The sequence below is a fragment of the Limanda limanda genome, chromosome 1, assembly GCF_963576545.1.
Source record: "Limanda limanda chromosome 1, fLimLim1.1, whole genome shotgun sequence".
In the NCBI taxonomy this organism is placed as follows: Eukaryota; Metazoa; Chordata; class Actinopteri; order Pleuronectiformes; family Pleuronectidae; genus Limanda; species Limanda limanda.
The window spans coordinates 25,700,678-25,820,120 of NC_083636.1; the positions used below are offsets into that span (position 1 = coordinate 25,700,678).

At 40.6% G+C, this 119,443-nt stretch overlaps 5 protein-coding genes across 7 annotated transcripts; 2 read left to right on the forward strand and 3 right to left on the reverse strand.

The window, feature by feature from the left end:
• Positions 1–13,551: 13,551 nt before the first annotated feature.
• lhx5 (LIM homeobox 5) lies at positions 13,552–25,591 on the forward strand. Its single transcript, XM_061080073.1, has 5 exons — positions 13,552–13,724; positions 15,709–15,932; positions 16,693–16,970; positions 19,950–20,115; positions 25,242–25,591. Exons 1-5 carry the CDS (start codon positions 13,552–13,554, stop codon positions 25,589–25,591), a joined length of 1,191 nt encoding a protein of 396 aa, XP_060936056.1.
• A 21,438-nt stretch (positions 25,592–47,029) lies between these two features.
• Positions 47,030–48,342, reverse strand: LOC133001459 (beta-1,3-galactosyl-O-glycosyl-glycoprotein beta-1,6-N-acetylglucosaminyltransferase 4-like). Its single transcript, XM_061071072.1, has one exon. The coding sequence runs from the start codon at positions 48,340–48,342 to the stop codon at positions 47,035–47,037; it is 1,308 nt and encodes a 435-aa protein (XP_060927055.1). The 3' UTR covers positions 47,030–47,034.
• A 3,696-nt stretch (positions 48,343–52,038) lies between these two features.
• On the reverse strand, positions 52,039–55,106 carry LOC133008069 (beta-1,3-galactosyl-O-glycosyl-glycoprotein beta-1,6-N-acetylglucosaminyltransferase 4-like). The gene is made up of 3 exons (XM_061075775.1): positions 54,955–55,106; positions 54,804–54,866; positions 52,039–54,722 (listed from the first exon to the last, which is right to left on the reverse strand). The coding sequence occupies exon 3, from the start codon at positions 54,719–54,721 to the stop codon at positions 53,414–53,416; it is 1,308 nt and encodes a 435-aa protein (XP_060931758.1). The 5' UTR covers position 54,722; positions 54,804–54,866; positions 54,955–55,106; the 3' UTR covers positions 52,039–53,413.
• Positions 55,107–56,689: 1,583 nt separating this feature from the next.
• Positions 56,690–67,910, forward strand: LOC133011040 (3-hydroxy-3-methylglutaryl-coenzyme A reductase-like). Its single transcript, XM_061078724.1, has 20 exons — positions 56,690–56,804; positions 57,131–57,328; positions 57,431–57,542; positions 57,639–57,726; positions 58,422–58,506; positions 58,625–58,730; positions 58,857–58,963; positions 59,079–59,198; positions 59,347–59,480; positions 59,579–59,865; positions 62,621–62,778; positions 62,877–63,071; positions 63,195–63,353; positions 63,444–63,601; positions 63,717–63,822; positions 63,957–64,127; positions 64,269–64,409; positions 65,096–65,254; positions 66,339–66,493; positions 66,577–67,910. The coding sequence occupies exons 2-20, from the start codon at positions 57,167–57,169 to the stop codon at positions 66,632–66,634; spliced, it is 2,661 nt and encodes an 886-aa protein (XP_060934707.1). The 5' UTR covers positions 56,690–56,804; positions 57,131–57,166; the 3' UTR covers positions 66,635–67,910.
• Positions 67,911–67,949: 39 nt separating this feature from the next.
• LOC133011051 (ceramide transfer protein-like) lies at positions 67,950–88,611 on the reverse strand. Of its 3 annotated transcripts, none has more exons than XM_061078750.1 (18): positions 88,005–88,611; positions 86,486–86,620; positions 78,545–78,661; positions 76,451–76,558; positions 76,107–76,245; positions 74,849–74,932; positions 74,570–74,727; positions 74,191–74,283; positions 74,010–74,096; positions 73,793–73,885; positions 73,532–73,603; positions 72,520–72,615; positions 72,171–72,303; positions 72,011–72,081; positions 71,776–71,904; positions 70,980–71,109; positions 69,776–69,912; positions 67,950–69,663 (listed from the first exon to the last, which is right to left on the reverse strand). In XM_061078750.1, the coding sequence occupies exons 1-17, from the start codon at positions 88,113–88,115 to the stop codon at positions 69,785–69,787; spliced, it is 1,884 nt and encodes a 627-aa protein (XP_060934733.1). In that variant the 5' UTR covers positions 88,116–88,611; the 3' UTR covers positions 67,950–69,663; positions 69,776–69,784. The 3 variants fall into 3 exon arrangements, with proteins under 3 accessions (XP_060934733.1, XP_060934716.1, XP_060934724.1); XM_061078733.1 differs by lacking the exon at positions 73,532–73,603 and adding an exon at positions 78,377–78,442; XM_061078741.1 differs by lacking the exon at positions 73,532–73,603.
• Between the last annotated feature and the right edge of the window lie 30,832 nt (positions 88,612–119,443).

Sequence of the window (119,443 nt, forward strand, 5' to 3'; positions counted from 1 at the left end):
AGGTCTCTGTCCTTCTAGCGGCACATCCTGCTGCACCTGATGTGAGCTGATGAGAGCTAGCAGTCTGTAGGACTGAGGGGGGGGGGGGCTGAATAGAAGGCCATGAACATGCAAGAGATAGTAGGCATTAACAGGGGCCAGAGTAAGGTAATTTAAGAAGGCCCTGTATATTTTTGCAGCAGCCCTGGCTGCAGGTTCACATTAGTAATTTTTTTTAGGAGCAATGAAAAGCAAGAAAAACAGCAATGAAAGAGACTTGTGCATATATATATATTTTTAAAGTTACATGCCTGGATTATATAGTGCCATTCTGTCCGAACATTGTGAAATACCAAAATCCTATCACTGTTATCTCGGTTCAGCGTATTTCATTTCAAGACCCGGTGCAGTCCCCTCTGTGTTGCTTCAATTCATTCACTGTGTGACAGTCTATTTCAATAATCTACATGCGTATAGCCATAAGGCAGAGATAGGCTCAGCCCAAGCATATCTAAAGGTGCAGTGTAATCCTGTAATATGCAGAGTAGTGAGGAAAATTCATTCTTCCCTCACGCCCATCGGGGTCTTAAGCCCCCTGATGCAGCTGATAGGGAGCCAGTGTTATCTCCACAACACAGAGCAATTTAGCACACTCACCCCACCGCTCTCATGCGCACCCACACACACACACACGCACACACACCTCCACGCATGTAAAACCACAATTCAACCCCATGACCACCTTCAGCGCATGCACACACACACACACATTTGCACACAGCTGCCTCACTTCAAAACGAATATTCAAATGCACGTACATTGGGTCTCACTCCATGTTTCTGTCTCTGTATCTCACTCAAGCTGCAGCGCACACACATGCACGCACAAATCTCTTATCTCCGATTCAAATAAATAGAACGCCACAATGACAAACAGAGACATGGTCATCCTGAAGACATCTTGCCTTTTGTTCCATGTTCTTGAATTACGCTGGAAAATAAACAATTCAAAGTTTGGCTCAAAAACAAAGAGTCTCTTGGGATTTTATTTTTGAGTTTATAAAAATAGGAGAGGAAAAAAGTAAGGTAGAGTGAGGAGAGGAGAGGATGGCAGAGGAGGCCCTGGAGAGCATGAGGGCTTATCCAGAGGAGAAGATCAGGGGACCTGGATGTTGGTTTAGTCTGGCTCTCTCTGTTTGTATTGTCTGATTTGGTTGCTGTTGTTTACTCGACTTTATATCTCTGTTTTATCTGGTGAAAAGTTGTCTGCTGCTCTGAATCTGTTTCAATTGTTCTGCTTCGCCTGCCTTAAGCATTTCAAGGATGCCACACTGTGCAGCCCTCCAACTTGCGATCTACCACACAGGCTTATGTTTATTCCAACAGCTTTACATTTCAGTGATAATTCTCCCTGCTCGTGCCTAAATCAATATGTGGTTTGTTTTCTAGAAGCTGACATAACTTGGCACATGAGTGAGGATGAGTGCTGATCCTTGGTACGGGCGCATGTGGGCCGTGGTGTTAATTCTTAACACTGTAGATCCTGTGGTGTTGATTGTGTCCCGTGTTGACTCTGGAGAAGCGCCGCTTGTTGATTCGGTTGTGTACATCTGCTGTCAGGGCCCCCAGTGGTGGCCCGCTAAACGGGAAGAGCCTGTCTGGCAGGGCAGGGTTGTTTGTCTGCTTCCAAACATATTGATCTCCTGCAGAAGGGAAAACATTAGAGATAGCGCTGCACAGGCTGGGCTGGAGGTGGGTAAATAGCTTTGTCAGGTCTGGTGAGCCGTCTCTGCCTTGTAGGAAATGAATAGCAGGTGTATTTGCTGAGCATTTGCAGGAGGGAATCTCCTGCCAGGCTGACAGTGCGTCCAGGAGATGGGATGTCGCAGAAGAACCCCCGCCCCTCCCTCCCTCACCTTTTCTGATTTTGAATATCTGTGTAAGAGTGTTTTTATGAAGATGTGTCTCTGAATGTCCCTGCAAATAGATCTCGTGCTTTTGGTATTTTTCTTCTGCTTGCTTAAAAAAATATGAATTCCTAAGTTTAAATAACCAGGTGCAAAGGTTATTTCTGACCATCAATTCAACAGATTCAATTCTTTTTTCTTATTTAGCCAATTCGGAATTTTATAAATCATTTCACATTTTTAGGCTTGATCGCTCACGCTGAATGAAAAAAAATCCCAGAAGTTAATTAATCGTCTTTGCACATTACTTCCATTTAAACACACACACACACACACACGCAACAGACAGACGGACGGAGAAAAAGAAGGAGTCCAGGGTATGAATATTTAACAGTAGCCTCTTGCAGCACAGAGCCTGCAAGTCATTGTCAAATAGGACTTAATCTTTTCAATTTCTGGGTGCAAATATTCACACTGGCCACTGTTTGTTGCTCAGATTAATGAGGCTCTCTGCCCATAATCCTCTGCTGCTAATTCAAGTGGCCGCCGGTGCGGTTAGCCAGGGGAGGACGGGATGCTGAGAGCACATACACAGCCGAGATTATTCCACCAGCGCCACCACCCCCACACACCTCTCCATGCCTTCTGCCTCCACCCTTCTTCCCCTGCCCAGCCTTCCTACTTTGCTGTGCTTTGCTGAGTCCAGCTCAATTCACAGACCCAGACAGATCCCTCCTGCATACAGCTGACCAATGGAAAAGCTTCCATATATATATAAGTAGATTAATGTATTATTTACGCTAATGGATATCTGAAAGGAAAATTAAGGAGGAAAACAAGGAGAGTGACTGGGAAAATACAAATGCATCTGACGATTTGATCAGGATCATGAAATCCTTTCTCGCATGTTTGTTCAGGCGACATCTTATAGAGAGAATTATGTAATCGTCATTTTACTCGTGTAAACAGTGGTAATCCAGCAGGATTTTTGCCCAGTCAGCTTTATTAAATGAATACATAGAAAGCCCATTTCAAAATTATTTTTACAAATATGGATGGAAATGAGAGTCTTTTCATTGCAAAGTCACAACACTTAGTGCTCAGTTGAAGGGAACAACCCCTGAGTGGATGAGTAAAGAGGTCTTTTGAGTGTTTGCTGATAGATGCGATATATAGATTTGATTATCATATTAAATCTCATAATTTATATGAATTAACTGTGTCTTTCTTTTTGCTGTCTGTCCTTGTGCTATTAACATTTAGCCTATATTAAAATAGATATAATCATTCAGTCTACAGTTTGCTATGTTGAAATACTTAATTTAAAAGCTCGATCAAAACAAATTATGTGATTTCCACTGGAGTGAAAAGCAGAGATTTTTGCTTCTGTTGATTGGAGTTTTCAATCACGCTAGTGGGACTTCCACAATTGTTCAGACTAAACTGCCATACAATTTTGTGAATATATTCATGAAATCCTTTCTCGCATGTTTGTTCAGGCGACATCTTATAGAGAGAATTATGTAATCGTCATTTTACTCGTGTAAACAGTGGTAATCCAGCAGGATTTTTGCCCAGTCAGCTTTATTAAATGAATACATAGAAAGCCCATTTCAAAATTATTTTTACAAATATGGATGGAAATGAGAGTCTTTTCATTGCAAAGTCACAACACTTAGTGCTCAGTTGAAGGGAACAAACCCTGAGTGGATGAGTAAAGAGGTCTTTTGAGTGTTTGCTGATAGATGCGATATATAGATTTGATTATCATATTAAATCTCATAATTTATATGAATTAACTGTGTCTTTCTTTTTGCTGTCTGTCCTTGTGCTATTAACATTTAGCCTATATTAAAATAGATATAATCATTCAGCCTACAGTTTGCTATGTTGAAATACTTAATTTAAAAGCTCGATCAAAACAAATTATGTGATTTCCACTGGAGTGAAAAGCAGAGATTTTTGCTTCTGTTGATTGGAGTTTTCAATCACGCTAGTGGGACTTCCACAATTGTTCAGACTAAACTGCCATACAATTTTGTGAATATATTCATGTTTTAGTGACTTTGTTTCCTGGGATTTTAAATATAGCGCCACCACTTGGTCAAAATAAGTTTTGTCCACTTTGTACAATGATGTCGAAATACCTCCAGAAAAAGATGACATCAACCTCAGCTGCACTTTGTAGAGCTAATGTTAGCATGCCTAAACATAAAACAAGATGATGAAAGATGCTACGTAGCCTACCTGCTAAACATTTGCATACTGGTATAAAATGACTAGCTGTGTCTCAAATCTGCATTATTCCGAGGCTGTATTTGAGGACCGACTGTGTCACAGCGGCCCGACTGTCCCAATTCAATGGATCCTTTAAATGCAGCCGACAAATACATCCTTCAGCCCCTGAGCAACGGAGGCTCCACCAGGTGGATCCCTCCCGGCCCAAACTATCCCATGATTAGGGTGACCAGATTTGAGTTTGTAAAAAAGAAGACAAAAAACCATGACCATGTGAATGCATACAAATGTCACAAATGAAATGACAAAAATGACACAAATGACTATATGAACATCTATATATTGAACTTTAACAAAATTGCAAAGTGCAAATGTAAAACAAATCTTTTTTGTGGCATTTAAATGTGTCAATAATGATAACAAATAAAACATTCTAAATAATAAATTCTTTATATGGCCACATATTAAAATAAGAAAATTAAGAAACTTTTCAGTCCTCCTCATATATTTAAAGCAATAATGATAACAAATACAATATTCCAAATAATAAATTACTTCTAAGTAATTACTAATTACTAATAAGTTCGTCCGTGAACTTACATTTACGTTTAGGCATGGCTGCAGATGTAATGTGCTGTTGTAAACAGCGCACAGAGTGGAAGCGGCAAGGTGCTCAATGTTGCCAGATTGGAAATGGCAAAGTAACGTTCCAAAGGCTCAAAATAGTCGTATTTGGAGGATAATTATCGTGGCTCTGGCAACCCTGATATCGGTCGCCCAATGACAGACTCTACAGTCAGCTCCAAGAAGGTGGAACGTAAGGGTGGTACCATTTCCAGAACTTGGAAGGCCGAATAACTAGTAGGCTATGTGAAAGACCCAGAAACACAAATATGCGACGAGGCAAAAAAAAAAAAAAAAAAATTATTAATATTTTTTTTTGCGACGAGGCAAAATACCGGACGTTTTTGGAATCCCTGCCGGACGCATTTTTTAGGTCTCGAAAAGAGGACATGTCCGGGAAAAAGAGGAGGTCTGGTCACCCTACCCATGATTCGTTGCGCTTTTGTGACAAACTGTTTTCCAAAGACGTAATGGCGTCAGTAAGCCAGGCAGAACGTCAAAAGAATGAATTGAGCCACAGCTAATGAGGATGTGATCGTGCTAATGGGTTCAAATCTACGGTTGTGCCTTTAGCTCTAAGCCTAGTAGCAGACCTTTGTTCTTTTACAGTTTAGGTGAAAGATTCTGGTTCTAACAAGTACATCGTTCCTATTTTTATTCTTTCTATAGAAGCAGAGTACATTGATGTCAGCTGCTGATTCTGGGCTGTCCAGACACCCTGCTGAGCTTTCCTCACGGTGGCTGGGATGAGGTCAAAGGTCGTCGTTGCACCCACACCTCCCTCCCTCCTACTACCTCAGAGGTGTAACACAACAAGTTCTCTGCTTCCACCCCTGAATGCCATCCTCCTCTCCTCTCCTGGTTACTAACCAGGGCTCTTTAACTAAAAGCACCTTCAATCCATTGCTTGGTCCATTAGTACTGCCAGATGGGGGAGGTTGGGTCCTGGCGCTGCGTGTGACCCTACTCTGATTAATAGAGTAGGTGAGGGCATTCATTACCTCATTAGGATGGCCCACACTGAAAGGTGATCTCTCTCATTATATCTCAATGACAAGAGCTGAACTCCACACAGTGTGAGCCATCCAGCCAGGCTTTTACTCCACACAACTATAGCCGGATCCCATCCACCTGTCTTTTTACACCGTTCCACATAAAGTAACACCACTTTACCCAGCAGTTGACTGCAGGGAAGAAATCCGACCTGATCAACAGATATGCACAGCGACTTGTGACTCGTGCTCACCTAGAGCTGAATAATGCTCCAATTATTTGTTCGCAAGTGCAGCATCGAGTGTGTGTGTGTGTGTGTGTGTGTGTGTGTGTGTGTGTGTGTGTGTGTGTGTGTGTGTGTGTGTGTCTGATTGAAGTTTGTGCGGGTGGTTTAGAGCTCACAGGGTGAAAGGTGACTCGACTTGTTTGAGTTAGTCCTCTATTCTGGGTAATTGAGAAGGATATGTTTGTGAGTTGAGATTCCTGCCATGTTTGTTTTCCCTGATGATCACTTCCCATACTGCCCGCCGCCCCCATCAGAACACTACCAGTGCAGATCCCTTATTGAGCCAAAGTGCTTCACACAAAAGTATCTCCGTCTTTCTATATTAACTTTTAATTCAAAAATAAATATGAACGCAAAAAACGCAAACTGTGGGATGAATAGAACATAATAATGTTTGTGGCAATGTGAAATTTTGAGACTGAAAAAATAAATTATTGAAGCAAATAGCGTTAAATAGGCATTTTAAACAACAAACTGATTCTGCAAATTGTCCCTGTGTGTTTGTCCTATTTGCTTCTCCTAAAGGACACAGGTGGCAGCATTTCATATTTTTCTTATCGATAACAAACCCCGTGGAAAACAAAACAAAACCAACAATGAAATGATCCAACCTTGTGCCCTAGAAATTACATTTCAATACAACTAAATTGCAACAGCAAATATGTTTTGTGGGAAATGTAATCGCTGGCTGGGGGCGACATATTTTTTGAATGAGTGAAGCGTTACATTCATTAACAGCAGCAGAGCCTCCAAGAGGCAGTTGGCAGGGATGGAGGGCGTACAGAGCACATGACTGTAACACCAGGGTAGACACGCCCAGAGTCCCCTGCTTCTTATTAAATAAACACAAACACACTATCTGAATTCACTTTTTCTGTTTTAAACCAGGCCGTTGTCTTTTTACAACTTTAACCAAGAGCAGTGGATGTGGATATTGCAACACGGATGATGGGCCATGGATGATTGGTCTTACTAACTCGTTCAGTGTGTATGTTTCCAAGGCTTTTACATAACCTATTCCTCTGTGCTATAGAGCTCTTGTTTTCTTCACAAACTGTTAAAAACAATGCATTTTGAGTTTCACATACAATCCTCCCACTGCTTTATACTCATTAGAGCACAAAAACTGTGTGTTAATCTGCAGATAAAAATATTCCATGACATAAACTCTATTTACTTTTGTCTGATTAAAGTACAGTGCCCAGTGTTTGTTAGATTTCACCTCGCCTTTTTTAAAAGAATCATTTTACATATTTTTAAAGATGTATATGTATTGTGACGTTAACAGGCATGACAACGAGTCTTATATCATTAACAAGTAATTTTGAAGCACACTTTTTAATTGTTGCACAAACAAGAAAACAAAATGTGAGTTAGACGTGTTTCTTTTTAATAAACTCAATACATTCTGGCGGAGGTGGCAGTACCTCCCACATGCCTGTAATAAACAAAAGAATAAGAAGTAGAGGTTACAAATTCAAGAAACATAAACAAGCTGATTGCCAACCACCAATAAACCTTGAAGAAGAAGAAACTAAATTAAGAGAGAAAGCTTCACCATTATCTTCATCTGATAAGTCCTATGAGTTCATGTTTTTCCGACAGAACAGAAAAGGTGTTTCCATCCCCCGTCCTATGAACTCTTTTTGAATAAGGCACCTAACCGCATGAGTAAAAATAACATTGATTGATCAACAGCTATTCCCACAGACAGTGTTAAGAAGTTGAGAGGTGCGAGACGCCAGTCTGCTGGGGTCGATGGTCTCCAAACGTATTGTCAGACTGAAAATTCTTCCTACATCTTTCAAGTGTTGTTGAGGTGTTACATCATTACTTTTTGTAACTACTCTCACAAACAATTGCACACAGATTGTCCAGGAAGAACAGGATTTGGATATTTCTCAAGCTCTCTCTCTCTCTTTCACAGCACCATGAATGTTTCCCAGGACAGAATGACTGCATGAGTGTGACCATTCAGAATGAATATGAATACCTGGAAGTGGTTGGATGACACAGTACTCAGCTCCCGGTGCATCGCTGCTTTTTGGTCTTTCAATGGACCTCGCTATCAATGAGAAAAAAAGTGAATAACACCTGAGTTATCTTTTTATGTGTGCCATTGTAACCTTAACTGAACAGCTGCCTCTGTGACATAATGGTAAATGTGATGGTGTTTCAGTGGCACATGTGGAGAACTGACATATTATCATCGCAGTGACTCAGTGATGTATGATTGAAGATTGATGTAAGATTTCCTTTCCTTATTATAACTTTATATAATTATACATTTTAATATATTTTTGGCATCAGATTTTTTCTTTAATATATCTATCGTGCCTGTGTGTCCCTGCTTGTATTTGGGGGCATACATGCATGAATGTAACCGAGGCCTTGAATATTTATATATTTGTGAGCTAAGGCTTGGCTGCCTCCAGTGGGATAGAGGTGTTGGTGGTGCTCAGCAGGAGGAGACGGGAGCAGGGGGAAGATAGAGGGGAAAGAGAGAGTCCCTCAGGCGTGTCCGGGCTCTGATGGCTCCCCTGACAACCTCCTCTGTAATGGTCTCCCTCTCTCTCTGAGTGCTGTGAAATTGCAGGCCGGCGCTCTACAGCTGAGGACTCAGAGGAGACAAACGGCCTTTTAATTCAGAGCGCAGAGAGGTGACGGAGAGGGAGGCCCTAAGGGAGGGCTACCAATCAGACATCCATCATACTAACCTCTCCCTTGGGACTGGCCCTGCCAAAGAGGGGCCCTGGAGGTGGTCTTGAGCATACATGTGTGCGAGCGCGTATGCGTGTGTGCGCGTCTTTGGGGCTGGGGTGACACCGCATGCTTGGTGGCAGCAGGAGGAGGGAGGAGGAGAAGGGAGGAACCCTGGGCTGCTCAGGTGTCCAGCCTGTCACAGTGAAGAGTGGAGCACTGAGGATCGGGGTGAATTTGGTGTGTGGGGGTATATTCTCTTTTTCTCCCCTCATGTCGTCTATGTGCACCTTCTTTTTTTGGTTTATATTTATATCCATCCCTTTATTTTCCCATGTTGGCTTCATTCTATGTCACTGAGAAGAGCAACTGCAGCAAACAAAAAAAAATATTTTAAAATTGATCATTCCAAACATGAACCTTCCCTCATCCTCAGTGTGCATATTCTGTAGGAGCCTGAACTGAAAAGAACACCAGTGTTTGAGGGTTTGTGGACATTTCTTACTGTGGTTAAATTATTCCTCGTACCAGTGCATTTCAAACTAAAAAAAAGATGGAGAGATGAGCGGCTCCAGAGATATTTAATGAAGGCCTCTCAGTAAAAGAAGAGGACTGATGCTTAAACCCCTCAAAATGTTGGTCCTTGAAAAATACGTATTGTGAGGGTCTGTATGCTTGTGTAAACAGTAGTAGTGTCCAAACAAAGCTCTTATCCTCCAGAATAAATACTTGTACACTGCTTTAATTAATTTATGAAATGGTTAATTAGAATTTGTCCTACTTGATTTGGAAATCATCAGTGAGTCCTCTTATGTAACTTCAAATCAGCTCAACAGCTTTCTGATCTTCCTTCCTTGTGGTGAATGACAACAATCCACCAACCTGTGTAACGGCTTCTCTAATTTGTCTTGGATTTCACCAACGAATGGATCAAAACTTAAAATAAATCCCAGGGTAGATTTAATAAAGCTTGACTTTTGGATTGTAGAAAATTCTAATTAAATTATTTTCTTTTATTGGGACCTTTTATACAGGGATTGGATGGAATGACTCTTGTGTTCCTTATGTGATCCGAAAAAATTGACAGCAATCAATCGTGTCATAATTATATGTGCTAAACCTGATTTTAAAAGTATTTCCTTACATTCCCCCTAATTGTCTTTGAGCATTATCAATAAAATGATATGGTATTCTCTAATCCGCCTGGTCATACAATGCATGTTCAGCTACACTTATGTGTCAGGTTTTGCTTCAACCCTTCAGTAAAATCTGAAAAGACTGGAGACAAGTAATCAACCAATATTTTTTGTTTCGTTTTCATACCTCTGTGATATGACATAAAGTGAAAAGACATCATAGGAGGCAGCAGAGGGAGGTAAAGGTGAGAAGATATTATAGAAAAGTTTCTATAGGGATTAATGCCATTTTTATCAATGTTTTTTATCCAGTTTCAAATCAATTAAGCAGTGTCTAGAACTGAGTGTAAGCTGCATGTGACCATGTAATGTGCTGTTCCTATTGAAAACTGTGAAGCCTGTTGCTGTCCTTGGTGCTTCCTGCCTGTGGTACCACGGACAGCTCCCTCGTGTCTCTCTGCAGGTGAGTGTCTCGCTCTTTGGCTGGAGTACGGTGTGCACAGGAGAGCACTGCAAAGCAAAAGCAAACAGAGCCTTTTTTATTCATGTGCACAATGTGATGTGGCCACATTCAATGGAGAGGACTGGATGCATTTGCCTCACATGCTCTTTTTCCCACCGTGGGCTTTTTGTGTGCCCCTCCTGAATCCCACTCCTCTCTTTCTCTCCCTCTCCCTCTCCTCTCTCTCTCTCTCTCTCTCTCTCTCTCTCTCTCTCTCTCTCTCTCTCTCTCTCTCTCTCTCTCTCTCTCTCTCTCGCTCTCTCTCTCTCTCTCTCTTGTTTTACAGGCTACAGAGGGACGTGTGAGGAGCTTGTATAATTGTGTATGTGGTGGGGCTCATTTGGCCTTGTCTCTACAAAGACCTGATCTACCCATGTTCAACCCTATTTGTACCTGGAGTGTATAAATCCACATTTGGCATCGGGGGTGACATTTTGATAAAAAAAACACAAATAGCAGCTACAGAAGAGCCACAGCGTAGAAGTGTGTACGTGTGTGTGTGTGTGTGTGTGTGTGTGTGTGTGTGTGTGTGTGTGTGTGTGTGTGTGTGTGTGTGTGTGTGTGTGTGTGTGTGTGTGTGTGTGTGTGTGTGTGTGTGTGTGTGTGTGTGTGTGTGTGTGTAGGGAAAAGGGCCTTCTTCAAATGGTTTGATGCAACAACAACAAAACCGTCTACGTTGTCAAAAAATGGAAGCATTATGGGAAACAAATATCAAACAGGCAACCGTGGGCTGGAAGGGAGGTAAGAAAGAAACATAGAATGAAAGAAAGAAAGAAAGAAAGAAAGAAAGAAAGAAAGAAAGAAAGAAAGAAAGAAAGAAAGAAAGAAAGAAAGAAAGAAAGAAAGAAAGAAAGAAAGAAAGAAAGAAAGAAAGAAAAAAAGAAAAAAAGAAAAAAGAAAGTTAAATTATTAAAACTGGGCATGCACACTACACTACTGGTGGCAATTTTTCTGCATCATTTTTGGTTTTTGGTTGTTTTGGTATGATCAAAGAAATTGTTGTCAATGTGCAATATGTGTAAAGAAAAATTGAAAAGAAAATTTTCAAATTTTTGTTTGTATATTTGTAGTCTGGCACTGTGATTATTGACAGGAGCTAGTCAGAAACAAAAAAGGTTATTTTGCATGTATATTCTTATGATGTAATAATAGTAGCGCGATAATAGTAATAATAATGGAATAATGTGTTAACTCTAGATAGATAGATAGATAGATAGATAGATAGATAGATAGATAGATAGATAGATAGATAGATAGATAGATAGATAGATAGATAGATAGATAGATAGATAGATAGATAGATAGATAGATAGATAGATAGATAGATAGATAGATAGATAGATAGATAGATAGATAGATAGATAGATAGATAGATAGATAGATAGATAGATAGATAGATAGATAGATAGATAGATAGATAGATAGATAGATAGATAGATAGATAGATAGATAGATAGATAGATAGATAGATAGATAGATAGATAGATAGATAGATAGATAGATAGATAGATAGATAGATAGATAGATAGATAGATAGATAGATAGATAGATAGATAGATAGATAGATAGATAGATAGATAGATAGATAGATAGATAGATAGATAGATAGATAGATAGATAGATAGATAGATAGATAGATAGATAGATAGATAGATAGATAGATAGATAGATAGATAGATAGATAGATAGATAGATAGATAGATAGATAGATAGATAGATAGATAGATAGATAGATAGATAGATAGATAGATAGATAGATAGATAGATAGATAGATAGATAGATAGATAGATAGATAGATAGATAGATAGATAGATAGATAGATAGATAGATAGATAGATAGATAGATAGATAGATAGATAGATGGATAGATAGATAGATGTGTATCTGCTACTCTCTAAATGTTTTTCTTATAAACGTGTAAAACGAGTCAGAGCTCCAGCCACAGTCATTCAAATGAGTCTCCATTAAGGTGCAAAGAAAATGCTTAAACAAGTCTCGGCCGTCCACGAAGGTGAATTAGCGAGTTGCATGTTTGCTTAAGTGCAACTAACAAAACAAGGCTGTGGGTAAATACTGAGATTCCCTTCGATTGGTGGCCAGTCTGTTAAAGCACCGGGTGACCATGGCTCTCCCTATTGATGAGCTGCAGCTAATCCATCGCATTTCCCTGTAAATGGCGTTCTGCATGAGAAAAGGCCCGCGGCCCCTCCTCGTCCCCCTGCACGGCCGCACTATGTGTGATGCAGGAGCGTTTTGTCACAGGGCCATTATGAGGTGGTGTAGCTTTAGCCCTTGTTCGGCTACTCCCACTCCCATTGCAATGCAATCAGATTCATTTCACTGACATGCAAAGTCGCCCTCCCTGCCCCGCTGCCTCTTCCGCAACCTTCCTCAACCCCATGTTTTGGACTTTCCAGGTAAAAGCGCGCCCAGATGTTGCACAGAGGTTCTTGTGTTGCCCGACCCCCCCTGCAGCTGATATATTTCCCCCAGTGATGTCTCCACGACCCTCGGTGAAACCTTCCTCCACATGCACGCTGGCCTTTAGAAGGGCCACTAGAAACACTATACGCTGCCACGGCCGTGGTATTTCTGCACGCCGTGAGATTCAGGTCCGCTCCGAGGCTACAGCTATAAACGTGTAACCATGACAACTGCGCTGTGATTGGCTCCGCTGCACGGGAATTAACAAGGGCGTCATCCAATCTGGGCGCGGGCTGCGCGCAGCGGCTGGCAGAACCTCGTGATAACTCAGGCACAGGGAAGGTGGCGACGTGAGGTGAGCCCGAAGGAAAGGACTGGAGCCCAAACAAAGCTCGAGCCGGGGATGTAGTTTCACAAATAAACACGTTTTGATTAATGGGGTTTTAACTGTGTGCTGGTGAGAAAACATGCCCGCTCTGCCCATTACGCACTCCATCAGCTGGCGCGGCTGAAAGCTCCGCTCCTCTCCTCTGGATTGTGGATTGTGACAAGTGCCAGGACAGCAGCCCAACAGGACCAGGACTACAGCGGCTCCAGGGACTGTCACTTCGCTGCCTTTTCACCTGGAGCTTCCTACAGTTCTCGCCTGACAGCGCACCTCCCGGAGCCAAGACGTTGTTCCGCGGTGACCCGGCTTGCCTCAGTCCGAGCAGCGCAGTCCGTGTGGGAAGGTCGGCACTCGGCGTCCTGCAGGCCGGAGACATGATGGTCCACTGTGCCGGCTGCGAACGGCCCATCCTGGACCGGTTCCTCCTCAACGTGCTGGACAGAGCCTGGCACGCCAAGTGCGTCCAGTGCTGCGACTGCAACTGCAACCTGACGGAGAAGTGCTTCTCCAGGGACGGGAAGCTCTATTGCAAAACGGACTTTTTCAGGTAAACACGCAGGGTCTGGACACAGGAGCTGCTCAGAATCAAGATCTGGCTCCTGTTTTCACAACAATACGCGCCATAATGTCTGAGCGATGGAGGCTATATTGATGAATTCAATAGATGAAGAATATAAAATAACTTTAAAATGAAAACAATCATAATAGCATGTCATCAAGCTCAACATTCTGTGAGTACATGGGTCAAAAATATGAAGCCATGGGTCCAAACCGTTTAGGCCACTGTTATTAACTTGCGTTAGGACTAAATCAAACAAGTTGCACGTGGAATTAATATATAACAATACCACATAGATCTAACTTTAACATTTATTTTAAAATGTGGGATTTTAATTTATTTCTCAAACGAAATGTTGTTTTTATCATGGACCTCGTGGCCTTTTAATGGGGCCCTTTGCAATCAACACGACACCTCAAATTGAATTTCACTCCACATCCACGTCCCCTCAGTGTTGAGCATTTCTATCTATTTTCCAGCTCCATGACAACACTTTTTTCCCCAAACAGCCATTAGTCTATCAACCGCTTCCACAGTCCCTCAAAAAGAGTTTCAGGTAATTGAGTGATAAGTGAAGCTCTTGTTTGTCCTGTCGCTCTCTCGTTGCATCATTTTCATCCGTGCACGCGTCACTTATTTTCAACCCAAATTGTCTAATGACATGTGAGGCACGCGAGCCTTTGTCGGGACGGGCCCATTATTGGCCCCGCGCGGCCCCGGCCGTCATATTACCGCAGGTCCCATCAAGCCACTGGATTTTTTTTTTTTTTTTAAATGGCCCGACCATTAGCCAGGCGAAACAGTAATCACCCTAATGTGTCCATTTGTTGTGTAAGTAGAGTTGTGGCCTTTCGCCGGGGGAGGCTCGGCCGTGCATGTGAAAGGGAGGGGGGAGGCGAAACGATACCATTGCAAATGGGAAGACAAGGCTACATTAGTGTTAAAACAAAAGGAGTGCTTGCTTTCACCCAAAGGCTTAAGCATCCCCACCAACACCCCCCCCCCCCACACACACACACACATATTTACAACCTCAGGTACAGCAGCCCAGTGTGTGAGCCTCATGAACTGCTAATATTGAGAATGAAGCATCAGAGCAGGAGGTAAAGAACTGTAAACAGCAATCAAATCTCTCTCACTCTCTCTCTTTTACACTAACTCCCATTTATTTATTTTTTTTAGGGGGGGGTCTATTTGTGTATCGAATTGATGAGTCCTCCCACCCGGTATTTAAGCGGGTGAATATGGATTAAGAGAAGATTTCCACGCTAAAATGCTCCCACTCGCGCTTAATCCCATAATATATTCCTGGGCCACAATGTGTTGATTGTCACTAATACGTTTTGCGTGGGGTTATTGTCAGAGCACCTCCATCAGAATTATGAGTCTTTATTTCTTATAAAGGAAAATCTGACGTGTATTTTCAAATGATCCAGCAGCCACTATTTATACTGTCAGTCAGTTCCATAGAAATTATATCGTAGACATGCTTCTGCTTGCTGATGTGTTTAATGTAAATAATAGTTTTCTAAGTAGCCTACTTAATAAACCTTAAATATAATCATGTTACATTGCAATTATTATTAGTATTATTATATTTATTATTATTATTATTATAGGAATTTTAACATGATCAGAATGTGATATATATTGGCCCGATTACAGGCATTACTTAGCTGCAGTATATTCCAACCAAACAAGGATGTTGTTAATAATGCCTTACATCAGTTGATCACTGATTTCAACATATGATATATATATGGACATAACGTTTTATTTTTTTAAATTTGGATATTAACTATTACGCGCTGTTGTGTTGGTATAACACGAGCTTGAGAATTCTCTGAAATGTTCCTTGCGCGCTTCTGTTATGTGTGTGTGCCTACACCATTTCATGCAATTATTCTTTAAAAGATATAAAAATATATATATATATATATATTTGACATTATTTTGTATCCTTTTTATCCAGGAGGTTTGGCACAAAGTGCGCGGGCTGTCTGCAGGGAATCTCGCCGAACGACTTGGTGCGTAAAGCGCGCAACAAAGTGTTTCACCTGAACTGCTTCACCTGCATGGTGTGTAACAAGCAGCTGTCCACGGGGGAGGAACTCTACGTGATAGACGAAAACAAGTTCGTGTGCAAAGAAGACTATGCGAGCTCCGGGGCCATCAAAGAAGTCAACCTGAACTCAGGTAATCAACGCGATAAGGAAGCCACGAGATGTGTGTGTTTGTTCGATTATCTCCGCAAAAAAAAAAAAAAAATCCTCATTGTGTCCACGCTGTGTGTTTAACATGAGCGCACCGAGAGGATAAATATTACGCACACGCACACCCGACAAATAAAATGGCAATCGGCCTTGGAGGGAACAAAAGGGAGACAAGTGTGGAGGCTCCAAACGCACTGTAAAGATTTTGTTTTTGTGGAGCGTTTCCAGTGGGCCCGTGGAGACCATGTCACAACAACCTTGTCAGATGAATGGTTTCAATATTTACCTCAACAGGACAATGGCTCTCTGTTATTGTACGTCAGGGTCCGCTGGGGACGAGCATGCTGCTGTGGCCGTGTGTGTCTGTGTGCGTGCAGCCCCTTCGGTTTTCTGTCTTTTATTCAGAGAGTTCATGAGGACGTCAGCCCCACGTCTCGCTCACGTCTTGTGCACACATGTGTAAAATTATTTGCTTTTAGAGAGAAACAATATATTTCATGCTCGGTTTAATTTGTGCTGCTGCAAGACCTGCAAATAACAAGTGCATACAAACAGAGAAAGAAAGAGATATAAGCATGAAAAATGTGCTAAAATATGATTTAATCGTCTTTATTTGTTATTATTTTGGATGCATATTTTCAGTAAAGCATGCGTGCATGTCCAGGCCTGATAAAAGCAGAACCCCTCCCTCCCAGTTTCGGGATCGTGACCTTCCTCTTGTTTGTCCCCCCCCCCTCCTCCAGTGTCGTCGTGCACAGACAGGAGTTTATCGCCGGATCTGCAGGACCCAACTCAGGAGGACATAAAAGAGACGGACAATTCAACGTCCTCAGATAAGGAAACGAACAATATTGAGAACGAGGAGCAGAACTCGGGGACCAAGCGGCGGGGGCCCCGGACCACCATCAAGGCCAAGCAGCTGGAAACGTTAAAGGCCGCGTTCGTCGCCACGCCGAAGCCGACCCGACACATCCGGGAGCAGCTGGCCCAGGAGACGGGACTGAACATGCGGGTGATCCAGGTAAGACCCCGCCGTGCGTCCGTGTCTCCGTGCGTGTTTGGCAGTGAGGGAGGACAAAGACAAATTAGAGAGAATTGAAGGATTATAAATCAGTGGAATTACTCATTAATTCTACTCCATCGTTTAATTGAAGGCCCCATTATCTGCTGGAGAAACGTCAAAACATGATGTTGTCTGAGAGAAAGGATATAGATCCACGTTTAAGCTGCTGTGTGCGAGCTGCGGTTTGTTCCATTTGCTGGAATGAGCTCAATATAGAAATACATTACAGTACACAGTTACACAGATGACAATACATTTGACCTTTTTCACTTGAATATGTTTTGTCATTTCACAATAGCAAAATACACAAATGTGCAATCTTGATATTATATTTTCATATGTCCATATAACAAACCCATGCTTGTTATCACAGAAATGCAGATTGTGTGATTTTTTTTTAATAATACATTTATGTGTTTTTATAACTTTAATAGTAATTCTTACAGAGCTGCACATTTTAATTTAATATAGAGCTTTAAAAAAAATTAATTACTCACTCTCTGTTATTTCCATATTCCTAAAATTAAACCTCCCATTCGCCTTCAATTTCCACGCTGCTGTATCCATACCTACAGGCGTCAATTTATTCTCTGAAATTAAGATCCAGTAATCCAATTTACTGATGCATGGATATAATAAATACCATGTTTTTTTTTTTTTTAGGTCTGTCATTTATTTTGTGCAGACAGCAGTTTATTTCAGGTATCATTCGTGTTCCACAGCCATGAAATTAGTGAAAGGTTAGTTTTGTTGCTGCCAAAGGCAATTGGAAGCCCCCCCACCCCAACAAACAAACCTGCTTTGCAGCATAATACAATCGCATGCTGTTTTGGACCTCTATGCCTCTCTGTCTGTCGTTTCATCCTCGCACACTCACACACACTTGGTGTCTGGGTGCAGACTGTGTCAGGATGATTAGCACCATCTCTGCCAACTGTGATGTGGCTTTTTGTGCACTCACTGTAATTATCGCTGATTTCACAGATTTACATACCACCCTCCCCTTTCCCACCTCTCTGCTCTTACTCACTTACAGCCTGCTCCCACTGCTTATTAGAGCAGACCGGGGCCTCTCCAGCGCCTCATCTGTATCATCATACTGCAAGTTGTTGTGTGTGTCTGTTTGTGTTGGTGCATCAACAGAGCCGAGCCAATCAATCAATCAGTCAATCAATCAATCAATCAATCAATCAATCAATCAATCAATCAATCAATCAATCAGGCAGTCAGCAGTCAGTCGGTCAGTCGGTCAGTCGGTCAGGCAGGCAGGCAGGCAGGCAGGCAGTCCATCCCTCTGTCCATGGTCCCCACCCCTGAGTGTTGCTGTGTTGCTTGGAGCCAAAATGGAGGCTGTGTTTCGTCATCCTCCTCCTCGTTCACTGTGTGTTAAATACCATTGCTCTCAACGCGGGGAGCCCTGTGAGCCACGCTGCTTCTCCAGCATGTGGATGTAATCCCTAAGCAACGCTCTCTCGAGGGGAGCGAGAGCATTTCCATAAAAATGTACCCTACAGTTAGACGATTGTTCTCAATAAGCAGGTGTCGCCTTTGCCGCTGGAGCACATAGAGCACAGCCTAAGTGGTTTTAGGTGTTTTTTGTGTGTGTGTGTGTGTTTTTGTTAATCTGCAGCACAGTGGGATTCTGCCTCTGGTGTAGCCTCGCTGGTGTGAACATACATCATTATGCAGCAGTGATGCAAAAGGCGAAACAAGATGTGTTATGTGCTTATAATGCAGACATTCTTCCATATGGCGTGTAGTTCTGCACTTTTGAAATCCCCCTTTGTTCCTCTTCAAAGACAGCTTGTTTAACGCTGGTGATAAGCTTTTTAGACTCTGATTTATGGCTTTGACTGTTTATTTTAACTTGTGCTGAGGTGCATTGGGTTGTCTGTTGGGGTGCATTTGTATTATTCTGCTGTTCAGCTTATTTCTGCAAAAAGGAAAACACTTTCATGACAGAGTGTAGCAGAAAGTGTGTTTTTTGTCTCACAAGTGTCATGTTAAGTTGTCTCTTAGGAGGAAAAGTCAATATGTTGTTTTTTTTATGCTCTCCCATATATCTGACTTGGTCTTTGTTAATTTGTAATATTGTGTAAACATTTCTCCTTTCAACACACAAAAAGCTTCTTCCACCTTAGTGAATTGGAGGCACAATTGAACGCCTCTGGTGTTTCCATTTATTTTTTGTCAATACTGAACTGATCTTATCTGTTCGATTCTGACCTGGCGTTGAAAACTTTTACATTTTACATTTTGTCTCAATGGATATTCATGGAATGATTTTCAGCATTAAAAGTAAAAAAAAGGGATTTTGACATTGATGTCCCAGGAACTAACACCAAATATCAAGCAGAGACGGAGGCTGTGCTGGCTATCGTACAGTATATACAGTTGAAAACAACTACAGAGACTGTGGATCGTGTTTGTTAAGAAGCAAAAACCTCTTGTCTTAGTAGAAATTGTTTTTGTTTTTTTTAATTAGGGCTCTTTTGAGGAATTTTCCAGTCTAGAACCTATCGACAAAAGAAAACGAAACTTGGCTTCATAACCAGCGTTTCGCGTCTGATTTGAATTCTACACAAACTCTGTAGCTGTGAGCATGAAATTAAATATCAGTGAAATTACCTAAAAATTATCAGGATTCAAATTAAGTTGTGTCAGTCGTGCCTAGGGCATTTTTGTTTTTGTTACACGATGCAACAGAGTGCATCTTGTAGCGATTGTGTCAAAGCCTGATTCTCCCAGACGACGTGGTTTTCACAGTTGGCCTGACGTAGGAGAAGGTTTGACTGATTGCTGGAGCACTGAGGGACAGAGCAGAGACAAAAGGGGAAAGTGATCTGTGAAGGCTGCAGTTCAACCTCAAACCCTTTTCCAAAACGATGAGATCAGCTGATTAACTGTGTGTGCGTACGTGTGTGTGGTCTGATGCAGGTTTGGTTCCAGAACAGAAGATCCAAAGAGCGACGAATGAAGCAGCTGAGTGCTCTGGGCGCACGGCGGCATGCCTTTTTCAGGGGCCCGAGGAGGATGAGGCCCCTGGGAGGCAGGCTGGAGGATGCAGACATTTTGGGACCTGGGGCCTATGGTTACTATGGAGGTAAGAAATGAAGCTTGTTAAAACACATAAAGTGCCAGTTAATGCACATTTCCTGCATGGGCCTGTATGTCTTATATCTTTCAGTACACTACTATAGATTCTTGCAATATTCATGTGCGGTATGGGAAAATTATTTTATTCAGCAAATGTAATAATAAATAATCCACATCCTGGTTTTAGTCTCACTCCAAATATATGATACCGCAGGTGAATAGTAACCTTCAGCAGCACCACCGAGGCCATAGGTATTTTATCAGGCTGCAAGGAGATTGCTTAAAAGTTGTTCTGTACTCTGTGTACGCTGCACGACTGAACCTCAGTGAGGTTTATCTGGACACTGAGGGTCACATTATTTTCTGTAACCTTTTAATCTTATTCAATATGATCAGAACTCTTAATGGGACTCTAGCCCGGGGCACTGTTCAAAATGCTCCTAGAGAAAATAACAAGCGTACGTTAGCTGATCAAAATAAAACCAAATTCAAGAGTTTTTAAATTCTGAAGGCTCAAAATAATAATAACCATTAAACCCGCTTTAACTGTCACATCCGGGGTGATAAACGCCTGAAGGGGAGAAATGTCTTTCAGTCAGTGCTGCAGTATTGGTCGCATATACTTCAGTATTGTATAATATATATTTATCTTCACGCTTTCAGAAGGGAGAGCCTCGAAAACAGCTAATATAAAACTCTGGAAATAGAAAAGACGACTCAGTATTGTGAGATTTGATTCCCGTCCGTGCGGCATGGTCCTCTAAGTTTTGATATAGATGAAGCCTGCATCTTCAAACCCTTTGCCTTTTACACCGCTTGAATATAACTCGGTGCTTGAAAAAAATAGATAATTTCCTCCCCGAAAACAAAGCCGCCATGCCCTCAACAAATCATTCAGGTAGAAAAGAAGCTATCTTTCAAGGAAAGTAGCACATTAGATTCGACTCAGCAGAACTTTGATTTCTTACATTTTTTGGAGAAAAGATAATGGAAGGTGAATAGATATGTATTCTTAAGGATTCTTGTCAAAATATGCTTTTTATTCTACATAAAAACCTCAACACTTTTTACAACAATGTGTGAACTATAAATAGCTGTATCCGCTTTAGCAATGAAGCTAGTAATGAAATTGCATTCACTCTTGTCAGGCTCAGGTCTGATGAAAACACGTGGAGTTCACTGTCATTCACTGACTGGATTATTGCAAATTAGGGACAATGTGCAGCCTTGAACTGACAGACAGAGGCAGCTCTCCTTTGAAAACTGATCAAACGTTAGTTCCACAGAACATTTTCACATTGGATTTTTGGGAAATATTTGTAGTTGTTAAATAATAAAAGGGTCTCTACTATGAATACGGATTTCTGCATGTGAAAACGAGTTTTCTTTGCTCTCTAGTTCTTTTCTTACATGTGTAACATGCCAGAATACGGTCTGATCTCCAGTGGGTGGAATGACACCTTCAAATCAATGTTCTTTTAAAAGAAACGCTTGGAAAAAAACATTGGAAAAAAATGACATTCAAGCATCTGTTGGTCATCTGGACCAAAAAATATATAATAATTTTCAGACAATAGCAGGTGGGTGGCAGATAACAACACAGCACCAACACAGCAGCAGCCCCATGTTATACTGGTGGAAATGTATGTCAGCTTGTTGTTTGTTAGGAGCCGGTGGTTTTTATGCAGCTCCTGCACATCTACCTGAAGGGTCCCTGCATCGTGGATACAATAAACTGGAGCCGTCAAGGCTTCAACGCGGGGAGTGGGAGGGGAAAACAGAGGACAAAACCTTCATCCCCCATTCTCATCTATCTTGCTTTCTTCGCACGTTGCTTTTCACACCCTTTTGTGCCGCAGCAGCACAGGCCAGTCTGCGCCTTTATCTGAGCTCGCTGCTTCCTTATGTTCCTCTGCCGCTGCTGAGAGGGAGGGATGCCTCTGTGTGGTGTGGTGCATCTGCATGTGTGAGTGTAATTATAGTTTGCAGAGCCACACACACACACACACACAGGCAGGCAGTCCACAACACAGGCTTGTTGTGTATTCTCAAGGTCGGCAAAAACCAACAGGGGCCTGTTTGTGAGATCAAATAATTAGCTTCTTTGTGAAAGTCATGTCACGTCTTATTGTTTCTCTTGATAATCACCAAAAGCAATGTGCAAGAAAGCAAATAAAGGCATGTGCTATAATTGGGCAATATATTCTATTTCTCGATTTGTAACCTGTTAGTTCGCGATTTCGCCTGCTATGTCGGAAATAGGGGTGAGAAGAGCATATGGCGGGGGTGAAGAAATGCTAGTGCAACATCTGGGGCACAGGGAAAAAGTCTGCCATCGATCTCAGTTCAAAGTGGTTTTGAATCTGAATGCAGTATGTGAGGGAATTTGGAGCAGAGTGAGCTGTAAATTTGGAGAATATGGAAGTGGTGGGCCGCAGGAGGCAGATGGAGGTTTGGAATGGTTCAGGGTTTGCGACGGTGTGGAGTTGATGAATCCTGTGTAAAGGGTTTTGGCTGTATGTTTTCTGATCAACAACCCAGGAAAGCTTCAGCAGAACATCACAAGATTGATGAGTCCTATTCCGTTGCTGTGAGACTCTGGCTGCGTTTTCAGGATGATTGTGGTCGCCAGAGTTCACCTAAATATGTAAATATCATTCCCTGGTGTAGGATTAAAGGAAATATTCAAGGAAACACAATTATTCACTTTCTTGCCAAGAATTAGATGACAGGATCGATATCACACTCATATTTGTACCATATTTATAAGACTATTGCCAGGATTGAACTGAAACGGGGGAGGGGAAGACAACAGCTTCTTTAAAGTCCACAGATAAACAAGTCATATCTTGTTTGCTTCATCCTTGCAGAAACGTAAGTGTGCTACATTTCGTAGTTTTCACTGGAATTGTGCGTCGGACTATTTCTTGGCCGGGTGCAGCAACTCTCTGGAGCTTCCACCGGTTGCCTGGCAACCTCACGGCGATGGCAGGAGTTCGTACGGATTAAACAAATGAGATATAACATGTTAATTAATGAGCTTTAATGAGCTTTAGATGTGCTGCTAGGCATATTTTGCTATACCCTTGGTTAGAGACTTGTTAGCTGTGTTCCCATGTTTCCGGTCTAAGCTAAGCAAACTAGCTACTGGTTGTAGAGCTGAGAGAGTGGAATCAATCTGCTCATCTAAATCCAGGCAAAAAAAGCAAATAAATGTTTCCAAAATGTTAAATAATAAAAAAGCAGTTACTATTCAGTTACTTTTTACAGGTCTAAAGGTCTTTGCCTGAAACAAAGATGGGTAACATCTGAGGATGCATGGATCCTCATAGTGGCTTGACACTCAGGATCAGATTCATTTGTTGGGAAACCAAAATGAAGACAGTTCAACCAATTTCAGACCTGGAAATGCTCAAGAAATTGTCAAATAGTTCTGTAATATAATCTACAGCTTTTGGATGAATTTCTCTAGGTGTGGACAATTTAATGTGGAAACTTACATTTAATCCTACAGCAACATGATGGCTTTTGAGAAACAGTTTCACTGATGCACAACATCAAGTGAGCAGTTTATATCGGAACGGCTGATAAAATAGTCCCAGTGAAGACTTTTCACAGTGAGGTCCTCATTTAATCAGACAACAGGGACAATGTTTGTGGAAATGCAGTACGCAAGAATACATAACAATCTGCATGGCTACATACCATATGTATTTGGGTGAAGGGACCCTTTAACCTTGTCCATATCAAGGCTCCTGGATGTATTGTGTCTCTCAGTTCATAAATAATGTATGAGACTCGCTGGTAGAATGAACGTGAAGATTCCTGTTGGGGACCAAACTTGTGCAGACGTCTCTCAGAGGCATAAACATGTCAGTCAGTGTCACACGTTTGCCAGAAACGTCTGTAAATCCAAGTGTGTGCTAGAGATTTTCTGCGAATGTATTCAGTCATTAATGTGTCTTGGATTAAAGGTGTTTCTTTTTGTGCTACGTCTCTTTGAAGTGAATGCCTACTGACATTTTGCCTGTATTTGTGCTCTTGAATGATTTCACAAAGTGTCACACAGGTTTTGGAATCATTTACAGAAGGCATATTGCTTTGTGTTTTATGTCTGTGTATTTCTGGGCGTTAATGAATTATCTTACCGTCTAAGGAATTTGCTGATTTTGCATCGCGATGCAGAGCAACTGACATCCAAATAAAAAAAATAGAATGGGGCGAGTCTGTCACGATGATGATTGATTGAACTTGTGTGGAAAGCTATAGATGGTCCAACCGTGTGAATAAAACACAGCAGTGGCACAATCTCAAGCTGGGAGCCCGAACTAAAGAGGTGCCGTCGCTGCAATGCTGGAGGCAGCGAGAAGTGGAGAGAGGTGTAATTAAAAGGGAGAAAATTATTGGATGGAAAAACAGTTAATTGATTAGAGAGACTGGCAGAAAATAAATCAACTGTTGAACACAAATACTAAATAATCTCTGGTTGCAGAGTATTTGCTGGTTTTCTGTGGTTTGTATGACAGAAAATTGATTATCTTCAAAAAATATATATGCTATATAAATAAATAAACTTAAGATGGCATCAATACACTTGAAAGTTTATTGAATCAGTCAATGATATTAGTTGCATCCATAGCTGGATTGTCGTTGTAAGAAAGGGGTAATGATCTTTGCAGCTCAGGAAATAGCCAAAGCCCAGCGAGGTAGAGGGAAGGGATGTTGCTGGAAGCTGCATCAGACATGACAAAGAGATGTACCTGACAAGACCTGGCAGGGCTGCAGGGAGGCTGGAATCTCATTTTGGAGTTCCTCATCCAAATCCAGAAGTTTCAGCCGGGGAATCTATCGAGGTGCACGCATGGCTGCGAGCTGAATGAGTGAGAGAGATGAATGCAGTGTGTAAAAGGCGAGAGAACTGAGGTGGAGAGGTGTGGAGTTGTTTATACACTCAAATGAGGCTGTTGGAGACCGGTTGGTTGGAAATTGGACATGATCAATTTCACCACTTAGGTAGGTGTGGAGCTGTGTGTAAAACTAAACACTGCTCCGGGGAACTGTAAATGTTGTCTATGTAAAGTGTATTTAAAATCATTGATGGAAAGTCTAATTCTTGGTATTCTTCCTCCGCAGAATATCAAGGTGACTACTACGGACCAGGGAGTAATTACGACTTCTTCCCCCACGGTCCTCCGTCTTCACAAGCTCAGTCTCCAGCCGAGTCCCCCTACATCCTGGGCTCTGGGCCCGGAGCCATGGAGGGATCCGGCCACCACCCTTCAGACGACCAAAGGTTCACGGACATGATCTCCCATGCGGAAACCCCAAGTCCGGAGCCGGGTTTACCGAGCTCCATGCAGCCTGTCCCGGGGGAAGCATATGGTGGCGGTCCTAGTCCTCCTTTCTCATTGGCCAGTAACTCCAGCTACAGCGCACCAATGTCCCACCAAGGCCAGGAGATGGGAGAAACCACAGCCTGGTAGAGGACGAACCACAGGGACTATTCCTGGGCTGATTGTCAGCCTAGTTAATTCAGGAGATGAGCGATGGGGGATAAATCCCCACATTGCAGAATGAAAAGTACATCTGAAATTTCTATGGACTTGTTCAAATCACGGACAGATTTTGACAGTTGACGAAGTGATGGACATGGAAAAGAATCCGAGAATGGGATAGCTTATCGGAAAAAAATAATATTTGCTGCCCAGTAGACACTCCAAAGCATATTCCTTCCTAGATTACTGGACTTGAGCTATTAAAAAAAACGTTGTGATTCTACCCAGCAAAATGCTTCTCGCCTTCCCCTTTATGTTAACAAAGGTATCTTCTAATGCTCTAGGAACACATTAGAGAGAAATACCAAAGGGGACATCTTCAGTTGTCTTCATTTCTCACCACATTTTTAAACAACCTTGCAGTGTAGGTTTTTCCATTCTGTTGCTCTACACCTGTCTTTATTTCTAAACTGCCGCTCTACCCTCAATATTAAAAAGACAAAGGACCAGGTTCAATACAGGCTTTAATCCTCATATACAAATACATATGTGGCAATCAAGACACGATATGTTTACTCAAAACGTTGCTCATTTTAAATTTCCCTTACTGTAAGACAATATGTTTAATCAAAAACTGCTGCTTGAGAGATACTGTACACACACACATGCACACACACACAGACACACAAACCTCTGGCATTGACATTTTCCACACAACTCAGCTATGCGTCTTTAAATGCACAAAAAGTGTTCTTGATCATAGCTTAAAAGAAGGAAGTCTTTAACATTATTCAAAACACGGACACAATTATACAGACATACACACACACACACACGCACAGACACACAAATCTCACACCCATCCAGGCGGCCCTGATAGTTCTGCTCCAAGCACTGCTTCACCTGACCTTCCTTTTGTTACTCTCCCTTTTAAAAAACATGTTTTAATGGAAATGATTTTCAAAAGAACATTGAACCCATAATGGAGAATCTCCTTCAACAGCTGAGGTCTCCTTCCTCTAAAGGGAGAAAACAAAAGAGGGGGCAGACTACATCTGTGACATTACCAGTCTGCTCCGGGGCTCTCATCGCCATCTAGTGGCCACGTTTGTAAGACACACGAAATTAAACATCCACTTCAAAACAGCAGAGTCTGGATGTGTGCATATTGTGCTCCAAGTACTCTCTCTCTCTCTTTTTTAAATAATGCCAGAAAATAATTCTGTACTTCAAGGCCAAGGGTCATTAGGGCTCCGATTGAAAAGCAAATACAATATTTTCATCTTCCCTTTTAATACTGCTATTGAAAGATGGCGCCCAGCCCATGTTAGCTGATATTACTCATTAGGAAACATCCCATAAACACGTGTAATGCTGTTTGTCCACAATGAGTAAGCTCTACTTGAATATTGTTTTGTTTTGATTTCCTTTGGACATTGTATACGATCTAGAAAGAATGTGTCTTATTTCTGGTGTTCTGAGACATCCTTGGATACAAAAGGTGTGTGGCTGTGTGTGTGTGTGTGTGTGTGTGTGTGTGTGTGTGTGTGTGTGTGTGTGTGTGTGTGTGTGTGTGTGTGTGTGTGAGTGTGTGTGTGTGTGCCTGAACACTTGAGGATGTGTGTATGCTTACGCATGTGTGAGTGTATGTGTGCGCATTTGTGCACATTTAAGGGGAGGGGGGTGGGGGCAAGGCTGTATTATTTCTATGTAAATAGCACTGGTAATAAAACCTTCTCTTACAACTCGAAGAACTGGCTTTCTTCTTACATATAATCTTTGAGTGTATTGTCTGTCTACTTCAGTTTGTAGAGGTGGGAAGTAACATAAGACCTTTATTGTAAGGAATAGAATTTTAAGTTTCCGTTCAAACAGCTATATAAACTAACATTAACTCCACTTTGTAGACAAGGATTATTTAAACAAAAGATATGATGCAGTGCTTTAAAACAGTACAGTAAATTCCCTTCATCACAACCACTACATGTTGAGGCATATTTATAAATAATTTGAATATTTATGTTCAATTCAAAGGCCTGTCAAAATTCCAATCTATAGATTGTATTCCATATTTACTAATTTACTCATTAAGGCTTTATGTACATGCATGTACAGGGTATTGAGTGAATTAAAGTCCAATAAAGTCCTCTCCCTCTCATTTCCTGGGGAACAGTCTTCACCAGCTAGTTGCTTTTTTAATCCTTCTACTTTTTCTGGCTGGAAACAATGAGAGAGGTGAGAGTGAACCAAAACAACGAGCTAAAAGATGCTACAACGCTTTTGTGGAGTGCAGGGGAACTACAAAGTGGAGTGAAGATTGTCTGTAGATTAGTCACTAATCCATTCCATACATATTAATTTCATAAATAAAAAAATCCTCTTTCCCTTTAACGCTAGTGATTTGTTCTCTGGGGCCCTCAGGCACAGACCCAGGACCAGACACTCCCTTCTTGCTGTAAACTGACTACAGACCACTGCCTTTGGGCAGCCATGTTCCTAACTGGGTCCCGCTGACCCCCCACCTCCACATCCCCTTATCCTCCTCTTTATCCCCTCCTCTGGCTCGCATCCCCCACCTCTTGCTGAGGGGCCAGGTGGGCAGAAGGTGGCCCAGGTCTGCAGTAATTTTCCCCCTGACTGGTTTTAATGTAAAGGGTAATGTGAGTAGAGACAGACAGACTGTGTGTGTGTGTGTGTGTGTGCACATGTGAATATATATATATCACACACACACACACACCCACACCCACACACACACCCACACACACACACACACACACACACACACACACACACACACACACACACACACACACACACACACACACACACACACACACACACCATCTGAAGTGGATGTGGTCCTCACCATCTACTAGTTCATTATGGAACCTCTGCATCCTCTTTATTTATTTATTCTTTGCTCCCTCTGTTTACTCTCTGGAGTATTTTTCCTCAATTCCACTTTTTATCACTCTATCTCAGCTGCGTCTCTCCAGCAGAGCGCACATACACACAAACACACACACACACACACACACACACCAGAGACAGCCAAGGAGGCAGGGTGCTGGAGTTAGCCTACTCCTCTGTAAGGGTCCAAAACAAATCGGCTGTTTGCCCGTATACACATGCACCTGCGCTCAGCCACAAACATGTACACACACAAAAACTCTCTCGCTCTCTCTCACACACACACACACATGCATGCACATTAATACTGGGACTTGAGCACCAGTAAACCTCCACGAAGCACCCTCAGTAACCTTCACCTTCCTTTCACCCAGTAGCATCTGGTTATCACTCTCAAACACACACATGAAGCAGCACACTCACACTTGTGCAGCCACTGTATCATGCACAAGCACACACAGACACACACAGAAGCACGCACGCACGCACGCACACACACACACACACAACAATCCCATTAACATCAGTACTTTTGTAATGGATGTGTTTGCAGTGGTGCTGTGGGAGAGAAGAGCGACCTGGAGTAGCTGTTATAAATCACTCGCTTGTTCCTCCCCCCTATCATAGACGCACACACACACACACACACACACACACACACACACACACACACACACACACACACACACACACACACACACACACACAGTTCATCTGTTGGCATCACTACATGGGGCCGACCATTCACCAATATCTCTCTCTCTCTCTCTCTCTCTCTCTCTCTCTCTCTCTCTCTCTCTCTCTCTCTCTCTCACTCTCACAGACACACACACACAAACACACACACACACACACACACACACACACACACGCACACACACACACACACACACACACACACACACACACACACACACACACGCATACAGTACATATCGTGCAGACCCATTTTCTTCCCCTCCCACTCTCTTTACCGCCTGGGGTGGGGAAATCCTATTACCCTATGAAGAGGAGGAACACATCATTAATTACACTCACATACTCCTTTACACACACACACGTCTATACACCGGATTCAATTGCAACACACATTCAGTCACTCAGATCACAGCCAGTCACTCTCCAAAATAAGATGTATCATGCTGAAATATTTTTTGTGTACATTTCATCTGTCAGCTGCACCTTAATGGGTGACATTGGAGCAGAGCTGGTGGATCTGATAACACACACACACAAACACACACACACACACACTCATACAAACAAACAAACACACAACCATGCCTTCCGAGAGGAACGTGTCAGAATGCGTGAGAGAGTCAAGTTACGATCGGCGAGGGAGATTTCAGGCAACATGGACAGGCAGATCAGGGACTGTCAGAGTGTCACCCTCAGATTTATCCACAGCCTCAACAGCCTTTTCAAGGTTTACCAGATAGATGGATGCCATAAAGTGATACATGCACACTATAAAATGAACAGAGGAGGAGTAAGCCATGCATAGCCAGGCTGTCAGGCGGAGTGTTTATGCACCCAGGTGGGCACCTTTAGGACACATTAAGTCATGTCTGTCAAGGCAAAAATAGAACAAGTGACCTCACTTCAATCAGGGGACACAACTGTTCTGATGCACCTGACAGACGAGTTGCGTCATTTATTGTATGTGGAAATTTGAAGGGTATAGAATAACGAGTAAAGACAAAAACTAATTCGAGCAATGACCTTACTAATATGCCCCTATGCCCTTATCTCTTTCCCTTGGTTTTTACATGCTGCACGCTGCGGAAAATGAATTTTAAATGGAACTTATATACATATTCATACACATGCACGCATTTAAATATAGCACACATATGTTTGCACATGCACATACACGCGCATGGGTATACATGTGCACACTGACACACATGTATCAACATTTATCAAGATGATGATTAAACAAGAATTTGCCAGGCATACTGAGTGATAGGATGTCAAACAATCATCTTATGTTTACTTAAATTACTTTTAAACAAATCAAATTTAAATTGTCCTTAATTTAATATATATTTCAGATCGTCCACAAAATTATATATATATATAAAGTTATTTATATATTATATGAAATAATTATAATATAATGGAAAATAGGCAGTAGACTCATATTTGTTTAATATTAGAAGCAAGTTGTATATGAGTATAGTATGACAGACACATACATGTCTTGTTAAGGAGATCAGCCTCTGGTTTGTACCTTTGGGGTTAATAACAAAGGTTGGCACTAGTATTGATCTGAAGTTATCACACATATTAATAATAAGATCTATTCCAGTTTAATATTTACGCAAAAATATAAATGTATATATAATATCCAGCAATAATCTCACTCTCCTTTCATCTGTCGACACTTTCCCTCATGTTCACAGTCAAACACTGAGATCTGAAGCCGGCCTATGTGCCAGGTTTTCTCTAAGACAAAAGATAGTGTGTTTCACCGTTGCACTGACACACAGCCACAGCGCCACCAAGTGGATCCATGCTGCCACTGCGAAGGGGCTGACCTCGCTTACAGCCTAGGTCTGTGAAGTCTGGCTATAAGCAGGAGCAAGTGATTAGAACAGAGAATAAAAAGAGCTGTATGGAAATGTATTTAGCAACAATGAACAGGTCCAATGTTGTAATGCAAGAGCATCTGAAGTGCTTTTAAAAAAAACAACATAGACAAATAATTTAGCAAGAACGCATGCATTTCAATATCAAGGTCAGGAGGATAAAAAAAGAAAGAATTAAAGTAAAAAAAAAAAAAATAGGCTTTTTTTACTCACTCATTGAAAACCACAATGCCAAATCATTATGTGAGTGCTTCTTTTGAAAGACTGTGTCCAATAGAAGGATTGAATGAAGGGGGAGAAATTCTACTTCCTTTTCTTTGTCACTAATTACTGTAGGTTACTATTCAGGCAACATTTTGTTTATACCACAGAGTGTGTTTCGAACTTTTCAGACATAATCTAAGTAGAGACACAACACGACACAAGTGAGGTTGTCAATTTACATCTTTGCTACTTTACTACCTACTAATCTTTACAGAAAGACAGGGGGCTACATTGAGTCACACTTCACAACGTATTGCACTGGGAATTAAGAGTCAACACAACTACCAATTTACACAACCTCAGTGGTCACTTTATCGTAGCATGAAAATAATAAATAGTAGGTATAAACGCACATGAGCTCTTCAAGCGGTAGATTCAAATTTAAGAAATATGCTTATTCTCTTTCTTGCTGAGAGTTAGATGAGAAGGTTGAAACCAATCTCAAGGTTAAAAAAAAGCTGAGACATCGAAATCTGCCTACAAATAGCTTTAAAGCTCAGTAATTAACATGTAATATCTTGTTTATTTAGTCTGTATAATTAGTGTTAACAATAATTAAAAATACTCTTGTTTCTACAAACTTCACACAATGTACCACCCACTATTTTTTTTACCCTTCGTCAGACTTTGTGCTGAACTCTTTGTTTGGAAAAAAGTTTGAAATATTCATATAATACAATGTTATGATAATTAATTAGATTTTGTGGTCAAATGAGGAATTAAAGTGCACAGAAAAGTAATAACATGATTTTGCGTGGATCGTGATGGTAGCTGATCGCGGAGACAATACGCCAATAAGTATTACTGGCAAAACCTCAATAGTGATTCCTGCTCCCTTCATCTCTGTCCGAGTTTTGCTTTTGTGTAAATACTTCGATACAAACATTGATGCACCTCTCCATTTATGTTAGACACTGTCTTTTATCATCAACGTTGTGAATATTGTTATTTTGTTTATACACACAGCCTCTATTCCTCACCTCAGGCTTTCTCTGTTTTTTTTTAATTGTTTTGGATGTCACATCATGTTTAGTTATGTGAATATGCTTCATACAAAAAAAACTGGATTGATTGATAGATAGATAGATAGATAGATAGATAGATAGATAGATAGATAGATAGATAGATAGATAGATAGATAGATAGATAGATAGATAGATAGATAGATAGATAGATAGATAGATAGATAGATAGATAGATAGATAGATAGATAGATAGATAGATAGATAGATAGATAGATAGATAGATAGATAGATAGATAGATAGATAGATAGATAGATAGATAGATAGATAGATAGATAGATAGATAGATAGATAGATAGATAGATAGATAGATGGATGGATGGATGGATGGATGGATATATAGATAGATAGATAGATGAGTGGATATATAGATGGATAGATATAGATATCCTATTGCAAATGATACCTGGCTCCACAAAGCTGCAGCTGGAGTCTTCAAACTTGTTAAAATAGCAACTGACGGGGACACATTGTCAATATAATATAAAATCACATTCACATGTGAAATTGGGCTCACACAGCAAAGTAAAACACTCGGTTGACAATGTTTAAATGGCATTTGATTTGAAATAATGAAATTCACATCCTAAGTTCACTGACTGAAGAATGACAGCTAATGTAAGTCCACTGCACAACTTTAACTACGTCTCTATTTTTGTAACCATGACAGAATGAGGGCCTCTGAGTAATTATATTAATCATGATCCTTTTGTGCCTGAAACCAATAGAACTTTAACATAACATTGACGAATCATATAAGACTCAGTTGTTTAATTAGTCAATAATAAATGGAAAGCCTCTTCTGCCTTATTGACCATTGAAAGTGCTTTGCAGTACAAGCTACATTCACCCATTCACATACACATTCATACATTCAGGGATTCTACAGTTTTCTTTCATACACTCGTCAGGGGGAGCTCAGGGTTAACTATCCTGCCCAAGGACACTACATCATGCAGACTGGAGGAGCCGGGGGTTAGGACCACCAACCTTTTAGTTCTCTATCCACTGAGCCACAAAAGTGAGTTTGGAAAGTTTACCTCTCCTTTCAGGGAGGACTTGTATCTCGGGAATCTCAATATCTCTGAATTTGGTTAAAATGTACAGCCTACAGCAATCTGTGTTACGCCTTGAGAGAGGACACATGAATCTTCATACATTTATGTCAAAAGGATTCAAGTATATACACTGTTAATACAGAGCGTCTCGCTGCCAGTCATAAAACCCCCTGTACATCACGTGATCATGATCTAGCCAACATTACAGAGCATGTTCATTCCTGTGAACAAATGAACGTTCCTTAGACATAATCTTATCTCTATTTGTGTTTAATAAACTTGAACAGGTTAATGGTTGATTAAAGCAGCAGGGTTCACACCCTTTATTCAAATAATGACTTTCTCTTGCAGTGCCAGCACTTTATTTCTATAGGATATTTCAAAGCATTTTTCTTCCATTCAGTCTGACTGACAGATTAAAGGGCTTTTGCAGATGTCACCACACAGTATGTGGTGATCAATGGTTCCCACAGCTCAAGAGAAAATGGAACAAATACACATGTCACACGGAGTCGAGAAGCACAAACTTTCAAAAGTTGAATCACAAGGACGGCTTATTACCAAGCATTTGCATTTACTGCGAAAGGAAAATCACTGAAAGAAATAAAAGTTTGCATTATGTGGCGGGTGGTGATGCTAAACAGAACAAGCAAACTATTTCTGCTATTTATTTTTCATAAGATGAAATGATATTTCATCAATAGACGTAAAAATGAGTGTATGAATAGTACATTTCAATGCGCACATGTCCAACAGTAAAACCAACCCAGGGAAAAAATGTGGAAGGAAAAATTACCTTAAAAAATCCTTGAAGATTACCAGGGTCAACACAAATATGAATTTTTGTAATAGTATTCCCTTGATGCCCTCTCTACAGAAAGGAAAAAACTATACAATATACTTCAGTATTTAGAATTTGACCTTTGGTATTAAATTAATCAGCTGTTTTTTTGTTGGAGTCACATTTAGACATTCAGAAAACATTTACAAATGCCCCAGAGCTCAAAGGAAGAAATTATTGGTTTTTCAGATCAGCATGTGCCCACACAGACAAACATAAAGTACATAAAAGCGTACGTCGTTCTACAAAGAGGAAGCAGTTGAGCTGAGAGAAGACGAATGTTAAAGAGAGGGAAAGTAACCACAGCATCAAATATGTATGTAATGTCAGTTATATTATTTGTTATCAGTACTATACAAAATGATGTTCTACAAACACAGACACAACTTGATCCCCACAGTCGCCACACTAGTCACAAAGTATTGTTATTGGAAGACGATTAACATGATTAGGGTTTTGTTTGGGCACTTGAAAGCTCAAAATCTTGGTTGAATTAACTTTACGCTGACTTGATGAAAGTATGTGTCTCTTGAAGCGAAATTATTTTTTTTCTTAACCTTAACCGAAGTGCTTATTTTGTTTGAACCAACCCACACACAATACACAGATAGAGTCACACATTTTGGTTTCCGGAGTCATAAATCCTACACTCTGCGCGTTCCTTCAACTCTGTACCTGAAATATTGACCGTGCAAAAAGGATCTATCTGTCTATCTGTCTATCTATCTATCTATCTATCTATCTATCTATCTATCTATCTATCTATCTATCTATCTATCTATCTATCTATCTATCTATCTATCTATCTATCTATCTATCTATCTATCTATCTATCTATCTATCTATCTATCTATCTATCTATCTATCTATCTATCTATCTATCTATCTATCTATCTATCTATCTATCTATCTATCTATCTATCTATCTATCTATCTATCTATCTATCTATCTATCTATCTATCTATCTATCTATCTATCTATCTATCTATCTATCTATCTATCTATCTATCTATCTATCTATCTATCTATCTATCTATCTATCTATCTATCTATCTATCTATCTATCTATCTATCTATCTATCTATCTATCTATCTATCTATCTATCTATCTATCTATCTATCTATCTATCTATCTATCTATCTATCTATCTATCTATCTATCTATCTATCTATCTATCTATCTATCTATAGTGATCTGCATGCAGCCATAATAGTCAGTGTATGCAAACTGAAACACAGAGCTATACTTAATGGCTATGGCCACTAGAGGGCTGTGTTACTTGCATGTCTCTTTGGGGCAGTGTCTGAAATAACAATAATTTTGCATTTTTCAAATAAAGTTACAAAAAGCTTTCTATAGCTAAATTAAATGCCGTTATGCTTCATACAATGAACACAGATAGAAACATTAAGCAAGCTAAATACAACAAGGACATAAAAAATAAAGTAAATGCAGAAGACCAATCTGCAGCCTATATATAGCGGCACCTAAATAAACACAAGCATTCGTGCTGAACTAAGTTCGAAAAAAAAGTTTGAAATATTCATTTAAAACATTGCTATGATAATTAATTTATTCTGTGGTCAATTGACGAATTAAAGTGCACAGAAAAGTAATAACATGATTTTGCGTGGATCGTGGTGGTAGCTGATCGTGGAGACAATACGCCTACTCACATACACAAGTATTACTGGCAAAACCTCAATAGTCATTCAGGCATCCTGTCCATCATCCCTCTGCCAACCACATTGCATGGTTTGCATAGCATAGCGTGTCATTTTCCAGTATCTGGCTGTCAGCATCGAGTAGTTACATTGGGCTGTGGTTGGTTGTATGTGGTGTGGCTCTGTTCTGGGACCTCCCTTACCTTCCATACATCAACAGATGACACTGATCAGGTCAGATTCAGTATGGAAATGAGGTGCTGTGGAGGAAGTGAGTTGTGAAGTGGGTTTGCAGTGGCAACAGGAAGGTACTATAGGCAGCTAAAGCAACTTAACAACTTAAATAAAGCGTGCAAAAAGAGGGTCTGTGTTGAAACCTGCTGCTGTCAGCAGACGCACTGGACTATAGGTGAGCTGGACTTTGTTACCCGCCTGAAGTGACGCTGTGCTCACCTTTTTTTCCCCTCGGGCCAAAGGTTGAAATGATTCAAACACAGCAAAGCTCCCAATACCAGGGGAGTTGATACTCAGTGGTTATTTGTAAGACAGACCAGTGGAACTCGATTAACTGTGAAGGCGACTTCGGGAAAACTCAACGGTTCACTCCCTGTCAAGTCAGCTTGACCAGTTTGTGCTGGTTCTCCCCAAGCAGATACAATGTAGATAAACAGCCTAATGACAGAGCTCCCATGTGTGATGACCCTCCCACTCTGTCTCTACCAGTTTTGCCCTGGTGTTGTTTCCCCTGTTGCTTTGGGCCTCATTTGCTCAAATCAAAAGCTGCATGGCCTGTCTCTCTTCCTTGGTTTTGGCATCCTCCCCAGCCTACCTCCTTATTTTTGTGACCTCTCTCTTTTTGTCCAGCCTTGAGCCAAGGAGGTGGTAAGGTATAAGGTAAGGTATAAAGTCAGGAGACAGCATTCATGCAAAATGACAGTCAGCTGCTTGTAAACCCAATTGTGTCATTTATCTCAGCATGTGCTTTGCTGTATATATCAGGGTTCAATGGACCTGAAATTATTTTGTGTGTGTGTGTGTGTGTGTATGTGTGTGCCATTTGACCATTATATGCTTTTTATCGTCCTCATTCTTCTCTGATTCCTCTCAGGTAATTTCTGAAGCTGCAGTACTTTGTACATGACAGATGCCTAAAATTTGTCAAAATAAAACACAATGGTATGGATGTGCTCTCAAATAAATATGATCCAAAACAGCGGGTGTGGAATTTCGCTAAATACACTGAGGGCACTGGTTCATATTACCTCAGAAACCTCCCATCTTCCCTTCGTGAGGTGATTCTCACGATTCCTTCAAGTAAGAGCAGCACTAACAACAATATCTGTGACAGTTGGAGCGTGTGCAGCTGTGTAGTCTGGCTGTGAGCCTGGATCAGGTCCTGGCTTGTAAACCTTGGTTCAGGTGAGAGAGAGAAAGAAGTTGCCACAGTCGATCAACAAATCTTACCATCCCCATCTTTATGAATTAGAGCCTCGATCCTGGTTGTCTCTCAGCCTCCTGATTATCACAGAGGGAAGTTTAAACTGCAGTTAAGCTGCTCAAAGTACTTCTCTTCGTTAACAGAAACTCATTGTTCAATTGAATTTGTATGAACTTTGGCCATGAAAATAAGATATTTTCATTCTTTTATTTTATTTTTGATTACTATACAAGGTTATGAATGTTATACAGTTTACAGTTAAGACAGGTTATAAAGTAGTTCATACTGAGGCCACTGTGATGCAGTGTGCTTTAATCACTGCAGGGAAACTTATCAGTGAGAATATCATGCTGTTTTCTGATATGGAAACACTTTAATCTGAAATGACATAGGAACAGCACCAAGACACTCCCTGTTAAATTAACATTGCTCTTACTTTCTCACGGCAGGAATAGTGAGACGATATGATGTGGCTCTCTGTGAGGAGGTTTAACCTCAGTCAGAGAATGCTTTGTCGTAAGATGGTTTGTTTCTTTCTGTAAGTGAGTTGGACATATGCAGTTGGTGAAGGTAGGTCTGAAATAAACCCTAGGGGATGGAGTTTAATATTAGTTTCAACACACACCATGCAACAGTCATTTATTTTAAATATAGGCTATTATGCACTCTCTCTGATGTAAATGCGAATTAAGAAAACAGGTAGAGCTGACTCTGTCGTCTTCAAGCGGATTTCTGTATACTGAATATAATATACAGCTTTATAACTCTGTTACTCCACTGCCAAGACTCCACCTCATATTCTAAGTTCTTGGCCTTGACAAAAGTGAACGTAATTGCTCCAAAGTCCAGCTGTGTGCAAATAAAACTGTTAATGGTTCAACCGTTGCATGAAAAGCCACCAAATAAAAGGAGCAGCATTATTCTATATTTCTGTGGAAAGACAATCAATATTGTTTGAGTCACGGAGTTCAGAAAGATTAGTTTAGTTGTCTTTTATCAGTGTGCACAATGAACAATACCACTCTTCTCAGAGGTCGAAGCAGAGCAATGCAGCCTGGAAGGAAACCTGACACTTCTGAGAAACAAGGTTATAGCAGAGGCTACCAACAGTTAATTATGGATGATGGCATGAATCGCCTTTTTCTTTAAACCAACAATTTTCTTTTCTCTATTTTTATAAAACCTTTTCAGCGCTTAGACCATAGACTGTAGGGCTTAGACGTGTATTGTTTGTCTCAAAAGAAAGCCGCTGATGTTGAAATTAACAACAAGAGAGAGCGAGCATGGTCAAACATCCACAACCTCAACAGTGTTTGTGAGGTGAACAGGTAGATGAAAGGTATAAACTTTGGGGCTGTGCCACACCTGATCAGTGCCACTCTGTTGCAAGGAGACTTGTGCCTGGAACACACATCACTTCAATTTCCGGATTACAATCTAAACTACAACTGAGGTCTACCCCAAGTTGAACAAGGCCAAGCTCAAAGCAGAACTACCTCTGATTTATGAGAACAGTCAGTTCAAGGCTTCAAGGCACTGACTCTGATCCGGTTCTTCATGAACCTTCAGTTCAGTGAGACTGTCAGTCTTCTCAAGACTCTGTTCACTACACCCATGACGAAACCTGAATCAGAGGGATGCTTTTCTACTTTTAAAGAGGCCTTCCTGTAGAACACCATGACACGGGATCGCCTGAATGCTCTGGCGATGCTCTCCATGGAGAAAAAAACGCATCAGAAACATTCCTGACTTTAATAAAAGGGTCATTGATAGGTTTGCCACTCTGAAGGACAGAGGGGCAAAATTCCTGTACAAATGAGATCTCACACAGACACAGACAGAAAGAGACGGGCACAACACACATTTAGTAACACAAATGCTCACAGGGACAGACACAATGTTTCCCAAATGTCTTTTTCTTTGTTCATAGTTGACCTTGGCACTAGCATAACAGTCAACAGCATTTCCAACTAATGCTAAATGTTAAAATAAAAAAGAGAATTACAGGTTAAGTTTGCTTGTGTTTGTTCAATATGCTGTTGTACGTATTTGTGCAAGCATGGTTCATATTTGTAGTACTGGCATTAAATAATTAATGATAATCTCACAGGGCACTTGTTTCCTGCTGTTTGTGTTAACTTGAATTGGGAATGGCTACTGAAACTAAGTGAATTTAGCTCAGCCACACCTGCAGGCGTCAACAGATGATAGGGAAGTGAGAATGGTCACTTGTTAGTTACTTTCATTCTTATCAATGTTTTGGATTTATAATGTTATTAAAATATTCTTACTATATGTTAAGTAAGTTTTACTGTCCTCTGAATGCAGTCTGATGGATTTTATAACATGCAGGGTCACAGTCGTTTGCCTGAGGGGTGTGTGTGTGTGTGTGTGTTTCCATCAGCAGATTTAGGTGAGAACTGTATTCAAATTTAAATGGTGAATTGAGAAATAATCTATAAGAAAAGGTACAACATACATTAAAATATTTTCAATAGACAACTTCTAACCAACCTGCCTGTCATACTTGGTAAGTATATAGTATATTGTATTGTAAGTGCTGGTCTTAAGTCTTTTAAATACCCTTTTTATACTTAAGTAGCGCATTTAACTATAACATGAATTAAGACAACTGTGTGTTATCATATAATAAAACTCTTTTATATGAAAACACAAATGAGACACATACTGACAAAGTGCCAGCCTTATCTGATATAGTTTTGTTTTCTCAGAAAAGAAACAAGCATTCCCAGCCTCAGAGACCTCCTTTTATAGAAGTGGGAGTCTACCAGCATAAGGTTGCGTGTCTTGGAGATTCCAGTAAACAGCTCAGTAAATATTATGGCTCGCAAAAACAAAGTCCTGCTACAGGATGAAGGTTTAACATGTAAATTGCTTGTACAATTTCAATTTTTTACTAAATTATTAAAATCTAACATGAAATTGCAAATGTTTTGTTACTATTTTTACTATATTTTTTGCCTGTAAAGGGTTAGTGTATAGTGGTCATTTTTGTCAAACAGCCCTTTATTCCAGTTTACATTGTGTTATTATATTCCAAACATCTTATTTTCCATCTACTGCTCACCAATAATGTATGTCGCTGTATCCAACAGATATTGTAAAAGATTGGTTGGGGGAGTGTGTTGGCGTGAAAATTATTATTTTTGTGTCAATGAAATATGTCACACACGTCATGTGTTAAATGTTCTTAGACACTGATTGTGTTAGAACTATCGTGTCCTTAACTAGACACACTAGTGTTTTAAAAATTAACACATCTTGTGTTACTTTTAACACCTCTGTTTTGAGAGTGTACAGATTCTGGATTTTCACAGGCAGAATTGATTCATAGAGATTAAGTTGTCCCAAACAGAGATGCTTACTGCAGTGCGTGTCTCCTCATGTCGGTAAAATCAGGACTTACATAGTTTATAGAGTTCACGCCGATATTTTACTTTCTCCAGTTCTAACAGCCGCAAAAAGATGGTCCTTCACAGCTTCCCCCTCTGAATGAGGTTTCAGCGTCTTTGCTGTAAGCTCGCTCACCACAATCCTTGCATAACATTTTCTCTAAACGGAATGAGGTCGTGTGAAAGCTACTTGTTGGGCGAACAAACACTGCATAGCATTAACTGTTGAAAAAAAGAGCAATTTTTCCTTCCTGTTTAGCTGCATGTTTAAGACACTTGACTTTCACCAGAGGTTCCTCATTCCAGTACTAATGATCTTGAACAAAAGTTGCTGCAATTAAATACAAAGTTTAGGTTGTAAATCAGGTTTTTTTCAGTCTTGAATACTGAAAATGTGATTGAACATGACTTACAAAATTTTCCAGAGGCAAGTCTGCTCTGTCACTGTTGTCTGACAGAGTCTAGCCATGTAACCACAACATTCTGAAATTACAGTCATGAAGGCGTATTGCGACAGCTAACTGAAGATGGATGAAACAATGAAACAATAAAAAAAAAAGGCTGGGTGGATATCATGGTAAGATTGTGAAATGTTAACCACTTACAATTAAAAGTGACATAGTTTAAAGTTTCATTTATAAGAAAACAAAGACCACAAGTGTCTTAAATAGGGAAATCTTAGATAAAAAATGCACATAAGATCAAAAATACATCCAGGGAGCCAAGTTTTTCATTTGCGCTATAACTAGATAGATAGTATGGATACTTTATTAATCCAGTCCCAATGGTCACCCTCAAGGACTCACGTTGAGGCGCATTCCAGGTGAGTCAGTCTCAGGGCTCAGACTTTGCCGAAAGGAATTACCCACGGTTCTTAGCGTTGAGACATGGGTAAACAAACAAGGATGTAAGGAGTAACCAGTCCCAATGTTGACAATACAAGAAAAAAATTGTTTTATTGAAAATGCGCGGAGACGGGCCACTATCGCCAAGCAACAAACACAACGTCCTGAAGCCTTCATTGCGATTTCTTTAAACCTTCTAAAGTGGACTCTACACTCTCTGACTTTTATCAGTTTGCCTGCTGCCTGACCAGAAAGAACAGGACAATAGACCTCCTGTATGCTAACGTGAGGGATGCATACAATTTCACCCCCCCCCTGCCCCCACTGGGGAAATCAGATCATAATCTGTTCCTTCTAGAGCCTGAGTCCACTGACTGAGTGTGCTGCAGGAAACACACAGCCAGGACATAGAGGGGGGCATACCCTACATTACTGATTACCTGGACAACTGCATGGAAGTTGTTGTTCCAACGCAAAACTTTGTGTTGCTTCCCCAACAACAAGACCTTCTTAACAAGAAAAAGATGGCGCTTAAAGATGGAGACAGGGCAGAGCTGAAGTGGGTTCAGGGGGACGTCAAGGTCCAGCCACTCTTACAAGTGACAAGTGGAAAAGAAACTGCATGACAACCACATGAAGGAAGTCTGGGAGAGTATGATAACCTTCACAGGGTGGAAAAAGAAGAACCGCAGCATAGTAGATGGAGATGTGGTGAGAACAACGGAGTTCACTTCCTCAACAGGTTTGATAGCCCTGCTTCTCCTCCTGCTGCTTTCTGTCCCGTCCTTCCTCCGTCACCTCCCTCATCAGCAACAGATCTTCACCTCCTCCAAACTGCCATCATGGACAAAGCAACCTCCCTCCCTAGGCAGCACAAAGAAGAGAGATGCTGCGCGGCTGGACAGTCTGGTGAGGAGAGCTGGCTCTGTGGAGGGCGCAGAGCAGGAATCCCTCATATCAGTGGCAGAGAAAAGAACACTAAACAAACTGCTGGAAATCATGGACAGTACAGACCATCCCCAGCACAGAACACTGACCAGGCAGACAGGCACATTCAGTGGAGACTAATGTCTCAGTACTGCTCAACAGACAGACTGAGGAGGTCGACTGTACAACTCCTCTCAGATCTTTATTAGATTTTACGTATTTCAAGTTTTACTTTTGTACTGTTTTCACTTTTTTTTTAATACACTTGTACCTGTACCAGCAATTTGTTAGAGTAAGGCACAATTTTGAATGGCTTAAGTTATTTGCGGAGCCGGGTATCATTTGCAATAGGTTATCTATCTATCTATCTATCTATCTATCTATCTATCTATCTATCTATCTATCTATCTATCTATCTATCTATCTATCTATCTATCTATCTATCTATCTATCTATCTATCTATCTATCTATCTATCTATCTATCTATCTATCTATCTATCTATCTATCTATCTATCTATCTATCTATCTATCTATCTATCTATCTATCTATCTATCTATCTATCTATCTATCTATCTATCTATCTATCTATCTATCTATCTATCTATCTATCTATCTATCTATCTATCTATCTATCTATCTATCTATCTATCTATCTATCTATCTATCTATCTATCTATCTATCTATCTATCTATCTATCTATCTATCTATCTATCTATCTATCTATCTATCTATCTATCTATCTATCTATCTATCTATCTATCTATCTATCTATCTATCTATCTATCTATCTATCTATCTATCTATCTATCTATCTATCTATCTATCTATCTATCTATCTATCTATCTTACTTCTTGTCCAATTCATGTCAAGTTTTGCATAAAGGAATTACTTCATTTCTCAAAAATTACGTCTCATTCACTCTTTGAGTCAAGAGCCTTGAGCATGGTTATACCAGGCAGTCGGTCCTTCTATCCTTAATTGGTCATGAGGAAAGTAAACAACGAGAACTAAAAGGTCCCACAGTTGGCAAATGAAACCGTGGCCACAAAAAGCTGTCCTGTTCCTATTTATACCATTTCAGGCCTTCGCTGCCTTTCCCACTCAATCACTTACCAGCTGATGTTAGTTAAGTCTGTGAGGGTTCAGGGCTTGAGTCCCGAGGGGGGACATTTAGATTCAGCTCCACAGTAGACACATTGAGCTGTGCCGGACTGCCAGGCTCTGCTGCCAGTAGACAAACTCTGAATGTACTGCCTTTTCTTCAAGTATCAGACAAATATTCTGTTGCTTTTGGAATAAGATTCCTGAATGATACACTTTGCTGCCAACCTAAGCTGCTTTCAGGCATATAACAAACTCCAGAGATCCTCCAGAAAGACTGCCCGGAAAAAGTTAGCAGAAAGTCCACGGGAGCTGATGTGAAAACACAGCAGGATATCCTGCAAAGGATTCAAAGCTGGTGTGTTGATGAAGTTTCTAACACACAGCAGACGTAAAAATGAACCAAACAAAATGAACATAAATATCTGCGGATGTGAAACTGGTGAGAGAACTTTTGGCTACACCAAGGCCGGTGTTGATGTGCTGTAAACAAAAACATGTGATCTCCCTGAACCCAATAAATACGTTACGTCCTGCCTCTGCCTGCTCCACCCCTTGCCTGAACGCTCTGGAGATCACTGTGCTCTGTGAATGTGTCTGAGCGGAGAACCTCCTGGTTCTTTTTTCATGTGTGAACAAAAAAAGATCCCGACTCCATTGTGTGAACATCCTCTGGTGTGGCCAAAAATAATATTGTGATAAAAATATTCACAATATTTCAATAACCATCACTGTAAATGTCTTTTGATTAATTTCTTTAACATATAAAGACTGATTTTAGCTCCTGAGTGAAGGCTGTGGTTTTTAACTTTTCGTTACAGACTCAGAACAGCAAAACATTGTGTCAATCTGAGGCAGATCAATTATGTGTTACAGCGTTATCTCGTTATATAATAGACTTTTAATTGCTTTTGACGAAAATTATATTGCACTATATTGTTTATTGCAACAACACCTGACCTTACACTTTTACTGGTGCACACAGGTGTAGTGTTCTCAGGCCCGATAATCATTTACTAACACATACACAAACCAGACAGCCTCTGACATTAATAATTTAATGGAACCTAATAAACCCTCTTGACTCTGTCTGAATAGTTCCCTTTGTACTGTAACTAAACTGCAGTAGCGCGGAGGAGAGACAGGGCACTGAAGGTAATGACGCTATGAATGTGATACCGTGATGTCAACAAACACCCCGCGTGTGTAAGCTGATAGTTTCAGTATGGATCGATTTACTCATAATCTATGATCACCAGGGGACACAAACGAGCACTGTCCAACATACTTGAGAACATATAGGATATACAGTATATGTAACAGCTACTTTTAATGTCTGTGTTCTTGAATTATGCTCCTCAGCTTGTTAACCTTTTAATCACTGTTTCCTGTCCTAGTGACTGTTTGTGCTCCACTTACTTGTTTAACAAACCCCCTGTGCTGAAGCGATGGAAACAATGCATCGTTCCGCCCTGACCATCAGACACCATGTAAAAGTAATAGTTTTATCTTTGCAGAAAGGGAAGATGAATTGTACTTCCTATTTGCAGCCAAATCTGTTTCCCATCTAGTGCTGTAATAAATGTGTATTTCTGTATTATACTTCTTCATTGTGGCCTTGGCGAACAAGTTCACGTAATGATCATGTAATCATACTAATACACTCAAATGAAGTTTCCTTACACCGACATTTCAGTCCCTTCACTTTCTCCCATTTGTATCACATGGACTGAAAGGACACACCTAAATGCATCCAAACGCTTATTCATGCATGGCCTGGCCAAGCCTTTACAGGGGCCAAAGTACAGTTTGATTTAAGGGCCACTCCCGCTGCTTCTGCGCTGCCAGTGCTTTCAATTATTGTCTACTTGTGACACTCATACAGTAAACCTACAATGGTTTTATTAAAGTTATGTTTTGTCTATTCTTATTTTAGCAATTTTTATTATTTTACTAGATGTAGTAGAGGGTCACCTCATTGGCATAATTTTGTGCTATGACTACAAATTATATAGCATAACATATCAAGAATTAGCTTTCTTGTGAGACCCTCAGGTGCTCCTCCGATTTTTCTACTGGCCACAGGAACCCTAAACAAGACACTCCCTCAGAAAGAAAATATACTGAGAGGCTGTTATATTTTGTCACAAAGTATTTAATTTCTTGTTGAGGGACAGTACAAAACCACAGTTAATTTAAGCATAATTCTTCATTTACATATTATTATGTACAGTACAGAAACAATGGCAATTCATTTATTATTACATGCATTTATTTTCAGAGGATTCTGTACTGGATTCTGTTTATCTCAAAACAACTGATACATTGGGAAACTCTTATGTAACTAAAATCTTTCCATATATGTCAGAAGAATTGGAACCAAGTTAGGGCGTGTTAGGTCTCAAATGTAATCACTTATTACATTATAATTACATAAATATTATTATAATTATCATTCATCCCCCTACCTGTATAAAAATACCAGCTTTCTTGATTATTTTAGTTCAATTTGAATTCCGTTTTTAATTCTATTCTAACACAGTGATGCTACCAAGTGCTGCTACCAAGTATTACTGACCAAGAGCTAAAATGATTGATGCACAGTGCAGTTTGATATCCATGTAAGCAGGTTAATGCTTTCAACTCTCTCACCCCTGAGAAGATACACTTATGGAGCTCATTAGCCAAGGTCAAAGTCTCCAAAGATGTGGTCTGAAATAGAAGTTTTCCATGCTATCCCTACAAATAATAGAACTTATCTTGATTAGATAATCACCCCCGGTCCTGTAATATCTTATGACAGGTGACGTTGTGAAGAAATCACGATACTGTCAGAAAATTACCTGATGTACAGTTAGAAGAGACATTTTTCCATGTATCCCAGCACCGTATAAGACTATAGACACAACCTAAAACTTCCTCAGTTAAAACTGATGTAACCATGATCATATGGTAGGAATGACATCGTCATGACGTTCCAATGAAGTCAGAAAATTATGTCATATAGTTATTAATGCATAAACTTTTGCTACCAGTAAGAGCTATTTAGTTATTTAGATTAACCAATCATTTCATTTTACAGTATAAATGGCATCATGAGATATTGAAATTACATTATTTCAATAAAAGAAAAGTTAGTATTTCCTGAGTGGGGTATGCATCACCCCCTGATACCTTTCTTTTTAATTATGTAAAAATTGATCTTTTGTCTTATTATGTTTCAGAATCAATCTTTTATCTTCAAAGACTGAAAAAAGAAAAGCTGAATTTTGGCATTTTCTTGTTTTTACTTCAATCATTAAAAGACTATTAAAGATGTTGCAGATAAATTCTCTGTTGATTGTTGTTACTTTGGTGAAACCTTATTACAGGTTAAGGATGCCACTGACTGTAATAACTTTTGTCTTTCCTCCAGCTTCTCCTCGAGGCACTGAATGATAATTGGGTCCACTTTGGGGTCAAACTTATTTGCGAACAAGTGGCCATAGTTAAGCAGCCAACGCATCTCTGCAGCACCGAAAATGCAGACGCTGCGGACGTGTACCCCGGAGCAAGGTGGGTACAGGTGTTCCTCCAAGTAACTCCACTTCACCAGCCGGGTCTTACTCATCAGGTCAGTGATATCAGGCTCAGATCGGGGCACCTCCCCGGGGACACCTGGCAGTCGCACAAGTGTGGCCCAGAAGTGTTCATCTGGGGAGTAAGTGTCCTGTGACCAGACTAAGAAATCCTTCACCACCTCTGAGGTGTTCATATGCACAACAAAGTCCCGTGACAAGACAAAATAGGCATTGCCAATAAACATCTTAATGCCGTGAGGGGGTGGAGTTTTTTTCTGCTCCGTCTTCATCGGCAGTTTTTGATATTCATATGGCATATCTTTCAGCTCGTAATGAAAAGAGTACCTCATTTCCTTATAGGTAGAGGGTCGGCTCGTCTCCAGCATATTAGCCCCCTTTAACTTCTTTAATTCCGACACCAGCTCAATATTGGTCTTGAGGGGAAAATCTTGGCCACAGAGGTTGATGACATAGCTCCACTTGACCTCTGACCTCAAAAGGTCAGACAGACAGTTGAGATCAGCTTGCAATCGAGTGATGCTTGCATAATAGACCGACTCTCGTTTGGAGGCGATGAAGACGTTGGGCAAACAGCTTACCAGACCCTCTATGGCAGAGATGAACTGAGGTGATGACTTCTGGTCGTAGTGAATACAGAAGATGTTACCTGGTGAGTACAGAGCTTTGACGAGTCTCTCCACCATCCATGCAGATTTATGCACAACCAGTGAATAAGCAAGAGGGAAGTCTCTCTCCTCCTCTGAGACACACACCTTGTCATAACCTCTGGATTTGATGAATGATGGGCAGTTTGAGGTGAGGTTAAAAAGACTTTCATCCTTATCCTCCACAACTTCTTTCCATCGAATCCTCAGGGATTTACCCACCTCCACCGGGTCCATGTCATATATAGCCGGGCAGCTGATATTGTACTTGTGATGTGTCTGCACATCATCTGCAACTTCCGGGGAAGTTGAAGGTTCAGGGATGGAGCTGTACTTTACCCTGACCAACAGCAGGATATACACAATCAGCAGTGACAGAGGTGTAAAAAGAATCTTCCATTTTTTGAGATTTGCAAACTTTCTGCTCATTCTGTGATAAAAGAGAAAACATGACGTTAGGGAGCAGAGGCAGAGGATTGTGGATGAGACTCGACGGTGCGAACGCACTCACCTTGACACACACGCTTGTGCCGGCCCACCCAACGCTTTACAACCCGTTTCATCAAGTTGCACTCTAAATGTAAAAGTAAAAAGCAGGATGCAGTCAGATCGGATCGCTCCTGTAAACTTTAAAAAAAGCAATATTATGATCAGCAACTTACCGATGTCAGAAGAAACACTAGATGTGGCAATTTGCCCGAGGTGCCGTCCCACTTTTACGCACGACTGCCGCTACATCTGTTGTCAGCATCATTTCTAAACACATCTGTAGTCCATCCAAATTCCAACAGCACATGGAAATCCAGAGTATAAAGATGTCCAGAAGGGAAACAACACGCTGTTAATCACAACTCGTGTTGTTTCGCTGGCTTGAGAGGAGGACAGAATAATCCGGAAAGAGGAGGGAGGGACTCGGGGAAAACGGCTTTCTGCTCTAATATGACAAATAAGAGTTGTAAAACAATATTTTGTTTATCTCGTGTTTGCAGCGGTTTGATAAAACCCCGCAGTGAATCGTTGTGAAGTGTATAAGTAACTAAAGGTAAATAGCGGATTTCCTCGAGTCCTGTGAAGTTACCACAATAAGAGAGAGAAGTTAAAGTAAAAGCGGAGACGCTCAGGGGATTTCAGACAGTTTAGGTGGTTTCCTTATCCTGCAGAGTAACATGTATAAGTGGGACAATTATCACCAAGGAATGTCCATCCACGAAACACACTTTAATTCCGTGTGTGCTCACACTGCGACCACCATCGGACGGTGTGTCTTTAAGAGAGGTGTGTGAGATGAAAACAGGGCCGGATCTAGACTGCTCGGATTGGGGCTGGCACTTACAAATTTTGGGGGGGTACCTTCTCACAATTAGTGTCGGGAGTTTTCCCGGGTTTTAAAGAATGCAGCACTATACAAAAATCAACCAAGCGTCATGTAATAATGATACCATCTATTATTCATAATTATGTATTATTATTAATAATAATAATAATAATAATGACTATTAAATTATTGTTTTCTTTAAGTGCCACGCACAGACGAGCACTGCCAAACTTATTTATGCCTGTGAGGAAGCATACATGCAGGTGATGAGTTCCAGTAAGAACACTGTGAATGGATGCATTGCAATAAACAGACACTGAAGATTATTTTTAATGATAATAATGATAATGATATTTAAAACATGCTAAAATACAAGTTCAACAGCCTGGTTTGTTTGACTAAATGAACAAACTGTGAATACCTTGAGGCTGTCCTCTGTGTAGTGTTTTGTTATTTTTGGAAGCATCCGAAAGCAAAAAAAACTGGAGATCGTTTTATTCAGAGACTAGTTTAACCCAGGACTACATCCAACCAGAAATTCAGAAACCAGGAAATTCTGACTAGCTGAATGAAATGAACGTGATTGGCAGATTCAACTGGCACAGAATAAAGCCGACCAATTGGGTGGGCAAAGTTGAAAATTGGGTGGGCATGGGCGAGCCCTGTCCACTTCTAGTTCCGGTCCCGCGTCCGAGTCTGAACCATCTCAAACAGATTCCCCAGGGTGGACTGACAGAGTGTTAACAGTGTTAGTGATGGATTATTAAATCTGTTATAGGTAGTCATTTATGTAATTACTATTTCCATTATAAAAGTGAGTCCTCAGGTAAGTTTGTACTGTGTAACTTTCTAAGGGGTGAAAAACACGTGTTTTGGTCAATTCGATATGGAGTGAAGAGGAAATAAAATGTACATACATACATACACACGCACATACATATACAGACACATCCATACACATAAACACACATACTTACATACTTACATACATACATATATACATTATATACATTATATACATTATATACATTATATACATTATATACATTATATACATACATACATACTGTGCTTTCTGAAATATAACCTTATACACCATGCATACATGTACAAGTGAAATTAAATAAATGTAAAAATATATTGCATAAAATATAATTTTTGTCAATAAACTTAGCCACCACAGTCTTCAATGTACAGTGGCCTGTGTGAGAGACAGAGCCAGAGAGAGAGAGAGAGAGAGAGAGAGAGAGAGAGAGAGAGAGAGAGAGAGAGACATGCGTCAGGTGTATATGCGTAGAAATAAGAAGGCAAACTAGGCCCCTCTGGTGGCAGAAGAATACAAAGTTTTGTTTCAAAACTTCTCAGTTCCTGTTTTCTAGTTTGTAAATCATAAATAAAGTGGCATGGTTGAAGCTCTGAGCACGAAACAAAAACAAATGGCCCTCTGTTTTCACTAAGTCGGCACTTAGTGTTTGCTAAACATCCCAACGCACGTTAGAAATAATATGTCCTTTAGAATGATATTTAATTTATATTTTACATATTTTGAATCACAAAGGATGTGTTAAATTATAAACATTGAAACTGTTAAGTTTTTTCATGAAAAAATAACTTCCCGAATGCAGTCTTTTAGCTTTTTGTGACATCACGTACAATTGAATATCTTTTATCTTTATTCATTAGTTTCTTGCCATGTATTTTGTGAAACATGTTGTGAATGTGACCTTGACCTATAATACTATTACTACTACTACTAATACTACTAGGACTACTACTACTACTACTGCTACTACTACTACTTCTACTACTACTAATAATAATAATAACCCAAGCGAAGAGTTTGGCAGAGTGATGTTGGAAAAGGTGATTAAGTCTTTCTGGCTATACAGTGATCCCAATACTATTATTATATTCTTATTAGGTACTAATATTCTTATTCTTATTCTTATTAGTTTTCATGATTATTCAACAATTTATAAAAATTGACTCTGATCACCACGGACATCGCTTACTTTAAACCACACCCCTGACGCAAGACGTAATCATGACGTAAGGATTTCCGCATCGTCATGTTGGTTTGATAACAACAGAAAGAATTAGCCAGCTAGCAAAGCAATTTAAGGGCGAGAGGCACTTTTATGACGGATAAGACCCGTTGACCTCTGTAAAACGTATCTTTACAAGTACTTGAACTCAGTCTGTTGCGTAAGTAAAGCGTGGGGATCATGTGTGGGAGTACTGTCTACTTGTGACACTCATACAGTAAACCTATAATTGTTTTATTAAAGTTATGTTTTGTGTATTCTTATTTTAGTAATTTTTATTATTTTACTAGATGTAGTAGAGGGTCACCTCATTAGCATAATATTGTGCTTTGACTACAAATTATATAGCATAACATGTAAAGAATTTACTTTCTTGTGAGACCCTCAGGTGCTCCTCCGGATCTTCTACTGGCCACAGAAACCCTTAACAAGACAATCGCTCAGAAAGAAAATATACTGAGAGGCTGTTGACGCTCAGTTGTACCTGTTTTTATGAAATAGGCATCTGTGGAGAGAGCAGGTTTGCATGTGGGATGTAATTTACAAAAAGTGTTAACTTCATGGCCGCTCTAAACTTGTTTCATAGGTTGATATGAACATTTACCGTATACACTCCCCTTTTACTCAAAAACGTGTTTCGCTTAATGTTACTTTACTTTAATGTTTGAGCTTCTCCGTGCAGTATGTTGATGATAGTGTCTGTCTTGGATCTTTTATCTGAGAGGCAGATGACGCTGGAAGATTACTCAAACCCGTTTCTCTGTATACTTTGTCACACAGCATTTAATTTCTTGTTGAGGGACAGTACAAAACCAGTTAATTTATGCATTCGTCTTCATTTACATAATATGCAAGTACAGAAACAATGGCAATTCATTTATCATTACATACATTTATTTTCACAGTATTATGTATTTTGAGCGTATCTCAAAATAACTGATACATTGGGAAACTCTTAAGTAACTAAAATCTTTCCATATATGTCAGAAGAATTGGAACCAAGTTGGAGTAGTTAGTTCTCAAATGTAACGACTTATTACGTTATAATTGCATTATTACTATTATAATTATCATTCATTCATCCCCCTACCTGTATAAAAATACCCGCTTTTCTTGATTATTTTAGTTCAATTATAATTCCGTTTTTAATTCTATTGACCTGGTGGAGAATGTCACATCTCAAACCCTGGACAAATAAAACTAAAACTGTTTGCATGGATAGAAAACACAACAAAGTGCCTTTCAGCAAATTGGGTGAAGTGATCCTTCGAGGTGACAGGTAGTCATCTTAGGGAAATCTGAGCCTATGAAGCCTTTGAAGTTGGTTGAATCTTCTCAAATGAACAAAGTGCTGCTTCTAAGTATTACTGACCAAGAGCTAAAATGATTATTTAACTGTGCACCGGCGGATATCCATGCAAGCAGGTTATTGCTTCACCTGTCTCACCCCTCAGAAGATATACTTATGGAGCTCATTAATCAAGGTCAATGTCTCCAAAGAAATGATCTGAAATAGAAGTTTTCCATGATATCCCTACAAATAATAGAACTTATCGTGATTAGATAATCACCCCCGGTCTTATGATATCATATGACAAGCGACGTTGTGAAGAAATCACGATACGTTCAGAAAATGACCTCATGTATCCCTTCACCATACAAGACTATAGACACAACCTTAAACTTCCTCAGGTAAAAAATGATGTAACCATGATCATATGGTAGGAATGACATCGTCATGACATTTGAGTCAGAAAATTGTCATACTTATTAATGCATAAACATTTGCTACCAGTAACAGCTATTTAGTTATTTAGATTAAACAATCATTTCATTTTACAGTATAAATGGCATCATGAGATATTGAAAATGACATTATTTCAATATAAGAAACATTAGTATTTCCTGAGTGGGATATGCATCACCCCCTGATACGTTTCATTTTAATTATGTAAAAAATGCCCTTCACAGTTGCTTTGAACGTACGTTGATATGATCTTTCGTCTTATTATGCTTCAGAATCAATCTTTGATCTTTAAAGACTGAAAAAGAAAAGCTGAATTTTGGCATTTTCTCGTTTTTACTTCAATCATTAATGGACTATTAAAGATGTTGCAGATGAATGCTCTGTTGATTGTTGTTACTTTGGTGAAACCTTTTTACAGGTTGGGGATGCCACTGACTGTAATAACTTTTGTCTTTCCTCCAGCTTCTCCTCGAGGCACTGAATGATAATTGGGTCCACTTTGGGGTCAAACTTATTTGCGAACAAGTGGCCATAGTTAAGCAGCCAACGCATCTCTGCAGCACCAAAAATGCAGACGCTGCGGACGTGTACCCCGGAGCAAGGTGGGTACAGGTGTTCCTCCAAGTAACTCCACTTCACCAGCCGGGTCTTACTCATCAGGTCAGTGATATCAGGCTCAGATCGGGGCACCTCCCCGGGGACACCTGGCAGTCGCACAAGCGTGGCCCAGAAGTGTTCATCTGGGGAGTAAGTGTCATCTGACCAGACTAAGAAATCCTTCACCACCTCTGAGGTGTTCATATGCACAACAAAGTCCCGTGACAAGACAAAATAGGCATTGCCAATAAACATCTCGATGCCGTGAGGGGGTGGAGGCTTTTTCTGCTCCGTCTTCATCGGCAGTTTTTGATATTCATGTGGGATATCTTTCAGCTCGTAATGAAAAGAGTACCTCATTTCCTTATAGGGAGTGGGTCGGCTCGTCTCCAGCATATTAGCCCCCTTTAACTTCTTTAATTCCGACACCAGCTCGATATTGGACTTGAGGGGAAAATCTTGGCCACAGAGGTTGATGACATACCTCCACTTAACCTCTGACCTCAAAAGGTCAGACAGACAGTTGAGATCAGCTTGCAATCGAGTGATGCTTGCATAATAGACCGACTCTCGTTTGGAGGCAATAAAGACGTTGGGCAAACAGCTCACCAGACCCTCTATGGCAGAGATGAACTGAGGTGATGACTTCTGGTCGTAGTGAATACAGAAGATGTTACCTGGTGAGTACAGGGCTTTGATGACTCTCTCCACCATCCATGCAGATTTATGCACAACCAGGGAATAAGCTAGAGGGAAGTCTCTCTCCTCCTCTGAGACACACACCTTGTCATAACCTCTGGACTTGATGAATGATGGGCAGTTTGAGGTGAGGTTAAAAAGACTTTCATCCTCATCCTCCACAACTTCTTTCCATCGAATCCTCAGGGATTTACCCACCTCCACCGGGTCCATGTCATATATAGCCGGGCAGCTGATATTGTACTTGTGATGTGTCTGCACATCATCTGCAACTTCCGGGGAAGTTGAAGGTTCAGGGATGAAGCTGTACTTTACTTGGACCAACAGCAGGATATACACAATCAGCAGTGACAGGGGTGAAGACAGGATTTTCCAGTTTTTGAGTTTTGCAAATGTTCTTCTCATTCTGTGATAAAAGAGAAAACATGACGTTAGGGAGCAGAGGCAGAGGATTGTGGATGAGACTCGACGGTGCGAACGCACTCACCTTGACACACACGCTTGTGCCGGCCCACCCAACGCTTTACAACCCGTTTCATCAAGTTGCACTCTAAATGTAAAAGTAAAAAGCAGGATGCAGTCAGATCGGATCGCTCCTGTAAACTTTAAAAAAAGCAATATTATGACCAGCAACTTACCGATGTCAGAAGAAACACTAGATGTGGCAATTTGCCCGAGGTGCCGTCCCACTTTTACGCACGACTGCCGCTACATCTGTTGTCAGCATCATTTCTAAACACATCTGTAGTCCATCCAAATTCCAACAGCACATGGAAATCCAGAGTATAAAGATGTCCAGACGGGAAACAACACGCTGTTAATCACAACTCGTGTTGTGTCGCTGGCTTGAGAGGAGGACAGAATAATCCGGAAAGAGGAGGGAGGGACTCGGGGAAAACGGCTTTCTGCTCTAATATGACAAATAAGAGTTTTAAAATAATATATTTGTTTTTCTCAGGTCTGCGCCGGTTCGATAAAACCCCGCAGTGAATCGTTGTGAAATGTAAAAGTGAATAAAGGTAAATAGCGGATCTGAGAGTCCTGTGAAGTTACCAAAATAAGAGAGAGAAATTAAAGTTAAAGGGGAGGCGCTCAGGATACTTTCAGACAGTTTAACTGGTTTTCTCATTCTGCAGAGCAAGATTTACAAGTGGCACAATTATCACCAAGGAATGTCCATCCGCGAAACACACTGTAATTATGTGTGTGTTAACACTGCGACCACCATTGGATAGTGTGTCTTTCAGAGAGCGAGGCATTAAGAGAGCTTTTGATATCAAAACTCAAACAGTTTTCAACACACGTCGACTTTAAATCACAAAGTGTGATGGAAGAGCCTGAGCAGGCCCGGATCTAGACTAATCGGATTGGGGCTGGCAATTACAAATTTGGGCAGGACACCTTCTCACACTTGTATCACAATACAAAAATCAAACAACCGTCATATAATAATGATACCATCTATTATTAATAATTATTTATTATTATTAATAATAAGAATGAATATTAAATTATTGTTTAAAAATGATGAATTCCAATAAGGAGACTGTGAACGGAAGACGCTGCAATAAAACACACAATGAAGACTATTTTCAACAATTACATGTCATTTGGCGGAAGCTTTTATCCAAAGCAACTTACAGTTAGTGTATTCAACATCATGTTAGTGGTTCGGTATCTTGCTGAAGGAAACTTTGTCATGCATATGGCGAAGACGCTCATCCAGGATTTAAAATATGCTCAAAAACCAGTTCAACAGCCTGGTTAGCTTTACTAAAAGAACAAACTTTGAACACCTGAAGGCTGCCCTCTGTGTAGTGAGAGCAGAAAAACTCAACTTATTTTCCCGTTGGAGACCTGAGGGTGATCGATCTTCACTTAGTGTTTGCTAAACATCCCATCGTACATTAGAAATTACATGTCCTTTAGAATGAGATTTAACTCTATTTTTTATATATTTTGAATCACAAAGGATGTGTTAAATTATAAACATTGAACGTGTAAAGTTTTTTCATGAAAAAATAAATCCACAAATGCAGTTTTTTTTTGTATCATCACGTACAATTGAATATCTTTTATCTTTATTCATTCGTTTCTTGCCATGCATTTTTTGAAGCACTTTGTGAGTTTAACCTATACTACTGCTACTACTACTACTAATAATAATAATAATAACCATGCAAAGAGTTTGAAAAGATACTATTATTATATTCTTATTATAATTACAATTACTTTCATTCTTATTAGTTTTTATGATTATTCAACATTTTTATAAAAATCGACTCAGATCACCACGGACAACGTTTATGCGTCACCCTTCAAACCCCACCCCTGACGTAAGACGTAATCATGACGTAAGGGTTTCCGCATCGCCATGTTGGTTTGGTGACAACAGAAAGAATTAGCCAGCTAGCAAAGCGATTTAAGGGCGAGAGGCACTGATATGACGGGAAAGACCCGCTGAACTCTGTGAAACGGATCTTTACAAGTACGTGAACTCGGTCTGTGGTGTTAGTAAAGTGTGGGGACCCTGTGAGGGAGGTCTGACCTTGGTGCCTTGGCGAATGTAGCCGATGCTAACCAATGCTAGTGTAAACTATAATCTGTAGCTTACAAATGACCCTGTATGGTTAACAGTAGATAGCTGTCACTAAGGGCAGTGGTGATCACAACTGTCAGCTAAACACCTGACTGTCGTTTATTTTTTATTTTGAATCGCCACCTAAAATACAGAAGCCTTCGTTTCTAGCATCTCCTGTCACCCGGTCTCAGATCAGCTGGGTTGACTGCTGGCCTCCTCCCTCTCTGCCACAGGTGAAGCTGTCAGGTCAAAGGTGACGTCCCGGGACCATGTTGGCTCGTCTCTTTCGGCTCCACGGCCTGCTGGTGGCCTCCCACCCGTGGGAGGTGATAGTGGGCACCCTGGCTCTCACTGTCTGCCTGGTGTCTATGAACTCCCTGGCAGCCAGCAGCCAGATGTGCACCTGGAACGAGTGCCCCAAAGTCGAAGAGGTGGGTTGTGGTGTGAGGTGGTGCATGTGTGCAAGCTGTAATATTGCTCACTTTGTGTCTGTGCACCCAGCCTGACGATTATCTGTGTCTGTTCTCTTGCAGAAAATCCAAAGCAGCGACATAACCATCCTGACTATTACTCGCTGCATGGCCATAGTTTACATCTATTTCCAGTTCAAGAATCTCAGACAACTGGGATCCAAATATATTCTGGGTCAGTATGATGCGCTGTTGGAGAAGTTGCACGATACTCAGCACTGAACCGTGATGGCTCTGCTTCACTTTCTGATAGTTTTTTCTTTTCTCACAGGTATTGCAGGTTTATTTGCAGTATTTTCCAGCTTTGTTTTCAGTACAGTGGTCATCCACTTCTTTGGGAGAGAGCTGACAGGCCTGAAGTAAGGGTTTCAAATATACTGACCTTTTGTTTTACACCCAGATTGTTGAAGACATTCATTTCCTAGATCACAGTCTCTTGTGAGGCCTCTGTAGTTAAAGGTCACAAGTGATGAGGGAAAATCAATTTGGTCGCTTGATATTATTGCATTACTTTCTTTTTGTGAGCACATCATATATCCCGAAAGAAGTAACTTACCCTGATTGGTTTTATTTCAGTGTTACTTATATAAGAGGCCTCTTTTTACTGACTACTGTAAGGAATGTTCAAATAAGAGGCTTTTTAATAACAATACAAGATAAATTCGCAAACATTAATACATGTGTAGTTAACCCAGTTTGTATATGTTAGGTGGACGGATGACGAGTAGTAATCTGGTCGGATCAAATCGCAAAAGAAAATGACTGGTGTTCAAGACAGGGGTCAGTCAATTGATCCAGTGTGCCCCTCTAGGCATTTTAAGGATTTGCAGCTCTAAAGCCTTGCATCACATGCATCATTAAGAATTTCTAAGAGACTCAATGTGGTTTGTGAGCAACCCTTTCACATTAATCAGGAGTCATTCTATTGCACTGTAAAATCAAAAACATCATGGAATGAGGATGAATGCAGTTTTTAAACTTGTCAGGTGTCACTTCTGGATTTCCAATGGCTGCAGTGAAATAATACACTGTCCTTTGACTGTGTGTCCTCCAGTGAAGCTCTGCCTTTCTTCCTTCTGCTCATCGACCTGTCAAAAGCCTGTGCATTGGCCAAGTTTGCCCTGAGCTCCAACTCTCAGGTAACGCCACACACCCTGTATTTGCATTTGTAATTGTGTGAAACGGAGCAAACATCCATTTATCGACATCGACATTAAGGTAGTGTCGGCTCGCTGACACTATGCATCTTGTGTATAGGAGGAGGTGAGGGAGAATATATCCCAGGGCATGGCCATCCTGGGCCCCACCTTCACCCTGGATGCTGTGGTTGAGTGTCTGGTCATCGGGATCGGCACCATGTCAGGTAAGGAATGCTGCTGTTTGTTCACCTCCAAAACAGGGACAGATGTTGTTTGGTGTGTTAAATACCTAATGATGGTAATAAATTGAATGAAAATTGAATTCACTTCTGTTCTCTGTTGTTTTCCAGGTGTCCCTCAATTAGAGATCATGTGTTGTTTTGGCTGTATGTCCGTCCTGGCCAACTACTTTGTCTTCATGACCCTGTTCCCCGCATGTGTCTCACTGGTCCTGGAGGTAGGAATAATTGTTGACTTTTAGGAGAGTTGATTTTTTTGACATAGAATTGAAGTGAGTTAAGGTACCAGACAATTGATTTCTGTGTACGCTTCCTGTTTATTTTGGCGTACAGCTGTCCAGGGAAAGTCGCGAGGGTCGCCCAATCTGGCAGCTGAGCCACTTTGCACATGTGTTGGCTGAAGAAGAGGACAACAAGCCGAATCCTGTGACTCAGAGGGTTAAAATCATCATGGTAAGAAACAGAGTGCAGCTATTTTACCACACAAAAATCATTTTGCTGCCTGTATAAACCTCAACCAGAAGGTGGCTGGCTTTTTTGAAATAGGAAGATTGAAGCAAATAAACAGTCTTACTGGGATTTTTCATTATGTCCTCCCCAGTCTCTAGGTCTTGTTCTGGTTCATGCACATAATCGACTAGCGAATGAGAATCCAGGTCACAATCGAACAGTGGACGGGCCCGTAGCTAAGAGACTGGAGTCTGATGATACCACATGGCCTCTGAAGCTCACCAGGTAAAAATATTGAGGAAAGAAAATTGCTCATTTTGTAAATACATTGATTTATTGTGCAATAACCCTCTGATGCATGTCTTCTTTTCTCCTGCTGCCAGTATGGACATGGAGCAGGTGATAACCCTCGGTCTTGCTTTGCTCCTGGCTGTGAAGTACGTCTTCTTTGAGCAAACAGAGATGGAGTCGTCGCTGTCCCTCAAGAGTCCCATTACCAGCTCTGCTCCAAACCAGAAGCACTGGGTGGCAGGGGACTGCTGCAGGAGGGACTTCCAGGCCCAGAAACTACACAAGACGATGAATGGTTTCGTGGCAACACACATATCCCCCCCAGCTGTTTCAGAAAGGAAACTTTCCCCTGAGGCTGACAAGGCGATCACAGAAAAGGGTGAGACTTAAAATTGGTCCCTATTGCATTACATTTCATGTCATTTGGCAGACGCTTTTATCCAAAGCGACTTACAATTAGTGCATTCAACACGTCTTAACTTATTTAGACTGGATGCTACATGCGCATGTATCTCCCTCAAAGACCAAGTACAGTGTCTGCATGCTCCTCCCTCTAGGCCCACACTGCCTTTAGCGTATGCCTGGGACGTCTTGGTTTTCATTTCGTCACCAATGTTAAGAGGTTAACGTGGCAAAATACCTGTGACAGTTGAGTGACTCACGCCTCGCTGCTTCAGTTGTCTAAAGCTTCGCGACTCGTGACACATGCAGTTCCCAGCAAAATAGACAGTTTAAAGATCTGTTGATAGTGATATTGACATCGTGTTAGCAGCATTACATCTGCTTTGTGGTCGGAACTCTTAATTTTTTCAGTCTGCTCAACAACTCTGGCTGTTGCATAGGCGCACCCAACACAAAGGGACCGCGGTAGCTCAGTGTGGTAGCTGTTGCACAAGGCAGGCAGTGTGTCTTGTGCATCATCCTTTGAAGCAAATAGAAACACTGAATAAACATAGGTAGGGCTGCATGAATTTAACTTTTAGATTTCTAAAACGTTTCATTTCAATTCATTATAACAAATGTTCTTCTTCAATATCACTACGTGACGCCGGGTTTAAACCGGACACCGAAGCACTGCGCCTGTACGCCGCTTGGCACTATTCTCAAGTTATGACAACATTGTCTCCTTTGGCGAAGGATGAACCTTCACCGTACCTCAATGTCACCTTTGCAAGACATAAAGACTCCTTTGATCTTTGACTACTGTCACTACAGGAGTTGAGTTTACGGCTCAGCATCAAAGGATTCATGGTCCATGCTCCCAAAGCACTGACAGGCACTGACAGACGTGAGGCCCTATTGAAATAGTAAGGATTATTTTAATTTTTCCAGCAAATTAATTGGCTTTTTGAGGGCCTTAACATGCTCAAATTTTGCAGAACGTTAGAATGTGGTGAAAGTTTACGTATTCTGAAGGAATTTTCAATGGGTGTCGCAAAATGGCTAAACGGTGCCCCCCGAGACCCCCGGAACGTGTTCACATTGACTGATCTTCACAAAAATCAATACACAGGAATCTGTATGTATCATGACCAGACAAACAAAAAAGTCTTAGGTGCAATTTGAAAAACGCAACAGGAGCCTGCTATTTTGCATTTTTACCTTGAGGTACTTGTACCAGGGCTTACATCAGATCTACTTCAAATTAAGATGAATGTCATCACAACAAGATGGAGATACAAACTAACTGAAAGATTGATTTTTCATCACACGGTGTGACCGTGGCGTGGCGTCAAAGTTTGATTACACGCCAGTAAAACACGATGTTCTGTATCGCGGACATACATGGACCATGAATCCTTTGATGCTGCATTGTCCTATCACCACTAAACTTCTGTCTAATGATCAGAGTCCAAGCCTGAACAGCTCTATGTGTCAATATTTCCTCAGTCATTATTTATTTTTTTCAGGCAAAACGCATGCAATGCTTCAAAATGCATGCTCAGGCCTGCTCAGTGCTGCTTTGCAGTCCTAGAAATTTTAGAAATTGTATTTTTTAGCTGGTACTTTCCAGGGTTGAGCAATTCTGGTTTTAATTATTGTTTTTATTCGGTTTTTATTAATGTTATTAGGTGACTTTACATGATTTTTTGAAGGTATTCCTTTTCGATTCACATTCGTTTTCCCTTTCCTACTTCGTGTCAACATCTGCACATAAATAAATAGCTCGAAGCAGCAAGTGGTTAACTTAGCTTAAAGCAAATATTGGAAGAAGTTGGTTAAAACAATTACTGATGACTCTTGAGTCTTTATATATGTATTGTACAAACTGGCTAATATGTACAACTTCAAGCAGGGTTGTGTCTTCACTTTGCCGTCCCTACAGGCAAGATACCCTACAGGTGTATTTGTCACCCTGCTGGAAACAAATGCAAACACAAACTCAGGCCCATACAGTGAAGATAGTCTAATGATAAATAAATAGGCTTACATGTAGATGAGTGGTCAAGCTGGCGAGCAGGTTTAGGCTAATAGACACAAAAGGTACATAAACCGACCAACTGACAAGGAGCTGCGGACAAAGGCAGCTATAAATACTCGTTCGGCGATGAGGGAGATGGGATAAGGTGCGTGAGCGAGGATGGAAGCTGCGGAACAAGTGGAATTTTGGAAAGAAAAATTACAAATTTAAAGATGGGGACATCAAGTGGAGACATGGAGAAGGGTAGGTCTGAGGAGATAACAGAGAACACATGGCCAGGGAGAAGTGGGGCTGGTTATTATTTATTTTTTTCAGGCAAAAGCAAAACGCATGCAACGCTTCAAAATGCATGTGCTCGGGCCCGCTCAGTGCTGCTTTGCAGTCCTAGAAATTTTAGAAATTGTATTTTATAGTTGGTACTTTCCAGGGTTGAGCAATCCAGGTTTTAGTATATATTTGATTTCATATAGGTAATATCTAAGAGCTACAACAGCAGTCAATAATTTGGTTGACAGAACATTTCTGATTGAACAACTGATCGATCAACTCTGGTTGCAAATTATTGTTTCAATCGGGTTCCAGAAAAAAACTCGGGTTTTAAGAGGTTGTTGTTAAACATTGGTGGTACAGTCATAATCGGTTGGTAATGTCCATATGCACTGATGTAAATGATTTCTTGCTCAACGTGCCCTTTGTCTGTCCTGATTTACAGAAGAAGTAACTCCGGCTCCAGCAGTTTCAGAGGACAATAGCCCTTGTATTTCAGGTTTTGGAGACTCTCCTGCCCCGGCCCCTTCTGTTCCTCTGAGTAGCTCCAATTTAGAGCCCCGTTCTCTGGAGGAATGTGTGACCATCCTCTCCGATCCGCAGGCAAGCTGCCATTGAAGTTAGAAATCCTCACACAAAGCCCAGTTCTGAATGTGGCTGAAGGTTTAACAAATCACCGGTTTGTCCTTGGTGTTTTCCAGAGAGGTGCCCGTTTCCTCAGCGATGCAGAGGTGATAAACCTGGTTACCCAACATCACATTCTTAACTATAAATTGGAGATGCTCCTGGATACTCCAGAGAGGGGCGTGTCAGTCAGGAGGGAAATGCTATCGACCAAACTTCCCGTTCACTCGGCCTTGGCTTGTCTGCCTTACAAGGACTACGACTATTCTAAGGTTTGTATATTCGTAAAATACATCGTCCTCCAGTAAATTCACCTTTATGACTAATACAAGGTTTCAGTGTTCATGTTGTAGCATGATTCTATTCAAGCTTTATTTAATGTCCCTTGTCTGTAGGTGATGGGTACTTGTTGTGAGAATGTCATCGGGTACATGCCGGTGCCAGTGGGAGTGGCTGGTCCTCTTCTGTTGGACGAGAAGCAGTTTCACGTTCCCATGGCGACCACAGAGGGCTGCCTGGTGGCCAGCACGAACCGAGGATGCAGGGCACTTTCTGTAAGAGAGGCCGACTTAGCTGTGGTTCACTGTGTGGTGGTGTGTGTGGTTGTGCGTGTTGTGCTGACTCTTCTCATCCTTCCTGTCCAGCTGAGTGGGGGTTGCCGCAGCCGGATCCTAGCTGACGGTATGACGCGGGGTCCCGTGGTGAGGATGCCGTCAGCGTGTCGGGCTGCAGAGGTCAAAGTCTGGCTCGAGACCTCGGATGGTTTCCGCCTGATTAAAGAGGTCTTCGACCAGACCAGCAGGTCAGAGGAAACACTGAGATTGGCTAAAAGCAATAACAGGATGAATACTGAATCACATATGTACCAAATGTTATTATCTGACAGAACATGCATGTATTTTTATTTTTCTTGCCAGGTTTGCTCGTCTGGAGAAGCTGTTTGGGAATGTGGCTGGGAGGAACCTGTATATACGCTTCCAGTCTCAGACAGGAGACGCCATGGGCATGAACATGTTATCAAAGGTACGACCCAATCTTGTGCAATTTCAAGGAAACTCTGGCTTTTGTCTCCATTCAGCTTATCATGTGTACACCACATTTGTTTTGTATCTCCAGCACCATGAATACTTAACAGGGTACATGCTGTGTTTTCCCAGGGGACTGAACAGGCTCTGCTCAGACTGCAGCAGCAGTTTCCTGACATGGAGGTGATGTCAGTCAGTGGTAATTACTGCACTGACAAAAAATCTGCTGCCATAAACTGGATTCTGGGCCGGGGCAAGTCTGCTGTCTGCGAGGCCACTATCCCTGCCAAGGTGGTCACGGAGGTAAAAACAACTACAGCTAAAACTCTCCCTGTGCTTCTCAAGTCGTAGCAGTGGAAAAACTCTGCTCACCAGCTTCAACACGTTTTCTGCCATCTGTTACTGTTTGTCAAATAATAAAAGGCCCTTTGGATGTATGTTTAGGTGCTAAAGAGCAGTACAGCTGCTCTGTTGGAGCTCAACATCACCAAAAACCTGGTGGGCTCGGCCATGGCGGGCAGTATAGGGGGCTTTAATGCTCACGCTGCCAACATTGTAGCTGCCATATACATCGCCTGTGGGCAGGTAAACCTCACTCATGTTATCTCTAGTCTTGCATTACTTCCACACATACTCATGGGTATCTTTTAAATAACACAACTAATAGTATTAGATTGAGTGTGAGGCTGATAAATAGTCAACTTTCCACATCCAGACAGATGTTTGTGGACCAACTTTCCAAAATGTACCTCAGATTCAACATTGTTTCAGAACCTTTAACCGATTTCATGAATATTTGAAAAACCTTCCGGAAGCCAAGTATCCGTCTGTTATTGTCTAAAAAGGAATCTATGATAACAGATAACTTTTGAAGGGAAGGAGGTGTTGATTGGACTTCACAGACTTTGCACATTTTCAGGATGAATTTGATCAAGAATATATAAAAAAGTCCTTCCACTACAAAAAGGAAAACCAATTTGTGTGAAAGCTAAGAACAAGGTTCTGCAACTAAGGACATAATCTCTGCACCAATGTGAGCTGTAGCTGGAAATAAAATGGTTGACTTTTAAAAGGCGTAACATGAATTTGTCTCAGTGGCAAAAGGTCATATTTAACCTGTCCCATTTAGATGACTTTCAAAAGAAAAATACACATTCAAACAAATTGTAACTTTCCTTAACTTTATAGAAATACTTGGATAGGATTTTTAAACATATGTCAACAGTTTTCTCACCACACGTATGGAGTAATATCTCTGTGTCGTGTGTCAGGATCCTGCTCAGACAGTAGGAAGCTCCAACTGCATCACTCTGATGGAGCCTGCTGGTGCAAATGGAGAAGACCTGTACATCAGCTGCACTATGCCCTCCATAGAGCTGGGAACTGTGGGAGGAGGCACCAACCTGCTGCCACAGCAGGCCTGTTTACTGGTAACCTACTCGTTTACTTTAATTTTTGATTTAATTTTCAGTTTCAAGTCTCCTTCATAGTAACGCTTGTTTGTAAAGAGTGTGACTAACTGAAACAGGGCAAGCTGTTTTTCCCGTCCTTCCCTTTTTTAACCATTCAAATTCAAAAACATTTATTTTGCATAATTCAAATTTCTCAAAAATATTTGCACATGCATCCTAAATTCTCTTATTGCAAATTTTAAAAGAAGTATCCCATGTAAGTTGAAATCTGACTGCATAAACAGATGAGCCCACACCCAGCATCAAGATATTGCAAATAAAAAGCTTAAGGGTGGGAGGGGGATCATGACTGGGCAATGACTGTGTGATGAATCAGAGGTTTTTAAGGCAGCTGTGCAGGGATCCCACAGTGTGGAAAGTTCCCGCCGGGCAATTAACCTGTGGCACAGCTTAATTCTTCTACCAGAATACAGTCATAGTATTATGAGAATTAAGCTATAATTTCAGGCTATGTGTAAGTTTAAAGGGGAATATCAGAAGATACGCCTCTATTCAGAAGAGGAATGTGCCTGAACTTGAACGCTCCAGAGGTGACTGTGTTGTTGTGAGCGGAGAATCGCCTGCTGCGCTTGTCGTGTGGGAAAGGCAAAGTGTCAGGACATAAAAATCAGGAAATATTTGGGAGTGGCCGACCACAAAGCCATCACTGGTTACATCTGTGTGCTGGTTTAGTACTTTCTCAATAACCACTGAGACTGGAAATCAAATTTTTGGATCCTTAACTCTAACAAGCACTTAATTAGGACTTTATTCTCTCCCTCAGCTGAATGTGGGCATTGCCACTGATAAACAAAATCTACCTAAAAGGTTTTAAAATATTAAACGGACAGCGTGCTCAAGTTGTAATCTGCATGCGTCAGATCCCAGTGTTATAAAAACTCTACAGCTGATAAATAAGGAAAGTTATATCTAATCAGATCTGCTTTCAGGAAGAAAATTTAAGAGAATTTCTAAAGACAAAACACACTGTCATCCTTTTCGTTCTCTTTGTTTGTAATATAAAACCCTAACGGTAAAGGTCTGCATCCGTTTCTGTCTTTAGATGCTTGGTGTCCAAGGCACCAGTCCCAACCAGCCTGGTGAGAACGCCCGGCAGCTGGCCCGCATAGTGTGTGCCACCGTCCTGGCAGGAGAGCTGTCTCTGATGGCCGCTCTAGCTGCTGGACACCTCGTCAAAAGCCACATGACCCACAACAGGTGAGATATTTCACTCCTGCTCTCTGTGGTCTGTGAACGTTCACCCTGCGAGAGGCTGAATGTGCTCTGTTCTCTGATCCTAGATCCAAAACAACTGTGTCCGAAACCCCTTCGCAAAGCTCTGGGGACGGCAAGTGTTGACGTGACGGCCATCTTCAAAGAGTGAAATCACGCCCCCTGGAATCCGGCACAAGAGGCTCTCCTAATGATGTGCTTCTGAGGGGAGAGCTGCGGGTGGTGGAAGACAAATAACTATATCCACGCTGAAGAAATAGTTGTGCTCAGTTTGTGGCTGACTGCAAAAAGACTTTCTAGGTTGAACTGTTGCGTTGCTTATTTGTTCCATTTGCCTGCATCTTAGCGTTGCAGTAGTATTTGGTTAAGGCTTTGCTGATCTGGGAGTCGTGATATGATTTGGACGTGCATGTGCACTACGCTGCTCAAAGACTTTAACAAGTACCCAGTGTGCCTCTAAGGAGTCGTAAAGCCACAAGCTTCTCCCATCACATGCGGAAAGAGACAGATTCTACATTAATGTATGAGCTGAGATCTTCAGACAAGCAACATCTGATTTCCCTGAAAAAAAAAAATCTTTGCACTCGCCAATAGCTGTTGTAAACGCAGCTGTAAGTAGTTTCAAACACCAACCTTCTGCCTGAATGTATGTGGTTTATATTGGTGTTGTTGGGTATCACTTGCTCAATCTTTCATGAGCTGAGATGCGACTGTATACTGTGTATATTGCAGAATGACTGTGGCGGCTGAACCCCCAGGTTTTTGTCACACGTGGTTTGTTCAGACGCTTATCTACCACTAAGACGTTAGAGGCAGGTGTTATTTTTAAGGCGAATAGGAAAAACAAAGCCATATTCATTTATTTTTAAGGTACACTTGTATTTTACATTTGTGCAACTATTTATTTTTTGTGGGTTAGGGTTAGCATGGTTGAACAAGCAAAAGGATGAGTTTAAAGGAGACACAATTTTTTTCAGTTTTTGTCTTTCCGCTTGTTTGTGATGGATCTTTTGTAAAAGAGCTCCTCCCCGTGACAGAAAACACAGAAGCTCCTGAAACACCTCGGCAGCCGCACGGCCGATACGTTTCCACATCGTCGTGAGGATGTTGAAAGAGGAGCTAAAGTATGAGGAGACTGCTGTTTCCAGAACATTAGAGCATGGAAATCTTTAATGAAAAACTATCAGTCTGGATAGAAGCTGAACGCCTCCTTTAAAAGCATGGCTCACGCAGGTACTGCAGGTTCTGGTATTTACAGTAAGCAGCAAAGCTCAGAAGTGGCCTTACATACAGTATTTCTGAGATGTTGAGCCTTAGCATGTTAGAATATTCAATTATAAATTATTCATGTCAAGATTGTACAATGTTTTATTTAAAAGATAAAAAAAACTTTTCCCTCTGAGTGATGTCACTGGTTTTTCATCAACAAATGGTTCCAAACTGAAGGATAAACTTATTTATTTCACTTTTAAAACAGGGCACAAGTGCCACGTTGTCACAGTACATTTTGTAAGTTGATCCCACAGCATTAGTATGAACAAATAATTTACAAAAATGTTTCTCTAATCACATTCAACCTGTGAAGAACTAAACTTGTTTTAGAAATGTCTGGCTTCAGGTGAGAGAGCTTAGTGTGGCGTCTTCCCACTCAGCTGAAAGGCTGAGTGTCATCTGGCTTCACTTGTTCTCTCACCCACATCAGTCAGCCACAAGCTCTAAAGACTGAAGACTGATAAACACGGCTGCAAATTAACATCAGTGATATGACCCAAGACGTTGGATGTCCACAAGTTGAAATGGTACAAGAGCTGAGAAAGTTTACTTTGATAAGTCTGGAAAATAAGGGAACGCGATCAAAACTTAAAACCAAAAGTCATCATGGAAGAAGTTCTTGTAAAAATCAACTCAGGTACTTTGGACTTTTTAGCTTTGCACGTGTATTATCAACAGTCTTGGACAGAAAATACATGACACATCGACCCAACCTGACTAAGTGGTTGTCATATCAGTACGCAGCACATGTAAGAAACAGCAAGAATATGAACTGAAATGTTGCTTTTCTGACACTAGACCTAAAACATCCCGCTAGCTCTCGGCAAATGACTCGCAGGACACATTTGAAATAGTCTCCAGTTGGAGAAGGAGAATAATATAGGGAAATAAGCCATGAGGCACTTCACTAGTGATTTACCGGGTGCACTAACCGCACCCTGACACCCAACTGAAGCTACAACTTCCTGTAACACTAAGGCATTTGGGCTCGACTCTCATAAAAACTCTTGGAGGACCTTCGCTGAAAATGTTAGTGACACTATTTACATTTCATTTAACATTCAAAATACAGGATATGCTACGAAACTGGAACTTATCAACAATGACACAGAAATAAAGCCGGGCTAACGATGTAGACAAACTCTCTTTTGTGCATTTAAATAAATATAAACTCTTCAGCTCATCTCTCCATCAGCACCGACGTGAGGCGTTTTTCATGAGAGAGACGGAGTCAAAAAGTTCAAATCTTACTTCATAGGGGTCACGGGTTCATGACAGCCCTCTGGACTCAACACAGAAAAGATGATCATCTCAAATCAATCATGTTTTAACTCGATAAAGTTAGCAGCTTACAAATAATGCTGGGAAATGACTTCAGCAAAAACAAGCATAATATGAACTTAATATTACAGTCTGCTAGTAAAGATCTACAATTTCCTTTTTACAAATTTCTTATTGAACATACGTACATTGATATATTAATATACTTGTCAGAGATGCAGACTGACTTGGTGGCTGCTCTGATAGTCAGTTCTCTGCAGGACCATGAAACGTGGGGGGGTGATGTGGTGTCTGCTGATACCAGTTTCTCATGCCTTCTGCAAAGCTGCAGTTTAATCTTTCAATCCAATAAACCACAATGAAGAGGAATAAAAACAAATATTAAGCGCTCTTGAAATTGTTCATTTTTTTTTCTGTATAACTGTCTCAGGGGTACAGGGTTCTCGCACTAATTTTTGAATGCAGCCAGAGGATGCAGTTATTACACACACATCCTACTGGAACTGACTTGTAGTAACAACTGATGAGGAGGAAAAAATCCCCACTGGGAACTTGTGTCTTCATCGCAGCAGGGAATCAAGGGGAGTCCTGTCCTCGTGTTTCTGGAGAGATGGAAATCCTGAATATTATCATCTTGCAGGTAACTGAATCATATTCAGAGGTGACATGTGAAGTCATACAATCTGATAAGTAGACTGTAGAAGTGACTTTTACCTGTGAGGTTCAAAATAAGATGGGTTTGCTGGATGTTTTCTCCTGGACGTAGGAGGTGAAGCGCTTGAGGAACTTGGGGTACTCTCTCTTAGCCACGGCCCTGAGCACGGAGGCAGGAGCCCAGCCTCCTGGATTTACTGCACGGACACACAAACACACACAATATACATTTTACTGCGATACTAAGCACATATGTTCACATCTTAACTAGTTTGAGCTGCTTTGAAAATACATTTTCCCTCAACCCTGGGAAAGATATTAGACACAGTTGCCTTTCTGAGCACAAAGTGAGCCCCAAGCCGTGAGTGAAGCACAAACCAAACACCCCAGGGAAGGAAATGTGTCAATAAGCAATTTCCATAATTTACTAGGCACACGTTTGTATGCAAACACACTGACGGCATATTTCCTCCTCTTACAAATGACTAATATTCTCCTCAAACCGCAGCGGTGGTTGTAGCGGACACTGACAGAGCTGCTGATTCATTATTTTTCTTCATATCTTATAATAGAAAAGTTAAGGCCCATTCAATCATCAGGGATGCAGAAGCGTTCACTAAGTTAAATTTTATACTCTTTGATATCACACAGAATACAAGATTAATACTAAAAGTATGAAAGTATGACGGAGAACCAGTGGGGAGGATTTGACCTAAACGTATTTATCATCATCATTATAATACAACAGCTCTTCAGGACTTCCAAGCAGTAAACATTAACAACAACAATCCCTGCTGATAGCATTAACTACAATAACACAACCTGAAGCTGCAGAGGTGGCAGTAAAAATAAGCAATGAGTAATCTATTAAACTGTTGTTTAATTAAATGTTGTTTAATTCATAAAATAATTAAATTATAGAAAATCAAGTTTTTGCTACATCAACACTTTGCTCATCATGAGACACTGAGCTTCCCTAGTGCTGTAGCTAATAGCTTAAAGTGTTGACAGTATTTGATACAAGTTTGATACAAGTTTTATACAGAAGCCCCACACTCAATTATAAAACAGCTATATTCACAATATCACAGTTTGTAGGTGAGAAAAGAAATACAGAAAGATTTCCTATATAAAGGACAACCTAAAACAGGCAGAATAAAATATTTTCAATTTACTTTTGTAAATTACATTTGAGAATTTTAATACCTTAGACTTCACACTGTTCATAAGTCCACAACAGCCCAAAGCACAGATCCACACTCACCATTAGCGAAGTATGTGATTTTGCACATGATGTTGTCTCTGCTGATCTCTTTGTCTCCCTCTGGTGGACTGACCAGGGTCTGACAGATCAAGGCGATGTTGATTTTGGCGCGGACACACTTGTTGGTCGGCTGTGGAAAGTAACAAAACAGAGAATTAATAAGATTATATTAGAATTATTTATTTGATAGGGACGGAGCTTGTTGATTAAAAAAAATCCTTCAAATGAGCCAGAGTTAGCTGTATAAGCTCATTTTCACTTCAATAACCGGTTCTCACATGATGACCTGAAATAAAATTATGTCTTTTATAACTACAAAGGGTAATTTATGTGCATTATGCATACCAAAAAAAACAAGTAAATAATCCCTGATTCAAATTCATCATAAAAGTGAAATAATACAATGCAACACTCAGATATAATACAAAGCCACAAATACCCATGATCACAAGTTTAGTTTGCTTTAAGCCAATTCTTAAGTTTGTATTTAAAGGTTATGTTAGGTTTCTTTAGTAAACTATTCCAGAAATTGCTTGACTGGCTTCTCAGTCAGAAAACGGACTCCACGTCTGTACTGCACAACACAGTCCCTTCTGGTGATTGCCCTTGTCGCCGTACCACTAGTGTCTTTCTGCATTATGAACTGACTCAGTGGGGCAGGTACAAGGTCAAGTAAAGCTTTGAGGAAGAGGCAAGCATCAGCCAAACATGTTAAACTAAATGAATTAACTAAATGAACAAAGAGAGGCTTGGTCGGCACTAATCTAAGTGGATCTGAGGGAACCTGATGTCTCACCTGAGCATCGTCATGATCCACAGAGAAGTTGCAGACCAGCCAGGTGTCGGGGTCGTTCTCGTTGTTGGCTAAGATCTTTCTCATGGCGGACAGGTACAGAACGTCCCTCTGAGATGCAGGCCACACCCGCTGGAACAGAACATTCTTACGTCAGATTACACAGGTCCTAGACAAAACGAGATCATAACAAGCTGATCCATTCCACTGTTGAGCGCAGTGATCTTGTGGCTCTTACCTTGTGCGTTTGATAGACAATTGCTGCGTTTTCCGACAACGTCTCCACAACATTGAAGTTTTCAATCGTGGCTGAAGGAGGACAAGAGAACATGAAGAGTTTGAATTATATCCGACCAGTAAATTGGCTCTTGACTATAACTGATTTAGAAAATACTTACTCTCCCAGTCGTTGCGGTAGGAGGTGTCCCAAAAGTAGTGGCAAAGCTCATGGCCAGTCACCCCCTTTACTGAGTGAGTGGCCTTCAGAGGGTCCAGAACGATCCCATTTTCTTCCACCTCTCTCCTGTACACCTGCACACACATTTTAAGAAACAACAATGCATAACCACTTTTACTAATGAAGGATTCCGTTTATACATCTAGCAGGCTTTGGTCCAATTATACATTTGCTATACAAGTAAATGTATTTTCAGAACTCATCATTTACTGTATGAGTAGGAGATAGTATTAAAGACACATTTCCACATCAGCTATTTCAGTAATCGGATATAAATATTAACATCTTACCTTCATTTCTCCCTCTTCCACAACCAGCTGCCAGTTGGCCTCTCCACCAACATCCTGCAGGGAGTAGGTCATGTGACTCTGCACCATCTCCTCCACCTATAACGGCAGCCCAGAGACAGAAGGAGGAGGTGATATCTATTGTGTAATGACAATCGGAAAAAGGTCCTCAGAGATCAACAAGACATGATGGAGTGAATAGTGAGAACCAGACAAACACACTGTCTTAATAGCTGCACTTAAATGTTTATGAATCAAGAATTTTGTTTCAATCATAAATTATGTAAAAACATGTGTTTAAACAAAGATTTAACCTATGTTCACAAACTGTGACTATGAATTCAAAATATCCTCTAAGAACATCTCAACAGCAGACGAAAATCTGTTTGACCTGTGGCACCAAAAAAAGTGTAATTTATTGGCAAAAATCAATTCTCTGTTACTTTATTCATCCCATTAACATTAGCATACAATCCTCAACCACAACCACAATCCTTCTTTAACTTAGAGCCACAATAAAACAGCTGGGACAAACTACAAACATGCAGGCTAGCACACCAACAGTTACAAACAGGCAAGCTCACTTTGACTTTACATTATCAAAGGCAGTGGATGTGGATGTTAACGTACTCTCAGTGACTGAGTTAACCATGTCACATATCAAAGATTGTGATGATCCTCAGGTTAATAAAAAATGAAGTGAAACTAAAATGTCCCTGATGAAAACTAGAGAAGACATTGTAGTTTTTGGGACTAAGACAAAAAACTGATTTGACTAAAAAAGCCTTGATTTTACAGACAGGCCTACATTTAAACCTGTATCCAACACAAAACAGCTGGTGGCACATTGACTATACAGATAAAAAACTATAATTCCACACACAGTTCATGCTTGAATGCTGCTACAGCAAGGTAGAGGGTTACACAGCATATCATTAAATAAGCGTGAGCTCTTCCTGCGGATTCATGCGAACATCGGGTTTAGTCTATGCAGGGGAAACACAGAGGAGGTTACCTCTGCACTGAATCTGTGGACATCGTCAGGAGCGGCCCTGACTATCAAAGTAGGAGGGGGCTGACTATGAGGCTACAGGGGAAATTAAACCCGAGGGGATGATGGACAAAAAAACAAAAGGAGGGAAGAGACAAAGTTACACAAAAGTGATGTGAAACATAAAAAAACGAAATGTGTGAAATGAGGGAAAATAAGGAAGGTGAGGAAATACAGCGGTTTAGAGTAGCTTGTGTAGTTTAAGTGTGTGAAGAATTTATCAACCTTATCAGAGAATCTGTGTGAGCCAGTGCTGGAGTAGACGTCTAAAAGGGGAACAGGGCTGGATCTCTGTATCCTTGTCTTTTCAGTCTGGCACTGCAAACACAAACATGGGTAGTTGCATCATGTTGGACAAAGAAAATACTTTTATTTCACATTTACTTTTCAGTACGTCACAGTTCACATTCTGTAATTAAACAATTTCTGATCTCATATTCACCTGCTCCTCAATTTTGTCTTGTCTGTCAAGAGCAGCCTCAACTGCATCAAAGAACTCATCCTCATTAATGAGGCTGTTTGGACCCTCCTGTAAATTAAATGGAGAGGGGATGTTACTTCTAAGATTCGTACACAAACCTATAATCATGATGCGTCATGGATGAATGTCACATCTACTTCACCTCATAATCGGGACCTCCAAAGTGAGACTTTTTCTTCAATTCTTTGAGGGCTGATTTGTAGCTGTCCTCTATTCTTCGCCTCTTCTCCATCTCCTACAAGCAAACATATAAAATCAATTTACAGCCACAGCTGTGAAAAGGAATTTGTTCAGATACATGTACAGTGTGCTGACTTAGCATCAAATCCTTTTCTCCACTGTAGACAAAATGTTACAGCACCAATTTAATATCTACTGATCTTTTTAATGTATGCAAGTATATGTGCATGTATGTATGTATGTAATACAGGTCAAAAGACGTCTCTCATTAAAATGTAAATAAGGAAATTATGGAAGAAACATGGCCATCTGAACGCTGCAGTGATCCAGATGTTACATACCTTATCCACTCTCTTTTGCCAGCTGTCCTCTCTCTTCACCATCAGGTCGATGCAGTGGGACAGAGTGGACAGGATCCCGGCTGTGGTTGCCTTGAATGTGATGGCTTCCCCCTTGAAGTCTATGCCATTGATTCCCTTGGGACTCAAAGACTGGAACACTGCACAAAAGAAGAACATCATCATCCATAACTTTAATTGCTGATTATGTAGTAGTCATGAATGGATCAGGTTAGAGAGCGAAAAAACAATTTTTTCTGGGACTGCAGCCGCACTACTCACATTTTTCTTTGCTACCATTGTTGTTGTGCACAAACTCTCCATCTGTGCGGGTGTTGGGGAAGTCATCTTCATCATCCTCCACGACTGAAAAAAGAAAACGAGTCTCAGAGAGGGGAGGCAAATACTAAAAGCACCAAACAGGTGGTTGCTACACACAAGCCTTTTCTTGTGGCACCCAACTGAAAGTAATCCAGGGTTCACGGACAAGGTAGCACATTGTGGCCCATTCAACAACTCAAACCACAGCACAGCACCAGACTCTGCTGTGCTGGACAATGTGACAATGGTCTGGTTTCATCTTCAGAATAGAGAGAGGGGTGAGAGAGTAAGAAGGGGCGAGCAGAACAAAAGCAGGGCTTCATTCTTCGTGGCCATCTACAGACGCCTTGCACCGGCTGCCATGAGCAAATGTGCAGCCGACCAAGAAAGCGTAAGAGTGAGGGGGCTACTGGAAGAACTACTTTCTGAGTCCCAACACACACAATCACATTCTTCAACACTAGCTACATGTTTCTTACAAACTACTTATATTTTCTTAATCTAAGTACAAGTAAACTAAAGATTCTCTTAGACATATACATCGCTGTAGAGCCAGTTATGTAACATACGTTCTATAAATGTGAGGACACACACTAACCCTGACACAATGCATGTAGTTGACCCTTAACCTAACATCAACTTAATTTTAAGCATAACCCCAAGAAAAAGCTGCATTATCTATTGGTCATTTTACTGGTTGCTCACTCCCCCAACCCATTTCTCTCAGACTCGAGGCACACAGCCACTCGCCCTGAGTCCAGTTCTGTGGGAGGAAGTTAAAAGGGTTTTTCTCTCCACTGTCACCAAGTGCTTGCTCATAATGAGAATACTGTCTTGTTATGCCCTGACCTACCTCTTTAACATGCCTCTAAATAATATATGTTGTGAATTAGCACTATAAAAATAAAACATACCCTTGTAAAAAACAAAATTACAAAAAACGCAAGGTAGGGGAAAATGCTTACTGTTAGTGCTCAAATTGTAAAACAAGAGTAAAAAGATTTTCAGCTTACTATTATATGTGACAAATGCTTATATTTGAAAACTAGTGAATAGATATCGTTGCTTGACAAATGACTAAATAAAATAACCCAGATTCTGCTTGTGGGAGGAAATCTTTAAACATTTTTTTTCAGTTCTTGTCCAAGTTCCATCCCTAAACCCACATGAGTGAGCGACAACACTGTTAAATAAGAGTGTAGGGGTCTGTGGCGCTTACTTTTGTCCCTCTGCAGCTCATCCTTGGACTCTGCATCTGAACAGTTGTCAAAGTATTTCTGAAGCGTGTCCACCTGCCTGCACAAAATATCTCTGAAGGTCTCCATCTCTGCCAGCTTCTCTTTCAGGCTGTGACCCTTCTGAAGACAGCAAAGCAACAGAGTGGTTAGGCTTGTGTTTATATTTCCATTGGACCACTATGCCACCATTCCACTGCCAACAACATGACAAAATTCACTGCTTGCGTGTGCCTCCATTAATATCCAAGCACCCCTCATGTGTGCAAATAATAATCTGAAAGCAATGCTTTCTTCAGCTACAGTAAACATTAACCGGAAAACCCACCTTGAAGGAGGATGTGGAGGTGGCAGAGAAGCCGCTGGTGGCTGACGTAAGAGACAGCATGGAGCCACGTCTCCGCAGACTGGACTCTGAGCCATAACCACAGTCAACCTGTAGAAAACAGACAGGGCAGAGAGGAAACAAGTGAGCTGTGTCATAACAACTAAGGATTAATAACTAAAATACCCTACTGTCGTTAATTTAAACAAAACTAAAAAAATACACTGCCACATTCTTTGGCGTACGAAGCCCGTGAATAATGAGACATGACTGAGTTTATTTTTCAGGGGAGATAACCTGATCCAAGTACTCTCTGTTTGAAATGTTAATTTGACCTGAAGTGTTCCCATGTGGCACTTTTAGCCTAACTAGCACATTATTATAAGAAAGACTTTCAACTACTTTCATGTAGTTTTGTTTAACATCCAAATACTGTATTTGGAAGGGTTGAAACTCCATTAGAAAACCACAAAAGCAGTTTACAAAACCTTCGTAGTAATACTAATCTTTACGTTGAAATTAAACATATTCTTCCTCTAAACTTGATTTCCCCTCTCCTCTACTTGAGCAGCCTGGCCTCTCAGAATAGACGCTTGGTCACACCAGCAACAGAGCAGCTACAGGGGCTGGTGGAGAAGAGAAACAGGGGTGTATTCCCTTTAAGACACACTTCTGCTTTCAGTCACAAGAGGGCAGTAACGTGCATGTATATATACATGCACGTGACTGGCATTTGCAAGAGCTTAGGGTTACTATCGGTCAACGACCAGAAGTAACTCCGCCTCTCATGGATTTCAGTCACGGTTGTTTGCCCTTTAGCCAACATGTTGCTACCCCGCTGACTTCATCAGCACAGATTGCACTATCTAAACCAGGTCGCTTAATCTGTTTGTTGACAGAACAAAAGAAAAAGAAAAAAATACATCCAAACAAGCAGAGGCTTTGTTGCTGCTTGATTATTGATTAAAATCTAAAAATATTAAATAAAGCAGCAGTAAAGTAACATTTATCCGCTGCTGGGCCTCCCGTCAACAAGTGTTTAGTATATGGCCACACACACAGATATGTTCTTAAGCTGCATGCAGGCAGCGATGCTGTGCAACTGTTATGTAATGTAGGTGTGAGTGGAGATTAAAGCCTCAATGAACACACACTACTGTATTTGACAATAGAGGAAATTAATCCTGGTGCTGATGAAAAAGCTGCCCTGAACAGGACATCCTTTTTTAAGTGTGACATATTATGTAAACAAATTTAGACAGTTTACAATAAAAGATGACCAGACATTATAAGAACATATTCTACTGGATTACTTTTGCGACTGTCTCCTAGAAACTATTGTTGTTTTCATGTGTTGATGTTTCTCTCTCTCAAACCATGGGAGGACTCCAGTGATGGCTGTGGTGTGTTGTGTCTCCTTGGAGACGCTGGGCTGCTGAGTGTGAGTAATGTGAGTTAGGAAAGAGGGAAGCAGTTCCCTCTTAGTCGGAGAGTTTTCAGCAGTGACTCATTGTGGGTGGGATGACGGCTGGGCGTGCAGGCATGTCCATGAGGCGGACACCCCTCCTGCTCTGAGTCATGATGTCTTCCTGGTGCTGAAATGAGCGGTTGAGGGGGAAAGGAGGCGTGTTTGTGCGTGGGGGGGTTTCCCCAAAAGAAGGCCCATGTGAGCGGCATGTGTTTTGGCAGACAGACTGAAGGTGTAGTGGCTGAAAGCTCACAACTGCACCGATCAGCAACAACATTAAAATCCAGTCACAAGTTTTAATGATGTAGCTGATCGGCCTAGGCTCTTCTTCTATGGACTAGATGAATGTGGATGATGCACTGTGCATACAAACAAACACAAACAAACACACGTGCCACTACAGTGCACTGCACAGGTAATGGGAAAGTCCTGAATTCCTACAAACTTGTTGACAAACGCACCAGTAGTGGAGGGATGATTATTGTTCCCTGGACTCCTCCCCTGTCTGATGTTCTCTCTGTGATACTCTACCAGAAACACACACATCAATGATGATTCGAATTTGACAAGGTTGTGTGTTTTGATACGACCACTTCATTGTCTGCTGTGATAGAATGTGCATGACTTACCCTGTGCAGCTCAATGGAGTCAATCCACTGGTATCTGTGCTCTGGGTCTTGTGCTCTCAGGTACCACACACTGTCGTTCACACTGATGTCCAACCGGCACTCATCAAACTCATGAGGCTAAAAACAGGAAGTAACACAGATCAAAAAGTTAGGTAAGTTATTGTGTATTGAAAATAAACTTTTAGGGTCAGTATCAGTCATTATAATCAAATCCTGTTAATTTCTAACAGAAGCTGAGAGAGGTTCAGATATTGGAGGCTTCTAATAAATCGAGGTGGATTATCTGACGACATCTTAGGTCCAATTAATACTATGTCTCCTCTAACAGCGTGGATCCTGCTACATTCACAACCCAACAGGATCCTCACCTACAAGATGGCTGAGCTAATTGGCCAAATTATGTTACAAAGCTAATTTGAAAAACAATATCAATGTAGGATGCATGGCTGATGAGGAGCTGGTGCCAATGCACTTGTCCACTGGTTGGTTTGAGTCTGGATATTTTCGATAGGACTTTTCAAATTGTGGGTGAAATTCATATTTTGATCATGTGTTAAAAACATTGTGATATGATTGTGGCTGTGGCTCAGGAGGTAGAGTGAGTCGTCCTCTAATAGAGGGTCAGCAGTTCGATCCGAGTCCTTTGGCAAGATACTGAACCCCAAATTGGCCCCTGACAGCAATGATTGATGTATGACTAGAAAGTGCTGCACATCCATGCACTGTGAAGTGTGAAGCGCTTTGCATGGTCATCAAGATACATAATAAATACAGACTATTTACCACTTTGGCAACCCATGTGACTGGATAAACAGTCCCATGGGAAAAGCAAGAGGAAAAGCCTTTCTCTTTCCTGCACAGGAAGTACAGAGAGAGGCATATGTGAGAGGGGGCCATGTTAATAGCTACTGGAATCACCCAGAAAAGACAAACTGCTTATTTCGCTTCTTTGTTACATGCAGAGAGACAATCTGCTCTTGAGTTAATTTTAACAGCTGGAAATATAGCAGTCTGCCACATCACAGTAATGCAAATAAAATATCTTTAACATAGGCCTATCTCAAAAAGATAGGAGCCAAAGATGAGCCAGAGGCACAGCAGCTCCTTCAGACACTCTCACATAGGAACTGGCCTTTTAAGGCAACTTGCAGGATGGAGCATATTCCTAATAGCCCTCCAGTGTACTGTCAGCGCTGTGAAAGTGCTATGCTGGCATGGCCAGCAACCAAGGAGTGTGTATTTGTTGATGTATGTGCTGGGAGAGGGGGGAGGTTGCATGAATGGTATTTACCTGTGTACTGTTTACCAAATGCATCAGGCCCTCTGAAAGGACACCTCTGCAGTAAGTCCTAATGCCTAATCACGCTCAAGGTCTAATCGAATTGAAAGCACACAATAGTGTATGCCAGAAGGTCTGGCTTGCTCTGGCGTAGTCGAGGACACAGCTAGAGAGACCTAGAACTGCAATAGCATTAATGAGCAGCAGTTAAAGTGTAAGCACGACAAAAACTAGAATTACTGCATTGTTGTTGTTTGCCTCTGCCAACCAGTCTAGGATCAAGACTTAAGGTCGAAGGCTGTTTTTGCTGAACATCATAATGTCACTGTGAAGTTGACTTCTTGTATATAAAATGTCTTCAAGTCATCTTTGAATCCTCTCCAAATATTTAGCAATATAAAAAACACAACTTGGGTCTGTGTAAATTTACCTGTAATCCACAGTAAGTGCACTCATTTACTATGAAAGCAAACAATCAGCAGTGTTGCCAGAACAGCTTTCACTGAGGAAACATTTGTGAATGCTGATAACTCAAGTGTTGATTTAATTAAGCCCCTTATGGATTTTTTGGGGATATTTAATTAATAAGGCATTGTAAACTTAAGTATGTAATTACACTGTATTGATCATTCACCAATTCTATTTAATCCGTACAAGGTTAACACAATTTATAAGTTCAATCCACCAGAGCAAGCTGGAATAAAAAAGGCACATATGATCATTAATAATTGCTAGCTTGCAATTTATGATTGCCGAGTAAATGCAAGCCCATAAGAGTTGGAGCCTGTATCATTGGCGAAGATAGTATAACTTAATGAGTTGGCAGAGCAAGAAATTGCCCACTATGGGGTCTTTAAAGAGGTTTCATTGCAGGAGTGTGACTTGGCCATGTTGCCTGACACCTGGACAGCGCTGAGGCCAAGACCAGATGCTCTGCATCAGTAATGTGCAACATTACTTAAAGCTTACCAATGCTCATTTAAAAGAAGAGGTAGCAAAAGCAAGGAAGGACACAAGCATGATGCATCAGTTATAAGAAAGCCAAAAGATCAGTAGACTCTACCTTTTATGGCCAGGATTAAACTGTGGTGCTTTGAAATACAACTTCCCCAGCCCAATGAACAAGTAAGTTATTATATTATAATAAAGGAATAAAATTATATTTGGGCTGTTCCTGCCTACAACTTGCAAGTTGCCAGTGGAACTTAATTGGGATTCTGTTGCTAGGAAAGTGAGAAAACAAGTTCCTCTTGTTCACCGCGGGACAATGCAGTCATGGGTATACTGAGGATGAGAAATACACGAGGCTTGAAAAGTTCAAAAGGATACAGGACTACCGTAAACAATAATCTATCACAGGAAGGTCATCTCAGCAGCCTTGCACTTTACAAGACGACGTGACAGGCTGAAAAATAATGACCAGTCTGGATCCTATGTGTAAGACAAGCAGATAAATAAAAGGTGTAAAAACAACTCGAAATATTGGACGATCTAGAACAAAGTTAATTTGTAGATTTTCTGGTGGTCAGTGGTCAAATGCCTTTCAACCCCTGTGACCATGCACAGAACCAGCAGTACTAAGAAATGAATGGAGGGATACTTAAGATCAAACTACACAAAAGCATTGACATCCCACTACAGATGAAGACTTTGATTATTTTAGTGGGTCAAAAGAAATAACTCAAATAAGGCCCAAAAAAAAATATATATATATATAGATGCAGTAAGTTCTTTTTTATCATGCACCGATAGCTGTGTCCAACAAAAATATCTTTGACAAAAAAACACTGATCATAAGGAGATGTTAAGGTCAAGTGTGATGTCCGTATGATGCTTAAAGAGCCCAATGTGTTGGAATACACCAACATAGCACCACAGTCAACCCGTAGTCAAGAAATAGATTTAATTTGCCAGCAGAGCAGTTTGTCTTTTGTTGATTTAGGCAACTGTATTGTCATCGTTGCCTATTTTTGCCCTGAGGAGCCTCTGCCAAGAACTATTTCTGAAGTCTGTCAAACTGTCTCCCTTTTTGTGGGGCCCACCAGTCACTCAGCTGGGATAATACCCCACACTAATGTCATCAGTGTTAGTCTTGGATTCTATGTGTAGCAAATAAGATGATTGCCAATATCTAAATGACAAAACAAAACAGTTTCAATCTGTGTCTATTCTCTTCCAACATAAACTTCCTACTCAGCTTCAATGAGACATATTCTAAGCCCCCCCCCTCCAACCTCTGTTTTGAGCTGGTGTACGTGTCTAAAGTCACAATCCCGAGATGGGAATGGAGGGGAGTTCCATTTAAATAAGCCCAGGATTTTCAGTACTTAAAAATGTTAGGGGACTGAAACCAATGCAAACATTGAGAAACCCTACAAGGATTGCGCCAAACATTACTGAATTTCATCATTCATTTGTGCTCATTTAAACCTGATAATTACACTCTGACAAGAGGAGATTGTGACAAATACAGTCTATTGTACTTGCAACATTACTACTCTGGTCTGGAGCCAGGAATATCTTTCTGAAGACACTGAATCCCTGTTGCACTGGTGGAGGAAACACTGATGCACCAAGTGGTCAGAGTCAAAGACAGGGTAAGGGAAGACTAAATCAACAGGGGTTACAGCAAGAACCACATTCTGTCATTGAAACGCACGCACACACACATTCTTGACCCTCCGTTTGACCCCCAGCGTAGAGGAAGTTCCATCGTATGAGGAAGAGTCTCACTTCCTGTCAGGAGACACTTTGTAATTACCACAAAGCCTGAAGTCACTCCCAACTATTTGTTTGAGCTCTACTTGATCACTAATCTTTCTTTCTCGTCCTTTAGCTCTTTAACTACCTCAAAAGGTTTTGCTGTGATGTGATGGGGGAAAGAGCCAAATCCTCACATCCAGTGCCACTGAAAATAAAAATAAAAATGATAATCCCGCTTCCAAACTACTATAGATCAAGTTTGTGCTCCTATAACTTGCCATGTAGCTTAAAATGGTAGTGGTGGTTACCAGCCTGTGGAGGTACAGATAAAGTGTGAAACCAACGCATACTGTAGTTGTTTACAATCAGGTTAAAAATAAGGAATTGTTCAATTATTTAGCCATGGCCAAAGCTGCATTTGAAACTGAGCTGGTTTACATTAATACAGGAATGTTCAAGTTGCCTTGGTGGATAACCCTTTATTACTTAGTTAGTAAACTTCTGTACAAACATATCTTGTACCTGTAATATTAATCATCTGTTTAGATCTCAACACTGAATTATATCTAATTCATTTGTGACATCAAGTTTAGTAATTAAGCTGGCTGAAACATATGACTTACTTATACTGGCGTAGAGAAAAGACAGGTGGTAGACACAATGGATGCACATCAAATAACGTAATCTAATCCAGCAGCTCTGCCTGGTTACTCCCTTTGCAAAACATACATGCTCCAGTTTTATTTGAGACTGAATCAAGAGGCTGTTGAAATCTGCTGAAATTTCACTGCACCAGACAAGACATAAGAAACATAGTAAATAGAAGAATTGTGAACCACCAGCAATGAGCTGCAGGTGCTGTGATCAGTCATATTATTATAATGTCAGTTTTTTAAACATGACTCTACAAAGAAGAAATCAAAAGTTATCTTACAGGTCTGGAGTTTCTCAACTCTAGTGTTAAAATGACACCACTGAATGAATCATTGTGCAACTACAATGGATTATACACTCTTAACCGAGTAGATACTGTGTTTGCACACATGTCTGCACAAAGTTTAAAGAGATTAGCCTGGTTAGTCTTATTGTAAGAAACGTTTACATGGTTGTAGCGACATTCAACACAATGGGTGTGAAAGTAGCTATTCCAAGTTAATTCACTGTATAACATGGTGCAAGACAAGTACAGCATGTCTGATAGTTACTTTCAAAGCAATGAGACGAATTGAGGAGACGCAGAAATCCAAGAGAGAAATACTGGTAAAAAAGAGAAAACATGTTTGTTCTAAAAGGCAATTAATGTCTGCTGACCCCATCTCTCGCTATAATCTTCATAATTTATGGTCCAGACGTCTGAGGCCTATTTCCATTGGAATGAGGAATGACTGCAATAGAGTACCATGGAAGTAAATATCTACATATGCTGGGAATGGATAAAGCTGAACAAATACATCTAAAGGCAAGGCATGCATCACGCTGACTGGGTGGGAACACAAACTAATTCATATCCCTTGTTACTGTTTGGAGAGAGATAGACCGAGCCTCAGTCAATGACTGACATGGGTTCCCACTGAAACATGATGAAAGGTGAAATGGTGAGAACCTCCAGCATTAAGTGCTGTTGACACATTTTCCTTATTATTTTGTCTGTACTGTAGTTAAGTGTGGCAGTTCTATTGAATCTTTGAGACAGGATATTATTGGACACCTGATAACATGTGAGTGCTTGCTTAAAGAAATGTTTGCTGTGACTACCACAGCTCCGAATGGTCTTGAGCTGGATTGTCCTGTGCAGGGACACAGCATTACTACTCACATGATGATGTTTCCAATAATGTGTAACCACATAGCATAACGGAACTAGAGTCAGCTGACAGGCCAGTTACCCTCAAGCATTGCTTGTGACATAATCAGGAGTTATTTGTTAAAAAAAAACAAAAAAAACAGGGTTATCAATTGAAGATGGAGTTTGAGAAATTTTAGAGTTAAGTTTCTCATTTGGTTATCAGCTGAAAGTCAAGCCTAAGGCCTTCACATGGATCCAGGAAATAGCCCAGTTTTCCTTCATGAATTTAAGAACAAACATATGGTGGATGCCTAACATCTGAATCACATCTTATGGGTCACATGCCAAAATTCTCTATGTGAGGGCCTGAGGGAGGAAGAGAGTGGGTGGATAAAATACTGGTGGAAGCAGGAACAGCTGATGTTGCTCTTTAAATTTCTTGCCATGATCCTCAGGTAATAAACTTGTTCCCATAATGCTGATTTTTAAAAACATGTTATAGCATTACAGTATTAGAACATCTTGGCTTTGTGTTAATGTAAATGTTATTTTGTCCCTGCTCAAAGTTCCTCTGAGTTCCTGTGCGATTTCACACCAACTAAAATATATTTTATATTAAAAATTTATATTTCGTAGCACAGTGTGTCATTCCCGTTGCAATTTGAACAAAGCACGCAATGTAGGAAATAAGTGTGGCCAAAGGGGACCTTCAGGGAATCTTATGTGGTGGTGTATTTGCCAAGAACCAGCCCTTGCTTAGAGCCAAAACAAAACTAAGATGGTTGTACAATTTTTCTACCAGCGTTCTTTTACTTTCTTATCATCGCTTACAACAATAGGTGCCCAAGAATCAATTAGTCGAATACAATTGTCAGTGGCTACACACTGTCAAGACAAATGAGTTCAGCTGATGCCAACAATTATAACTTTACTGACAAGTAATTATTATTTTTCTTCCGCAATTTATTCAAGTGATTATGAAAACAAAGACACAGCTATGTCAATTCTGAATAGCAAAAAAATTGGATCATAAGACACTGATAAGATAAGAAAACCCTTTGTTGGTACCACTACAGGGGAACATTTTTGAAGAATAGAATACATTTAGATCTTTCAGATTAGCCCATACTTATCACAGCAATTCAACCGATATAAAGAGGTCAACACGAAAAAAAAACTAGCCAGTGCTTTCTCTGGGAGTTTTCTTAACAGTGGTGGCTGCTATAATATATAAAATCAATAGTGATTGTGTTATTTTTATGCTCTTCACTCTTCACTGAAGGCGTGTGCAGCAACTAAGCCTTACAGGAAAACTTCTACTTGTAGCCCTTACTGTATTAAGACCCCGCAGCAGGTCAACAAGTGATTCTGCTCCTATGCTCTTTTCCTATCACTAACATGTAGAGCTGGACTTTATAATAACCTGCTAAATTAATATTTATGTTCCTGGATAAATGGGGCGTCGCTTCTTTTGCAACAATGGATTTGAAACACAGCGTTGTTTGATAACCGGCAGGAATAACTTCTCTCCTGTCCGCGGCCTCTGTCTGCACATGTTTGTTGCTCTTCACACACAAACTGACAAATCGCATGTATTCAGTTATTAATCATGGTGTTGGATCATGAATACGGATAATTTAGGTCACTTTAACCCTGATGTCCTGGCTGTGCGTGTCTCGTGTAGTGTGTGTGCCAGGGGTTCTGTGTGCACACACATTGTTGGACGGTTTTTCACTGTGTTTAAATAGGTGCCTCAACATTTCTAGACACAAATCAAACAAACACAAAGTAAACCTTAAGTACTGTATGGGTCCTAAAAATGTCTGATAAGTGTTGGGGTTTATTGTTTTAGTGTGAAGTGAGCATGAGTTGGCGGGGGAGTGTGGAGGGCAGATACTATGGAAACTCTGACATGGTATAAGGGCTATAATGTGTGTTTGCCCCAATCCATTCATAAGCAATGCTGCCAACTATATGTTGTAATGGAAGATTGTTCCCTTTTGGTGACGAGAATAAGAAAAGGTGTTGTTTCCGCACTCTTAGCAAATGTAGAACTCTTACACAAACATCAGTATTCGTTCCTGGAAGACGTTTAAAAAAAAAACACCAATGTTGCACAAATATTAACAGAACAAAAGACTTCTACTTTGAGAAGAGTCTCAGGGAAACTTACAGTAATAACAGCTTTACTAAGGCAGAGGGAACCTCGACAGCCATACTCGGTCTCATCCTGGGACTTGTAGTAGCTCAGTGTGTTGCTTTTCAGCACCACCCAACGGTCCTGCCAGCCATGGATGTAGTTTGTCCACTGGAAAAGCAAAGCATTTATATTAACATCTTAGCAAAGTGAGGGACAAGGAAAACCTCACATTAAGCAATGATATTTTTGCAATAAATACCACCTTGAGATGTAGTCACTAAGATTACTACTTTTACAGATAGTCAACATATTGAACAGCTTATATTTTTACTTAACAGCCTCAGAGCTGACTCAACGACTTAAGAATGTAACACAAAGTAAATCTTTATTATTGATGAACCTTTAATTGGAGAGTGGTTTCCATTTTTGCTGATTACCTCAAAGTAAAATAGAAAGTGCATGTGCCTAACTTGAGATGCTTGAATGGGATTTTAAGTTACAAGTCCTGTGACGTGAAAAGGGCTTAGTATTATTGAACAGGTGAGCTTTTCTGGATGCAGAGCTCCTTAATCTCACAATATGCTTGGTTAGCAGGTCAACATGCAATCTGTTTGGAAACACAGTGTACAGTGAGATTAATGCCACATTGGCTTGCCAGCAGCTTAACTAATTTAAACTGTGGTCATTTTGACCAAAACAAAGCATTGCACAAGTGAGCAGAGGCATATGGCAAACTAGGTTACCCAGAATTTGTCTAGCAGCAGGCTTAACTGTCTGTTTACCAAAGGAAAAACCAAACAGATCAACACTATCTTAGACAGTTGTTATTACATAGTGAACTCAATTAACAAGCATATTTAAGTTATACACTAGTCCCACCAACAAATGTCTTTCGTTAGTATTCTTCACAGCATCCCTGTACATATGACATCAGGACAGTACGATTTGTTGTGTCCATGTTGTTTTTGTAGCGGACATGACAAACACAGGGATGAGCAGCAGTCCTGATTTAACCTTTGAAATGAGCTCATCGCCAACCAGATTAGCAGGAATCTTTCTGAAAGGGAAACGCAGATCTCGGCACAACGTCCCCTTGGCTAAACCAACACCTGCTCCACTTGGTATATTATTAACAGCCTTGTGCGGCCGAATGTGATCCCCAGATGCCCGCACTCACTGCACCAACATTAGATGAATGCAGCCCACAGCTAATGCGTGCATAACCTGGAATGAACTGTTTACTCCATCCGAGACCACAGTAAATGAATCAATACGTGTTTCGATGGCTTTGTGGGCTAATGTGGCTAGCTGTGCATTACGATTTCACAACAGGGGCTTTCCTGTCGCTTCAGTGGGGATCTAATCATACCGGGCAGAAATTTGCAAATGTTGATGGAGGGTAAGCGATCCTGCATCACCCAAATAGACCTGCCATGATTGGTCATAACATTGTGAGACTGCCTCGTTTCAACCCTGATATGAAGACGGGCTACAGCAATGCCCTTTAGCACCTGGCAGTGACATTGGCCGAGGCACACTACGAGATTCTTACCTTACTGAGGACTCCACTGAACCGGGCGTTCCCAACAGGATGTGCAGGCTCCTCTTTGGGCTCTAAATCCTCCTCGGAGCCGTAGGAGTTCCAGCTCTGGTTGTCGGACATGATGCTATGTGGCTAACGCTTGTGTCAAAACAAACCAGGCATGTGACGCAGAGACTGTCAGACGTGCACGGACACTGTTCCCTAAGCTGGTGTTATACAGGAGCAACAGTTCACCGAACCATGTTCATGTGTTGCTATCGACCGGCTAACAGCTGAGTGCGGGAGGAAACAGCCCCGGCTCGATGGGGGTCAAGAACAAGCTCCCACACCGCGCTATTTAACCTCAGTTAGCTAAAATGGTCGGCACACATTCAGGTGAACGGTGGCTGTCAACTCTGCTCCACCGCCTCTTCCCTCCCGCGTCCGTCCGGTCCCGCAAGGTGCAGGGAAGGCAGAAATGTGGGTAAGTGTGGTCGGGCAGGCGGTCAGCAGTCACAGGGTAATCCGTCACTGACTTCCGGGGAGACGCAGAGTCCGTGTCCGCGGCTGTTCACCTGTGCAGCCCGGAGACAGCTCTCCAGCTCTGCGCCATGTTTCTCTGTCTGAGTTCCTCTGACGTCTGCCGCTTCTCTGGATCAGCGTGCACCAACTTGTGTGGCGGGCAGGGGCGCTGGCCCGCGTGACGTCACCAAATCCGCTCCTAATTCGGAGCAAGGCCCCGCCCCCTCTTTATAATACTCAAAATAGACCGAGAAGTATTACAGCACTGTACTAGTGCACACTGTGGACAACTAAAACACACTGAGTACTAAACATACTATGGAAAACTAAAACACACTGAGTACTACTACATACTATGGAAAACTAAAACACACTGAGTACTACTACATTCTATGGAAAACTAAAACACACTGAGTACTACTACATAGTGTGGACAACTAAAACACACTGAGTTCTACTGCATACTATAAACAACTAAAACACACTGAGTACTAATACATACTGTGGACAACTAAAACACACTGAGTACTACTACATTCTATGGAAAACTAAAACACACTGAGTAGTGCTAAACATACTATGGAAAACTAAAACACACTGAGTTCTACTGCATACTATAAACAACTAAAACACACTGAGTACTAATACATACTGTGGACAACTAAAACACACTGAGTACTAAACATACTATGGACAGCTAAAACACACTGAGTACTACTACATAGTGTGGACAACTAAAACACACTGAGTACTACTACAAACTATGGAAAACTAAAACACACTGAGTACTACTACATAGTGTGGACAACTAAAACACACTGAGTTCTACTGCATACTATAAAAAAACTAAAACACACTGAGTACTAATACATACTGTGGACAACTAAAACATACTGAGTATTACTAAACATACTGTGGACAACAAAAACACACTGAGTATACTACTAAACATACTATGGAAAACTAAAACACACTGAGTAGTACTAAACATACTATGGAAAACTAAAACACACTGAGTACTACTACATAGTGTGGACAACTAAAACACACTGAGTTCTACTGCATACTATAAACAACTAAAACACACTGAGTACTAATACATACTGTGGACAACTAAAACATACTGAGTATTACTAAATATACTATGGAAAACTAAAACACACTGAGTACTACTACATACTATGGAAAACTAAAACACACTGAGTAGTACTAAACATACTATGGAAAACTAAAACACACTGAGTACTACTACATAGTGTGGACAACTAAAACACACTGAGTTCTACTGCATACTATAAACAACGAAAACACACTGAGTACTAATACATACTGTGGACAACTAAAACATACTGAGTATTACGAAACATACTGTGGACAACTAAAACACACTGAGTATACTACTAAACATACTGTGGAAAACTAAGAAAAGACAGTGTACTTCTGAACATACTGTGTAGACTAAAACACATAGAGGGCTACTAAACACATTGAGGAGTAATAAACAGTACTACTAAACACACTTTGGAGTACTAAAACACACAGAGTATGATAAAACACACACTTAACAGACTGAGGATCAACCAACTAAGTCCTTCTAAACAGTACTACAAAATACAGTGAGGATTACCAAAACAGATTCAGCAGTAGTACAAAATATACTGAGTTGTACTGAAACAAATAGTAGAGTACCACCAAGACTGAAGAGAACCAAAACAGGCTGAGATGTACTACAAAATACACAGAGTGTTATTTTGTGATGAGGATTTATGGAGCCACACCAGCACCCATAGGAGTCTCACTGTTACCGCCAACAGGGCACGGATAGAGATATTGTCCAGAGAAAGATATATCCATATATCCAAAAATGTTTATTTCCTTAGAAATAAAAATCCAGAAATATTAAGCAGAGATATTTGACATCTCATGACATATTTAGAATATAAAATCCAATAATACGGCAATGAAATAAATGAATTCACTCAACAATTGCTGAAAAAGACACACAAGGCATTATTTCAGAGTAACTGTTACCTCAAAATACTTTATAACATAACACATTCATTCATGAAGAAGGTTCCAGCCCTGGCTCCTTCCTTGACATCAGCCCATACGGGCCTGTACTTATACGTGAACCGCCAGTCATGTGATAATCCTTATGAGATTTAGAATATACACAAAGACACATCGATCAGACACACAAACACACACACACACACACACACACACATGCATGCATGTCTCTCTATAGTTGTAAGGCCTTCCCTAGCCCCTTACCCTATCCCAAGCTTAATTCTAACACTAACCCTAAACCAAGTCTTAACCCTCAAACAGCCCTTTGACTTTGTCTTTGACCAGCGAAAATGTCCTCACAATGATGGTATTGAACCAAAATTGGGCCTGATAACTATAGATAGACATGTGCACAATCACACACACACAAACACACAAACGCAGGAGAGGTGGTAGAGGAGGGAGAGCTTTTGGCCATGTCATGGGGTTTTGTGAGTGTGATACAGTTCCATGAAATCATGAGACCTGGAAATGAACAAACCACAAGACTTCGATTAGCTCCACAATTCACTTCTTCTCATGCATTAAAAGGAAAAGCCTGAGTGAAAGGTTCTTGAGGTTCTTGTTCAAGTTTATCTGTGGTTTCTGGAAAGTGTGTTTGATTGATTCAAAGTGTTTTTTTCCTATGCTTTTCGGTTTAACAGTTTAATATTAATCTGTGCATTACATGTGAAAACCACATTTTACAGGAGAAGAAAGTACAGTGTAGTAAAAGTGGGTGAGAAAACAAGGCAAAGCTCCTCTCAGAGTGAGACTGGCCTTGATTTATTCTCTTTCCATTACAAATTCATTTCCTGAAAACTCTGACAGTCACTTGGCAACATGGTGGGGAGGCCCGGGAGGATAACCTGTTGTTTGACTGGATAGGATTTCAACACTTGATTTAATCACGGTGACACACCAACTGCCCCTGACTTAGAGGATCTGTGATTCATTTAGAGGCCAGGAGTCAAGGACCATGACTCAGTCAGGGCTGATCAAGCAGTGATGTGATTAAATCCCATCTTCCTTTGAGCTGCAGGTTTCTCAAAGGTCGGCAGATCCGAGTGGGCAAAAGTGAAAGAAGCAGCTGCTCCATCGGGATGGATTATTTAGTTTTATTTTACATGGTGTCATCCACTTCCTTATGACAGCAATACAACTGCTCAATTGTGTAAGTTTAGAAAAAGAAAACAACCCTGATAGCCTGCTATTTCAAGTTGACTGTACTTATGGAAGTTTCCTTACTAGATCATGGACTCTAACTCTCAAAATACAAATTTGTTGGGGGGGATTTTTATAAGAAACCAACAATTTTCCAGCAGCTGCATGTGGACGTGACTGCCCAGCACCAGCTTCAGGAAGGACAGCCTCATGAGAAGTCTTACATAAATAGCCTTAGAAAAGGTTTGAGCAGAGGGCAACCTGCTGTTCCCCCTGCTGGTGACCAGTCAGACACAACAGTAACCATGCATGTGTGACATCATGGTAGGAAATGTTTACAGGATCCATTCATGTGTGCATATGTCATGTAAACATATGAAGCTTGATAATCGTTATCATTTTTGTAGATGTGAAGCATTGCATACCTCGAGAAATCTTTCTTTGTACTTTATCACTTCACATCACAATTTCATTTAAAAAAACAAAACAAAACATGAAAATAAAAATGTTTAAAGATAGTTCTGCAATCTTCCCTACGTTCTCAGTATTGGAAGGTCAGATAGTCACAATGTCATTTATCTAATCTAGTTTAGTTTGACATTAAGTCAAAGTAAATTTATTATGATGAATATGTGTTTCCTTCAAAATAATAGTAGAAAATGCATCAGGTAGAAAAATAAAAATCGAAATTTGTGTAAACTCTGTTGGACAATACAATAAATATAGTCTAAACTTTTGTCCTGCAACAACCACAAAAAAACAACCAATATCTCTATTGTCCCATATTCATTCAACTACTTCATACAAGAGACGTCTCACACCTCTTCTATAAGCTTGAGGTATGGTTTATTTGCATACATTATATCTATGATGTCTGTGGATCACAGGCAGGTGAGAAAATTAGAATGAATCTGTTCAAGGAACTGAGTTTCAGTGCTTTGACAACAGAAAATACCAGAAAATATTTGTAAAGATAAAATATCATGAATAATAAATATAAAAATATCAGTGTACACTCTTCATCAGGTTTTAGTTATCCTTGCAGTTTCTCTTGTCTGGACCGATGAAAAATGTTTATCCAATTTTGTCTTCAGTAACGCCTGCAGCAGGAGCACAAATTTGATTTCAGTAGTTGCTCTAAATTGGCTAGCTCAGGCTAAATTAACGATTATAATAGTAATGTTTTTATAGAAATATATATTCATTGTATAATGTTATGTCATAATACAAATTAATCAGTGGAAATGTTATCATTGCACTGCTGCTCACATGATCTCTGAAAATAATACTGCAGTTGTCTTTTGTATCTTTTGAAAATACACCGTTCCACCTGAGGGAAGCTTTTTTGGTAGCGTTACATATAGTGAGTATTGGTCTGTACTGGACGTTTTTTTATACAAGATTGACAAATGGCAAGCTATAGGTTCACTCAGTATTGTCATAATGAACTGACAGCTGAATTATAGCACAGAGAGAGGTGATTTTAAACTCTGATAGCTTAAGGTTGATTGTTGCAAGATGAACGTGCCAGGCTGTGATTGGCTGAAAAGAGGACCAGCTTGTGGAGCCTAGGTACAGCGAAACTGTGCATGTGACTGTGCAAGTAAATTAGAATGCTGTGCAACAAGACAGTCTTTCAGACTGAACCTTTGCTTAGTTTCATTTGTGCGAAACATGTAAGGATTAATATCCGTCAATAGCTCTCGACACAGTCTTGGTTCAGACTTATATGGCTCTGGTTCCAAAGTGGTTTCCCCACAAAAGGTCAAACAACAGGCCTTATAATAGGATTATATTTTATATTAGTATTAAATGTTAAACATATTCCACCATGCATCTACAGCGAAGCGACATGTGGGACAAATGTTATTATTGCTTCTGAAAGCATGATATAGGACGAGTGCTTGTGTCTCCAAAATATACATGTGTAACTCAAAAGTTGAACAACAGTACGTCAGAGTCATTGCATTACAATTATTCAATCTGTATCTATATTCAACACTGACCATGACACCTGCCTATGATGATGGTTTATTGTAGGTTTATTTTTATCAGTGATGTTTATCACTGTTTTCAATATAAGACTGTATTGCTCTTTCAACATTATCAGTGTTATCTATTTCATTCTTTGGACACTAGGTGTCATTTCAGTTAGTATTCCGGCGCAGGCCTGTGTGTAAAGACCACTGTGAAATGTCATAGATGGCTGTAAATTGAAACGTGAAAATATAAAGTGAATTGTGTTCAACTCGAATCACATCAACTTTTATTGTCATAACTCTACATTGTATGTTTATAAGCATGTTGAGTAGAAATATATGCATGTTAAACTATTAGCATGCTATTGATTAATATCCTGCGGGCCTCTCTGAGTCAATTTATGCTCCACAATAAACCAGGAACTGTCAGATCCCTCTGTGTCCGGAATGGCCAGTAGGAGGCAGTGTTGTATTTTGGTTACATTGATTAACAAGTCAATTAAACTTTGTCACCCTGAAGGCAGCAAGATGGAAATTCTCATGTTTTTCCCTTTTATGATCGACTGTCTGTTGAAAAAGAATAAGTTCACCAGCACAAAACACAATTAAACCATTAAGTAAAGCTTCAGACAAATTCTCAAATGTATATCATAACATTTTAGAAGTAATTAATTAGTTTGTCTCATAAATCCAATTTCATCAAGTTTTTACAAGTTTATCACCCTTTATGAATATTTTGTAAGAAAATATATTGTAAATAGTTTTGCCAAATACAAAGCACATTGTTTTAGCACAATTTACTCAACATAAAATACAGCTTGCAAGCATATAACATTTACAATGTAACATGAGCTATGTGTTATAGTCTGACACGATACACTAATATATAAACAAATATTGCCAATAAGTTAGGTAACGTTTATTTTTTCATTTTTGGTCAACTGCAGCCATCAGCTTGATCCTGATACATATACAATGAGATAGACTGTATCTCCTCTCGTGGTCAACAGAGCTTTGTAAAGTAGAATTTAAGGCGTACTGTGTCGTGATACTTATTAAAACAGATTTAGTCTATTGTTAAAAACCCTAAATGCAACATTTCAAGTTTTCATTATTTCTCAGTTAACTTTAACTAATTATGACTAAATCTCAAAAAGGGAATTTAAAATATGGTGAGGGAAGCACTCTGAGGTTATTCATTAAAAGTTAAAATCTCTTTACCTCAATAGATGGGTGTGTTTTGATCAGATTTCATCGACAGTTTACTGGCAATACGAGCAAACAACAAACCATGTTCACATTTAAATCCAAATGCTAAATCCTAATTGATTGTAATATAATGTAGGACCCCATCAGTCACATAGTGAGAGGGATAAGAGTAAGAGTAAAATTAGTTAAACTCCCTCAGAAACTATTGTATCCCTGAACTGTTTCTTTAACCAAATCATACACACTAAGGCTTAGTGTGATCACACAGTGACTAAGCTATTCTGTGTGATCTTCTCATGATGACTAAATTAATATTACTGTTTCACTTCCATTCACTGAGCCTCCCCTGAAACTGGGCCATCTCCCAGATTGAAAACATCTGATTTACAGAATGAAACCTGCTTCCGGAAGGAAGACGCACTGAGCATATACTTTATTTTATTTTATTCTATTTTATTTTATTCTATTTCTTATATATTGTTGTTTTTTATATTGTTGTTTTATGTTCAAAAGTAGTGCACCAATGACACCAAGGCAATTTCCTGTATGTGCAAACATACCTGGCAAATAAAAGAATTCTGATTCTGATTCTGATGACGACTCAATATGAGACGGAGACTCTGAGGTTCCTCCTGTCGTTTACCACTACAACATAGTCTCTGCTGTTTCACATTTACTAAGCAGTGGAGTCAAAGTGTGTGGACTTGCTAAATTCAATTAAAATAAAATAAAACAAAACACCAGATAAAACATCGAGACTGTCCTCCAGTAAAGAATGACCACAGATCATCTTTTACCTAGAAGCATATTACAGCCCATAGCCCTTGACACCATATTTAGTCTTGTGACCATGACAACAGAGGTCCAGTATGCCTGCTGCTGGTACACTCCCATCTGTTTTATTTCAAGTGTAGAAAGTGATGTGTTTAAAAAAAAATTGCCTTAAATAACATCTAATATATAAACAAATTCTAAAAATCATTAGTGTTAAGTGTCACAGCAACTGTCAATATTTCATCATTAATAAAAAACTTGTGCAGTAGAAGCAGAGATTAACATTTTAAATTCTTCATATTTTAATAAATAAAATTAATTAAATGGGAAGGGTAGTTACTGCTTGTAAAATATAATGCCGGAACCAAATACAGTTAGCTAAGTTTAGCATAAGACTTCAGGCAGGTCGAAGGATTATAAGCCTTGTGAAATTGTATACGAAGCCAGTGGTTCAAATTATTTCATAGTTGTAAATAAAAAAAACACCCACCACTTTAACTGCACATAAAGATTTTCTCGTTGTACAAACCTAAAATGGAGGAGCCGGGGTTTAAAAGCTTTACTGCAGCCAGCCATCAGGGGGTGATCAAAAAAATTTGGCTTCACTTTTGGGGAGCTACAGTCAATAACCCACACCAGACAGATGACTTTATTAATGAAGATGAATGGAAATTTCTGAGCTGTGCTAGCTGGCATTTTCCTCTTCATTGTACTAAAACAGCCTCTTATGGGCACCAACATCCTCCACACTGACGGCAGACTGGGCCCCTCCTATAGCCAACATCCTCACAGAGAGACAGAGGGTCTTTCCAGCTCCAGGGGTCAAAGACAGAGACGAGTTTGAACTGGAACATTGACTGGAATCCCTCTACCATAGATAACAATCATATGTGACTGTGGCCCTGAGGCTCTGTATCTTTTCATAGTTGGACCATATGGCCGGTTTGCTGGCTGTGGTCAGAAGCAAAACAATGACGTATATCAATATATTGTGTCTCCTATTATACACAACATCAATAATAAAACGTCTGAGTCCAGTTTCTGAGCAATCTGCATATTAGATTTAGGTCTATACTGCATTCTCATACAGTGTGTCTGTGTGAAACAGTGGGTAGTGAGAGGAGAGTAGAAATTAGACTATACCAGTGCAAGTGCTCTCCTCCTTCCATCCCGGCTTTAAAGACAACAGAGCGGAACGGCAGCCTGATATACAGCTCATTTGTCAGTGACACGGGAATGCTTTGACCTTCCCAAGACAGGCAGGCTTTGCCGACTCAGCGCTTTCTCTTTCTAGTCGAATTACAGTCGTCATCCGCATGAGTGAGAATGGCTCCCCTCATATATACGGCCGAGCAGCACAGCTCACAACGAGCAGTAACAGTGACGAGCTGAGGCAAAGCAGGAGGTCCACTGATACTTGTGCCCACTCTGTACCATTAAGGGGTTTATCTGTTTGTGTGTGTGTGTGTGTGTGTGTGTGTGTGTCTGTGTGTGTGTGTGTGTGTGTGTGTGTGTGTGTGTGTGTGTGTGTGTGTGTGTGTGTGTAATTTTCACTTGTTAAAGGATAGAGGACTGATATTAGACACACTGTTTGTGTTGTTGCTAGCAGAAGTTGCAAATGTGCAGAGTATTGCTAGGTTGACTGAAAGCTATCGAACAATTAAGAAATGATAGCTATGCAAAATACAACTTTCGGGCTCTGTTCAATATTTAAATTGAAAACTTGTGGTTATATAGGACTATGAGTAATCAACCAGCAGGCTACACTGCTGCACTGTCCTCAGATAGGATGTTCCTTCATTTCTGTCTGTCTGCCCTAGGTTTGTTCCCCACAGATTAGTGTTGTGACTTCATATGGGTCACTGATGAAACCACAATCACCACTGCTGATCGAGAAACCCTTCCACAGTAAATGAAATACAACATCTTTTATTCGTATTGCTGTGATTCAGCTCATGGAGTCATAGCAGATGTTTTCATTGGTCACAAGATAAGCACAGGGGTTACTACCATTAAGGATGGCGGCCCACTAGGGAATAGTAAGAAGCATATTGACTAAAACACAAAATAATTCATTGGTTTATATTTTTATTGGCAATGAAAAGGTGAATTATGGATAGAGATAGAACAGAAATAATGGAATTGTAAAATGCATTTTTATCTGTCTGTCTATCACTTAAAAAGGGAACATAAGACATGCAGTCAAAAAACATCTAAAACAACTAAAAATACATGAACGTATAATGAAAAACTATCAAAATGTAAAGATCTATCAGATATTTCTTAGATAAATCTTCTTTACAAGTCTTCTTTTTATTGCTTGTTAAAATATTAAATAATAAAATAATTGGTAAAATTGCATAAAGTCTACAGTTGATATGCAGCCATAGAGAAGACAGTCTCTCAATGTGTGCTGTGTGCTGTGTTCACTCAATGCCTAAGAAATACTAAGATATACTGTACAGGCTTTTCCCAAGACTGCAGATAGACCTTTTCAGTCAAATATTACTCACATTGGACAGAGGAGAAAGACAAATATCTTAGGGTTGACATTGACACTTTCATTGCATTGGGCTGGGTGGTCACCAGAATGGTCATAAAACCATATATTCAGCCACATTTAATAACCTGGTTTCAGGAAAAAGGTATCTTTGTCGTACAGCTTGCGTCTGTCTGTGGTGTGAGGAAAAGTGAAATCCTGTCCTGCTACTATACGTCCACCAAGTTTCATTCCAATAGTTGCTCCATTTTTACAATCGAGACAATCTTTTGCTCTGTGGCTGCTACGAATGACCTGCTCTTCCTCCAACAGGGTTGCATCAAAAATAAATAAAGGGAAAAGTTAAAGGTGGATTTAGGATAAAGTGAATTATTCAAACAACTTTATAGAGCTTTCCTAGTTTTAACATCCAACCCTTTTACAATACAAGTCACATTGACCCATTTACACACCTTCATAGAGCGCCTCTTTGCGCAGAGCTGTTCTCTTACACATCATTCACCCTCTGAAGGCACAGCCATCAATGTCTTGCCCAAGGACATTTTGCACACTGCCTGGAGGTGTGAGTAATCAAACCACCGACCTTCTGCTTAGTGGGCAACCCTGTGCGACCGCCGCTCTTAACTTTTAGAATTGTGAATGTTTGAATAGAATTTTTTATTTTTAATAAAGATTTTTTTGACATGTTTTTACATTGAATACTACTGGGTTGTCATTGTTTTTAATGATCAATTTGTAAGAATCGGCCTTGAGATTTAGCAGTTTGCCAATTTATTCGTTAATTTCTGGTGTGCTTAGCATGTTAGACAAAATGTTCACATCCAGCTGATAGGAGCAACATTATCATTCATTTATAGTCACCTTTGTGTCCACCTTATAAATACAACACAAAACTAAAACTTGCATACCTTTGAAGCTCTGTTTGGGTTTCCACTCAGCCAGGCGCTGACTTTATCCCTCTTCTTGTTTCTTTTCATAGCAACAAATGGGCACAATCCTGATTAATCTCTTATTATTTCAGACAGAATTTGAGTTTACAGATAAATACATAAAAAGTGTGAGTTGGTTCAAATCGGAAAATAGTAGATGATGGTTAAAAAATCTGCTGAACCGGTTGATTCAAGGCGGATTCCAATTATGTTGATATAGCCATTTTGTTTTGCAGCCCGTGGCGGACATTTCTTGCACCTATTGGTATAGCGGGTTAAAAAATAACCGGTATAAAGCTGCACAAGGTGCAACTATTAGTGTCTTTTCCTCCATGCTCTGCAGTCATCAGTTAAGGATTCGCTGGTGAGAAGGAAACTGGAATGTATCAATGTGCTGGGCTAATAATGGGAGTACTGGGCCTGCAAGCACATTATACCTACAGTAAGTACAGCATGAACAGCCCCCATGGATATGACAAACCAGGGTACATTCTAAACAGTGTCTTCTCCTTCCCTTGCACAAACTAATTGCAGCTTGTTATGTCAGTAATTAAGGGAGGAATTCATTTATGGCTTCAACCTGTCAGCTCCATCCAGATCAAAGTGCTGAGCCAAGGGTTGTCGTACCGTCGAGGGCAGATTCACTACCCGAGGAATCCCCAGCCATGAGTCACGCGGTGGTTTATTATTGTGTGTGACATGTGTGAGTTGGCGGGGGAAGCCGCCCTGCAGAAATCTCTGATTCACTCCTTTGCTCATCTTCCTCATTTTTTCAAGTCAGCTCCGATCAATGTCAGCCAAGAGATGATGACACAGAAGCGACAGACAGCTCACAGTGTTTCCAGCTTTCTCCCACCTTCCACATGTCTGAGGGTCCAGTATTAAACCCTGCACACACTCCTTTTAACCACATGACCTGATTTTGTTTCTTCCTTTGCGTTTTTTTCCCCAAACTGAGCCCCCTCCGCTCTTTCCCTGCTTAGAAGCTGTAGAAGGACACTGTGTATTCAACCTTCTTGGGTTATTGTGTAGTGAGTACTGGACCATGTAGAAATGTACTTCTGTTCTGAATAGCCCAGCCTCTACTTGTGCACATAGATCACGTATACATTCAATTTCTGGCCTCAACACACCCTTCAGCCTTTAAGGACACACCCTGCTCACTGCCTTTGAAGGAAGTTTGAGTAACTTCCTAACCACCTCAGTGACCTCGGCTAATGCAGTAGCTTTCTTTCAGCAAATAATGGTGTCGTTAGAATAGGAGGAAATGTAGAAAAACACCTGAGAGTGTGATTATTAGACAAACAGTTTTCTATGATGATTTGAGAATTGGCCCACTTTCTGATGCTGCATCCACATCCTCTGGGAATTATTCCATGTAACAGGATGTGTGTAAACCATGTTAGCAAGTCTGCTTCATTCAAAATATGTGTGATTACTTTACCAAAAAAGCAGCATGACCAGGGAAAGATCAGGTAAATGTTAATGACTTGTTGTTACATACTTGTTGAAATTCATCCTCTAATGGTATGTTTCATGTGTGTTACAGCAGCTTTTCATTTAGATCCTTGTCTGATGTGTGGTGACTCCATCCCCTGCAACAGCTCCCAGCATTGGCAATTCTTTCACCAAACATGCTGCATCCTTGTTTGATGTGTGGTGACTGTATCCCCGCAGAAACTACTAAACAACTATACACTTAAAAACTTGAAACAATCCTGATACAAAAAAGGAAATTAACCAAGGCACTATTGCTGTGTACATTTTTTGGTAATCCTCTATAAGAGTTTCTGACACATTGCAAAGATACAAACAAATAATGACACCCATGGGTGGGCCTTAATCAGGTTTTCCACACTGACGCATTCCTTTTTGTCTTTTTACTAAAACAATGCTGTTTATGACGTTGTCTTCAAAATGGATCATTAATTGGTAATGATGCACACAATTTTTCTGGTTAACCCTGTATGTTGCTTTTAAAAGCTGAGATATGAGACAGTGTTTGCACATTACCTCACTGTTAAACTGGTTATGTGCACAAATCTATGTGACAGACAATATAAGTCGAGACAATGATAAATTTCACATGTGATTCATTTATTCCAGCACCACTAGCTACTCTGAAAATGAGGACGTATGCATGCCACATGATTACTTCCTCTATAGGCTCCACTGTTTCCTTATGTGTTCTCCAAATACGACTCTGCTGTTTCACATCTACCTGTTGCTGAGTCACAGTGACAGCGAGAGCACAGTGTCTTTGAGGAAATTGGTCGGTGACTCCAAAAAAATATAGCTGCAGACATCTTTTCACCTCCTAAGCTGCCGGTTCCATATGACATCAGTAGACCGTGGGGTTGTTACAGGAGGGCTTGAATAGCATTGTAATAGGATTACCCTTTTTATACGTAGTTATTTCTGGAGGAGCTGTACACTGTAACCCCCGGCCCCTGTGCATTGATTATATTACATCTATGCATACAAACACGCTTTCTTGCAAATGACCATCAATGATGTTCCCACACAACTGCTGTTACCTCTTTAAAAGTTAGTGACTGACAGGAAGTGCCTCTCCTCCCGAGTGGATTCCACCCCTCATTTTATTTATATATTTATATACATTTATCATTCTATCAATCAATATTCGTCGTCTCTTCTTTAACCTCACCTCAGGTTCTCTTGTATCATTCCTCGTGTCCCTTGGACAATAAATCAAATGTGAATCCCTGTCAGTAGGGGTCAATACTTCATAGTGCTGCTGTCAATTTACATTTCATATTTCATCCTCTTGACCAAGATTTCCTGAATTATGTTTCAGTAATCATATTAACTGCAGCTCTTTTTGAAGTGAGCACAGATCCGAATACAGATAAAGGTGAAATACATTTGAGGTGAACTATATCTAAAGGCAAACTTCATGTTTTGTATTGGCTGTAATATACTATAACCACACTGCAGCCTTTTCAGCTCTTTAGGATTTGTAGATACAGGATTTCAGTTTCTCTTAAAATATGAACATCAACCCACAGGAACAAGATTCTTTTCTTTTCCTTTTTTTTTTTTTAGATAAAAACTCATAAAAGAAATAAGAAGTAGTTGAATTAGAGAAGCTAGTGGATCAGAGAATAGCCAGGTTATGACATTAGGACTTAACTGCTGTTTCTTGAGAACATGTCTGAAAGTTCATTCTTCATTTGAAAGACAATATATTTTCACCGTTAAGTGGCATGTACCTTATTGGCTTCAATGATTCAGTTAGTATGGGGGTGTAATCTGCTGTGTCTGGAAATGGAACAATATGTTCTCCAGAGATGCAGAGGAGTAATGTACAGGATCAGTAATGAGACAATGAGATTAAAAACTCTGGTGTAGGATGGATTCAGCTGGTCAGGCACAACAGAAACGGTTGAAGGTTGAAACAGGATGAATGGAAAGCAAAAACACATTTTCTTTCTTTCTTTCTTGGTGCCTGTCCGTCTCTTCACCCAACCTCTGGCTGACAAGGAGGGGGAAAGCAATTAACATCACTGTCACTATTCATCTATTATCCTCTATCCTAATGGAAGATGACTGATTGTGAAGTGTGATATAGGATGCTATGGCCCACCTCCCAAACCCTCCAGTGTGTGTGTGTCTGTGTATGTGTGTGATTGTGTTGGTTTGAGCAGGTGGTAAGACAGAGAAGGAGAGATGGTGAAAAGTTCTATAACTTTTCTATAAATGAAAGTAGGCCTGTCTAAGGCATCCGAGGGGAAGCACAGGGATAGAGAACGACTGGACATAAAATATCCCCAGTATAACAGGCTTGAAAGGGAATTAATGTCATGGCTGACAGGTGGAGTGATGCTACAATGAGGTCTTCATGAGAGGTACTGCACATACTTTGCTGCTGTTACATTTACAACCATCTGAGTCATAAGCACTGTCTTGCAGCTCTGTGTCTGCAGAGAGAGGCTAGTGTAGAAAATTATAGATTTTCAAATGCTCCACTAACAATATTCCTTTTCACCTCCTCTGTTGGCTACTGGCCATTTAATGAGTGAAAATGATGACTCCTCAGAGAAGCAGCTTCGACTGTTCTGTATGTTGTTGGGAATTTTATGTACAGCTCCCCAAGTCTACAGACAATTACAGTCATCTTTTTCCTTCCAGATGCACATTTCTCCACCTGAAAGTACTCCTGGCCCAAGGTCTCACAGGTTTTCCCCCCTTCCTCCACTATTTAGTAGCCCTGGTTACTGCAAATTACACTCTCAAGTACCACACTGACAAAAAGCTTGTGCTGACTTGGTTACACTAACTGCCAGCGATAGTAATGAAAGCATTACAGCTTTAAATAGGGTTGGAAACTCATATGAGTGCTGTGTAACAATGTTTAGCTTGAAGCAGTGCATGTGGTAACTAACTGAATCACGTTTTCCCCTCAAGACTTACCGTAGATGTGTGCTTTCCCTGCTGAGGCAATTTGATGCCACAAACTCATTCAAACCAATATACTCGACTTGACCCAGCTCCTGCTGATACCAGTTCTCGTACCGACTTGCTGCGTCTAACAGTTTTGCTGCTACTATCAATATACAACCATATATATGAGTTGGTAGAGTTATGTTTATTTATTTTAAATGTACACACATAGCATCCGCACAAATATTAGAGTAAGTAAGTTAAAAAACCCTCTTGATTTTACAAGTTGTCTGGTTTAGTGTATGTGCCCTGCAGGTTAATATTTTGGGGGCATGATGATGTGTGTTTTACTTCCTGCACAATCTTGATTGCCTTTATTGAAAATGGGGTGAAATTTCTAGCCTGATGTTGTCATACTCATGATTCTAGTCAGAATATGTGTCTGAGACCGCTCCGTTGGGCTGTGATTATGGGGCGTGTTTCAACCGAACCAGGAAAAAAAATGCCTCTTCGCTCAATTGGATATCAGAGCAACGTAGTATGTGACGTATGTTGAGCAACGCATAGTTGTTGTCAACAGAACTCAACCGCACGAACACTGGAAGAAGTAGAAGAAGAAGATGAAGAACGATTTTTGCCGGTGTTGTAAAAAGAATTTAAGGATACACGGAGAACTTACCAACACGATCAGCCTCATCTACACATCTCAGCTCTCCAGCGGCAGGCATGTTTATGGAAAACAAAGTCAACCCAAGCGCTGTTTGATGACATAGTTGATTACGTAACTGCTGATCACATATCTATGGTTGATCATCTGTCTATCATCGTATAAAGCCCGCCCTGACAATGTGATTGGTCCGGACAGCTTCTGTTCGGAGCATAATTTCTCCCCAATGGAGCGACTCCAAAATGTTGTGGGCGGGGCTAAGTTCGTCTGGCACCCAGGCTATGAAATTTCATGAGTGACAGCTAAAAGTTACCTGCAGCTAATCAAGTGTATTGGCGAGACCCTGATACCGCAGCTCCACTCCCATCTCACTACTACGCAAACTCTGGCTCCAAATGATGTCATCAACACAAGATGGCTGCGACCGTATGGCAGATATTTTGGCCTCATTTTTGTCCAGCAGGAGGAAGTGAAGACGTGTTGTCCATGTCTTTATTTACAGTCCCTGACGTAAGAGCCTTCAAAGCTAAGCTGAGCTAATCAACTCCTGGCTTTATCTCCATAGCCCAGGCACAAACATGAGAGCATAAAACATATAGATGTGGGCATATTCAGGAATTGATGCAGCACAGCCTTCTTGTGGCCCACACAAAATTGATAGGAGTCTAAAGTTGCCTGCTTGTAAAATACCAAATGTGGCCCAAATGTCCAAAAGCACATGTGAGCAAACACACGGTGCTCTAGGCAATGTGTAATCTGGACGTGAACCTGAAGTGGCCCGTGTGGTGAATGGTGATTATGGCCCAAATAGGACAAAAACAAATTAGGGCCACCTTTGGCACCTATGGTTAACATGCAGTGTTTGTGGCCCTGATTTGGCAAACAGGCGCGCACCACTCGATTGCCGTGTGTTCTATGGGCCAGATGTGGGTTGTGTGGTATGTAGGGCAAATCTAGTCCAAAACTATTTTGTTATGCAGGAATGGTATTGATGCTTTCATAAGTAAAATAACATTTTGGCAAGAAGGTAAATAAGCGTATCAACCTTCTTTAAAGGTTTATAAAGACATTTGTTCAGGTAGCTATAGCCCCGCACAAACACGCTCATACACACTTACACTGGTCACCACCACCAGGTTCTTTATCTCCACACACTGATTGGTACGACTGGATGCACCTTAAGGGATAAACTGAACAGTGTACGTTTCTATCTTAAGAAAGACGTCTACCAGTACTTTACCTGAGGCACTAATGGGATTCTTGGTGCGGAGCTCAAATGTTGTTTCTCATCTTAGGATCCATCTACCTCCAGGCCTCCACCCCCTCTTTCCTCCCCGTTTTCCTCCCCAGACTGCTCTATTCTCTCAATCTCTTCCCCTGTACTTCACATTTAGCAAGAGGATGTTGTACACACAAACCTTTCCCCCAGGTTTCATGAATTACCATTTGTATGTCAATTCAGCTCTTGTCTGCGCACACAAAAACTCCCACTATAGACCATAGGTCATGATTACATGTTGCGTTGACTGATGTGCCCTGGCCACACTGCCGCCCACACGTGCCTCCTTGCATCAAGTGTCAGACGACACGTACTCACGCATGTACTTGACAGCATGTACACTCCCACATGCACACAGATGTCATTTGCAGTGATTGTAATTAGTACATCAGCCGTTTGTAGAAGGTAGCGGCCTCCAAACATAGCAGGGTTTTCTCTCCTCTGAGCTGCCATTTGTTCAAGTGATGGGAGCAGAAGGAGAAATGTTCCAGCCCTGAAGCATTTTCCAGCATTGTCAGATCATAGAGAGTTGTTTGGTTCTTTTGATGCTAAAGAAATCGGCTACTGCTGGGGAAACTTTATTTGTACCTGTACAGAGATGACTTGATCATTGCTGAGAAATATTATGATGGTAAAGGAAGATGGTGATGAGCAGCACAATAAAAGAAATTCCTCATACTTAGATGTCTCTATTATTGTTTTTGGGGATCGCAGATTTTCCGTTCCTCTTTGCAATCACACCACAATACAAAGTCACTTAAACAGCAATGTGTCATAATGCAGGGATACATAGCTAAAAAGCTTTTCACCGAAGCATCACAAGCAAAGAGCAAAATGACTTTTAGCTGGTTCCAAATGTTAAATTTCATATCTCAGTCCTCTGAATCAGCTTTTGCTCCATCTTCTTTCTATGAGCAAAAGGACTTGACACTTTGGCATTTGCAGACGGTTTGCAGATGAACATATCTGCTCTCAGTGGAGTTTGGAGACATTAAAGATCACAGGGCAAAGGCAAATTCGCCGGTTGTCATGGAACTTCTCAGGTTACAGAAAAGGAACAGGTATAAAGATATCATTTCCACTGGCTTATTGACCGTATTTTGTTTATCCTCCATTAGGGTCGGCGCAACCCGGGCGTGACCACTGATCCAAGACGTTCAATACGGTAGTGCAGACACCAAAATAAACAGTACCTATCATATTATAGAGTAATAAACAGGAATGGCAATGGAGCTTAGGATCACTGTGATGTGACTGAAAACCAAAGACACACACATTTCATGAATAGTATAATTATAAATGTTAATAATTTTGCATCCTGACTTCCTGTCCTCTTTTAACGCTGCTGGTCTCCCAAGACTGAATCTCCTCCTCTCATGCTCCCGCAGCCTCCTCCTCCCCTGCAACCTTTCACCTCTGTGTGTTAAGAAATGTAATTAACCTTGCTTTAACCTGACAGTCTATTCCAGAGGCCATTTGTCTTGTTACTTAACACAGCACCCAATGGCATCTCCACCCTAAAAAATTCCTCCATGTAGCTTTATGAGAGGGCGGAAACAGAAGCTGTGAAAAGAAGAGGCTGCTGCAAAGTGATGGACTGAACATATTATGCTAGATTACATAGCTTTTATTTTGAAAAGTTGTGAACGGTTGTGAATTGTGTTGATTACTTAACAGACCTCTGAAATAGTTGACATGCAATGTATGAAGGAATAACAGCAGTTAAGTAAATCATTCAAACGTATATATAAACCACACACATGAACAGCCACAAATCAAATTTAATTTCATTGTATGAAAAACATTCACTGTAAAATCTTAATTGCAGATAAACCAGGTAGGATGAAAAAAAACATTTTCTAACATCACTCTGCACAATAGACTGTTTATAAAAAAGCTCTGCACACAAAGTCCAGCACACAAACAACAAAAAGTGACAGCATATTGTAGAACTGTTTGAGGAGGACTCACTAATGAAAAGAAATAATTCTGAAGTATCCTTGGAGCATTAACACAGAACAAGTAAACAGGCAGGTTTAGGACGTGCACTGCACTAATCATAGTAACATCCATGTAGCTAATGATTTTATTAAAGTTTAGTAATGTGAATTCCTGGCGTTTGCCCATTACTTAACAAGAATCAGTCATTCATGTTCTGTAGTACTTACTCAGTGGTTTGGAAGTTATGGTAAAACGATGTAATTACCTACCTCTCAAATTTCATTTTTTCAAAGGTGTGTGTATGTTTTTGTGTGTGTGTGTGTGTGTGTGTGTGTGTGTGTGTGTGTGTGTGTGTGTGTGTGTGTGTGTGTGTGTGTGTGTGTGTGTGTGTGTGTGTGTGTTAGCATGGAAAGTATGAGCAGGAAGATGAGTGGAGTGTGTAATTACAGGGAAAACAAAGTGGTGCATCCTGATGCATTCTAAAGCAGACCTTGCTAACAACCCCCTTTGTTTTTTACGCATGAAATTATGGGCCCACCAGGGCATATAATTAGAAATCAATTAAACTCCATATCACACATCCAACTAAATTGCTCAAAACTATTTTGCAGTATAGTATCAAAGTGCTCTGCCCAAAGGCAGGAATAGAGAGTGTTGAGTGTGGCACTGAGTTTGTTTGTTGTAATTTTTTTAATGGAAGTGTTTGTGTGGTTGCTTGTGTGAGTCTTTTGCCACACAGACGCACACATAATTACCTTCACCCAGGAGGCTCTTTTCTCCCTAGTTTGTTGGTTTGTAAACAGAAAATCAACTGGACTGATGTAATTTGGTGTAGGGATTAGGTATGGGTCAGAGAAGTACCCATTCATTTTGATGCTGATCCGTATCCGAGGCCAGATCCAGGTATTTTTTATCACTTTCTCTAACATTGGGACATAGGGCTCTTTTTTTTGTGGACATTTTCACTGATTTCCCAGGAAACTATTCATGGATCGGGACAAAGATCAGACACAGTAAGAGAACTGCAATAATATGCCAGTGAGCAAATTTAAAATTATGTGTAAGCCACATTTCAAATTGTTATTTGAAATGTGGCTCTATATGGCTCTATATCTCACAGTGTACTGCATTTCCAATACCAATCTTCTGTATAAATGCAGGAAGTAATGTGACCCTACTGAAGCAGAGAGAAATGGAAGATATTGAAGGCTGATAGTTGTGTAGCACACTTTAGGGGATAGCGAGCAAGATAGTTTCTCACAGGCACAACTGGCAATAAACTTCTTTTTTATGAACTATAACCATGTTGTTACCAAAAAATAAACCAGCAGTTTTCTCACCCAAACTAACTTCTATGCCAATCTCCACCATTTGGAACACTTTGGCATTTAACTTTCTGTTTAAAAGAAAACTTGAAGTCTCAACCCTGACCAAGGTGGCAACCCACCATGACTTTATCCACTGGTTTGTCAACTGCCAGCGCCCTCTTGATTTTTTAAACCAGAAGTAGCCATATTTGGAGTGGGGGGTGGAGCCTGACTGAGATTATGCACACTGCACATCCACCTAAACAAACAACCTGGCTAGCTGTCAATCACACCACATTTATGTCCCAATGCACACAGTGTCGCCTGTTTTAAACTAAATGGACCAATAATTTATAAAATGAACATCATGCTGCATGGAAGGAAACTTGACACCATAAAATCCTCAGGAGAATATTTATTGTCATTATAAATCAAGTAAGGAGTGGGGTTATTTTGTCACAGACTTCTATAAAACTGTTCCTTAAGCCTGATGTGGTTCTCCTCATAGTGCATATGATAATGTATATGTTGTCAATTTCTGGTGTTCCCCTTTAATAATTTAAATAAAACATCCAGGCCTTATAGGTGGGCTAACTAGTTGGAGGCCGAACCCTGATACTCATACTGACCACCTAGACCTTTGGGTCACAGATAATTCACTATTTATCACTACTCTGTCTAAATAGTCATGTCCCATATGTCCATCCTTACCAATAAAGCTTTGTTTAACTGGAGTACACAGAACTTACACATTTTCTTATCTCCCCCCTTCCTTTGTGTCTCTCCTGTAATATTATCTGTGTTCACCCACCCACCTACTTGCATCCTGTGCATGATCACATGATCAAAGTCTGTGAGTGAAGCTTCATGAGAGGGGAAAGGACGAAAAAGAGAAGATAACAGACAAAGGGAAATCATAATTATGTTACAGTTCTGACATTGAGAACAGAGCTCCTGTTATTTCAGCGCAGGGACAATTTAGTGCCAGTTGAGTACTTTTGAGTTGTGCATTTGTGTGCAGGAATGTCCTGATGTGCATCGTGTGTGTGTGTGTGTGTGTGTGTGTGTGTGTGTGTGTGTGTGTGTGTGTGTGTGTGTGTGTGTGTGTGTTTGTGTTTGTGTTTGGTTTTATTCATTTCAACCCTTACAATGAACCACAGCTGCTGGATGGAAATGCAAATGTGGCTGCATTTATAGTGAATGAGTGAGAGGGACATCCTTCCAGGCTTCCTTCCTCGCTCCTCGAGATTTCTCCTGGGATGGTTATTTCTGAGAGCAGAGGAGAAGAGGGTGCATTCACGGGAGTTCATGGCCCTTTTTGTAGCCATGCAGAGTAGGATGACTTATTGGGTGACTGCTCATATTCTCTGTGCCCAGACGTCCGCACTGAACTCTTTTAGCCTCTAACTTTTGACTGGCACCCTTTATAAAATAGCCAACAACCCTGGAAAGACAGAAGGTACTTCCTGATTAATTCATAGTGAATATGTTAATTCAAATAATATTCAATTCCATTTTTTTGTATGGCACCAAATTGCAACATACATATTTTAAGGCACTTTACACAATAAGGTCGAGACCAAAAACATTTATAGAGAAATCCAACAGTTAAGAAGAAAAACTTTGAAGACTGTAGATATTTTTTTTTAACACTTCTAGAACCAGACTCACTGTGGGCGACCATCTGCCTGGACCAGTTAGGATGAGCAGAGAAAAGAGAGGTCAGACTGGTTGTTATGGTGTACATACTAATAGTAATATTTAAATATGAAATTGTGTTATTAATGATAGTAGCACCAGTTCATAATAATAATAATGATAACATCAATAACAGTAATAGTTGTTGTTTAGTATAGTGTCAGATCTGGATCCTGCAGCGAGACATACCTGCAGAATGAAAAAGACCAAGATAGATAGTTATTGCAATTCGTGGTTCAGCACCTGCCCAAGGAGACCCAAGCGAAGCATATTGAGAAGACTGGGATCAAACTGCAGACCTTCTGTTTGGAAGACGAACGCTCTACCCCCTCAACCACAGCCGCGCCCATAGATAGATTTATAGAAGATAGATGTATGTATAGATGTATAGATAGATAGCTAGATGTATAGATAGGTAGATAGATAGATAGATAGATAGATAGATAGATAGATAGATAGATAGATAGATAGATAGATAGATAGATAGATAGATAGATAGATAGATAGATAGATAGATAGATAGATAGATAGATAGATAGATAGATAGATAGATAGATAGATAGATAGATAGATAGATAGATAGATAGATAGATAGATAGATAGATAGATAGATAGATAGAAATATAGATAGAAAGATAGATAGATAGGTAGATAGATAGATAGATAGATAGATAGATAGATAGATAGATAGATAGATAGATAGATAGATAGATAGATAGATAGATAGATAGATAGATAGATAGATAGATAGATAGATAGATAGATAGATAGATAGATAGATAGATAGATAGATAGATAGATAGATAGATAGATAGATAGATAGATAGATAGAATAGATAGATAGATAGATAGATAGATAGATAGATAGACAGACAGACAGACTGATAGATAGATAGATAGATAGATAGATAGATAGATAGATAGATAGATAGATAGATAGATAGATAGATAGATAGATAGATAGATAGATAGATAGATAGATAGATAGATAGATAGATAGATAGATAGATAGATAGATAGATAGATAGATAGATAGATAGATAGATAGATAGATAGATAGATAGATAGATAGATAGATAGATAGATAGATAGATAGATAGAAAGATAGATAGATAGAGTATATTCCTGTTGTAAATGTAAGATTTCGTTATTTTTAACCATACATTTTGATCATCATCCAGTTGGGGGATGCATTAAGATGATATATGATATATATATATAACCCCAGCCTGGAGGAAACTGAACTCTGGGTTTTGGCTGTGTATCCTCCAGAGGTTTTTGCATTGACGTTGCAGTTCCAGCATCAGTCCGTCATCCCTCAGTAAACTTGGTCCCTGCAGGAGCCACATCTCAGCCCCTCTTTGTTCTCCTCCTGCATCACTGAGCCTTCGCCACATGCATGTTGCACCATCAGAGCGCACACTCACCATCCTGTTCCGCACGGGATCCATAGGCCTGTACTCTCTGATTTCAGTCTGCCTGTGATACTACAGCTCCCCCCCTCCGCACCCCCACCCACCCCTCTCCATCCCACGGCACACACTCACGCTTCCCACCTCCCCCCCTCAGCCTCCCCTGCCTCTCGCCTCGTCTTCCCCGGACTGCAGCAGACGGAGAGAACCGCTGCATCGGCAAGAAGACAAGGAGCCAGAAGGAACCTCGGCGCGATGTCCGCTGCCTCTGCCGCTGTGTAGAGGAGGAAACCCGGGGAAGGAGCCTTCAGACTCACCGAGCTCAGCATGACGGATCTGCTCCTCTCTGACAGACTGTGAGTATTTTATTGTCTCTCCTCGTATAACACTTTATGTGCCAAACTGTAACTTCATCTTCCTCCGCACTCGGATCGCATCACTCTCCACCTGTTTGGATCATAGTAATATATTGACAGGATGCAGAACGGGAAAAAGGGAAGATTCCAGTAGCAAAAAAAACCTCATTTCGATACAGAATAATGCCTCGTGTGCGCATGATTGACAGAAAAGTTCGTGAACTTTACAAGTTGTACAGCATCGCTTATAGATGTGGTCAGGACAAAATCCCACCACACACCCCATTGGATCAGAATGTGTCTGCGTGTGTTTAATCAGAGAATATGCATCTGTTCAAATTGTTAATTTGACGAAGTTTCCACAATTCAGAGGAGATTGAAGGAGTGTGTGCACATTTCTGCAGTCAAGCTGCTACTTTTCATCTATCGTGTGTGTGTGTGTGTGTGTGTGTGTGTGTGTGTGTGTGTTTGTGTGTGTGTGTGTGTGTGTGTGTGTGTGTGTGTGGTGGTGCTGAGGCTGCGGGGATATTGAACTATCCCGTCGTGATCAATGGTGGGTGTAAAGATGAGTTAGTGCAATCACACACACGCACACACACACACGCGCACGCACGCACGGCGTCGGAGGCAACCCCTGAGCTTTCCCGCGCACATGCATCCAGAGTGAGTCTGCAGTGGAGCTGCGCAGAGAGGGAGCACCTCCATCCATTCCTCAGTATAGTCCCCGTATCTCGATGCAGTGCGCCGACAGTCGTCTAACTGCACATGGCGCAGGATTGATTCCCGGGCGGGACAGCCCCGAAATCTAATTATGGGACGCGACTTGCGTCAACACGGTGCGCGGTGATTGATGTTCCTTCCTGTATGTGGTGTGTGGGCCGTGCCCGTGCAGCCTGTGGAGCCTCTGTGCAGGCTGCGCTGGTGCACGGTGCAGGTGGAACAAAAGAGGAGGGAAGGGACAGATGAGTTTTGCATAGAGGTTTCCCAGGAGGCTGAATGGGGAGTTTGATTGGATCAAACATGCAGGAAACGTGAGCAGGCAGGTGGTTTGCTCCAGGGCTGTCCCCTGCCTGGATAAATGTTCAGTTTGAATAGACACTTGTCAAACACAGTGGGTAGATTAATGTTTGCCTTATACACGTATATCAGTGTTTGCTTTACCTCTGCGGTTACCATATTGTGTGTTATCTCAGCTTCATCCATTTGATGGAAAACTAATTGGAACACAAAGGAGGGTTTGGCTTGAATGGGTCCGCACGTCATGACGTGGGTCAGGGCAGAAAGTCAGGATGCAAAGTGATAGCCAATCACTATAGCCTGGAAAGAATAGTATTGTTCAAATGGGCAGCTTTCCTCTAGAGGTGCAGAGTGTGTAAGCCTGCTGTTATCCCTTTTTTCCAGGCTTTATGCAAAGCTAAGCTCAGTGGCTCCACAGCGTCCCATTTGCAGACATGATCTTCACAGAGACGTTTCCATTAAAAAAAGAATAGCATCAGGTGCATTTTCCCCAAACTTTGCCCTATTTTATCCATGAAATGATCACACTTCTTCCTAGAAAGTTATGAACAAGGCCCTTTAACATTGCACTGAACAGGCAGACAGACAGACAGATGCAGATGCACACACAGGTTCTTTCAAATCTCGATTTGGGCTTCCACAGAGGGATCCCCACAGGAGCTGGCTAAGCTCCAGCAGTCAGTAAACCCTGACAGCCATCATTATATACAAGCAATCAAGCAGCTGTCTGTAAGTGTGTGGATGTGTTTGTGTGTAAGTGTGTGTTAAGTTATGAGTTTGCTTCCCATTCATGCAACATTCATGCGACTTCGACATCCCTTTGAGGCTGCGTGTTCAAACTCCTTGTTCATCAGCCTGTTTCTCCCTTTGGGAAAGCAGAGCACATGCTTGCACTACCTTGCAAGCCATTTTAGAATGGGTTGGTTATGGTAACACTGAATAATTTCTACAGGTTTGAGAAAAACCAGTATGTTGTTAACTGACAATAGAAGACAGAAGACGATGTTGTTAGATTTCCATTGGTAAGAAATCCTGGCTTTATAGACTGCTTGGTTCCCTTTGCATAAATTTACTATTAAATTAATTACATGCTGCATTGAACGATTTGGAAATTAGCTCAAAATGGTGAAGAATTGTAGCCCCTCCCACAGACACTGATGAACGTCGTTCCAGCTTTAAGAGCAAGCTTTTCGGTATTTGCTCCAAAACATTTGGTGAAAATTTGTGGATCCGGTTCCAGATAAGTACCCAGCACTACGGCAGAGGTACAAGGTTAGCACTCTCACACTTCACCTCAAGTATATCTTCCTGCAGTGATTTTACTCATGGAGCAAAAAAGTTTAAGCTTTGCTATTCTTTACTGTATCTGATGTATATGACATTGGCAAGATTGTTGTGAAATGGTATTTACTTAAAAATATATTTACTAATTTGCAATATTTTAACCAATACTTAACCCTGCAGTTACATGGCTGGTAGCCAGTGCAGCAGCTCTCTGCAGGTGCATCTTTTTTGTAAAAATTAGGCTGTCAGGTGCCAGTGAGAAAATAAAATGCGATCCAGGAAGACCAGTTTGAGTGAGAGACCTAGGAGTCATTATCTTAACATTCACTGCGACAATCATGATTTTTGCATTAGAAATAAAAGTACTACCAGAACTGCGAGCTTCATAGTATTAGAATAGTGAACACAATGCTTGGGTTACTAACGATGCCTCACGGTCTCACAAAACTTGGGCCGGGTTAAATCATTTGATGGACAATGCTTGATATTTTATGTGGCCACATTTTAATGATTGAAGTTAAACCTCAATAAAGACAATTGTATAACTAGCTGCACCACTGTACGGGAAATATTGCTTTATTTCTGTCACGACCTAAACTCACTTCTCAGCAGATCTTGGCATGTAGTTTTATTCACACAATGTGCATTCACAAATGCTCACTGCAGCCATCTGTGGCCACCGCAGGAAGCCTGTAGGCTCTGCACACACCACTTGCATTCACATATTGTCAACCAGTATGGCGCATGCAGATAGAGGATCTTGTCTGACTCGCATGTTCCGCATTGGTTCTTTCGCTTTTCCCTCCCTCAAACGCACAGTTTGTCTCAGTTTTGTTCTGATGAAGTTTTGCGAGAGAACAATGACCTGCAGACATTTCCTCTATTTCCCCCTGCACACTATATTCAATGAGTATGCACCTGCAGAGTGTATTCATGTGTCTGTGTGTGTGTGCCTGCATCTACTGTATGTGTGTGTGTGTGTGTTTGTGTGTGTGCGTATATGTGAGTGATTAATGGACGTAGCTGGATGGCGTCAGCGAGCCATGACAGCACGACTGCAAGGAAATCATTTCTTCCCTCTCCGTGGACTGCTGATTCAGAGCTCGTAGGAATTTAGCTGATTGCTAAAACCACATCATAAGGGTGCTGTTATAATAACCCCAATCACAGCATCACAGCAGAGGGCGAGAGGAGTCGCCATCAAAAAGGAAATAAAAATGGCCATAAATGATATTAGCCTCCTTGTGTACGGGGGAAAGGCCAAAGCTGTCGGTTGAAATGTAGCGACTTCTTGTATATATGCGTTTCCCTACATCAGCAGTATATGGTGTGTGAAAACTCCATATGGGTAGCTTAAAAAAAGGACCATACATTTGGACTGGACTTCAAAGAATTATCTCTGTAGCTCAAACGGCAGCGAAAGACTTCTAAATGTCAGTATTAATGACCATTTGCATAAGGAGGAGAACGGTTATCCCATCATGAATAATGAAATGTCAACAGAAGAGGGATATCTTTCATGTTCTGCTTTGCCATCTTGCGGCACTCGGATGAGTGAGAGGAGGGGATGGAGAAAAGAGAGTGTGCATGAAGAAAGAAAGAAGGTAGAAGTGAAGAGAGATTGACAGTCGTAGGAAGAGAGGGAAACTACGGATCAGTATGGAGAAGGTAAATTGAGACCAGGGATTAAGCACAGACCTGGCTGACTGCTCTGCACCGTTAGTCATTTCCCCCCCATCATCAAAAGTGTTGAAGAGCAGTCAGTTCCTTGGTCTGTTTTATTTGTGGCCATTTAGTGCGGAATCTCTCAGAGCATATCATGAGGTCTATCACAGAGTTTGTCCTTGAGTCACTGATATAAAGCACTCAACTGGAGGAGTTTGGGGAAGTTTGCAAAGACAAGTAGAAGTCACTGATAGAAAAACGTCTTAACAGTCTGGTTTAAGCCATTTATTAAAGCTAAGGTTGGAAATCCTGGAAAAGTTAGCAAGAGGAGGCGTCACTTTGAAAAATGCAACCGATACATGATGGAAAGGATTTGTGGTGTTTATTACAGTCCTGTGAGGGATAGAGACACTGTCTTTTTTTCTTTGTTAGACAATGCTATTTTTTTATGGCTATGGGGACTTGAAGAGTAATATATATAAAAAAGTCTTTCAGAAACAAGTGACCAACCCTGTCTTTAAATACATTAGCTTAAGCTTTGGAAATAGGATGGTGTCACTTTGTATTGGATGCCACATCTTAAACAATCCTTTTAAAAACAAAGTCTACCTAAATAACAAAAGTATTGTTAAAATCTAAGCGTTGATATATTTAATAAATTAGCATAGCTTAGCAGAAAGATTAGTAACAAAGGGAAACAACGAGCCAGGCTCATTCCAAAGTGATCTTGTTTCACACAAATTACAAAACTCTGTAGATCTGTTGGGAGTTAGTCCATTTTTTTTAACTACTTTTAACCCCTCTTCATATGTGAAGCTAAGTAAATTTTGTTCCAGCTCTGACTCTATACATAATGCGCAGGCATGAGAATGGTATCGATCTTCTCATTTCACTCTTGGCAAGAAAGAAAAAGCATATTCCCACAAAGTCATTTTGACAAATGATATTCTCTCTGTGTTGCATACATGCTCATATATCAAGCACTGCATGCAGTTTCAGTAGAATTGTTGGAATTTTTAGAACAGCCAATGGGTGATGTAAGTGCAATTAATTTTAACACATCGAAACTCCAAAACCGCACAATTTAACTCAAGATACTCACCTTTGAACATTTTTAAACTGCTCTTTTTCTTTCAAGTTGCACCTGCCAAAGTTTTATTGTAAAACCAGCTTCAGAAAGGTGACTTATTCTAAAGCCACGGGACGGTGAGTTTTCGATGGTCATCCTACCGCTTTGACGGATCGACGGCCAGAGGGAGTTAGTGTCCCATCATCTGTCCGCCGAGCACATACAGTAGTTAGCTAGAACACATTTCCTATTTCACTTCATTGCTGCATTGCACCAAAAAATGTCTTTGGCTGCTTTACGTCGCTCTGGAGCCGCGGGCCCTAATGTTCAAATGACAGATCCCAGCTCATGTTTTATCTAATCTCGCAGAGCAAAGGTGAGAAGAAACACCATACATCAACCTGCCATGCTCTATTTGGGCACTAACCCAGTCTCAACACCCCAGTGCATGCTTTCCACTCCTGACACTGCAGATACAAATGAAGCATGTTAGCATGTGGAACCTAATGATAAAAGGTGAATTATTTTCTTATATTGCTTTTACACAGTCCATTGTATCTCCCAATGTTGACATCAAGACACATACTGAGTATAACGAGAATTCTTGTAGTCCAAGGCCAGTTTACAGATATATTCAGTGTTGGTTTGAAACCATAGAGAACTAGCTGAGTATTCTGTGTATGAGTCATTTCATCTCTTTCGGGTTGTCTTGCGGTGTTTATTTTTCATTAGCAGATGCCAATAACTGCTATTGAGACCAACATTGACGTTTACAAAATGCATAAATACTAAATACATAATATGACATTTGTAGAGCATTGTTACTACAGCATCATCTTTTAAAGCTCATAAACACTTTCTGACTATGAATTTGACTGGACCTTTGGATATTAAGCCAAAAAATGCAAAGTGTATTCGCTCAATGCTTACCCCTCAAATGACAAGCCACGGAAATGGTACTTCACATGTGGTATGCATGTGCTGTACAGATCAGTTTGACATTTGTAATCGGTCTGTCAATAACAGTGTTGCTGAAGGGCTTTGGAGTGCAATGTGAGGGCCCAAAGCTTACTGGTGTTCCTGCTGCAGTGGACCTCTGGTCTGGTGGCTGCCGGTCGCAGTGTGGCAGACAGACGCAGACTTGAGCCTGATGTGTTGACAGTTCTTCTGAGACACCACGCCAGTGTCACAGCCGAGAGAGCCCCAAGGGGAGTCAGTCATACAGGCTGACATGTATTCTGAGGCTAGAAACATGAAGCACAGTTATTTCAGACTCTGAAAGAAAACATGGCTGGCCAAATTTCCAAGAATTAATTTCTTCTCCGCTATGTCATGTCGCTTTTTTCGGCAGATGGAAAGAAGGATTTGAACTCTTCATCGACATGTTGACGTTCTTATAAAGTTGACGAGATCCATTCATTAGCAAACACCAGCTGATACCGAGCAACGGGCGGGTTATTTGACCCTTTTCTGCATGGCAATGCAGTCAGAGAACATGGAGTCCAAAGCAGTCCCGTGGAGGATGGTTGATGGGGGCTGGTATTTTTCTGTACAAAGCAGAGACGTTTCAGGCCATGCAAGGTCGTCAGTGAAGCTGTTAGTCTCCTGACTCCTGAGTGGCCCTGTACAGTAATGATGGCACTGACTGACTTACGTCTACACACCATGGCATAATAATCATAGTAATAATGATAATTATGGCAAATAATAGAGTACATCACTGGGGTGAGTACAATTCACCAGAGAAGCTCAGTGTTCTGAGAGGCATAGTACTGGAGGGAGCAAAATACTTCAAAGTCATCAGTTGCAGAAAAATGGAACTTGGCTTTGAACTAACACACTTGCCACTATAAAAGTTTTTTTTAGTAGTTCCTAGTATTTCCTTACTCTTGTTGAGGGTTAAGGACAGAGGATGTCACACCTTGTTAAAGCCCTATGAGACAAATTGTGATTTGTAAATATGGACTATACAAATAAAATTTGATTGATTGATTGATTTACTATTACCCGACATTGCTCTTCTGCAATCTATCCCATCTTTCATACTTTTGTTCAAGTTGGGTGATTGATTAGCTTGTTCAAAGATTTCCCTCTATATAATTTAAACTAAGACCTAGGCACACGTAGTTCAGCCAAACTGCAAGTTTTATCGCTTTGTCCACAAATGGAGTCTTATCTAGCTTTTCACTGAAGTTCGAGGAGATTTATCTGTACATCTAAAAGTAACTAGACTTCTAGTTTATT

Excerpts from the sequence above, each read along its gene's own strand:
- lhx5 (XM_061080073.1), top strand. The coding sequence starts at position 13,552 with ATGATGGTCCACTGTGCCGGCTGCGAACGGCCCATCCTGGACCGGTTC. Across the intron at positions 13,725-15,708 it reads TGCAAAACGGACTTTTTCAG|GAGGTTTGGCACAAAGTGCG; the intron begins GTAAACACGCAG and ends CTTTTTATCCAG. Across the intron at positions 15,933-16,692 it reads AGAAGTCAACCTGAACTCAG|TGTCGTCGTGCACAGACAGG; the intron begins GTAATCAACGCG and ends CCCCTCCTCCAG.
- LOC133001459 (XM_061071072.1), bottom strand. The coding sequence starts at position 48,342 with ATGAGCAGAAAGTTTGCAAATCTCAAAAAATGGAAGATTCTTTTTACA.
- LOC133008069 (XM_061075775.1), bottom strand. The coding sequence starts at position 54,721 with ATGAGAAGAACATTTGCAAAACTCAAAAACTGGAAAATCCTGTCTTCA.
- LOC133011040 (XM_061078724.1), top strand. The coding sequence starts at position 57,167 with ATGTTGGCTCGTCTCTTTCGGCTCCACGGCCTGCTGGTGGCCTCCCAC. Across the intron at positions 62,779-62,876 it reads CCATCCTCTCCGATCCGCAG|AGAGGTGCCCGTTTCCTCAG; the intron begins GCAAGCTGCCAT and ends GGTGTTTTCCAG. Across the intron at positions 66,494-66,576 it reads AGCCACATGACCCACAACAG|ATCCAAAACAACTGTGTCCG; the intron begins GTGAGATATTTC and ends CTCTGATCCTAG.
- LOC133011051 (XM_061078750.1), bottom strand. The coding sequence starts at position 88,115 with ATGTCCGACAACCAGAGCTGGAACTCCTACGGCTCCGAGGAGGATTTA. Across the intron at positions 76,559-78,544 it reads ACTCCATTGAGCTGCACAGG|GTTGACTGTGGTTATGGCTC; the intron begins GTAAGTCATGCA and ends TGTTTTCTACAG. Across the intron at positions 74,284-74,569 it reads GGCAAAAGAGAGTGGATAAG|GAGATGGAGAAGAGGCGAAG; the intron begins GTATGTAACATC and ends GTTTGCTTGTAG.